The sequence below is a fragment of the Cibotium barometz genome, chromosome 22 (assembly GCF_041138505.1).
Source record: "Cibotium barometz isolate CiBa-2024 chromosome 22, ASM4113850v1, whole genome shotgun sequence".
Lineage (NCBI taxonomy): Eukaryota > Viridiplantae > Streptophyta > Polypodiopsida > Cyatheales > Cibotiaceae > Cibotium > Cibotium barometz.
Genome location: NC_141067.1, coordinates 2480009 through 2601904, shown reverse-complemented (window position 1 = coordinate 2601904; position 121896 = coordinate 2480009). Strand labels below are relative to the sequence as shown.

Sequence of the window (121896 nt, the reverse complement as noted above, 5' to 3'; positions counted from 1 at the left end):
TTTTCAAAAAGTAGACTTGAGGCTCTTTATAGTCATGATTATAACAAAACTATTTCCAACTAGCTCATGTACACATTGGGGTTGAGGCACATAGGCTTTGGGCATGGGCTAGTGTGGACATATTTTAGGGTAAGTGGATAGTGGCAATATAAGGCAACTAGTGGACAACTATTGTACCTTTTTGACACCTTTTGGATATCTTCTTGATCATTTGATATGATAGACATCTTGTCTTGTGGTACATGCTACTTCCATCCTTCCTTAGGTGTTCATGGGAGTTCCATCCTTAGGTGTTCATGGGAGCTGGCCTATGAGCTTTTCATGTGTAAATTAACACATTGTTTCTCATGGATATAGCTTAGATCCATTTCATATCTCAGCTTGGTTATGATCCCTTCATTGCATTGGTATCAACGTTCTTGGCTTTGATCTTGATGTTTTGATTAGAGAGATTAAGAGTTAAATATTTTTAGATTAAGTTTCATAATTTTTTAGATTTTCATTTTGAAAAGATTAACAATGAGATTAATGCTTAATTATTTTTGAGTTTATGCTAATCACCATTTTCAAAAGCCCTAATTTACACAATTTCTTGATAATCTTCTTGATTAGTGTTTATTGAATTTTTGCATTTCTTGATTTTTTTGGAAATCTTGAAATCTTTCAAGAATAGAGGTATTTTCATTAAACCTACTAGTCCTATATCCTTGCTTAGATCCTTAGGATTCTATGTATTTTTAGGAAAATATTTAAGGTTTTATGTAAGTTTTTGGTGAAAATTTGTATTTCAGATCTGATGTAGAAATTGTTCAAAGATTGCTATGCATAGTTCAAATCTATAGATTAATTACTATATAATTTTCAAATCTTGGGTGCAAAATTTTAAAGTTTACAAAGTTTATTGTGTAGAATCAAATCTATAGATTAATTACTGTATAATTTTCAAATCTTGGGTGCAAAATTTTAAAGTTTACAAAGTTTACTGTGTAGAATCAAATCTTGGCGATAAGAGTGACTCTTGATCGAATCTTTATAAATCTTGGTTATTTCTTGCAAGAGTTTGGTTTCTTTAAGAGATTATTACAAACTTCAAGAAAACAATGGATATTGTCGAAAATTTATGTAAGAAAGTAACATTATTGAACCTTGGTGATAATAGTACAAGATTATGCCAACAGTTTGTTGATTAAGAGTCATTAAGACACTTCTTGATCAAGAAAATAACTAACAATGAGAATTAGTACTAATCTGAGGATTAGTGATTAACAAGACAATCGTTCCTTGTCTCGCTAAACCTTTTGGTTAAGCTAGGACTCTCTCTTTACCCGGGCCGCCTCCTTAGTTTCAAAAAAATGAGCCACAACGGTAAGCCTAGGTGCTCCACGTAAAGTCTTTGGGGATTGAACCTCTGCTATCCAGTCTGGATGTTTTTCCAATCTAGAGCGAGTGCATGCTTTTTCATTCCCTAATTCTATGGATTGTCCATTGTGTCATATCCAAGTCTTTGGAGACGAGCGCACTTGGATCTTTAAAGTGTTCCCACATGTAATGTGGCCTAAAACCTAATAATTACTTAGAAGGCTAGCATAACCTACTATGTACACCATTCATGTAGGTCACTACTTGTGCGACACAATTGTGTTAATCAAATGACAATAGATGGTACTTAGTTCGACGTCATCCTCGCCTATGGCCTTATAGATGCTTGACTATATCATCATCGACAAGGATGTTTGGCGTGTGCTCGTTGAGGATCAAGATTGGGTCTTGGAACTACGTTCACGGGTGCATAGCGCAAGGCTACAAAAATGGTCGACCGCGAGGCTCGAAAGACGATGTATTTCCACAACTTGCTATCCTACTGATGGTCCGCACCACCAACCACATTTTTTCGACCAACTTGGCCATATTTTTCTGATTTCATCCCGTTCTGTATGAGTGATAGTGAAACCCGGACGGATGTCTCGGCATATTGCCCGATTGTGTTGTCGAACATCTCTGTCAAACCACCCCTTTGTTGGGGAATTTCGCTACCTTTGGACAATTAGAGCTACTACCGCCGTTTACTAGGGCTTCCATTCAAACCTTATAACACTTCTTCTTTTTACCTTCCAGTACCGGGTAAGTGTCAGACTCTATACATCTTGTTACCACTTAGTGGAGTCCTATGTTTTCAATAAACAGTCGCTACCCCTGGTACGTGTTGCTTTCCAAATCCTTCGCAGGGGGCCATTTTGCCGAGTTCCTTCAACATGGTTCTCTCAAGGGCCTTAGTATACCCTACTTGTTCACCCGTGTCAGCTTGGGGTACAGTTGGTTTTGCACTTTAAAGTTTCATCACCCTCCCAATTCCACTTCGTCACTTTCGTGTGCCCATCGAACTTGCCCTTTCGGGGTTCCTTCGAGAGTGATCACTCTTTGTAGATTGATTGAATGCAGAAACCCTACACTCACTTCTAGTACCTCTGGGTGTTGTCACCAACAACCTTTCTCGATTGACAGAATGTTTCGCTATAATGACACTTGAAAAAGCTTCTTTCAAGGTATCGTCACATTTTCAGTGCCATGAAGTTAGATCAGTGAGCTATTGCGCTTTCTTCCAAGGCCACCCCCTAGTTGTCATCACTCGATCATTTCCTTTTCCACTAAGTGATTGCTTAAGGACCTTAGCGTACGATCTGGGTTGTTTCGCTCTCGACTTTGGATCTTAGCACCTGAAGTCTATCTGTAGATGTGGTCCGTTCGAAATGAATCTCATCGGAAAACAAAAAGCTATGTATACAAGAAACAAAAGTTAATAGATTCTCAATTCTTTTCCCTTTCTCATGTTTCTCGTGAGTTCTAATGCCAGGTACTCTTCCAAATCTGTTGTTTAGAGAACTTGCAAATTCTCTCTCATGTGAGTTCTAATGCCAGGTACTCTTCCAAATCTGTTGTTTAGAGAACTTGAAAATTGTCACTACTAGTGAGCTGTGTTATTATGTTTGGTTGGGTTTTTGTTTGGAAATTTGCAACTGTCTCAGATCTATATTTTATAACTTGCAATTTTCAAATTTTGGATGAAATGCACTTTGGAAAGTTATTTGTTAACACACTCTAAATCCATATCATTTTCTCTCATGTCACATCACGATGTATGCATATTTATCATATGTCCCATCAAAAAAGATACTATCTGCTCGAATTTGAAACCTCAAATGAGCAGAGCAGCAGAAGTTACACATATGTCTAAACGTTTTATCAGTAGCAAGCAAGCAAGCAAGCAAGCAAGCTCGGCAGAAATCAGTCGTTTACACACCAAACTTCTCAAGGCGAGGAGCCAGCAGCAGGCGTCATGTCAACCTCCTTCAGCTCAACAGAAAATCCTTTTCCAGACTTCTTCCAATAGTCGGCCAACGGATGCATCGCCTCTGGCCCGGGAATGTCCGCCGCCCTACCTTTGGCCAGTTGGCGAGATGATATTTTGTACTTCTCATCACGTTTTTTCACCAATTCGTCGTCCATGACCTGCTGCTGCTGCCCAGGAGATGCCTCTTGGGGAGACATCATGAGTGCAGGAGCCCCCAAAGGAATCCGATCACCTGGGGAGGAGGGAAATCATAAAAGCGATCACCCACACACAATGAAAAAAAACCAATTTCAATTCGCAAAAGATCCCAATAATATAGCTACCACAGTTACACTAATCTGCAAAAGATCCCAATAATATAGCTACCACAGTTACACTAATCTGCACCGCCGCTAATCGTTAACCACAACCGATCTTTACCCCTCGACAATTGACGCCGATAAATTTCTTGGTGCAAAAACAAGATCAAGATAATAGAAACCTACCCCTATCGAACTGCCAGGTACACCAGAACTTCCCATAGGTTCTAGCAAGTTTCTTAAGCTCTTGTTTTTGCACAGACTCTGGAACCCCGGGATTAATCCATAACCCAGATCTTATCTGCGCTAATTAGTGAACAAGCAAAGTCAAATGACGGCATGCAATTGTAATAACAACAATTATGAATGCTTTCAGAAGCATCATAAAAATTTATACGTCAAATCACCTCATAAAAATGCGAGTGCCACAGCTTTTGTTCATCTTGCGGAAGTGCCAAGAAAAGACGGTCGGAAATTATGTATTCCACACCTTACAGATAACACACATTTTGCTCAGGAATACGACGCATGATCTTATAGATTCTAGATCAGCCGACCGAAAGCATGAGAGTGTACGAGTTGATACGCCCGCATCAGCCAATAATTTCTGTGTTACCTCTTGTTTCATAAAACTTCAAATAGAAGGGTGATATCAGAGAGGAGTTCAATGACAAAAGTAATGATTAATTTCTTTCACTCACCTATGAGGCGAGCATCGTTTTGATCTGAATCGAACACCGCACATTGCAGCAGGAAGTCCTCGTTTGTAAAACGTGTGGCAAAATGATGAGTTTCAATTTTGCGGCTCGTATCGTGAGAATACAGTGCCCACGTGCACACATGCTGCATGCAATTAGTGCAAGCGAATATTGATTGAGCAGAAGATATAAAATAGAAATAATAGCAGCATCTTCAATTATCAAGAGCTCAGACTATAACGAACGATCATGCTGCTGCTGCTATACATTTGACTACTATTTAAACAATTACCTGCTGGAACTGTTTGACAGGGGTGAGCGATTGAAGCAGCGTGGCACCCTTCTCCAGGATACTGGTGCCCAGAGACACGGGATCCCCCGGCACGTCGTGTGCCAGCGCAGGCGCCAATTTCCCTCCTCCTCGCGGGGCATGCTCGCTTGACGCCATTTCGATCCTAATCTCGGCGTGTGCATATATATATATATATATATAAACATACATACGTGAGTCTGGTTGCAACAACTTCACATTTGGAAAGCCGCCGCATGTTATGCCATGTCACAGTGTTCGTAGCCGAGTGTCGAGTGCACAGCGCGCAACATGGAGAGCATGCACAATTTATTTTCTGTGTAAAAAGCTAAATGTGCACCACATGAAATTATAGTTCAAGTGAATATATATGACACCAAAATGTTTTTTGCATTTCCATTAAATATATTCTGTGTGAGATTTTCAAGAATAAGAGTGTTTTTCTAAGGTTCCATTTGACTGCATAAGTAAGCTTGTTGGGAAAAAAAAACTGATTGAAAAATATGAAATAATAATCCCTTGTTTCTAAGGTTTAGCAACCAAAAAATAAATAAATAATCTCCGATGGTATTAGTTAATGCCCACCTTCTGTGGGGGCATTAGTTAATGCCTAAGGGTTAGCCTTTCTAAAGAACTAGTGGCCCACAATTGCCTTCGTTGATTGCCCTCTCTCTCTCTCTATAGTTTCTCTTTTAGGTCAATTTTTCCCCGCCTTTAAAACAAAACCAAAAACCTTCTTTTTAAAACTAATTCTGCTCTCCCCCCCTCTCTCTTTATATGTGTGTGTGTGTGTGTGTGTGCACACTAATTTATACACACACCAACCATTGGTTTTCTCTACCCCTTCTTTCATTTTCCCCTTCTCTCTCTCTCTCTCTCTCTCTCTCTCTCTCTCTATCTCTCTCTCTCTCACTCTCTCTCTCATTTTTCACATCTAAAACAAAACAACATACATTTTTTAAAAACTAATTTGACTTTGCTCCCCTCCCTTAGCTTCTAGCACTCCTTTCCCTTTGTCCTCTTTCCCTCCACCACCACAATTTCTTGCTATATGCCTGAACCGAATTTTAGGGTCAACTCCAACCTCCCTAATCACCATGTAATGCAAACGTTGTTTGCCTGACAGCCTGTAACCTCCTCTTTTGGAATGTACAACGCCAAGCCAAGTGCGCTCCCAACGCTGGGCTTAGCCAAGGCGGTAGTCCAACTATCTCAACCCAAACTGGGCAGGCTTCTTGCAAACAACAAAGCCCTCGCGAACAGATCACATACGGCCTATCCTCTTGTGAACAACACATAAAAGAACACTTGCGACACCACCTTATCATGGAATATATCCTCTTGTAACCACTTCCCTAAATCTGCTTTGGCTGGTGGACACCAGGATAAAAGACTATGGCACTGCACATTAAGAAGAGGCCTATCTCCTAATCGGTTCTCTGAAGAGACTCTCGTACATACCTTACACAGACTCACTTGCGAACTCTGAGGCTGGGCATTTAGTCTCGCTCTGCGATCCAATCCAGATGCAACTTCTTTGCATCCCTCTCTCCTCAACATTCGTGCTTCATCTCATATGGATCCTTTGGCTCCCGATTCCTCGAGCCCACTGACATCCTCATCTCTTCTTGAGCCCATATGCATCCTCCATCTCTCAGGCTCGTTGGCCTGCATGCATGAGAGGACATCTGCTCACCTACCTTACGTAGAGCTATTATGGTGGTGTAGCCTATAAACTTGAGTTCGTAGTGCATCTAGTTTTTCATGACAATGCGAAAAATTGTGCTCCATCAGGACAACGTACTTCGTCCTAAGTTTTGGTTGAGTTCTTGGAATCACAGTCACTTCCACATGAACCAGGGATGATTCTTGGGTTCAGAGATCAGAACATGAGATATAGTGTGTATAGGCACTTGTTAAGTGGAAGCGTAGCAACTAAGAACAATTACCAAATATTCTCCCCAGTTTGTTTTCGTGAACCAAAACTATTCTTAAAAGGGGGTAATGCCACGTATCTTGGAATGGCACGTGAGTGCTTGACTGGATGCGAAAACTGAACATCAAAGCATGGGCGGCAACTCCATGTGGTGTCTAGGGGTGAGGATACCTCGGTCGGAGTACTTTTGCTAGCCATAGAGCTAGGCGGCCGGGTGACCGGACGGGTGGATGTACAGGCTACTATGGACAACATGCCACATATTAATGGGAGGTATGTCATCCTCTATGGTTGGGTGGTGACTAGAGCTTGAGACCCTCTTGGCTATGGTGGAATCTAAGGGGATGTGACATAGAGAGAGAGAGAGAGAGAGAGAGAGAGAGAGAGAGAGAGAGAGAGAGAGAGAGAGAGAGAGTGAAGTAGAGAGAAAATTAGAGGGAGATAAAGAGAGAGAGTGAAGTAGAGAGAGAATTACAGAGAGTGAGAGAGAGACAGAGAGAGCTAGGCAGAGAGAAAATTCGAGACAGATAGAGAGAGAGTGAGTGAAGCAAAGAGAAAGAGAGAGAGAGAGAGAGAGAGAGATGGAGTTAGAGATAAGAGAAAGTTAGAGATATACGGTGCATAATGTACAATGCATCTGTATATGAAGTGCTCCTTTTACTTGAGCTCCTGCTAGCACAATTGTGCATATCCGCTCCTCACAAGGTATTTGCATGGCTCTCCATGTCTCTATCCTCAGGCTGCACATAGAGAGAGAGAGAGAGAGAGAGAGAGAGAGAGAGAGAGAGAAATCATAGAATTAGTTTTAAAAAAAGGTAGTTTAGTTTGTTTTAAATGGAAAAAATAAAAATAAACCTTTTTCACTATAACAGAATGAGAATTTAGCAGCAAAAATAGCAGCGCTTTTATAACTAGAAGGGTGCGGAGATGGGGAGCCTATATCGCTGCTATTTTTGCTGCAACACGTTCGCTGCTTAGCAGTACTTATTTCGCTGCTAAGTAGCGATATAACGCTGCTAGTTTCGTTGCTGAGTAGCGAATGTACTGCAGAATAAAAAAAAAGCTAGGGCAGACTGGGGAGTCTGCACAGAACTCCCCAGTCTGCGGCCCTAGTTTTTTTTTTCTAATGTAGATATAGTAAAACTAACATAACTTCACATCATCATGAACAAGTGTAATGTAAAACTTACAAATACCAAAAACAAAAGACATTTGCAAACCATGGTTTTAGGATTATCAAAATTCAATTACAATACTTAGCGGATTACATAAGTGTATGTTTCCAAAAATCTCATATACAAGATAAAGCGTAATAAAAATCTATGGAACTAGGGGCTATCTAGATCTCATGCTGTGTGCGATTGGTATTGTTCCTTGTGGCTCCAGCCCCTTCGGTTCTCCACAATAAAACTAACACATGTGAGAATATGTTTTGTAAAAACAAAGAGGTTTAGGGTTTAGGAATGTACTTACTTGCCATGCTTGCCAAGCATCTCCTCCAGTAATAACAATCCATCCTTCATCTTGCACCCTATCAAATAGAGCTTACAAACATGTTGTAATGCAAAATCATATTCCTCTTGCGTAGGGGGCGGTCCATTGCTTCAAGTTGTAGTTGTATAGACAAGTGAACATTTTAGAAAGTTGTTATTTAAGATGACCTTCTTTAATTAAAAGATAAGATATAATGTGAGGCTAACATATACTTACAAATATTATCGGGATATTGACTTCTCCTTCACGTGTAATATCGCGCCTCAAGTTATTTGCAATCTATCCAAGAAAAAATGTAAATACTTAAAACTCTTATGCATAGGAAGCTACCGGCGTGCGTTGGTTGCTACCAACATGCATAGGAAGCTACTGGCATGCGTAGGTTGCTACTACCGGCATGCATTGGTTACTACCAATGCATGCCGATAGTAGCAACCGACATGGGTCAGAAGCTACTGGCATGCATAGGTTGCTACCGGCATGCATTGGTAGCTTCTTATGCATGTATATCGGCATGCGTAGGTTGCTACCGACATGCATCGGCAGCTTCCTACGCATGTATGCTAGTTATGCATCGATAGCTTCCTACGCATGTATGCTAGTTATGCATTGATAGCTTCCTACTCATGTATTCCGGTTATGCGTGAGGCTTATGCATAAAAATTCATGCATAAAGTTTATGTATCCGCGGCTTATGCATTAGCCATATGCATAAGCTTTATACATAAGACTTGTGCATATGGCTTTATACATGCTTTTGCATATGGCTTTATACATGATGCTTATGCATACGACTAATACATAAGGCTCATGCATAAGCTTATGTATAAGGCTATACATAGAGGCTTATCGCTAATGCATAAGCTTTATACATGAGGCTCATGCGTAAGGCTTTATGCAAAAGTCTCATGCATAAACCTTATGTATAAGCCTCATGCATGAGGCTTATACATTTGGTAATGCATAAATCTTATGCATGAGGTTTATGCACTACCCTTATGTATGAGGCTTATGCATAAGGCTAATGCATAAGCTTTATCCACTAGCCTCATACATGAGGCTAAGGCATATGACAACCTCTAGAGAGGAGCTATGCTATCCATGTAGGGGAGAAAAAATAACAAATCCTAAAACTTACAAACCTTATAACATGTAAAAGCATAAGAGAGGAAATATAAAAGGAAGAGATCTCTTACCTTATGGGGCTTGTATGTGTGGATAACCTACAAAATCAAACCAAATAAAGAAAAAAAGTATTAGTAATCTTAATCTTAACCCTAATAGAAAGCATATACATTAATGAAAGATTTTACCCTAGCTTATTGAATCTTTCTTTTTCCCTTCTCATTATAGCTTAACCCTAAACCTAGCTTCTAAATAGAAAACATAATAGAGAGCTTTGATGGAGAGCTCTCCATCAAATCTCTTTTTTAGGGTTTCTATGTAGAAGCTAGGATTAGGGTCAAGCTTCAATGAGAAGGAAAAAAGAGAAAATAAAAACTTAAAAGAGAAGAAAGAGAAGGGAAATACTCACAAGAAAGCTTTAATAGAAAGCTTATTTGCATAAAAAATGAAGGAAAACAGTAGACATACCTTGCTTGAGCTTGATGAGGATAGGGTAGGAGAGGTAGAAGTGATAGACAAGGCAAAAAAATAGACATGTGTCGTCAAAGAATGAGGAAGGAAAGTAAGATATCATTCAAAAAAAGGAGCATGCCTACATTTTCTGCGGGTAGTGAGAGAACTAAGTGTAGCAGCAACTTTGCGTTGTAGCACACCCTCCAATCGCAACTATGGCCATCCTGTTGGCTGCAAGACTCTGCATCTCACAGTCCTTGTGTGTTCTAGTAGTGTGTCTTGGATTATGGCCTCGAGAGCAGTTATTAGCTTTCTAACCGATCTGCATGAAACAATACCGTTGTCAATACTGAAAGTTCTCTAACTACTTCTCCTTCTCTCTCTCTCTCTCTCTCTCTCTCTCTCTCTCTCTCCAAAACTCATTAAGATATATAAATAATGAATGTATGGACTTACTGTCTCACGGTGCCATGGAATTCTTCACCTGAATTGGCCAAGTAACAAGTCTTGGATTCCATATCGTAAAGGATCAAACTCCAGTGTGAACTAAAACATGCAATTAGGAGTATCAGAAGTAACATCAAAAATATATAGTAAATATAGGTCACAATACTAAGACTATAAATGAGATTGCATGTCACTTACTCTTCATTGTATGCCATTGGAATTATTTGAGCTACATCAAAATTTATCGAACTAAACCACAGATATACATCAACCAATGAAGTATGTTGTGCAGTGAGAACCGAGGAAAGAAGGGAATCTACAATATATACACGATTTTGAACATTGAATGGAAGATTTGATATAACCAAGCTACACAAGAAAACTACATTATATTAGTTACTTTGGACAAGCAACCCACTTTACAATCACGATGATGAAAAGGACGTAGCAAACCTTAGAACTGTTATGATAATTCTATCGTTGACCTCCCTTAAAACATTGGATAAAACATCAATCTCTCCGCATCGAAAGGGAAAAATTACATGGTGCCTCGCACCGGAAGTCTAACGTGAAACGAGGGGACAAAATAACTCAAAGCTCTCACATTCGACATGCATTTCCCAAATAGCCGATTTCTTTAACCGCAATTCTTGGAGCCTGCATCCCTGGCTTTGGTCACCAATCCTTTGTGCATTGAGCCTTGCGTTGAGCCTTCTGTCACGTGTATGACTAGCCTCTGTCACTTCTGTGATCTTAACTTTCTTCGTTTTCATTTGACAAAATAACACAAGAACAATACACCTAACAACACCTATGACAATAAAATAGGTCCAAATCACTACAACGCGATAGAGGCACATCAGACCTAATCGTCATACCCTCAGTGCACTCTAGTGATTTCTTGCACATAGTGTTTCATTTCATAAATTAGGGCATGGAAATAAGTAATAGATAACATACACGACACTATGGGGCACTTACTGTGTGTCTTATGTTTATCACTATGGATTTATCTGCTACCTGTAATTTTTTCATTTGTAATTTCTTCATCCTCAAGTAGCACATGCAGGTAGCAGATAAATCCATAGTGGTAAGCAATGAGACGACACTATGGATTTATCGCAAGTGTTGTCTCGTTGCTTACCACTGTGGATTTATCTGCTACTTGCATGTGCTGCTTGAGGATGAAGAAGTTGCAAATGAAAAAATTGAGGAGAAGCCAGAGGAACCTCCAAGAGAAGAAGATAAAGTTCAAGAGATTGCGGAGGAGATAAACTTGGCTGCTGCGGAGAGGGACTTAAGTGAGCAGTTGGATATTGATGCGCTTAGAAGAGAAGACACCTTAGTGGTTACAGGTGACGAGCAGCCCTCTATAATAGAGGAAGCAGGGGACATTCCAACCCCACTACTCCCCACATTTCCTATTGGTGACAAAGAATATTTGTTAATTACAGATATTCAAGCTGTCTTTGACATAAGGGAAGACTACTGTCTGGCCATCATTGCACAGAATCTTGAGGAAGATGAAAATTTTGTGGATCCAGATTTGGATAAGTATCTCTTGTTGGATACAAATGTCAAGGACAGTGAGTTCCATTCTGCTGCTGACACATTATCCATGATGTACAAGGATGCAAAAAGCTATGAATCCAGCCTTCCCAACTGAAGGGGAATTTCAGGCTATTTAGCAAAGACTTAATATTTCACACATGGGAAGGGAAGGGGCGTCCTCATCGACAGTCCAAGACACTAACTCAACAATCAATATATGGACAAATGATTTACTTGTTAATGACAAAAATCAGAAGGTGTGTTTACTTGTTAATTACTTTTTATCGTGCTGAGTAGCTTATTCTATTTGTTGTGTTAGCTCATCGACAATATTATTTTGCAACTGGTTGTGTTTGAGGATGGGTTTCTCAGTCGCGGAGCATGCAAACGCGTGGGAGGACTCGGAATAGACTCAGCACTGGGAGAGTACATAAACGGATTGAAGTTTTCACAATTCATTATATTCCACAAGAAATTCTCGAAAGACAACGCAGAATTTTCTTTATTTGCAATCAAGACATTATCTAGATACCTTGGGGAATATCCCATCAGGTGGAATGCAGACAAAGTCATGCTTTTGGAGAAGCAGTTAGCATTGCGAATCTTTGGGCAGGGCCCTGGAGTCTATGCACTAAGGAGTAAATATTACTTAGCCTATACTGCTTATGGATTGGCGTGTGGGATTAAGGATCCCAATATGCTAAGTGATTATCGCAAAAGAGAGCTTCTGAGATTCACAAAACCGAGGGTTCCTCCAGTTTGCCAGTTATAGGATGTTGCAGAGCCATCTTCAAAAAGGGCAAGGCTTCATGCACCCGAGGATGTTAGTGAGCAAGTTAAGGAGTAGTAGTATATTCCTTTCTCTTGTAATAATATTCTCTCGTGTAATGTCATGACAGTTTTGCATATGATCATTTCTGAATTTGAAATGTTAATCACGGATCTATGGATATCCAAATCTTTCCATTTCTTTGTTTTGTTACTCGCCATTCTGCATGCTTAATACTTGTATTTGATCTCCTCCATATATCTTGTTTTCTTTCTTTCTTCACAAGTTTTACTGCTTGATTAATTTGGGATGCTTTGAACTGCTGCTTCTTTTTGGCTTTGTGTACAAGCTTCCTATATGTCCACTGATGTAATTCCTCTAAACTGTTAGCTTTTTCTGCTCCTCCACCATGTCTTGTATGATTGAAATACCGAGAGCATGCTTGATAATGTGTTTTCTCCATTCCTTGGGTTGACCATATTGATAAACTACCATACTTCTTTGCAAACCAAGGGGTATGATGGTATATAATATGCTTCAAGAGAATAAAAGAATACATTAAATAGTATATTTTTTAATATACAGTATAAAAACTAGTTCAATGCATAATCAATCTAATACCATATAGTGGGTGATGTGCTGATCCGTTCGTGCATCAATCATTGATCTCTTGAACTCATCTAGCACTGTTTGAAATATCTCATAGTCCTCCTTCGTCCACACTTTCTTGTCACACAGAACTTAAACATAGTGTCTAGAGATTTCCACACCTTGGCTTTCTGTGTTCTTGCTTGACCATTGTCTGCATGGTCTACTACTGCACTGTGAACGCACTTCCATCTGTTGTATTTTACGATCTGCACTGATCGTCTTCTTCTACGACCTTCTGGTGTTGGTTCAAATAGAAACCTTCTTGCTTTAACACCCCCAATGGAAGGTTTCTTAGGTACATTCTTCCCATCCTTAGACCTTTTTTCATCTTGTTCAATTTTTGCATGTCCACCATGCAAACCAATGTCTGATAGAACTTTCTCTAGGGCTTTGATGGATGTAACCTTTGCTGTATTGGGCTGTAGAGTCCATGAAAAACATATGTATAAAAACAAGAGTTTTTCAATGATTCTGCAAAGAGCATGCATTGTACAAATGTGGACACTTGACAATGGAATATCGAGAATTGGCTTGAAGTTTGGGTCTTTCAAGTGCCTATCCGGTGCCTTTTTCCAATACCTCTTATCAAACACCTTTGTAGTACTGCACATGCAATATAAGCAGGGACTTTTTGAATTGGCACCCTTTGATACATTGTGCATACATTTTAGAGTTTTAAGATCACTCGCCATATGCCACTCCACCTTATATTGTCCCATGCCTTCCACATCCAAGATTTTGCCATTTCTCTGCTCGCTCTCGCTGATGATCTCGGGTATCAATGTCTTATGAAAGACCCAATGCAGAACATCAAAATTCTTTGATTCTACCTGCAATACATAAGAAACATAGGAATGCAACACCCATTAGTGTTCTTTATATGTAATTCTTTTTTCACAAACATATCCGAGTCTAATAAATTTTACCTCAAACGATCCCAACGATAATATATTATTTTCAGATTGAACACAACCATCTTGGATCATCTTTGAGAATAGATGTATCAAGTGCCCTGTTCATTAGTGTGATGGTAACCGTTTCTAACTTTCTCTCCTTCACAATTTAACACTCATCAAGCTTTAGCACAAATTTGAGGACACCATCACATTCTTTAGGAGTAACTTCAAACAACTGAACAGCGTATGATTATAAGACCTCCAAGTCGTAGAAAATATTATTGTATCTATTGTAGACCACATCTCCTGTTGGTGCAGCATAGGTGTCTTCAATATGAAATGGGGTTCCTAGTGCTTGCAGTACCTCTTCGTTTACTTGTTTACGCATTTTTTTAACCAAAGAAGGATTTGGCAATAATGATCCTTTCATACTAGAATCCTTCATCTTTTCCTGCAAAGTCTTATAAATGGCTGAGTACCCTCTGTGTGATATACCAACCTCATCAAGTATTGCCTGGAGGCTGGATGTCCTGTGGATTGAGTTGATTATCTTTGAAAAAGTCATGTATTTGCTTTTCTGAGACCTTCTTATATTTCTTCTCGTTCATCAATGCTTCTGCATACTGGCGATCTAAAAGAAGACATAAATGTGCGCTAGAAGGTTCTGTCGTTGATTCTTTATCAAGGTGCAATAATGATCTGATATCATATTAAAATGCAAAAATTGATATACATGAACATATGCAATAATGATTGCTATTCATAAAATATCACAATAGAAACAATAAACCAGTTAATAGAAAGGAGCTTACTTGATTGCATGTATTCTCTTCTTGATTCCACCACCTCCTAACTTCATTTGCTCAATATCCCTTAGTTTTTTTTGTCGTCTATGGAGACCTAATGAGGTTTTCTTATGTCTTAAATCAGACATTTGTTTTTCAAGCCCTAAAATGGTTTCCTTATTGCTTAATGACTTTTGCACACAATGCTCCATGGTTTTCTTCAAATGAATGTTCTCCTTCTCAAACAAATCTCTTTCTAGTTTAAGAACATTGCTTGTTGCTTCCAAATGATGTGTGTATCCTAGGAGCCCATTATAGCCATCTCCAACAAAGTTAAGTAGAGATGTATTCCTAAATGGGGGTGTGGAGTTTGTAAAAGGTTCTTTTGGATATAACCTCCCATCAATCCATAAATCTATGTTTTTATTCCCTTGTATCCTCAACATTTTTTTAGAAGCAGTACACAAAGTATTAGTTTTATTTCTCTTACTTAGAGGTTCATATTCATGTTCAAGCTCGATGTGCAGGTTGTAAATGTTTCTTTTCTCTGTATTCCTTCTTGTTCTTGATCCCTCTGCCATCCTCTTGACTCTCTCTGTGTTCCTTCTTGCTCTTGATTAGTAGAAAAATCTGAATGGAAAAAGAAAGGTGCCAAAATAGTAAAAAGAAGTAAAGAGTCCAACTAATTTACAAGATTTTAAAGGTACCAATACCTGCAAACTTTGATATGTAATAACTTCGAAATTTGAGGTAAAGTTTCTTGCAGGGAGGGAAGTCGAAAACCTTTGAAATTTGAGGTGAAATTTCTTGCAGGGAGAGAACTCGAACTATTTTTGGATAATCCTTGGTTCAAATTTCAAATTTCGGCTTGTACGTAGAGATTTCGAGATATAAGCCATTAAACTTGGAGAATTGACCAATTCATTGTTCACGTAGTACATATAGTACATGAATAGATTGAAGACTTCGAGAACTGACAATATTCTATCATTTTTATGTATATTTAAGAATAGAAATATGTCTTCTATATCTCAAGAAAATGCCAAGAGAAAATATGCCAAAATCAATTTCATCTTATTTTTTAGGCTTTTTGGATTATCTCTCTCTAAGCTTAGTTGGCACTTCTTATAGGGTCCAAAGTTGAGTCCAAAGTTCCCCTAATGTCGTCGAACGATGTCTTTCTTGTTTGGAGAAACTGCTCTGTCCAAAACTTGACATCTCCTTCACCTCTGAGAGAGAGAGAGAGAGAGAGAGTATCTCACGAGACCACTACTCTCAGAGGAGTGGAGTTGTGAAGACGTTTCAGTTGGCTCCACTTTTTTCAGTTGGCTTCACTTTTTTAAAAATGTTTCTTTAAAGTCTTTTTTTAGAGGAGTGGAGTTGAAGACGTTTCAGTTGGCTCCACTTTTTTCAGTTGGCTTCACTTTTTTCAAAATGTTTCTTTAAAGTCTTTTTTTAAGATTGAGGCACCCTTTGAATTACCAGTACGAAGTGCCAAATAGCTCTATACCTGGGTGTCCATGGACACCAGCTATTGAGCCACCTATTCATGCTTTCACCCATTTACCCTTAGTTGAAAATATTCATAAGTCTCCTTGTCCCCTTAATGAATGAATGAATGAAAGATGCACTATGGTCCATCATTGTGGAACCATATCATTGGCATAATATATGACGACCTCTAACTTTTTCTCCTTCTTAAACAAGTTGCAAACATCCCTTTGTGAAAGGGTGTCTTGCCACTTTGCCACTATTTTGTGTTTTTATTATAAATAATAGCTACACTTAAATAAAAATTCTAATAAAAAACATATTTACACTTGAATCCAAAATCTTCAAAAACAAAACACCAGAAAACAAATCTCCACCCTGGCATTGCTTGATGAGTGACTTTTATTATAAACAATAATTACTAATTTAGACTTACACAAATAATAAATGCTAATCAAAACATGTGTACACCAATTCAAAAAATCTCCAAACAAAAATCACAAAATAAACCTTCTCCCTTGGTTTGCTTATTAATGATTGATCCCAAGAGCTTAGAGACTTCTTTGAAATCCTTGTTTTGGTTACATTGTACACCCTCATCTCAAGTTATAAACATGACTCCTTTGAAATCATTCTGGATATCTGATCAGGTCGATGAAACACTTAAACCTAACTGACTAGCGCCTTAATGAGGTAGTTTAGTTATGGATACATCATATCTGATGATGCGATAATGGAGGCTGTTCAAAAAGACCATGAAAACGGTCAAAATTGGCATTAGTTAACAACCTGCAATCGTCTCACCAAAATCTACATGGAGGTGCCAATGTTGAACGGAAACGAATTGCCAAAACGAAGGATGGAATTCAACCAAGTGCCGGATATAGCTACAAAGAATCTCGCATACAATCGAGGAATATATTGCTACAAATGCTGAGACGTTTGATGTGTACTTTAGGGACATCTGAGTGAGAGAGAGTGAGAGAGAGAGAGATCATACCGTTCCATAATCGATCTTGTTGGAAGGTGGTGCAAACCTTTGGTCATATTGTTGTGTTGATGGTGTTGGATGCTGCACGTCATCTTGTCTATGATAGTATGCTTCTCCCTTGGTAGGACTTAGGTCTAGGGATCGCGGTTGGACGTTGGACAACTATCGAAAGATCTTAAGAAGTAAACCATTAGTAGGATAGTTAAAGAAGAGAAGAATATAATATTGAAGCCATAATTATTTAGTTAATGTTTTCTAATGGAAGATTGTTTATTTTTTCTCCAATGTAGACTCCTTAAGTTGATGAGCTAAAGATGCATGCAAGCTGTCTTCTGGTAATCACAGAATTCAAATACTCACATATTGTGTCGTAGGACTTTCACCAGCTACTGCGTTTGTCGCATTGAGAGCAGCTATATTATTCGACGAATTTCCAAGAAAAGGCCTGGTTTCTGAATCCTCCAAATTAGGAGATAGATTAAGGAGGTGAGATTTTATATTTCCTCCTAAGGGCATTCTATTTGCAGCAGCAAACTGTGGTTGACTGGATGCCCCCATGATTGCACCAAATGCCTTAGTGTCGCTTCTTGTTAATGCACTAGCTGGGGACCTTTTGTGGGTATCAATTTGAAGAATGAACCGACCACCACCCCAATCCACTGCGCCTATTGTAGACTTGACTGCATGCGCGGATGAGGGATAGCAGCTACCATCTTTGCTTGTAGCTGCTGCTATATTATTGTTGGGTTCCACATCATATGCCTTTTGGTACTGACCTGTCGAAGCAAAATTATTTCCCTTGGAAGCGGCCGTGGAGGAGGAGCTCTCGGCCTCTAGTTCAACTAGTGCAGGTTGATCAAGTACTGGTTGCAGAGTTAGTGCTCTGCAGCTATTCAGGGCATGTGATGACGATGTCTCATCCACGTTGGACCCAAATCCGGCTTGTTGACCACCTCCAAAGGCCATGTTGCCAATTGAAGTCGTCATCTCATCTAACGCACTATCCAAACATTGCAAGGGTACGGATCTTCTCCTCATATTTACATTTTTGAACTTCTTTTGTGCCCAATTATCTTCCTGAATATCGTTCATCATGAAGCCTCCTGTGGTAATTTGAGGCTTGCTTGCTTGATCATGGGGGACTTTTTCTTTGTTATAATGGCCGCCAGGCGCTCCACCCTCATGATATCCATATTGATCTACCGTGTATCTATCACCTGCAAGCAACTCGCTACTGTGACGGGCCGCATCATGCATATGTTCTTGGTACTCTTGGGGCTCTCCATCTCGATTTGGCTGCAACTGCACTGCAGTGTATCTATTATAATTGTTCGACCTCGGCGGGTCCCAAACACCATCACTATTCATAGGTTGGGCATTTTTGGCATGCAGGGGGCTCTTATTAGATGCTGCAATATAGTCGACTTGGTCTTCGACGTTTCGATGATCAAAGTGGGAAGAATAATTATCTGCAGCTGTGAGGTGGCCGGCACGTCCTGGAGGGCAACGGCTGTCAATATCTATATGGGGAGGATTCGATCGGTCGTCGTCTCGCCTCCTGGGAACCCCATAGTTGTCATCATGAAAGTCACGTGATCGCAGCTGACAATTATCGTCTTCTTGTCTCGGACGACCCGGGCGCCCTTCATCCTTTCTTGCGTTCTCTGGGGCTCGCCGTCGACGATCGTCGCCCACAATTCTTGATCTCATGTCCCCGCCTTCTCGCCTGGAATCCTCCTGATCATCGTATTCGTCTGATCTCGGCCTGCTGCTGTCGCCCTCTGCAGCTCTTCTTGATCTCAGCTGGGAACGACGTCTCTGTCCTACTACTCTACTCGTGTTGACGACGACGTCGTCGTGGTAGTCAGAGTCATCGGAATATATTCTCGTCTCTCCATTGCCTGAAGCTTCGATGATCTTAACCCACGATGTGATTAACCCCTCCTGCGCCTCATTTGAAATCTATATTGGTTACTTCACTTCATGAGCTTAATTTTCACTAGTTTGATTGAGTGGAAGGTTGAGGTCGCGGCTTGTAATTATACCATGGAGGCGGGACTGCTGAAAGCTATATCTTTGGTGTTAGGCACCATGACCTCGAACTCCGTGCGGCTGCGAGACATCTGCTATCACGGGAGCCAAATATATATCGCATAATCCGAGCATTTTCAATATAAATTAGCATATCCGGACGAATACCTGCACTCTTGCGTTCACTAGCGTCGTAACATAGCGAACATGCTTTCCGACGATATCCGCGCTCTGAGTGACATCAAATAGAACCGCCATGCAAAGCTGCAGGTCCGAAACTAGAGCGAGAAAAACTCCAAAATGGGACGGTGTAGGCAGAGTTTAGATCATACCATGAACAGTAAAAGTTTCCCAGGCACCACAATGACGAACCGTTCATCCTTTTTATAGGCTGTTTTCGCTTTTCGAAGAAGTAAACCGTACTTCATGATATACTTGTCCTTTTGTTGCACAGATCAATGTTAAATCGAAGCAAGAGGCTACAGTCTGCAAAGAGAGAGAAAGAGAGAGAGAGAGAGAGAGAGTAGCATACCATCCCACTAACACCGTTTCTCTTGCCGAGTTCTGAAGCCTCTTCTGCTGACAGGTTATTACCAACACTCTGCCATTCACAGCCTTGCGCAATCAATATTATACGCCTAGATTTCTGAGAAGCGTATTATGTTTAGTAACGGTGATTCACCTCTAGTAGATGCGCGATCGTCCTCTTCTCCTCTACATTTTGAGCCATAATTTCCCATTGCTCCCCCCTGTCAAAGACATAATTGCTTGAGCGATGCTGCAACGTCGTCACACTTGCTTGAGGTAATGGACGTCCCTCGACTGCATATTACTGTACATTTGCACTATAGTTTCTCGCCACTTACTCGAATCGAATAGAGAGAAGAGTGTCGTCCTCCGTGCCACCTCCACCGACAGTTCTTCTGTAACTTGGAAAAGTTGCGGACTGCACCATCGTCAGCCGTCATTAAGTAAATCAACGTCAGCCGTAGCCAGCAGCTAGAGAGTACGAAGGCAAACGTGAGCACATTTATGTACATCTGTGATCTAGCAAGCTTACAACGACAATCCGGTCCTTGTCCTGTAGGAAAATCGTCTCCATCACAAAGTCGAACTCAAGGATAGCTCTCTTCCATTCACCCTTCTGCACACGACTGCTGTGATGCAAGTATTTCTCTCCGTATATAATTGCAGGGTAGTAAAATGCTCTTAATTTTACTTGCCTTTTTGGCGAGGCTCGTAGCAAGTCCGAGCAAGCCAAACGCCCCCTGGTTGGCATACCCTCGGCTGTCCGCGTGATTGCTGTAGGCCACCTGAAAAGAGAAAAGTTGGGCGTATGAAAGCCGTGGCAACGATCCGGCCGCCATGCGCGAGTGGCACTTTACTGTTATCTCCAAGAACGTTGATAGGAGAAGCCGATCATCGTGCTTAGTCTCTATAATATTCTATCCACAGAGTTAGCGTTGGCATTGCTGTCGCAGAATCAACCAACCATCACGACCTTTAGTGCACGTAGTTTTATTTTTTGAACTCTTCTTTTTTTGTGTTGTCCGGGTATCTAAATGTTCATGGACCAGCGTGCTTGATTTCGTTTCACTTAAATAAATAAGTGCTCATTATCATTCTGATTCGTAGCCATGGCATGGCGTTTGTTGGTTTCTTTTTTTCATTTCTTTCTTTTTTTTGGTGAAAAAGGGAAAAAATCAATTATTCAAAGGAACTCATAAAAAATGATAATGAACTATATGAACATCAATAAGCGTTTTTTTTTGAGGTGATGTATGGAACATTGATTAAAATTAGGTTGTGTGAGCCTTCACTTTAGTCCTGCTAAGTAGGGAGTGGGTTGATTTTGGGTGGTCAGCACCATAAATTGATTTGGACCGTTCATTTATGGCATTTTTTACATTTTAATCCTAGATAAAGATCCAAACATCCACCCGTGAGAGACTACAATTCTCTGTAGAGGTAGAACCCTTCCTTAGTAGAGGAAAAAATGCTCAAAAAAGAGAGGGTGGTGCTCCCTTCGTGGCTACCCCTATCAAAGGGAGACTACATTTTGGGTGGATAAATTGATTTGGACCATTCATTCTTTTTTTTTCCATTTTAAAAGTTTTTTTTTCTAGATAAAGGTCCAAAAGCAAACGTCCACTAGTGGGAGCCTACAATTCTCTCAAGATATAGAACTCTCCCTCCATAGAGGAAAAAAATGCTCCAAAAAAGAGAAGTGGGTTCTCCCTTCATGGCTACCCACAATATCAGAGGAAGACTACATCTTGGGTTGTTAAGAAGACGGCGCGCAGGTGGGAGGGCGGAGCCTATAATGCCAAGTGCTATGACCATCCCTATTGGTGGTAAGGAATGAGCCATCACTCTAAGTTCATTTAGAATCATGTGATCGGAGTCTCCTCCCCCAATGTCCACATAGGGTGTGGATAATGTATGTCCAAATGGGCTTTGTTGGAGGCGTGAGAGTACACTCAATATCCTCACTGCAAAATGAGCTCACCAAATATGCCAAGCTGCAATGTTGCTAATAATCTCCCACCTCTAGTGAGTGAGGGGGGGTCAACCTCAGCACTAAGTAGCACGCGTTGACCGTCAAAGTAAAGTGAAGGGATCAACAGTGGTAGTCGTTTCTGCGAAGCGGGTTGAATTTGGGCCATCCAATGGACGGCTGCCATTTTTTTTAAGGCTCAAGAAAAGACACACTATATATATTTGCTTTTGGTAGTTTCTCCACAGTGGAGACTTTGACGTAATGGTAAAGCTGTAGGATTTCAATGTCGTGACTCAGGTTCAAAACCTCGCGCCCTCCTCCCCCCCCAACATTTTTGTGCCGCCCTTAGGACTTTGAAATTTTTCTAAGTCCCCAAGCTAAATGGGGGCCCCACATTTTTGTAAACCTGGCCATGCCGGGAAAAAAGCTCGCCGACGGTTGGACTATCGTTGGCGGCCAAAAAATGGCTAGAATCTGGCCAGTCGGTTAGAATTTTTTTGTAAACCCGGGCCAATTTTATTATAAACCCGGCCATATACATTTGTAAACCTGGCCACGCCATAAAAATGCTCGTAGATGGCCAGACTATCATGGACGGCCAAAAAAATGGCCAAAATCTATGCTCCTCAAATGGCCGGAATTATGCCCCTACACCAATGACCGAGAAATTTTTCCAATGACCCGGAAGCCTTTTCCAAACGGCCAAATATTTTAATTGGGTCGGGTTTACAAATTTGTAAACCCGGAGCCGCTAAATCGAACGGCAGATCTGGCCTTGATTTGTGTGCTGAGGGCTCCCTACCCTTGATCCCTTCGCTTCACTTCGTTGACGACGTGTGTGATATAGTGCTAAGGGGGGGGGGTCAAGGGGTCAGGGGGCACCAAAGCTGAGGATTGTGATCATAACCTGTGAAAGCTGAAGGACAATGCCATGGCCATCCTCCTCATATAGGAGACATGGAGGACCAACTACCTCTGTGGTGTCCCCCCCCCCCCCCCCCCCCCCGCCGAAGGTAGTAATGCAATTGTAAAGAGGTGGAGGCCAAACTTATTGTGCCTTTGACATGCAATCCTAGGGACGGTGATGTTGAGATTCCCAATGAAAACTACACCTCGAGCAAGTGGGTGGCCGTCTGATGACGATAGCCACACCCAAGTTCCCACTATGTGTAAGCTACTAAAGGAAGAGAGCTCTATCTCGCTTACAATCCTTTGTGAGTGTGTGTGGCCATGTTATTGCTAGGGTTTGGAAAGGCAATGCCTTCCTCTAGACTTGGGTATCTCTTGCTTCTTGCAAGTCTAGGCATCGCTAGTGTGTGGTTTGGAGCGTTCGGTGACCATACAAGCCATTTTCTTCATAGCATGCACTATCTATAATCCATGGGAGAGCCACTTGACAAGTAGTAGCTACTACAAGCAGGTTTCAACAACAGATGGAGGTGAAGCCCCACCATGAGCTAGCTAATTGGGCAAGTCCCAATTGCATACAAGCTAAGGTAAGGTAAGTACCCAAACTTGTTAATAAGTGGCACCACTATTAGGGGATCTATCCCGAGTCACCTATATACTCAATCACCACCGCTTCCAAAAGTCAAAGAGGAGAGATCCAATGTCATGTCGCCAAAAATCCATTCAGTACCAGATGGAACAATGGGAAGAGTTCTTTTCCCACACAATCCTCTTTCATACTCAAGTTTCCAACAGTGCATGGGTCTAGACAACCAACGATTGGTAACTCTCATGCTCAAATTAATCGCCCAAAGAAGCCCTTCTCCAATGTCAAAAAGCCTATCTATACAAGGGAAGGCATTCCAAAGATTCAATAATTGAGGAGTAAGGGGTTATGCTTTACTTGTGGGAAAAAGTGGAATAATAAGGTCAATGTGAGCATGATTATTATGGATGAGGATGACATAGATGAAAATGATGATGTGGTGGAGGATGCTTATGTGCGGGTAATAAGGTCAATGTGAGCATGATTATTATGGATGAGGATGACATAGCTGAAAATGATGATGTGGTGGAGGATGCTTATGTGGATTGCCATGAGAAGGTGGTGGAGGATGCTTATGTGGATTGCCATGAGAAGGTGGTGGAAAATTCTCCTTCTATGGATAACCATGAATTTTCATTTGATCTAGGTGGCAAATCAACCCATGTACATGCTATATCACATGATTTGCTTGTGGAGTGTAAGGGAGCCACTACTTTGAGACTTCAAGGCACTATCAATGGAAGAATGGCTCATATTTTAGTGGATTTAGGGAGCACACATAGCTTTATCAACTCTAAATCTATCCAAAATCTAAGATTACAACCCATAGAGCTTTTACATGCATGCATAATTTGAGAGTTCAAGTGGCAAATGGGGAGAATGAAGTTGTTGCTTCTATGTAGAAGGGCCTACTACCATGTTCCTCGCATCCAAATACTCTTTGCAAGCCAATCTTGGGGCCTATTGGTTTCATATTGGGATGTGATTAGGTGAGCACTAATTTGGGTGAGATTTGATTGGACCTTGGTCACATGTATATCAGGTTTATACATAGTGGACAACTTGTGACTCTCAATGGCATTGGTTTCTCAAAGCTATCCCTCCCAAGTAATTGAAGATGGAAATGAAGAATTTGAGCTCCATATATGCGTTGTAACTCATAAAGAATGTTGAAAATAAAAGTGGATGAATCCTTGACAAAGAGATCGCTCAATTTTTGGAGGAGTATAAGGATGTATTTCAACTAATTCCAAAGTGTTTGGCACCAAAGAGGGATGTTAACCATGCGGTTGAACTCAAGAAAATGCTCAACTGGTCAAACAAGCCACCCTATAGAATCTCTAAGTTTAAGAGAGGAGAGGTTGCCAAGCAAGTGCAAGAGCTTATGGACATAGGATTTGTGCAACCAACTCAATCTCCATTTACATTCCCATGATATTAGTCAAGAAGAAGGATGGTACATATAGGATGTGCATCAGTTTATAGATATCTTAACAAGATAACCATCAAAAACCGCTACCCCATACCTAGGATTGATGATCCACTTGATAAGCTATAGGGAGACCTAGGATTGATGATCTACTTAATGAGGTCAAAGGAGCTAAGAATAGATCTCAAATCTTGGCTCGGGGGGTTCACTATATGTAAACTCTCTATATTATGTGCGTTCAAGGCCTAATTTAAAAACCCCTTATCTGTAAAATTTTTATGAATAAAACACACCCTTTTTCTATTCACTCTATAAATACCCCCTTTAAATGGTACCCTTCTGTATGTAAAAAATGTGTTAAAAAGGGATTTAAAAAACCCTTTTTGTTAAACCCACATGCTATACTTACATATTTATGAGTGACCCCTCCCCCTCCCTTGAGAATCTGGGTATCACCCAATAAGAACGAAGGATGGGGATAAGTTCAAGATGGCTTTTCACACCAACAGAGGGCTTTTCCATTTTATAGTTGTGCCTTTTGGAAATGTACCCGCAAGCACTTATGAATAAGATTATTCAACCCTTTCTTTACATGTTTTGCATGTGAGGGAGCATAAATTATATACCAAAGAGGGTAAATACTATTTTGTGGAGTGTGACGTTAAGTATTTGGGACACACTATGAGTTATGAAGGCATTAAATTGAATCCCAATAAAGTGTAACGCGTCAAAGAATGGCCTACTCCAACTAACACTACACACTATGAGTTATGAAGGCATTAAATTGAATCCCAATAAAGTGTAACGCGTTAAAGAATGGCCTACTCCAACTAACACTACACAATTGAGAGGATTCTTGGGGCTTTCTTCCTTTTATATGACGGTCCTTAAGCATTATGCATCCATTTCCACTCTTTTTACCGATAGGATAAAGAAAGAGGCTTTCTTTTGGGATACTATAACAGAGAAGAGCTTCCAAGAGCTCAAGGAGATCCTCACTTCACCCCTATCTTGGTATGCCGCCTTGATTTTTCCCTAGATTTTACCATAAGGGTGGATGCATATGGTAGCAGTATTGGGGTTTTTTTGTACCAAGAGCATGGTGTGATTGCATATGAGAGTAGAAAGCTCACCACAAAGAGAGGACTTTGCATGTTTACGAGCAAGAGATATACATGCAATTATGAAGTGACCACTACATTTGTGGGAGTTATTTCAAGGGTGAGAAGTGATTGCTCAATGACTTTATGTCTCGACCCAATCTATCTCCCCAAGAAAAGAAGGCGGTTGGAGACTCTTCAAAGCTATGATTTTGAGATCTCATATATGCCTGGAAAAGATAGTGTGGTGGTGCTGATGCTCCTTTCCATATGTGGACATGTACTCTTTCTTCTATTTCAGAGATCTACAAAGATTGGATTGCCGATAAGAAGAGTACTTACTTGATCATGTGGCTGACCCAATGTTTGTAACACAGCTATTTTCCACTAGCACATACACATGGGGATTTTAAACATAGATCTTGGGCATGGGCTAGTGTGGACATATCTTTAGAGTAAGTGAGTATATAAGTCATTTATTAGGCAGCTTTCGTACCACCTCATTACCTTCTTGACATATTATACATTGTTACTTTTATTGGAGCTTATGGCCCAAGCTTCCATGGCTAATTCATGGAAGACTTTCCATGTCTAGGTGCTATTCCCTATGATGAGTGTGGGACTTGTGTGTACTCCATGATGCTAATGAGTGTTTGCCTAGATCCCTTTCTTACATTGGTATCAGAGCTTTGCTTAGATCCTTGCTTAGGGATTAATCATTTAAAAATTAGTTTTTACATATATTTTCAGATTTTGTTTTTATCTTTATGGATTGTAGATTAGTAATAGAATTAATGCTAAATCATTTTTGGATACATACTAATTATAATTTTTAAAAATCCTAATCTGTACTGTTTCTTGATTATAGTTTTTTAACCATAATCTTTTATTAAACCTTGATTTTATCACTTTATAAACCCTAATTTTTGCATAGTATTATAACAAACCCTAGAACCAACATTTTCTTAAAAATCTTGAGAGATTTCTTGTTTAAGTGAGGGATCTTGCATAGTGGAAATCTTGGAGTGCTGGTTGTAAATCTTGATTAAGAAATTGTGCAAAGTAAAAATCTTAAAGTGATAATTGCAAAATCTTGATCAAGAAAGCGTGCTAAGTGCAAATCAACCTACATCAAGATATTGGAGTGCAAGAATTGAAGTAAGTGTTTAATCTTTCATCCTTTTTGCAGTTCTGCTAATTTTCTTACAAAGAAAAATGGAAAGGTTGCACAAAGGAAAAAACAGGTGGGTGAGCAAGCAAATTTGTTGGATATATAGAGAGTAAGTTTGTTTCAGGATTAATTAAGATAATTAGTGATAAATATTACATCACTTGGTGATTAAGGATAGTTTAGATAGTTTCTTAATCAAGAAAGGAGATTAATAGCATGACAATGTTAATCTTAAGAAGATTCACTTAAACTATCAATATTAAGGTGCAGCAAGAGGATTAAGACTTAATAGTGGAGGTCAGGTAGGATTTTTGGACTCAATCCCATGCTTGAGGAGAGTGTCTCTAACGATGCCGGATCAAGAGCACCTTCTCAAGAGAAATCTCTACACTCTTTTCACAATCCTTGAAACCCCAAAACAGCAAAAGCAATCCTAGAAATCGAGCATGAGTGAGGCCTATTCCTAGAAACCTATTTCTTTAGAGATACGTATGGACCAAGAAATTGGAGTACCAGACTACCCTACAACTACTCAAAAGAGTTTTGTAAACATCATCAAAAATATCATCATAAGCGATCCAACTACCGGAGTCAAAGACTCATCAAACTGACCAAAAAGTGCCTGTAAGGTTCCTCCTTAGCCCCTAAAAGGTGTATAAATTCTCCTCTCAGTCCCCTGTAATCATCCCCTATTTCAGAATGCAAGAAAACATTGTTTTTCTTTGTTTTTACTCTAGAGAGAGATAATACAGTTTTGAGATATTTTTGGATACAAAGTTTCTCTTTTTTCTTAAGATGAATTTCCTTGAAACAGAAGTTCAAAAAGAGTTTTCCAATGTGCATTCGAAATTAATTGAATATGTGTATTGGACACCTTAGCCTAGGGAGTACATAATTTTAGAAATTTTTTATTAAGGTCCATTTAGTGTTCTAAAGGACCAATAGGAGTAATCTAAGTGTTGGAATAACAAAAATGCAAAGAATAAAAGAAAATCCACCAAAAATGAGTAAATTCTCACATAAGATGAAGAGTTGACTAGTACTGGGATTTATTAGTTTAAAGAATGAGATTTATTAGTTAAAAATGAGATTTATTAGCTGGAAGCCTCTACATCCCAGTTGGACTTGGTTGGTAGTCTCCCTCACCTATAAATAGACCCCCATTCCTTTATATTTTCATCTTAGTGTATTTACATGTCAGTATAATTTATAATTTAGTGTGATCTTATTATCTCTCTACTTTGTCTCTCTATTGTGAAGCTTTGGAGCTTCACTAATCCTCTTTTTCTCTTGGAGATTACCCTCTTCTACTTGGTGGCCAAGCTTCTTCTTGAGGCCTTCACATCTTCCTAAAGAATTAAGCCAAAAATCAAGAGTAAGCCTAAAACAATAGTGTTTTTCTCTCTTTTTGAATGTTAATCTTCTTCCCAACCTCTCAAATGCTTGGGAAGCATTTTAATCCATGGTTTCTTCTTAAAACCATGCTTTTATTGATTTACGTTGTTTAAATGCATTAATATTAATCTCTTGTGCTTAAATGTAATGTTTTTGAATTATAAATCTCTCTTTTTGTAAGAATACTCACCTTTATGGTTGAATCCTTCTTGGAAGGATAGATCTTAGTTTTAATCTCATTTTCTTAACCAAAACTCTCGACCTATAACAAGCTAGAGATGAAGATTAAGCATTTTTATGATTTTTAATCTAATAAAAATGAGGATTAATTCATTTAAGCTTGTTTTATGTTAAGATAATTCATATTTATTCATTTTAAGTTGAAAGAGAGTTTATGCTAACATTCTTGTAATTATTTTCATATGGAAAATTATAATTAGATATTTTTAAAAATAAACAAGAGACTTACATATAATTATATTTATAATTATGCTTAGGTTTATGCATGATAAATTTTTTCATTAAAAGAGAAAATCCCATCATATTTAAGGTAATTATGAGTAAATATTAAAAGTAAAATTTTTTAGCATTCTCAAAAAAAGCGGAGAAGTTATGGTAAAAATTTTACCATTAAAAATGAATTTAATTCTATGCATAAAAATCTAGATGCAAAAAGAGAAATTTTTACGATATTCTATGCACAAACATTTTAAATATTAAAAGAGGAATTTTGTCATATTTCAAAATAGGTATATTCATGGTATGTATATACATGGGTAATTTTATTTGTCAAAAAGAGAAATTTTCATCGTACCTTTAATTAGGAAAATGCATAAATTAATTTTGGTATCAAAAGAGAAAGTTTCATCATAATTCTACGTAGATAATTATGGCATGTTAATGCCTAGGTCTAAATGGAGAAAATAATATTTTAGTATAATTCTATGTGAATATTTTAAATAAATAATATATGCATATTCACAAAAAGGCAAGGAAGAATGAATTTTTATAATTTTGGATATTTACCTTTATGATCAAAAATCAGAGTTAATCTATCAACTAAATGGAGAATTATCTTTAGGAATAAATTCGAGTAATTTGGTGCTAGACCATGACCATGTGAGAAAGGTGGGTCAGCAAGATGTGTGCCCATCTCTTGAATCAAAAATTAAGCCAAGTCTTGTGACCATTCCCATTTCTTCAGTACAAAGAATGGAGAATCGGCTGATTTAGAGAAGTTTTCCCTAAGACCGAAAATCGTTGAGAAATAAGTTAGAAATTCGTTGTAATTGATGGGTGGATCACCGAGATACGAGATTCGTGATTTTCATTGAGAAAGACTGGGTTGAAAAAAATGATTATAAAAATCAAACTCAATGGAAAATTCTTACTTGCATAGAAACTCTATTTTTTGTAAAGAACTGTCTTACGCCAGAATGGTGGAGGAAGCATTTGGCTTATGGTCTAATCTAAGGAGAGTTATGTTGCAACAGCTGGCGGGGAGTCATCGAAGGACATCTCTCGTGAGCAAAGCCTGCCAAGGTCTGGACCAGCCTTGGTACAGTTAGAAATGGTGCGCTTCTGGTACGATGGGCGAGGGCCGAGGAAGCGGTCCCTGAGTGAAGTGCTAGAATACCTAAGGAGGATCCTAGAGGGTTCTGACCAGGCGATGCACGGACCCCTGCTAGGACACCCCATGCGTATGTTGAGGGAGACCTTCATGGATTGGCAATAAATTATCTAAGTGAACTGAAACTTGAAATTGGATCTCGTTGGTTGACTAGCTGGTCTTCAACGGAGAGTCCGGATGATATTTTGATTGTAAAACATTGGAACTAGAATATTGAGGATTATGATAGAAACATTGTGGTTTCATTCCAATTCTGTCTTGAAGATAGTTGAATATGAGAAAAGGCAATTTCATATTGGGTGTGTAAGTGGTATGTCTATTTTGTATTTTTACATGAGTGCCGGCTAGGGAACCTGGTAACTCTTTTTCTCCTTGTCCTCCCTGGTACCCGGGACAAAACACAACCAAATTTTTATAAAGAGGGATCCCACCAATACAGTGGTTGGGTGATTGGCTAACCCATGGGCCGGTTGGGGTTAGGCTGGATCGGTGGATTCCTGTAATAAATTTCAATTATGTTCAAGTTATGATAGTTAAAGTAAGTCCCAAGGAGATTCTTGTTCTATGGGAGAGAATCAACGGTTGTGCCTCGCTTGAGGGAAAAAAAAGTGATGATCTCTATGAACCAAGTGCAAGTCCCTTTCTTGATTCGACCATGTGACCTACGGGTTCGGTCAGAATACAAAGAATAGTTAAGACCTTGACCCGTTAGATAGATTTTTCGTTCGAAGATTTTCAAGGCGGAATCACCCGTGCTTTCTAGGCGAGGAAAGTTTCTCCGGTCTCGATTTCGGAATAACCGCCCAACTAGTCCCTTGCCTGGACATTCGTGTGCGAGGCCCCAAGTGGAAAGCTCTGCCCTACGCAAGAGGTTGCTACTTCCGCTCTGCTAGCGCCCCAGAGAATGGCAGGGGTCTCACAACTAGTATCAGAGCTTTGTCGAAAGCTTAAGAATGAAAAATGAATTTTGACAGGAATTTATAATTAAATCTTAGAAAGGTGCATTCTCATGTTAAGCTTCATTGATGAAGACTTTTAATTGATGAATTGGATTTTATAGATGGATGTCCCGTATTTATCTGGTATCCCCGATCTTACCCAAAATCTGGATATTATTGCTTTTGCTTTTGAGCATATCCTCTCCTCCACCACGACTCGAATGAGCAAGGCGAGTCTCGCTAATCATTTTGAGGAGCTATATTTTTCGGACCCAGCTGAGAGACGACAGCATAAGTGGTTCGCAGGGCAATATATCCATGCCTCTTGCACAACCAGTGCCAGATGTGCTGAGGCAAAACGTCTCTTTAGCCATGGTCTTGTTAAGGCTAACACACACCTCGAGATTTTAGGATTACTTGTCATCTTTTCAGGCTTCTTAGCCGTTTTATCCCAAGGAATAAGATTGTAGCACCAATAGCGGTAAGGAAACAATTGCATCGCAGCATGTCCATAGCGTAGTATCGCCGTTTCACGCGTATGCAATTGAGGAATTGATTTTCTAGAGCCATGTTGCTTTATGTATATATTACAACCTTATGTAAATAAAGAATGTTTCACAAAAATTTCCAGTTGTCTAAATGATTATGAGCACCAGATATTGAGTTTAAAGAAATAAGTTCTGTTTTCTCGGACGTATGTCGTAGATCTCTAGTAAGAATGATTACCTTGTTTGAAGCAATTATTTTTGAACTTCTTAAGTCTCAGGATCTCGAGACGAAGTCAAATAGAAATTTAACGATGTATCGTTTTGGCAAAATCATGAGACGTGCAAATCGTCGACAACCAGGTCCTCTCACGGAAGAGGATGAGCTTGACCCTGATGTTCGCAAAGCTCTTCACAGATCTCAGCCATGTCCCTTCAAGGGTGAAGGGGAACACTTAGGCGAGGCTGTGGAAAAGTGGATCGAAGCCATGGAAGAATACTTCGATGTGTCACTAGATACAACGAAAAAAGTAAGGTGGCTCTTGCCAGGCTAAAGATCGTAGAAACAGCCAGAGCAGCATGGAGAAAGCACTGTGAGACAAACCGTTTGGATCGCAACACCCAGATGTGGAATGATCTCAAAGCATACCTTAAGAAGAGATTCTGTCCTCTCGGCTTCTTGGAAACAAAGATGAACGAGTTCCTGGAGCTAACCCAGGGGAGCTGAACCACGGAGGAATATCACCAGGCGTTCGCTCTCCTCCTCAAATACTCGCCACTGCTGGATGAAGAATAGCTGATGGCCAAGTTCATTCGAGGAATGAACGAACCTTTGGATACCCTGGTAAAGAATGCCAAGCCAGTTTCCATGGTTGAAGTAGTGCGGATAGCAAAGGATTTTGCCAAGGCCTTTGCTATCAAGGTCCCGCCAAAGCCAGCACCCTCATCCTTCAAAAGGTTCCAAACCCCGGGGAGTACTTCCAACCTTCCATCTCCTAAGAGACACGAAGGTCCATCAGAACCAGGAGACGGGAAGTTTCAGAATGGAAGGAAGGCCTTTTCCTCGGAGCACTTTTTCTGGAACTTCGGCTCTTTCCAGGATGCAGAAGGAAGAGCTTCAGAGTGAAAACCGATGTTTTGGTTGTCTCAAGGTTTTGGGCACTAGCTCAAGGATTGCCCAACTCCTTTTATGTCAATGGGCCAAGGAAGCCAAGGTCCTAGAATGCCGAGATCGTCTCCTTCATATGTATCAATCTAATCAAGGTTCCTCTTGCCAAAATCAGGGCAACCCCAAAAGAATGCCAGCTCAACCTACAGCCTTAATGCAAAGAAGTTTTAGAACCCCCTCCCAGAATTGGGGAAGCCAGAGAGAGAGAGTTCCAGCCTAGACAGCAGCAGCAGCCAAAGCCGCCACAATAGCTAATGAAGTGGAGGAAGAAAGAGGACAATTTATGCCGCCATTGAACATCAAGGGCAAAATCATCAGTTCTCAGTCCTTCAGACTCTAGCAGAGTACAAGGGTAAGCACTTTAAGCTTTTAATTGATTCAAGCAGTACGCATTCTTTTATTTCCCCAGGATGTTTGCCTAAGTTAGTCCTAAATCAGAAAACAGGGAAACCTATGCAAGTAGAATTGGCTAGTGGGAAGTTCTTTTCACACACCATGAGACAGACCGTATTGAGTTTAATCTAGATGGGAATGTAACAGAATGCCAATTCAGAGTCTTACCCTTGGGAATCTATGATGGAATCCTTGGAATGGATTGGCTCCATAAGAATCAGGCTAACATTCACTGTCACAAGGGAACCATCTCTTTCCTCGACCTTCACGGGAATAAAGTTCAAGGAACTGGAATTTCCAGATCCCCGGTGGTGCTGCAATTAGTCAAAGCTTCTAAATTGCTAAAGGGACTCAGAAAGAGGCAAGCTGTCTATGTCGTTAAAATCAATCCAGTAGACAAAAAATCCAAGACTAAGAAACCAGAGTGGTTAAGTGAGTATATTGATGTGTTCTCATAAGAGCTGACTGAGATGCCTCCGACTCATGAAGTAGATCATGAGATAGAGCTAACCCTCGGAGCTCAGCCAATAGCCCAGCGTGCATATAAAATGCCAGTTCCAGAAGCCATAGAACTTAAGGAACAGTTAAGACAACTGTTAGAGCAAGAATTCGTAAGACCCAGTGTTTCACCATTGGGTGTGCCCGTTCTCTTTCAGAAAAAGAAAGATGAAACGTTAAGACTCTGTATTGATTACAGAGGATTAAATCAGTTAACATTCAAAAATAAATATCTTATCCCTAGGATTGATGAACTTCTGGATCGGTTAAGTGGAACCCAAATGTTCACAAAGATAGATCTCAAATCTAGATATTACCAGATCAGAATCAAGGAACAAGATATCCCAAAGACAGCCTTTAATACTCGCTATGGGCATTATGAATTCACAATCCTGCCATTCAGATTAACAAATGCCCCATCAACGTTTAATCGCCTCATGCAGGATATTCTCAGAGAATACTTGGATGATTTTATTCTTGTCTTCTTCGATGACATCCTAGTATACTCTAAGAATGCAACAGATCATGAAGATCATGTGCGTAAGGTCCTGGAGATCCTAAGGAAGCACCAACTCTTTGCAAAAAAGAGTAAGTGTATTTTCTCTACTGACCCTGTAGAATACTTGGGATTTATAGTATCTAAAGATGGGATTTCTCCTGACCCCGCAAAAATCCAAGCAGTCGTAGATTGGCCAGAGCCCAAGCAGTCGTAGATTTCTCCTGACCCCACAAAAATCCAAGCAGTCGTAGATTGGCCAGAGCCCAAGACAGTAAAAGAAGTCAAAGGATTCTTAGGATTAACTGGGTGGTATCGAATCTTTATACCCAGGTATGCTCAAATAATATCCCCTTTGACTAACCTTCTCAAAAAGAGTACCCTATTTCAGTGGACTGCTATGTGTCAGAGTGCTTTTGATAAGCTGAAGACAGCCTTAGTAACCAACCGTGTCCTTAAATTGCCAAATTTTTTCATACACTTTGAAGTAGTACTAGATGCCAGTGGTTTTGTTCTATGAGCTGCACTTATGCATGAAGGTCATGACTCTCGGGAACATCGATGCTCAATGGACTCACCAAGGCCTCAACCTTGCAAGCCAACCACCACTTTCTCCCACTATAGATCTTGAAATAGGTTGAGATCCCCCGTTGAAGAACAGCAGCATATGTATCACTCTAATTGCCCATTCACAACTAATCCTCTCAATGAGATAGCATGCACTCAAAATATTGGACCAAAGGTAATGCTCATACCCTACCCCCTAACACTAACAGGGTCACTGATTGCCTTGATATAAGCCTCATCAAGTTTTATCTGGATAACAGTGGTCACATTCTGCTCATAAGTGGTACAGGGGAGGATATAAGTGACCATAACCCAACGCATCCCCCAATCATACATTATCTCATGGATAAGCAACCTATGTGGCAAGGCGTCTGAATCTTCTGAAGGCCAGATGTTGAAGGAGTACTATTATGCCATGCAGTATCTCTAGATCAATCCATTTTACTTTCCAATAGAACATAGATGGGCTTGGGACGTTTTTAAGGAGAAGCTAGAGAAGAATCCAAAGCTACAGCTTAACTTCCCATGGATCCCTCCACCTCGACCACCCCTTGTCCTCAATGAAGAATGGATGCTTCACACTATGCGCACGTATTGGACAAATTGATGTACTTGGGATTTATGGATGTAGAGCATAAGCCTTAGGTCATTTGTCTAGTTGTAAATTGTATCAGTAAAGGTGAAAGAATCCATCAAGTGTACTAAGAGCCAGGAGCATTAAAAGCACCCTCCTTTGTTGACTTTGGAAGCTAGAATCTAGGGCATGTGGAGGCTACAATCACGGAGAGATTCTAGAGAGACAATCATGGAGAGAATCATGGAAACTTGTTACCACTTAATCTTGATTAACATTGGCCTAATCATCTTTTACTCAGCCTATGTAAGAGGCACACATCTAATGGAAATCATCTCTCTCATTCTACTCATTATACCTTGTTTATGTTAAATTTTTATCATTAAGATAATCTCTCATCATTAGCATGTCATTAGCACCTAAACTATGAGCTTCCTTATGTATTTTGAGCCTCCATGATTCCACCATTTGGTATCAGAACCACTTTGATCCATTAGCCAAGATTGCATTAATCTCTAATCATCTTTACTTAATCTTAATTAGTAGTTAATCAATCTATAATCCATTTTTTCTCTTCTTTCCATGCCCACCTGTAGTGGAGGTGAGATTTCTCTCTCCAAATCTCACCATTGGGAAAACCACTCATACCAACTTATTCCCAGCTCAAAGGCGCTCAAATTCATTGGTGGAATTGATAAAATGCATATTAGGTTGCCGGCAACACGCATTCAAAACAGCATAGTTTTTTTTAAGGAAAACTTAGATCTCAAGCTCATTCGGCAAAATCATACTGATTCCTTGTAGCCTTGGGGGTTTTTTGGGTGCTCGACACACCTACTACATCAAATTCTGAAGAAAATGATGCCTAGAGCTGAATCAAGATTGTCATCGCACAATTCATCAAAGATTTGAGCTTCAAGAAGGTGTTTTTTCTCCATAAATCAAGGCTTTAGGGTACTCAACACTATCAAGTAGAAGAGTTTATACAATTGGTTTCATCAATTTTACCTCAATTATCTCAACATTACATTTAGCCCCAATTCTGTAAATCTTTACTAATCCTTGATTAAGCAATGATTAACTTGACTAATGCTTGCAATTGAGGATTCAATCTTGACATTAGTCAAGTTACACCGCCATATCACTTCACATAAGCCCTTTAATTTAGTGTCTCAAACACTCATTCCAAATCAGTCTATTTACTATTTTGTGCTTTTGGGAATGTTCAACATTCATTGCTTAATCATTGTGTTTACCACTAACCAAATCCATTTGTAAAGGAATTAGGCACTACCTTAAGGACAATTACTTGAAGGTAAGACCTTCCCTCACATTTGCACATGGCTACGTATAGCTCTACTAAGATAGATAAATTTGAAGGCTACTCATTTCATACTTGGCAAACTAAGGTCAAGTTCACTCTTATGAGGAAGGGTTTGTAGAACATAGCATGTGGGAAAGAAAAGAAACTTCCAACCAAGGAAGTTGAAGCCACATGGGTGTCCAAAGACATGAAAGCTCTTGCCATAATATCTTTGAGTCTGAATGATCATCAATTCATTCATCATATCGATGGAATGGATACATCCTTTGAAGCTTGGGAAGAGTTGGAAAAACACTTTGGAGTGCAAGCCAAGAGCTCCTGCTAATTCAAATGTTTGAGCTCAACATGATGAAAGAATACTCTCTTGCTACACATCTTAACCATATGAAGAGTCTCACAACTCAACTTGCAAGTATTAAAATAAACATTGATGAAGATATTTACATTTCTTTGTTACTTAAAAGTTTACCACAAGAAGACTATGGAAATAGTCACTACACTCACCAAACTACCATCTCCAAAGTTAGTCGACATCACTACATCCTTGATGGAGGAAGATAAGAAGATAAAGTTTACCACATTTCTTTGTTACTTAAAAGTTTACAAGAAGACTATGGAAATAGTCAATACACTCACCAAACTACCATCTCCAAAGTTAGTCGACATCACTACATCCTTGATGGAGGAAGATAAGAAGATAAAGCAAAAACATATAGAAGAAGCCATCTCTTCTCCCATAGTGAGACCTACCTCACAAAGAATATATCCAATGGATCTACATCAACAAAGCGTACCTTCTCAAAAACAAAGCAAATGGTAAATGCAACTTTTGTGGCAAGCCAAGATACTTTGAGAAGGATTGCTACATCAAGAAGAAGATCTCCACCAACCTCGTGGAAGAAGATAATCAAGAAGAAGGGGAAGACAATACTATTGAGGCCTCACATGAGGCCAACCTTATTGATACTAATTGGGCTTTTAGGCCAGGTCACTTGCATCCTAATCCATTGTACTCATTATATGCCTTTTGAATTCCACTTACTTTTTAAACTTACAAACTAGAGTGAGTTCTAGGTCGGGGTCATGTCCGTTGTCACAAGGGTGAACAAGTAATGTAGCATCCCATGGGCTACTGCTAGGGATTGGGGTCATCAATTTAAAGGGGGGATTATTGGACAAATTGATGTACTTGGAATTTATGATAAAGCATAAGCCTTAGGTCATTTATCAAAGGTTAAAATCTCGCAGTGGTAATAAATTGTGATAGTAAAGGTGAAAGAATCCATGAGGTGTACTAGGAGCCAGGAGCATTAAAAGCACCCTCCTTTGTTGTTGACTTTGGAAGCTAGAATCTAGGGCATGTGGAGGCTACAATCATGGAGATATTCCAAGGAGAGAATCATGGAGAGATTCCAAGGAGAGAATCGTGAAACTTTATTAATCTTGATTAACATTGATCTAATCATCTTGTACTCAACCTATATACGACGCACATATCTAATGAAAATCATCTCTCATTCTACTCATTATGCCTTGTTTATGTTAAACTTTTGTCATTAAGCTAATCTATCATCATTAGCATGTCATTGCACCTAAACTATGAGCTTCCTTGTGTACCTAAGCCTCCATGATTCCAACATCCAGTTTATCTATCATCATTAGGATGTCATTGCACCTAAACTATGAGCTTCCTTGTGTACCTAAGCCTCCATGATTCCAACATCCAGTTTATCCATAGAATTATGACACTATGGCGGTCTCGCCACCACCATCTAATTTTTCAGGCTCATCATTATTCTTTTGTGCAATTGCCAAACTGGCATACATTCAATGATGGTCAACAGGGCATGGCTTTGGACATCAACAAAGATCCACACTTTGCTAAATACTTAACTATTAACGAGACTACCTTCTGGACTTCCTACAAAGCCTTCTGGATATGTTCGAGACCACCTTTCCTGGACTTCTTACAAAGCCTTCCATCGAACCACCCAGTACATGAAGTCTCTCTTTGACTTCTACTGGAACTTCGGGGGCTTTTACCACTAGCCTCCCATGGAGCTTCACCATCGATTCTGAGGACAGAACCATGATTAGAAAGGGAGGCATGTTAACCACATTAGCTAACATTACTCCATGTGCGGCAATTCTTTAACCCATATTTTTGTACCACGCAATGTACTTCATGTAAAATCATTATGGGGAATCTCCAAGCTTACGACTTCTGTAATGCCAAAAGATAATTCAACGACGGTTCCGACGAGATCGTTCTCGTAGCAGAGAATTGGAGAGTATCTCTTATACAGTAAGGGGCTAAAATACTAGATCTGCTTCTCGATAAGCAATTGTTGGAGCTTGTAGACAACCCTAAAGAGAAAAGAGTGGTTGTGAGATCATCGAGGGACTTATTTACTAAGAGGACCCAGTTAAACACCGAGTTTATAACTTGTCTAATGCTAGAAGATAGTCAAACACTGAGTTTACGACTTGTGTAATGCCAATGGTGTACATTTAGGCTAGGTAATTAGCCTAGACTAGCTTATTTGGCCCATGGACATTATTTGGGTAGTTGAGCATTGTATAAATAAATATTGTATATAAGATTTTGACTAATGAGAAAACATGTAATCCCATTCTCACAATTGAGTTTGTGTCTTCTTTCTCACGTGATTGAGATGCTTGTATCCTTTTATCTTCTTCTTTATTACATGTATGATTAGGGATTGTGCGGGTAAGTGGTGGTGTTGATGTGTGCTCTCTTCGTCCTCTCACCTTCTCTTATCTGCTCTCTCGCGCTTTCACTCGTCATGGCATCGAATTAGACGCTGAGCTTTCAATAGCTCTCTCTCTCTCTCTCTTTGCTCCCCACCCATTTTCAAAGCTCCTTTGGGGTGATAATAGAGGCAATGTTGATGACCCTAGCGCTAAGAGTGGCTTGAGGTGCAAAGGAGGCAAGGTTAAGGACCCTAGCTCTCTAAGAGAGAGTTACTCTACTAAGAGTAGCTTGAGATGCAAACCAGTATGACCCTTACATTCTCCTCTCCTCTCTATCTTTCAAAGGCTTGAGTGTTCTCTCCCATGAACACTAGGACATGAACCACAAATCCTAGATAACCCAAAGGTTATTGTTGCTTCGCGCAATGGACACAAGTTTTATGTTGATTCTGAGAGATATGTATATCCCCATGTATAAGACTCCTCTAGTGTCCAATTTTTTGATGTGTCAAGAGGGGCATGAAAACCTCATAGAGTCCTTAAGAGTTTAAGAGCTAGGCACAAACAATCAATCAAGGTGACACAAGCCTATATGAGGATGCCCTAGGCAACCTCTTCAATATCACTAACACACAAAGGAATGCTAGGGGAACCATAAGTTTCTTGGCACTCCCCTTATTAACACATGTTATCATCCCACTAGCAATCAAATGACATGCACAAATAAGGATGGTAACATACATCCTGAAAGCAACTGAGGAAGTAAGAAAGACAGAAAGGTCAGGGCAAGGGGGGAGTATTCCTATCCAACATGGACCCAAAACACAAAACATCGAGGTCTCCTCAAGAGATCACATCAAGACCAAGAAGACATATATATATAATCATATATGTGTGTGTTTATATATATATATATATATATACCAAGAAAAGAGGAGAATTTTGTTTTACTCCACAAGGGATACAAACCACAGACCGAAATTTGAGGTGAGGATTCCCTCTACATTAGACCCCATACAAGAGGAGCATTCAAGAAAGAGGTATTCACCGAGAACCCCGAATAAACCAATAGCACCAATACACGTGGAGGGACGGGGAACCATGAGAGTTGAGAGCCGAGACAATATACAAATGGATCACGATGCATAAGTACATAGATACCTTTGGACACATAGTCAGGCTTTGCACCTTTGGAACAACAAAGAGAAGAATCGTTTGTGGGTGCTAGCCTATGGATTCATGGGACCATCCTATGCACAGGGACCTCCTAGGATGGAGCCCAGATAGACCACCATGATGACTCTTGAGCCGACTATGGAACCTAGGGAAACTAGGTTCATAACTCACGTAATCCCTGAAAGAAGAAACATTGATGTCGTTCCGCTATTGATGAGACCTACTAGGGAATTGAGAGAGGAAATGGAATATAGTCATCCCAAGATAAGACCCTCTCTCAAAGTTCACTGGAATGGGAGGTCCCTATAGCCAAACTAATTTCAAAGTTTGATGGAATGGGAGATCGCCACAGCCACCTAGCTACCTTCAAACAAGTCGATACTACATAAAGCGTGATTGATACTTGGACCAAGATAGATGCGTTCAGCTCTAGAGAATAATGCTTTTCTCTAGTTTTGATTATTAGAAGATTCCCAGAGAGAGAACATGGAACACTTAGAGCTTGCGTTCACAACAAGATTCTCTAAAACAACAAGTATCAAGCATAGCTTAGTAACCCAACAAGTAGCTTGAACACGAGACCTTGAGAAACTGGAACAACCATCTCAAGAACTTGAACAGCAAGTGCACCCCATAGAGAAAAAACCAAGCTAAACAAGGCTTATTTGATTGTTCTTGGAAGGCATAAGAAGTAAGCAACTACATGATGTATTATATGCCAAAAGGCATCGAACACTAGCGGAATGTTACTTATGCCATAGACTTTGATGATAACTTTATAGGCATCCCACTCTCACAGATAGACTACAGACAGAATCAGTGAGTGACCAAAACGAGAACCTAACATCAAAATCCAAGAGTCAAAGAAGGTTGAGGCACCCAACAGTGCTGAAGAGCGAATGCTATGATCAAAGGCCTCAAAGGAGTCTTCAATGTTGGGCCGAGAGAGTCGGGCCATTCTCATCTAGCTCCTAGTACGAGAATTGATGTGGTGTGTAGTTTGTAAAAGCAACCATACAACCCATGAATGCCCAGTTCTCAAAGCTAGGAGAAAACCAGTGGTGTGGATATTATAGAAGATATGAAAATCAGGAGATAACCAATTGCTAACATGCCCAAAGAATGATGAGGATATCTAGAGTGCCAACATTGGCCAACACCCCCACAACCATTAGCATTGATTACATCACCTCTAGTGGCTTACACAAATAGAAACCAAATTATTGGAATCCTTAAAGGGACACAGAGATCGCACCTCCAATGTTACCTCCTCAACTGACCCCACCAAGATCTACCCCTATGAGGTTGGTAGAGGCCGAGCCGATGTTATTGATGAACCTACTACCATGCCAGACTTCTATGTCGAATACTCGAACTAAGCAATCGGAAGTCCACCACGGGTGACCATCATATGGCCCAACCGAGTCACTTAATGATGCCACTTGATACACATCAGTCGATCACCCTAATGCAAATAACATCCAGAGCTTAGAGACCAAGGGATATCAACACACCAAGGCAAGCACCGCTAGCCTGGTTTAGATGTCAAGGCCCTCACAATGACAGCAACCCAAAAGCAACTACCACTGCTAGTCCACCACCTCTAGATAGATGGTGTACAAAGTGTGTGATCAATTGACTACCCTCTCAAGCCAACTCCTCAAAATTTTTTGATGTGTACATCACCGCTCCAATAGCAAGGTTGGGAATTATGAATGTGTCATATCTAACATCTTTGTTGATGATGAAAAAGAAATACCTTTAATGTGGTGACAAGGTCCCAAGCCAAGAAATTGCAAGACCAAGATGCCCTATCCACAACTTCATCCACATTAAAAACCCCAAAAAGGAAAAAAAGGAAAAAGCAAGTGTACGGCCCATAATAAAGGGAAGGCACATGTAGTGCCAAATGAGCCTACATCTGAAACATTCCAGCCAAGAACTTAACAAAGTTCTAAGGTGGTAAAGGAAGAACCCTTAGAACTTATCAGGTTACTTAGAGATTGAGAATGCTCCAAATTCCTCTACCCAAATCACTTTAAAAGAATAGCGAGGAATGGAAAACCCCATGGATGAGCCAATCCTCATGAACAGAACAGAAGAACTAAGGGAGAAATCTCGAAGAGCATCGCAAGCCCATAGGGATGAGAGACAAAGACAAATCAAGAATCCTATGGATGATACATGGTACATTAAGATTGATGATGTTCTCAAGACTTCGATTAATATCACTTAAGATGAAGAACAAGGGACAGAAAGCAGTGATGGATCAATCAAGGATGAACTCTTGGAAATGGCCAACAAGGAAGTGTAAGGACATTACACACCAAGACTGAAGTATGACGAACCCCTTCCAAGGAAACTACAAGAATACACTAACCCAAGAGAACTCTTGGAAATGGCCAACAAGGAAGTGTAAGGACATTACACACCAAGATTGAAGTATGACGAACCCCTTCCAAGGAAACTACAAGAATACACTAACCCAAGAGAAGAGATTGCAAGATTGAACGAGGCATAAGAAGTGAAGCAAATCTAGCTAGAAATAGGCGAGCTAGCGCATCCACAACAGGAAGTTACATTCATGCGACTCAAAGGCAAGACCCAATGACGCATGCTTCGGCAAGGCTAAGGTAAGCTCTTGACTTAAACAATATTCAAGATGGAGGTGAAAAAGATAAGACTATCTACAAGCATCTTGAAGTTATGGCATGGAAATCACCAATACGCATGTTGGAAAATCATTTGAAGGTAGTCCTAACAAAAACAAGAATAGAAAGGCTTACACACCACGCAAATTACAAGACACGGACCCATTACAAGCCATGGATAAGGACAAGTAGCCATGGAAAGAAGATTATAGTTTCATAATGATTTTATAACTTGGGATAACAACACTAGGAATGTATAACCTCCACCCTTGGTTCTCCATTGTTTCTACACCCACAAGAAAACGAATATCACAACCATAACGCACTTAGCAATCTTAGGCTCCACCATATAGGAGAAGATGGTGGCACCTCAGAATTGTGGCTCTAAGAGAAATTTGACATTACCGAAAGACAATTCACTAGGAATTTGAAATCCAAAGACTACTTATCTGGAACTTCAAGGAGATTCTTATCTCCAAAAGGTTTATAATATTTTTGTGTTTCAAGATTTTACAATGTATTGTAGGGTTTATAAGAAAAATTCTTCTTCATAGACATCTTGCAAATTTGCAAACTTTTTTTAATGGAATAAAAATTTACGTGTTTGAAATAATTTTGTGTGTGTGTGTGTGTGTGTGTGTGTGTGTGTGTGTGTGAGAGAGAGAGAGAGAGAGAGAGAGAGAGAGAGAGAGTAACTCTTTAAATAAAATAGAAATTACACTTACATAGTTTAAATGGAATTGTAATTATGGAGAAAACATTGAGAAGGGAAGGGAAGAGAAGGAGGAGATAAGAGAAATGGAGGAGGACTAGAGGAGGAGGACGGGGAGGTAGAGGAGAAGAAGAAGACGAGAAGGATGGAAACAAGAGGACGACAATAACAATTTGAAGTACATGTGGAAGAGAAGGATCAAAATTTGAGGGGGTTAAAGAGTAGCAGGAGAAGAAGATAAGGGAAGTGGAGGAGGGGGAAGAGGACTAGGAAGAGGAGGAGGAGAAGATAAGAGAAGTGGAGGAGGTGGAGGTGGAGGTGGAGGTGGATAAGGGGGACAGAGAAGGAGGAGATGGAGAGAAGGATGAGAAGCATAAGGGGGGTAAGGAAATGTGAAGAAGTCAAGAATGAGAAGAATTTGAGGCCCAGGGGGAAGAGAAGGGAATGAGAGAAGAAAGGAGGAAGAGGAGATGGAAGAGAAGCAAAGAGGTCAACCACACAATCTAGCAAAACTCAAGCAAAGAAAACGAGGTTTTCCATAATATGACCCCAAAACTATACGATGACATCACATTATTTTTGTGGTTGCACTAACTAGTGAACCCCTTTTTTCGGTCTAGCTTTCCAAGATAGAAGCTTGGATGCTATTTTTTCATATAGAGCGCTAACTTAAGCCATGCATGATAAGGATGAAAACTCACCTTGAAATCTTGCTTCATCCATTTTATGCTATAAATGGCATATTCATTTTGATTTTATCCTTTGCCCTAGCCATTGTGAAGATGAATATGGAAGATCACACGGCCTTGTAGGGGAGTACATAAATATGTAAGCCCTTACCTATGTGAAAAACAAAGGATCTTGCATCGGAATGGAATTAGGGATAAATTGAGGACTACATAATAAATTTGGGAGATTTTTTGGGCCCCTCCTAAAAACGAGTCTACAAAGTGCCAAAAAGATTTGGGTAAGTAGGAGATTGTGGGGGATAATTTTTGTAAGAGAGCCAGTCAATGGCGGGGCCAAAAGTGAGATGGTTGGGAACAGGTGAAGAGAACACAATTTCCTTCCAAGGCAGCATAAAGATGGCTCCCACCTACATTAATCTTTTTTTTTGGAATAGTGATAATGATTTTTACCTTAACTTGAGGCCCTTTTTTAAAATGATTTTTACCTTAACTTGAGTCCAAACTTCTCTAAGGTCAAGGGTTTCATTGTGATACCCAAGTATCAAACAACCGACACATCACATGCATGTGGATAGCGATCGGCCAGTTGAGAGTAAATTCACATTGGCAGACAAGGAGGGCAGAATGAATATAAAGAATATATATACCACATGGGAGATTGAAATAGAAGAGTGCTCTCTATTCAGGTCGATTCTAGTGCCTCTTCAAAGAAAGGCTTTTGGCCCACTTGGCTAAGTCATGGATTTTTGACTTTAGAGATGTTTAGGCGTTCATCTTCTATCACCACAAAAGGACCTTCGACAAGACCGAGATTTGACTTCGACTCCTAAAACAAATTTCATGGATCCTTCGCACATGACAGTATTCACGATGGCATTAACGGGTCCATATCAATGCACCAGATCACATTAAGTGTCCAGTAGCTTCAGAAAGTTAGGCAACCCCATCCTCCCTCCAAATCAGGGACATCCTCTAGTGGCATATAATAGTACTCTGTTTATGTACAGTACGAGACATTTCCCCATCACGATTGTTAAATCCTCGTCCTGGTTGACACGTGACAGAATCCCATATGCATGGTCATTGACTCCCGTGGATGGGGGTAGAGGAGAATCATATGCGTGCACATCTGAGCGCAGGGAGTTGTGGTGGTCTTCTTGCTGCCAGAACAGTCTGTTGTCCGTGGGGTCGCTCATTCCGTTACATAAGGCTGTTGCTGGAATTTCCTCCTCCCGTTGATTAGGGAGGCGTTGATGGCGGTTGGGTTTGGGACCCCTTGACACACGGTCTCAGCCCAACTAATGGTACCAGAGTGCAGGGGATTTTGATGGTATTAGTGGTGGATGTGCACGACGACCAAGCAACACACCACCAAGAGGCGACCACCATGAGCACGGCAACCACCCCCCTTTGCCCACTGCAACAAACCCTCCACCAGGCTCCCATCTCCTAATGTGCTGCCCCACACCACCAAGAGGCGACCACCGTGAACACGGCCACCACCCCCCTTTGCCCACTGCAACAAACCCTCCACTGGGCTCCCATCTCCTAATGTGCTGCCCCCCAAACATATCGGCCAGAAGAGATGACTACAACAAGGTGCGACTCTAGCCTATATATGGCTCTTCAACTTCCATGTTTCCCCACATGGGATAAAACAACACACCTTCCAGCCATTTCATGCCTCCAATACATGTCACCTAATCTAGAACAGCACTTTGAATTTCCGATTTTGAATTTCCGATGTAGAAAATGCAGTCTGCTTTTCACTTTTAGTACATGGATGAGGAAATGTAAACTTGAAGATCCAGATGCAGGAAAAAGCACTTCAGAATAAGAGCTCTCAGAAGAAAAAGATGTCTAAAAGAAGCCAAAATGAAGACAGTCACTCCTCACTTTAGCAGAACTAGACTAGTTCCCAATACAAAGGGAGGTGGAGGATGAGACCACCTGATTTTCACTTGGCTATGTCCACTTAGAACCCACTCAGTCAGCCTCAACCAACGATGTTTTCGGTATTCAGTCTTGACTGCAACCTTCCCGCTCTGCCTAAACAACTGCTGCTGTTCAGGACAGTGTCTTCTCATAATTGAGCAAACCAAAATGATGTTACAGGGGACTACTATCAAGAGTTCCCAAACATAGTGTCCTCAAAAATGAAGCAAGCTGTAAACAAGAATCCAAAAGAGCTGCAAAACCATGTAACCTGAAGAGTTAGAGCATGCCAATCAAACATGCAACTAAAATTTTCCAAACGAGTGGCCAAGGTAAGCAGCAATCTTAAATTGAAGATTCTAGCTGAACGGTCTAAGTGGAGCAATCTCAACATGAAATTTGTGGAAAAGTCACCGACCGAAAACCACACAAACATTCTTGGGATTTGCTATTGGTCAGTTGTTTTTGTTTATCCCTATGTTTCTAAGAGCACTTCAGTAATCTAGCATGTGTACATATTGCACTCTTGTGCAATGTCTATTAACCATTTCAATGCAAAGGAGAAACAATCTGTCGCTTATTTGGTCTTCTACACCATTGAGAATAAGTTAAAAGCCAGCTATAATAAAGGGTATTCTAGAACTTCAATCAGCACTAATCATTTGCATTTTGAAATGTTTATAGGAACCACAAACAGGAAGTTCACAAAAGTTCTGACTTCTTACAAACATACTCAAATTTAAAAGACTACACTTCAGCTAAATCCTAAAGCCTTGCAAGACAGTTCTTTTGAATGGCCATCCCTGTGCTCTGAGCAGCAAAACCCCAGTTGCAAAAACAGACTGTTCAGAGTCAACAACATATTGAACAGATGAAGGAACCAGTTTCAGATGATGATGCAGATGACTGAGGGTCAAACACCACATTGCACAGATGCAATGTGGTGTTGCTTTTGCTGCACAGATGCAACAAAAACATCAGCTGCAGATGCAACAACAGCAGGTGCAGCTGATCGAGAGGCATACAGCCACACTAAAAGCTTCAAGACAAATAAATGGCAGCAGGTCAGCAAGCCCGCATAAATCAACTGCCCCATAGACTGCTGAATTTCAGTTCTTTAAATGACAGCAAGAGGTACACCAAGACAAAGAAACCCAACTTCAAGGGAAGGCCAAAGAAGCTAAGGCAATAGCTTGGCAGATACAACATGAAGTGGTAGAAGAAGCTTGACAACCCAAAAAACCCCTTAAGAACCATTGATGTCCTAAGCAATGAATCCCCGGAAGCAACTCTTCAGGCTCTGCACACTTTCCCTAGTAGCCTCGACCACAGACCGTCCCCTCCACTTGATCAAATACTCATAATAAACAATATTCCTCGCCCATCTAGTACGTTGATCTAGAACTGCCTCAAGTTCCAAAGGAACATAACTTGTAACACTCCTACAAATATGCACGGCAGAGCCAGACATCAAATAGCAGCCGACAGGCAGAATCGGACAGCGCAAGCAACACGTGGCACTACCACGTGGCAGTGGTGATGTTGCAGTCAGGTACATCTGGCCGATAGCATTACTACTGACCAACTAGGAGTAGAGGTGCATATATATACATGGGTAGCCAAATCGTAATATTCATCTACTTTCCTCAGTGGTGGACTTCACATAGCGTTTCTCTGTAGGCGAAGTACTAGCAGCCAGGAGTCTATAGTAGTGTTCTACAGTTGGTATCAAAGCTCAAGCAACTTGCAAATTTCTTTTCTTTTCTAGCACCCATGTGCGTTGATTGCTTGGATAGGGTAGAGCACCTAGATTCCAAGAGTGCATAAGTTCGGTTTAGGAAAAGTGAATATTTGGTTTCTCTTCATTACACCTGGGTTAAATGGGGTATATTATGCTTTGTTACAAATTTATGTTCTTTTCTAGCACCCGTGTGCGTTGACTGCTTGGAGAGGGTAGAGCACCTAGATTCCAAGAGTGCAAAAGTTCGGGTTTGGGGAAAGTGAATATTTGGGTTCTTTTCATTACACCTGGGTTAATTGGGGTATATTGTGCTTTCCTACCCCCACCAAACCCTCACCTCATCACGCAGGGCTGAAATCCCTCACCCTATGATCACTTTTGTCACGGATTCACAACTCACTGATTTGCTTCTCAGCATGGAGACATCCAAGGATGCACATGTGGCTAAAATGGGGAGCTACATCTGTTGGAAATCATATGGTACCTAGGGGGAGAGAGAGAGAGTTGCTACATCACTTGGAGATCCCTGGTATAGGTAGGCTAGATAGTCAAATCCTCAAGTTATGTACGAGGGAGAAGATTTGGACATGGTCATTTTGATCTAGAGAGAAGTCCCTAAACCTATCACCCTAGATGCACTGCTCGTATTTGTGCAAGGACGGTCCCTGAGTCATAAACACTACACTGGGAGACCTTTGGTATTGCATTACCCATGCAGGTTCTTTTTTGGAGACAATTGGGAGATCGAACTGTTACAGGACTGAGTATTTTACCTCTTTTCTTAAGCACTGTGTAATTATATCTAAGTATGTTTAACATTCACTGATCATATTTAATCCTGTATATGCATGTGTAAGTTTGTACACGTGTGTGGATGAAGATACATGTTTGGTGTGTGTGTGTACATGTGTGTGCATGATCATATGTTTGTTCATGTGCATATTTTTTTGGTCTTTCTCTTACCTTGTTGCAGAAGCAGCAGCTGAGGCATCTTGTGGGTCAGCCCAATCAGCAGCAGCTGAGGCATCTTGTGGGTCAGCCCAATCAGTAGCAGCTGAGGCATCTTGTGGGTTAGCCCAGTCATCAGCAGCTGACGTGGCACTGCCATGTGGCACAGGTGACGTGGCAGACTGCAACTAACACGTGACGGCTGGCTGCACAGGCAGGGTTGCAGGTGATGATGTGGCGGCTGGCTGCAAGCACTGCCATGTAGGCGATTGACGTGGCACGCTCACATGTGGCTAGTCGGATGTAGCAAGCAATCTTGCAAGCACACAAGCAAAGGAGAGAGAAGCGAACCAAAGGCGCCGCGCAGCAGCAAAACGCGCAAGGAAAAGCGCGATGGAGAAAAGAGCTAGCCAGCACAGTTTTCAAAAAAAAAACCCTAAAGCGCCACGCGTTTTTTTTTTTTTAAGAGAGGGAAAGCTATTCGAAGAGATTTTAATAAAAGCTCTTGTATACCTATGCTTTTCCCCCCTAAACTTGTATAAAAAGGGGGCCAAGGCTCTTGTTTCAACACAACACAAACTGGGTGAAAGACTTTAGGAGATCTCCACATGAATCAAGGAGGCATCTTCTAGGGAATTGTACAAGGGCTACGCCGACTCCGAGTGATAAATAAATACTTGCGGGGGCGCCACGCTTTGGGGCCAATTGGTCTTTTGTGCACAGCACTCTAGCTCCACTTATTCTTTTTCTTCTTCTTCCAAGTTTATTATTCCAGTTCGTAAAGAGTTTTAAGTGTGTTCTCCGCCCGTCAAATTTCTAAAGGCCAGTTTCAAGGTTCCATTGCCGGGATTCATCGTCAACTTTTTCAAGAGGGCGAGCCTGTGGTCGACACATTTAAATTCTATGGCTAGAACTAGTGCGGAGATGAAGGATTTCTCTTCAGAAGAGGACGACTACTTTGATGAAGATGAGGAAAGCGAGCAAGAAATACCTTCCGATATGCCAGAAGCTGAAGATGATGATGCCACCTATGAAGCAAAGATACAGAGCTTGATGGAGGGGACTCACGATTTCCACAGAACTTCAAAGTTGATTCTAAACCACGGAAGCAGGGGTCTGAGAAGAAAGCTAAGCCTCAACATTCGGCTCCCATCTACCCAAATTTTCAGCCATACCCTGATTCTTCTTCTTCTTTTCCCCCACCTACCTATGGAAACCCTCCTAATACTTCTCATCCTGGTTACTTTGGCGGAGGCTCTGTCTTTCATTCCATGACAGGTGTACCTAACATGGGCATCACTGGGAGCTATGGTATGAAACTAGGTATGCATGGAGGTATGTATGGAGGTATGCAACGAGGTATTTATGGAACTTATGGTGGTGGTGGTGGTGGAAGTGCTTTTGGTATGCCTGGTATGGGAGGTGGTATGATGGGCATGGGATCTAACGCTGTGGGCAATTCTTTTCTCAAACCACATCCTTATGATATTCTTGTACCAGGCGAGAAGCCAAAAGATTATAAAGAGGGTGGTGCTGCAGTAAAGTTTGATACTTTTAGTGGTGCAAAGGATCGTTTGAAAGCTTTCACCTTCATTCATCAGTTTGATGCGGCATTTTTTGGTGGAAACTTCACAGAGGCATCTAAGGTACAAAAGACAGCTTCTTTCCTAAAGGGAAATGCTCTTCAATGGTGGTCGACACTTCTTCATCAGGGTATAGCACCTGGCACTTGGGTGGAGTTCAAGCAAATCTTCTCTTCTTTATGGTTGACACCGACTTTTGAGGTGGATGTTATGACAACTTGGCATCGACTAGATTCCAGAGATTGTAGCAATCTCGAAGAATATAACAAGAAATTTTGGGATGCTCTGCTACCGGTCACATCCTTTAGGCACGTGTCACTGGTTGAATAGGTAGAGACATATTGCTCTGGGTTACCCAAGGAGCTTCGTGACTATTGTATTAAAACAAAGGTCACCAATATGACTCAGATGATAGAAAACGCTCAGACTGGATATGCCATGCTTACTGGTCAGATGTCAGGATTCAAGGATCAACGTCTCTTCTCCAAGAAAGCATCAAAAGAGACAAAGGAGTCAAAGGAAACCAAGGACACTGAACCACGAGAGAAGGGGCAATCTAAGAAGAGAAAATTTCAACCCTTACCTCAGAGAATGAATGAAGAAAAGAAAGACCTTATAGCTGCCAACAAATGTTTCTTTTGTGGAGAAGAGGGACATCGGTACTATAGGTGTCCAAAGAGAGCACTTAAAAACACAGATGATTCACAGGAAAGCCTCAAGCAAAGAAACAGAAACCATTTGCTGGACTAGTACCTGACTTGATAGGGTTGAAGCAAGGGGATGCATCTTCAGAGTTACGTAGAGCATGGGGAAGACTTCAAGATCAGGAAGTTTTGATCTTTTTCGATCCTAGGGCTCGTGCAAACTTCATTACCACCGAGCTTGCAGCAAAGTTGGGCATCAAACCAGAGGAGATGGGTGTGTTGCATAAGGCTCCTTTGGCTTGTCCTGGACATTCGGTTGAGGTTACACCGATCATTGGGAAACTGCGTCTCAGTGTGCAGGTTTACACGGACAAAGAGGATGATTTCTACATTATGCCTTTGGAGGGTTGTGATGTTTTGTTGGGTATGCCTGGGTGCCATAAAGTTAAAGCGGTGGTAGATACTTTCAATAGGACAATCACTCTCACTCACAAGAATAAGGAACACACTCTTGATGTAAAGCTTAAAGGAGAATCTATTCCTATTGTATCGGCCTCGGCCATTTCTCATATAATAAAGAAACATCTTTCTGTTTACTTAGTGTTTGTCAAAGAGAATCACGATACTACAGATTCTAACCTATCTGAGTTGGACAAGGAAAGATTGGATTTTCTCAAAAGTTTTCAAGATTGTTTTTCAAAAGCTTTGCCAGGGGAGTTGCCACCTGCTAGGCTTGAGGATCATGCGATTTATTTGATTCCCAGGGGTTCACCACCGAATAAGCCACCTTATAGGGTGAGTGCAGCCCAACAAGAAGAGATTATGAGCGAAGTGCGTGATCTGTTGGACAAAGGATTGATTCAGCCGAGCTCTTCACCCTATTGTTCACCAGTGCTTTTGCTACAAAAGAAAGATGGTTCTTGGCGGATGTGCATTGATTACAAGGCACTCAATAAGATTACCATCAAGAACAGATTCCCTATACCACAAATCGATGATATTTTGGATCGGTTACAGGGAGCAGCTTACTTCCGTCGCATTGATTTAAAGAGTGGATACCATCAAATTCGCATCAAGCCAGAAGATGTGCATAAGACAGCTTTCAGGCCAACTTTTGGACTTTATCAGTTTTTGGTCATGCCTTTTGGTCTTACGAATGCTCCAGCGACTTTCAACAGGATGATGGATCGGATTTCCCGACCCCACCGTGCTTTTGTGGGCACCTTCTTTGATGATATGATTGTGTTTTCTCATTCAGCGAAGGAGCATGGGGAGCATCTGACCAAAGTGTTTGAGGAACTCAGAAAGCATAGGGTCGTTTACAATGGAAAGAAGAGTGAATTTTTCATGCAGGAGATTCACTTTCTTAGGCACATAGTGTCTAAGGATGGTGTCAGGATGGATCCGGCGAAAATTGAAGCGATAAAGAATTGGCCGGATTTGCAGACTATTCATGATGTGAGAAGTTTCTTAGGACTTTGTTCATATTACAAGAGGTTTATCCGATTCTTTGCAAAAATTGCTTCACCTTTACATCACCTGATCAAAAAGGATGTAAAATTTCGATGGACATAGAAGGAAGTGGAAGCTTTCAACAAGCTTAAGGAAAAGCTAACCACTGGTCCAGTTTTGGTTCTACCAGATCTACATAAACCTTTTGTGGTACAGTGTGATGCATGTGGGAATAGCATTGGAGTTGTTCTTATGCAGGATAGACATATTAAATGCTTATGAGAGTAGAACTTTGTCACCAGTAGAAAGAAATCTACAAGTATATGAGAAGGAGCTTCTTGTGGTTATTCTACTTGGAAGCATTACTGTCACCAGCCTGGACGTTTCCCAGTCTGAAAAGGGGTCTGGTGGACTCCAGGATGCTTAAATATTTGGAAAGTACAAGCTTTGGGAATGGGGGATTATCCTAGAATACAAAGGACCACACTCCTAAAATTTAGGAGAGTTGCTATTTTTGGCCCGACTCCGATGGGAATTCTGTTCGCGTCATTACATCTCGAATTAAGCAGAGACCAAGAGTTGGCAAAGTGCCTACGACAGAATGTCTACCAGTTGGGATATTTTTAGAGGTAAAGATTATGCAAGGACCCATCTCTTAGATTGGGACATGTGGCAAGATAGTGGACCAAAGTGAGACAAGTGGCCTGACACTTGTTAGAAAAAGGATCAAAGTGAGACAAGTGGCCTCACACTTGTCACTTCAGCTATTGTGTGCCTCTCCACTTGTCATTGTAGCCTTCTCTTGCCATTTTAGCTCATGGGAGACCCAAATCTATAAATTGGAGCCCCCTCTCTTCATTAATAGAGGCTCTCTTGCTGCACACTAGCCTCTACCACCGTTGAAGGCTTCTCTAATGATGGCTGCTCTCTTTCTCTCTCACTTGAAGGCTGCCCATGAAGAATACCGGCTGTATGGGACTGTTTTGGAGGCTTCCATCGCGAAGAAATACTGAAGGCAAGGGTATTCAATCATTTATTATGATTTCTAGCTATTGTATGTGTTGTACCAGCATTTGTACTTGCTGTACCTGCTGCACCAGCCACCGTACCGGCTGTACCAGCCACTGTACTTGCTGTACCAGCTTCTCTACTTGCTGTACCTGCTGTACCAGCCACCGTACCGGCTGTACCAGCCATTGTACCTGCTGTACCGGCTGAATGGGGAGTTGTACTTGCTGTACTAGCTCTATTGCATGAAGACCCGTGGTTTTTGGGGAAGAATCAGTACCCTCACGGAGGTATATGGATTATATTGTTGGCTCGGCATTTCTACAGCCTATGTTCCGGCTTGGTTGCCTTGTGTTGGGCTGTGTTATGGCATTTGTATATGGATAATCCGGCATCTCCCGTGGGGAGAGTAAGGCCCTCAAAGCTTGTACATGATATTATTCTCCTTGGGTAATAAAATACTCCAAGGGGGGGGTCGGCCCATTCCGGCCTCTATGCGCAAGATCCATTTTCAGCATTTGTGGATGTTTTGTCCAGCTTTATGTTTTATGCAAAGTGATGATGGATATGTGTTAAGGCTGTGGCCATGTTTAAGTGTTTTAATATGCATTGATGGTATCAACAAGTGTGTCAAAGGCCCTAGTCCCCCGGGCACCCCCCGCCGCGAGTTACATTGGTATCAGAGCATAGGCTTTCTTGGAAGCGGAGGCTTCCTTCTATCAATAAGGAAGAGAAAAGATCTCGAGTGGGGACCACACTTACCATCATTGCTATTAAGCATGGCCAGCCACTTCAGAGCCTATGAAGCAAGAGCATGAGCAATAGACAGCTTGGTCTAAGGATTTATGAATTCACAAAATTTATCTTGGAAGTATGGAGTTGGCTTTATGTGCACACGTTTAGCACTCTTTCCATATGGATATTGTGGATTATATTATCAAGCTTACAGGCAAGCTATATGGAGATATATCTCAGGATATCTTAAGGATATGGTGACGAGATATTTCTTTTGGCTTCATGACCAACCTGGCAAAGAAAAGCTAAGTATACTTTGAGTTTGCAAAGTTGGTGCTTTGGCTATTTACTATGAAGTGTTTTTGATGTTCACTAACCCTTGTATAGCTATGCAAGGAGAAAGGTGTTGTTGTTTGCCTTGAGATGGTTTCAGGGAAACATTGTTTATGGCTCTCTTTATTGAGATGGATTATATCTATGGAGATTTCTTTCTTGGACGAGATTTATATAGATATTGGGCTTCACAAGCAATTTCTATGGACGAATCTGTCCGAGTTTATAGAGAAGAAATCTTTGGATATCCCATGGATATGATGCTTTTATGGATAAAGTCCACCTCTACTCCAAGGTGTGTGGTTAGCACGGAGTATGTGGTAAGAGTTATGGTATACAAGGATTATGGTATACAGGTGTATGGATTCCTGGACTTCTTTTTTAGGAATTTGGATCCATCCTCAGGTTTATGGATTATGTTTATGGCTCCCTTTTACTGGGATGGATTATTCTTTTTGGCTCCCTTTATTTGGGATGCATTGGACTTATGGAACTCATGATTCACATACCCTGTGTAGTGTTCTCTTGTCCTACGTGCTCTCTTGAAGATTGTTTCTACCATGTGAGGGTGGAACAATAGAGAGCAGATGGAAGGGAACATGGGCACTTCAAAGGGTAGTGACAAGCACAACATACCCTGTGTAGTGTTCTATTGTCCTACGTGCTCTCTTGAAGATTGTTTCTACCATGTGAGGGTGGAACAATAGAGAGCAGATGGAAGGGAACATGGGCACTTCAAAGCGTAGTGACAAGCACAACATACCCTGTGTAGTGTTCTCTTGTCCTACGTGCTCTCTTGAAGATTGTTTCTACCATGTGAGGGTGGAACAATAGAGAGCAGATGGAAGGGAACATGGGCACTTCAAAGGGTAGTGACAAGCACAACATACCCTGTGTAGTGTTCTCTTGTCCTACGTGCTCTCTTGAAGATTGTTTCTACCATGTGTGGATGGAACAATAGAGAGCAGATGGAAGGGAACATGGGCACTTGAGAGGGTAGTGTGAGTTGGTGGCCGAAATACCTATAAACTATGTGTAGCAGAAATGCGTATGGAACACCAGGTTATCTATGCCTGCGAGTGATTGTTTTCAGGACTCCTTGTTTAGCCGCCCTGTGTAGTATTTCTCTTATCCTAAGTGCTCTTCAAGATGTTGCTACCTTGCTTGGTAGAACATAGAGCCAATGGTAGAGAATATGGGCACTGAAGTCGGGCCGGGCGTCAAGGAAGCTCCTTGGTGATCTACATCGACATACCATTGTTTTCTAAATGCTGAATTTCATATGCATTGGCATGGAGGATTTGGCAATGGATGCCCGTGAAGCTATGTATTGAATTTCTCCAATAGTAATACAATTTACTCAAGGGAGGGGTCGGCCGTTCCGGCTCATTGTGTGTCTCTTGTAAGCCCACCTCTCATCCAAGGTATGTGGTCAGAGTACCAACACGGAGTGCAAGTGGTAAAGTCGCCATGTTTAAGTGTTTTAATATGCATTGATGGTATCAACAAGTGTGTCAAAGGCCCTAGTCCCCCGGGCACCCCCCGCCGCGAGTTACATTGGTAGGATATCACCAGCCTGGACGTTTCCCAGTCTGAAAAGGGGTCTGGGTGGTGGACTCCAGGATGCTTAAATATTTGGAAAGTACAAGCTTTGGGAATGGGGGATTATCCTAGAATACAAAGGACCACACTCCTAAAATTTAGGAGAGTTGCTATTTTTGGCCCGACTCCGATGGGAATTCTGTTCGCGTCATTACATCTCGAATTAAGCAGAGACCAAGAGTTGGCAAAGTGCCTACGACAGAATGTCTACCAGTTGGGATATTTTTAGAGGTAAAGATTATGGAAGGACCCATCTCTTAGATTGGGACATGTGGCAAGATAGTGGACCAAAGTGAGACAAGTGGCCTGACACTTGTTAGAAAAAGGATCAAAGTGAGACAAGTGGCCTCACACTTGTCACTTCAGCTATTGTGTGCCTCTCCACTTGTCATTGTAGCCTTCTCTTGCCATTTTAGCTCATGGGAGACCCAAATCTATAAATTGGAGCCCCCTCTCTTCATTAATAGAGGCTCTCTTGCTGCACACTAGCCTCTACCACCGTTGAAGGCTTCTCTAATGATGGCTGCTCTCTTTCTCTCTCACTTGAAGGCTGCCCATGAAGAATACCGGCTGTATGGGACTGTTTTGGAGGCTTCCATCGCGAAGAAATACTGAAGGCAAGGGTATTCAATCATTTATTATGATTTCTAGCTATTGTATGTGTTGTACTTGCTGTACCTGCTGCACCAGCCACCGTACCGGCTGTACCAGCCACTGTACTTGCTGTACCAGCTTCTCTACTTGCTGTACCTGCTGTACCAGCCACCGTACCGGCTGTACCAGCCATTGTACCTGCTGTACCGGCTGAATGGGGAGTTGTACTTGCTGTACTAGCTCTATTGCATGAAGACCCGTGGTTTTTGGGGAAGAATCAGTACCCTCACGGAGGTATATGGATTATATTGTTGGCTCGGCATTTCTACAGCCTATGTTCCGGCTTGGTTGCCTTGTGTTGGGCTGTGTTATGGCATTTGTATATGGATAATCCGGCATCTCCCGTGGGGAGAGTAAGGCCCTCAAAGCTTGTACATGATATTATTCTCCTTGGGTAATAAAATACTCCAAGGGGGGGGTCGGCCCATTCCGGCCTCTATGCGCAAGATCCATTTTCAGCATTTGTGGATGTTTTGTCCAGCTTTATGTTTTATGCAAAGTGATGATGGATATGTGTTAAGGCTGTGGCCATGTTTAAGTGTTTTAATATGCATTGATGGTATCAACAAGTGTGTCAAAGGCCCTAGTCCCCCGGGCACCCCCCGCCGCGAGTTACATTGGTATCAGAGCATAGGCTTTCTTGGAAGCGGAGGCTTCCTTCTATCAATAAGGAAGAGAAAAGATCTCGAGTGGGGACCACACTTACCATCATTGCTATTAAGCATGGCCAGCCACTTCAGAGCCTATGAAGCAAGAGCATGAGCAATAGACAGCTTGGTCTAAGGATTTATGAATTCACAAAATTTATCTTGGAAGTATGGAGTTGGCTTTATGTGCACACGTTTAGCACTCTTTCCATATGGATATTGTGGATTATATTATCAAGCTTACAGGCAAGCTATATGGAGATATATCTCAGGATATCTTAAGGATATGGTGACGAGATATTTCTTTTGGCTTCATGACCAACCTGGCAAAGAAAAGCTAAGTATACTTTGAGTTTGTAAAGTTGGTGCTTTGGCTATTTACTATGAAGTGTTTTTGATGTTCACTAACCCTTGTATAGCTATGCAAGGAGAAAGGTGTTGTTGTTTGCCTTGAGATGGTTTCAGGGAAACATTGTTTATGGCTCTCTTTATTGGGATGGATTATATCTATGGAGATTTCTTTCTTGGACGAGATTTATATAGATATTGGGCTTCACAAGCAATTTCTATGGACGAATCTGTCCGAGTTTATAGAGAAGAAATCTTTGGATATCCCATGGATATGATGCTTTTATGGATAAAGTCCACCTCTACTCCAAGGTGTGTGGTTAGCACGGAGTATGTGGTAAGAGTTATGGTATACAAGGATTATGGTATACAGGTGTATGGATTCCTGGACTTCTTTTTTAGGAATTTGGATCCATCCTCAGGTTTATGGATTATGTTTATGGCTCCCTTTTACTGGGATGGATTATTCTTTTTGGCTCCCTTTATTTGGGATGCATTGGACTTATGGAACTCATGATTCACATACCCTGTGTAGTGTTCTCTTGTCCTACGTGCTCTCTTGAAGATTGTTTCTACCATGTGAGGGTGGAACAATAGAGAGCAGATGGAAGGGAACATGGGCACTTCAAAGGGTAGTGACAAGCACAACATACCCTGTGTAGTGTTCTATTGTCCTACGTGCTCTCTTGAAGATTGTTTCTACCATGTGAGGGTGGAACAATAGAGAGCAGATGGAAGGGAACATGGGCACTTCAAAGCGTAGTGACAAGCACAACATACCCTGTGTAGTGTTCTCTTGTCCTACGTGCTCTCTTGAAGATTGTTTCTACCATGTGAGGGTGGAACAATAGAGAGCAGATGGAAGGGAACATGGGCACTTCAAAGGGTAGTGACAAGCACAACATACCCTGTGTAGTGTTCTCTTGTCCTACGTGCTCTCTTGAAGATTGTTTCTACCATGTGTGGATGGAACAATAGAGAGCAGATGGAAGGGAACATGGGCACTTGAGAGGGTAGTGTGAGTTGGTGGCCGAAATACCTATAAACTATGTGTAGCAGAAATGCGTATGGAACACCAGGTTATCTATGCCTGCGAGTGATTGTTTTCAGGACTCCTTGTTTAGCCGCCCTGTGTAGTATTTCTCTTATCCTAAGTGCTCTTCAAGATGTTGCTACCTTGCTTGGTAGAACATAGAGCCAATGGTAGAGAATATGGGCACTGAAGTCGGGCCGGGCGTCAAGGAAGCTCCTTGGTGATCTACATCGACATACCATTGTTTTCTAAATGCTGAATTTCATATGCATTGGCATGGAGGATTTGGCAATGGATGCCCGTGAAGCTATGTATTGAATTTCTCCAATAGTAATACAATTTACTCAAGGGAGGGGTCGGCCGTTCCGGCTCATTGTGTGTCTCTTGTAAGCCCACCTCTCATCCAAGGTATGTGGTCAGAGTACCAACACGGAGTGCAAGTGGTAAAGTCGCCATGTTTAAGTGTTTTAATATGCATTGATGGTATCAACAAGTGTGTCAAAGGCCCTAGTCCCCCGGGCACCCCCCGCCGCGAGTTACATTGGTAGGATATCACCAGCCTGGACGTTTCCCAGTCTGAAAAGGGGTCTGGGTGGTGGACTCCAGGATGCTTAAATATTTGGAAAGTACAAGCTTTGGGAATGGGGGATTATCCTAGAATACAAAGGACCACACTCCTAAAATTTAGGAGAGTTGCTATTTTTGGCCCGACTCCGATGGGAATTCTGTTCGCGTCATTACATCTCGAATTAAGCAGAGACCAAGAGTTGGCAAAGTGCCTACGACAGAATGTCTACCAGTTGGGATATTTTTAGAGGTAAAGATTATGGAAGGACCCATCTCTTAGATTGGGACATGTGGCAAGATAGTGGACCAAAGTGAGACAAGTGGCCTGACACTTGTTAGAAAAAGGATCAAAGTGAGACAAGTGGCCTCACACTTGTCACTTCAGCTATTGTGTGCCTCTCCACTTGTCATTGTAGCCTTCTCTTGCCATTTTAGCTCATGGGAGACCCAAATCTATAAATTGGAGCCCCCTCTCTTCATTAATAGAGGCTCTCTTGCTGCACACTAGCCTCTACCACCGTTGAAGGCTTCTCTAATGATGGCTGCTCTCTTTCTCTCTCACTTGAAGGCTGCCCATGAAGAATACCGGCTGTATGGGACTGTTTTGGAGGCTTCCATCGCGAAGAAATACTGAAGGCAAGGGTATTCAATCATTTATTATGATTTCTAGCTATTGTATGTGTTGTACCAGCATTTGTACTTGCTGTACCTGCTGCACCAGCCACCGTACCGGCTGTACCAGCCACTGTACTTGCTGTACCAGCTTCTCTACTTGCTGTACCTGCTGTACCAGCCACCGTACCGGCTGTACCAGCCATTGTACCTGCTGTACCGGCTGAATGGGGAGTTGTACTTGCTGTACTAGCTCTATTGCATGAAGACCCGTGGTTTTTGGGGAAGAATCAGTACCCTCACGGAGGTATATGGATTATATTGTTGGCTCGGCATTTCTACAGCCTATGTTCCGGCTTGGTTGCCTTGTGTTGGGCTGTGTTATGGCATTTGTATATGGATAATCCGGCATCTCCCGTGGGGAGAGTAAGGCCCTCAAAGCTTGTACATGATATTATTCTCCTTGGGTAATAAAATACTCCAAGGGGGGGGTCGGCCCATTCCGGCCTCTATGCGCAAGATCCATTTTCAGCATTTGTGGATGTTTTGTCCAGCTTTATGTTTTATGCAAAGTGATGATGGATATGTGTTAAGGCTGTGGCCATGTTTAAGTGTTTTAATATGCATTGATGGTATCAACAAGTGTGTCAAAGGCCCTAGTCCCCCGGGCACCCCCCGCCGCGAGTTACATTGGTATCAGAGCATAGGCTTTCTTGGAAGCGGAGGCTTCCTTCTATCAATAAGGAAGAGAAAAGATCTCGAGTGGGGACCACACTTACCATCATTGCTATTAAGCATGGCCAGCCACTTCAGAGCCTATGAAGCAAGAGCATGAGCAATAGACAGCTTGGTCTAAGGATTTATGAATTCACAAAATTTATCTTGGAAGTATGGAGTTGGCTTTATGTGCACACGTTTAGCACTCTTTCCATATGGATATTGTGGATTATATTATCAAGCTTACAGGCAAGCTATATGGAGATATATCTCAGGATATCTTAAGGATATGGTGACGAGATATTTCTTTTGGCTTCATGACCAACCTGGCAAAGAAAAGCTAAGTATACTTTGAGTTTGTAAAGTTGGTGCTTTGGCTATTTACTATGAAGTGTTTTTGATGTTCACTAACCCTTGTATAGCTATGCAAGGAGAAAGGTGTTGTTGTTTGCCTTGAGATGGTTTCAGGGAAACATTGTTTATGGCTCTCTTTATTGGGATGGATTATATCTATGGAGATTTCTTTCTTGGACGAGATTTATATAGATATTGGGCTTCACAAGCAATTTCTATGGACGAATCTGTCCGAGTTTATAGAGAAGAAATCTTTGGATATCCCATGGATATGATGCTTTTATGGATAAAGTCCACCTCTACTCCAAGGTGTGTGGTTAGCACGGAGTATGTGGTAAGAGTTATGGTATACAAGGATTATGGTATACAGGTGTATGGATTCCTGGACTTCTTTTTTAGGAATTTGGATCCATCCTCAGGTTTATGGATTATGTTTATGGCTCCCTTTTACTGGGATGGATTATTCTTTTTGGCTCCCTTTATTTGGGATGCATTGGACTTATGGAACTCATGATTCACATACCCTGTGTAGTGTTCTCTTGTCCTACGTGCTCTCTTGAAGATTGTTTCTACCATGTGAGGGTGGAACAATAGAGAGCAGATGGAAGGGAACATGGGCACTTCAAAGGGTAGTGACAAGCACAACATACCCTGTGTAGTGTTCTATTGTCCTACGTGCTCTCTTGAAGATTGTTTCTACCATGTGAGGGTGGAACAATAGAGAGCAGATGGAAGGGAACATGGGCACTTCAAAGCGTAGTGACAAGCACAACATACCCTGTGTAGTGTTCTCTTGTCCTACGTGCTCTCTTGAAGATTGTTTCTACCATGTGAGGGTGGAACAATAGAGAGCAGATGGAAGGGAACATGGGCACTTCAAAGGGTAGTGACAAGCACAACATACCCTGTGTAGTGTTCTCTTGTCCTACGTGCTCTCTTCACGATTGTTTCTACCATGTGTGGATGGAACAATAGAGAGCAGATGGAAGGGAACATGGGCACTTGAGAGGGTAGTGTGAGTTGGTGGCCGAAATACCTATAAACTATGTGTAGCAGAAATGCGTATGGAACACCAGGTTATCTATGCCTGCGAGTGATTGTTTTCAGGACTCCTTGTTTAGCCGCCCTGTGTAGTATTTCTCTTATCCTAAGTGCTCTTCAAGATGTTGCTACCTTGCTTGGTAGAACATAGAGCCAATGGTAGAGAATATGGGCACTGAAGTCGGGCCGGGCGTCAAGGAAGCTCCTTGGTGATCTACATCGACATACCATTGTTTTCTAAATGCTGAATTTCATATGCATTGGCATGGAGGATTTGGCAATGGATGCCCGTGAAGCTATGTATTGAATTTCTCCAATAGTAATACAATTTACTCAAGGGAGGGGTCGGCCGTTCCGGCTCATTGTGTGTCTCTTGTAAGCCCACCTCTCATCCAAGGTATGTGGTCAGAGTACCAACACGGAGTGCAAGTGGTAAAGTCGCCATGTTTAAGTGTTTTAATATGCATTGATGGTATCAACAAGTGTGTCAAAGGCCCTAGTCCCCCGGGCACCCCCCGCCGCGAGTTACATTGGTAGGATATCACCAGCCTGGACGTTTCCCAGTCTGAAAAGGGGTCTGGGTGGTGGACTCCAGGATGCTTAAATATTTGGAAAGTACAAGCTTTGGGAATGGGGGATTATCCTAGAATACAAAGGACCACACTCCTAAAATTTAGGAGAGTTGCTATTTTTGGCCCGACTCCGATGGGAATTCTGTTCGCGTCATTACATCTCGAATTAAGCAGAGACCAAGAGTTGGCAAAGTGCCTACGACAGAATGTCTACCAGTTGGGATATTTTTAGAGGTAAAGATTATGGAAGGACCCATCTCTTAGATTGGGACATGTGGCAAGATAGTGGACCAAAGTGAGACAAGTGGCCTGACACTTGTTAGAAAAAGGATCAAAGTGAGACAAGTGGCCTCACACTTGTCACTTCAGCTATTGTGTGCCTCTCCACTTGTCATTGTAGCCTTCTCTTGCCATTTTAGCTCATGGGAGACCCAAATCTATAAATTGGAGCCCCCTCTCTTCATTAATAGAGGCTCTCTTGCTGCACACTAGCCTCTACCACCGTTGAAGGCTTCTCTAATGATGGCTGCTCTCTTTCTCTCTCACTTGAAGGCTGCCCATGAAGAATACCGGCTGTATGGGACTGTTTTGGAGGCTTCCATCGCGAAGAAATACTGAAGGCAAGGGTATTCAATCATTTATTATGATTTCTAGCTATTGTATGTGTTGTACCAGCATTTGTACTTGCTGTACCTGCTGCACCAGCCACCGTACCGGCTGTACCAGCCACTGTACTTGCTGTACCAGCTTCTCTACTTGCTGTACCTGCTGTACCAGCCACCGTACCGGCTGTACCAGCCATTGTACCTGCTGTACCGGCTGAATGGGGAGTTGTACTTGCTGTACTAGCTCTATTGCATGAAGACCCGTGGTTTTTGGGGAAGAATCAGTACCCTCACGGAGGTATATGGATTATATTGTTGGCTCGGCATTTCTACAGCCTATGTTCCGGCTTGGTTGCCTTGTGTTGGGCTGTGTTATGGCATTTGTATATGGATAATCCGGCATCTCCCGTGGGGAGAGTAAGGCCCTCAAAGCTTGTACATGATATTATTCTCCTTGGGTAATAAAATACTCCAAGGGGGGGGTCGGCCCATTCCGGCCTCTATGCGCAAGATCCATTTTCAGCATTTGTGGATGTTTTGTCCAGCTTTATGTTTTATGCAAAGTGATGATGGATATGTGTTAAGGCTGTGGCCATGTTTAAGTGTTTTAATATGCATTGATGGTATCAACAAGTGTGTCAAAGGCCCTAGTCCCCCGGGCACCCCCCGCCGCGAGTTACATTGGTATCAGAGCATAGGCTTTCTTGGAAGCGGAGGCTTCCTTCTATCAATAAGGAAGAGAAAAGATCTCGAGTGGGGACCACACTTACCATCATTGCTATTAAGCATGGCCAGCCACTTCAGAGCCTATGAAGCAAGAGCATGAGCAATAGACAGCTTGGTCTAAGGATTTATGAATTCACAAAATTTATCTTGGAAGTATGGAGTTGGCTTTATGTGCACACGTTTAGCACTCTTTCCATATGGATATTGTGGATTATATTATCAAGCTTACAGGCAAGCTATATGGAGATATATCTCAGGATATCTTAAGGATATGGTGACGAGATATTTCTTTTGGCTTCATGACCAACCTGGCAAAGAAAAGCTAAGTATACTTTGAGTTTGCAAAGTTGGTGCTTTGGCTATTTACTATGAAGTGTTTTTGATGTTCACTAACCCTTGTATAGCTATGCAAGGAGAAAGGTGTTGTTGTTTGCCTTGAGATGGTTTCAGGGAAACATTGTTTATGGCTCTCTTTATTGGGATGGATTATATCTATGGAGATTTCTTTCTTGGACGAGATTTATATAGATATTGGGCTTCACAAGCAATTTCTATGGACGAATCTGTCCGAGTTTATAGAGAAGAAATCTTTGGATATCCCATGGATATGATGCTTTTATGGATAAAGTCCACCTCTACTCCAAGGTGTGTGGTTAGCACGGAGTATGTGGTAAGAGTTATGGTATACAAGGATTATGGTATACAGGTGTATGGATTCCTGGACTTCTTTTTTAGGAATTTGGATCCATCCTCAGGTTTATGGATTATGTTTATGGCTCCCTTTTACTGGGATGGATTATTCTTTTTGGCTCCCTTTATTTGGGATGCATTGGACTTATGGAACTCATGATTCACATACCCTGTGTAGTGTTCTCTTGTCCTACGTGCTCTCTTGAAGATTGTTTCTACCATGTGAGGGTGGAACAATAGAGAGCAGATGGAAGGGAACATGGGCACTTCAAAGGGTAGTGACAAGCACAACATACCCTGTGTAGTGTTCTATTGTCCTACGTGCTCTCTTGAAGATTGTTTCTACCATGTGAGGGTGGAACAATAGAGAGCAGATGGAAGGGAACATGGGCACTTCAAAGCGTAGTGACAAGCACAACATACCCTGTGTAGTGTTCTCTTGTCCTACGTGCTCTCTTGAAGATTGTTTCTACCATGTGAGGGTGGAACAATAGAGAGCAGATGGAAGGGAACATGGGCACTTCAAAGGGTAGTGACAAGCACAACATACCCTGTGTAGTGTTCTCTTGTCCTACGTGCTCTCTTCACGATTGTTTCTACCATGTGTGGATGGAACAATAGAGAGCAGATGGAAGGGAACATGGGCACTTGAGAGGGTAGTGTGAGTTGGTGGCCGAAATACCTATAAACTATGTGTAGCAGAAATGCGTATGGAACACCAGGTTATCTATGCCTGCGAGTGATTGTTTTCAGGACTCCTTGTTTAGCCGCCCTGTGTAGTATTTCTCTTATCCTAAGTGCTCTTCAAGATGTTGCTACCTTGCTTGGTAGAACATAGAGCCAATGGTAGAGAATATGGGCACTGAAGTCGGGCCGGGCGTCAAGGAAGCTCCTTGGTGATCTACATCGACATACCATTGTTTTCTAAATGCTGAATTTCATATGCATTGGCATGGAGGATTTGGCAATGGATGCCCGTGAAGCTATGTATTGAATTTCTCCAATAGTAATACAATTTACTCAAGGGAGGGGTCGGCCGTTCCGGCTCATTGTGTGTCTCTTGTAAGCCCACCTCTCATCCAAGGTATGTGGTCAGAGTACCAACACGGAGTGCAAGTGGTAAAGTCGCCATGTTTAAGTGTTTTAATATGCATTGATGGTATCAACAAGTGTGTCAAAGGCCCTAGTCCCCCGGGCACCCCCCGCCGCGAGTTACATTGGTAGGATGTCACCAGCCTGGACGTTTCCCAGTCTGAAAAGGGGTCTGGTGGACTCCAGGATGCTTAAATATTTGGAAAGTACAAGCTTTGGGAATGGGGGATTATCCTAGAATACAAAGGACCACACTCCTAAAATTTAGGAGAGTTGCTATTTTTGGCCCGACTCCGATGGGAATTCTGTTCGCGTCATTACATCTCGAATTAAGCAGAGACCAAGAGTTGGCAAAGTGCCTACGACAGAATGTCTACCAGTTGGGATATTTTTAGAGGTAAAGATTATGGAAGGACCCATCTCTTAGATTGGGACATGTGGCAAGATAGTGGACCAAAGTGAGACAAGTGGCCTGACACTTGTTAGAAAAAGGATCAAAGTGAGACAAGTGGCCTCACACTTGTCACTTCAGCTATTGTGTGCCTCTCCACTTGTCATTGTAGCCTTCTCTTGCCATTTTAGCTCATGGGAGACCCAAATCTATAAATTGGAGCCCCCTCTCTTCATTAATAGAGGCTCTCTTGCTGCACACTAGCCTCTACCACCGTTGAAGGCTTCTCTAATGATGGCTGCTCTCTTTCTCTCTCACTTGAAGGCTGCCCATGAAGAATACCGGCTGTATGGGACTGTTTTGGAGGCTTCCATCGCGAAGAAATACTGAAGGCAAGGGTATTCAATCATTTATTATGATTTCTAGCTATTGTATGTGTTGTACCAGCATTTGTACTTGCTGTACCTGCTGCACCAGCCACCGTACCGGCTGTACCAGCCACTGTACTTGCTGTACCAGCTTCTCTACTTGCTGTACCTGCTGTACCAGCCACCGTACCGGCTGTACCAGCCATTGTACCTGCTGTACCGGCTGAATGGGGAGTTGTACTTGCTGTACTAGCTCTATTGCATGAAGACCCGTGGTTTTTGGGGAAGAATCAGTACCCTCACGGAGGTATATGGATTATATTGTTGGCTCGGCATTTCTACAGCCTATGTTCCGGCTTGGTTGCCTTGTGTTGGGCTGTGTTATGGCATTTGTATATGGATAATCCGGCATCTCCCGTGGGGAGAGTAAGGCCCTCAAAGCTTGTACATGATATTATTCTCCTTGGGTAATAAAATACTCCAAGGGGGGGGTCGGCCCATTCCGGCCTCTATGCGCAAGATCCATTTTCAGCATTTGTGGATGTTTTGTCCAGCTTTATGTTTTATGCAAAGTGATGATGGATATGTGTTAAGGCTGTGGCCATGTTTAAGTGTTTTAATATGCATTGATGGTATCAACAAGTGTGTCAAAGGCCCTAGTCCCCCGGGCACCCCCCGCCGCGAGTTACATTGGTATCAGAGCATAGGCTTTCTTGGAAGCGGAGGCTTCCTTCTATCAATAAGGAAGAGAAAAGATCTCGAGTGGGGACCACACTTACCATCATTGCTATTAAGCATGGCCAGCCACTTCAGAGCCTATGAAGCAAGAGCATGAGCAATAGACAGCTTGGTCTAAGGATTTATGAATTCACAAAATTTATCTTGGAAGTATGGAGTTGGCTTTATGTGCACACGTTTAGCACTCTTTCCATATGGATATTGTGGATTATATTATCAAGCTTACAGGCAAGCTATATGGAGATATATCTCAGGATATCTTAAGGATATGGTGACGAGATATTTCTTTTGGCTTCATGACCAACCTGGCAAAGAAAAGCTAAGTATACTTTGAGTTTGCAAAGTTGGTGCTTTGGCTATTTACTATGAAGTGTTTTTGATGTTCACTAACCCTTGTATAGCTATGCAAGGAGAAAGGTGTTGTTGTTTGCCTTGAGATGGTTTCAGGGAAACATTGTTTATGGCTCTCTTTATTGGGATGGATTATATCTATGGAGATTTCTTTCTTGGACGAGATTTATATAGATATTGGGCTTCACAAGCAATTTCTATGGACGAATCTGTCCGAGTTTATAGAGAAGAAATCTTTGGATATCCCATGGATATGATGCTTTTATGGATAAAGTCCACCTCTACTCCAAGGTGTGTGGTTAGCACGGAGTATGTGGTAAGAGTTATGGTATACAAGGATTATGGTATACAGGTGTATGGATTCCTGGACTTCTTTTTTAGGAATTTGGATCCATCCTCAGGTTTATGGATTATGTTTATGGCTCCCTTTTACTGGGATGGATTATTCTTTTTGGCTCCCTTTATTTGGGATGCATTGGACTTATGGAACTCATGATTCACATACCCTGTGTAGTGTTCTCTTGTCCTACGTGCTCTCTTGAAGATTGTTTCTACCATGTGAGGGTGGAACAATAGAGAGCAGATGGAAGGGAACATGGGCACTTCAAAGGGTAGTGACAAGCACAACATACCCTGTGTAGTGTTCTATTGTCCTACGTGCTCTCTTGAAGATTGTTTCTACCATGTGAGGGTGGAACAATAGAGAGCAGATGGAAGGGAACATGGGCACTTCAAAGCGTAGTGACAAGCACAACATACCCTGTGTAGTGTTCTCTTGTCCTACGTGCTCTCTTGAAGATTGTTTCTACCATGTGAGGGTGGAACAATAGAGAGCAGATGGAAGGGAACATGGGCACTTCAAAGGGTAGTGACAAGCACAACATACCCTGTGTAGTGTTCTCTTGTCCTACGTGCTCTCTTCACGATTGTTTCTACCATGTGTGGATGGAACAATAGAGAGCAGATGGAAGGAAACATGGGCACTTGAGAGGGTAGTGTGAGTTGGTGGCCGAAATACCTATAAACTATGTGTAGCAGAAATGCGTATGGAACACCAGGTTATCTATGCCTGCGAGTGATTGTTTTCAGGACTCCTTGTTTAGCCGCCCTGTGTAGTATTTCTCTTATCCTAAGTGCTCTTCAAGATGTTGCTACCTTGCTTGGTAGAACATAGAGCCAATGGTAGAGAATATGGGCACTGAAGTCGGGCCGGGCGTCAAGGAAGCTCCTTGGTGATCTACATCGACATACCATTGTTTTCTAAATGCTGAATTTCATATGCATTGGCATGGAGGATTTGGCAATGGATGCCCGTGAAGCTATGTATTGAATTTCTCCAATAGTAATACAATTTACTCAAGGGAGGGGTCGGCCGTTCCGGCTCATTGTGTGTCTCTTGTAAGCCCACCTCTCATCCAAGGTATGTGGTCAGAGTACCAACACGGAGTGCAAGTGGTAAAGTCGCCATGTTTAAGTGTTTTAATATGCATTGATGGTATCAACAAGTGTGTCAAAGGCCCTAGTCCCCCGGGCACCCCCCGCCGCGAGTTACATTGGTAGGATGTCACCAGCCTGGACGTTTCCCAGTCTGAAAAGGGGTCTGGTGGACTCCAGGATGCTTAAATATTTGGAAAGTACAAGCTTTGGGAATGGGGGATTATCCTAGAATACAAAGGACCACACTCCTAAAATTTAGGAGAGTTGCTATTTTTGGCCCGACTCCGATGGGAATTCTGTTCGCGTCATTACATCTCGAATTAAGCAGAGACCAAGAGTTGGCAAAGTGCCTACGACAGAATGTCTACCAGTTGGGATATTTTTAGAGGTAAAGATTATGGAAGGACCCATCTCTTAGATTGGGACATGTGGCAAGATAGTGGACCAAAGTGAGACAAGTGGCCTGACACTTGTTAGAAAAAGGATCAAAGTGAGACAAGTGGCCTCACACTTGTCACTTCAGCTATTGTGTGCCTCTCCACTTGTCATTGTAGCCTTCTCTTGCCATTTTAGCTCATGGGAGACCCAAATCTATAAATTGGAGCCCCCTCTCTTCATTAATAGAGGCTCTCTTGCTGCACACTAGCCTCTACCACCGTTGAAGGCTTCTCTAATGATGGCTGCTCTCTTTCTCTCTCACTTGAAGGCTGCCCATGAAGAATACCGGCTGTATGGGACTGTTTTGGAGGCTTCCATCGCGAAGAAATACTGAAGGCAAGGGTATTCAATCATTTATTATGATTTCTAGCTATTGTATGTGTTGTACCAGCATTTGTACTTGCTGTACCTGCTGCACCAGCCACCGTACCGGCTGTACCAGCCACTGTACTTGCTGTACCAGCTTCTCTACTTGCTGTACCTGCTGTACCAGCCACCGTACCGGCTGTACCAGCCATTGTACCTGCTGTACCGGCTGAATGGGGAGTTGTACTTGCTGTACTAGCTCTATTGCATGAAGACCCGTGGTTTTTGGGGAAGAATCAGTACCCTCACGGAGGTATATGGATTATATTGTTGGCTCGGCATTTCTACAGCCTATGTTCCGGCTTGGTTGCCTTGTGTTGGGCTGTGTTATGGCATTTGTATATGGATAATCCGGCATCTCCCGTGGGGAGAGTAAGGCCCTCAAAGCTTGTACATGATATTATTCTCCTTGGGTAATAAAATACTCCAAGGGGGGGGTCGGCCCATTCCGGCCTCTATGCGCAAGATCCATTTTCAGCATTTGTGGATGTTTTGTCCAGCTTTATGTTTTATGCAAAGTGATGATGGATATGTGTTAAGGCTGTGGCCATGTTTAAGTGTTTTAATATGCATTGATGGTATCAACAAGTGTGTCAAAGGCCCTAGTCCCCCGGGCACCCCCCGCCGCGAGTTACATTGGTATCAGAGCATAGGCTTTCTTGGAAGCGGAGGCTTCCTTCTATCAATAAGGAAGAGAAAAGATCTCGAGTGGGGACCACACTTACCATCATTGCTATTAAGCATGGCCAGCCACTTCAGAGCCTATGAAGCAAGAGCATGAGCAATAGACAGCTTGGTCTAAGGATTTATGAATTCACAAAATTTATCTTGGAAGTATGGAGTTGGCTTTATGTGCACACGTTTAGCACTCTTTCCATATGGATATTGTGGATTATATTATCAAGCTTACAGGCAAGCTATATGGAGATATATCTCAGGATATCTTAAGGATATGGTGACGAGATATTTCTTTTGGCTTCATGACCAACCTGGCAAAGAAAAGCTAAGTATACTTTGAGTTTGCAAAGTTGGTGCTTTGGCTATTTACTATGAAGTGTTTTTGATGTTCACTAACCCTTGTATAGCTATGCAAGGAGAAAGGTGTTGTTGTTTGCCTTGAGATGGTTTCAGGGAAACATTGTTTATGGCTCTCTTTATTGGGATGGATTATATCTATGGAGATTTCTTTCTTGGACGAGATTTATATAGATATTGGGCTTCACAAGCAATTTCTATGGACGAATCTGTCCGAGTTTATAGAGAAGAAATCTTTGGATATTCCATGGATATGATGCTTTTATGGATAAAGTCCACCTCTACTCCAAGGTGTGTGGTTAGCACGGAGTATGTGGTAAGAGTTATGGTATACAAGGATTATGGTATACAGGTGTATGGATTCCTGGACTTCTTTTTTAGGAATTTGGATCCATCCTCAGGTTTATGGATTATGTTTATGGCTCCCTTTTACTGGGATGGATTATTCTTTTTGGCTCCCTTTATTTGGGATGCATTGGACTTATGGAACTCATGATTCACATACCCTGTGTAGTGTTCTCTTGTCCTACGTGCTCTCTTGAAGATTGTTTCTACCATGTGAGGGTGGAACAATAGAGAGCAGATGGAAGGGAACATGGGCACTTCAAAGGGTAGTGACAAGCACAACATACCCTGTGTAGTGTTCTATTGTCCTACGTGCTCTCTTGAAGATTGTTTCTACCATGTGAGGGTGGAACAATAGAGAGCAGATGGAAGGGAACATGGGCACTTCAAAGCGTAGTGACAAGCACAACATACCCTGTGTAGTGTTCTCTTGTCCTACGTGCTCTCTTGAAGATTGTTTCTACCATGTGAGGGTGGAACAATAGAGAGCAGATGGAAGGGAACATGGGCACTTCAAAGGGTAGTGACAAGCACAACATACCCTGTGTAGTGTTCTCTTGTCCTACGTGCTCTCTTCACGATTGTTTCTACCATGTGTGGATGGAACAATAGAGAGCAGATGGAAGGGAACATGGGCACTTGAGAGGGTAGTGTGAGTTGGTGGCCGAAATACCTATAAACTATGTGTAGCAGAAATGCGTATGGAACACCAGGTTATCTATGCCTGCGAGTGATTGTTTTCAGGACTCCTTGTTTAGCCGCCCTGTGTAGTATTTCTCTTATCCTAAGTGCTCTTCAAGATGTTGCTACCTTGCTTGGTAGAACATAGAGCCAATGGTAGAGAATATGGGCACTGAAGTCGGGCCGGGCGTCAAGGAAGCTCCTTGGTGATCTACATCGACATACCATTGTTTTCTAAATGCTGAATTTCATATGCATTGGCATGGAGGATTTGGCAATGGATGCCCGTGAAGCTATGTATTGAATTTCTCCAATAGTAATACAATTTACTCAAGGGAGGGGTCGGCCGTTCCGGCTCATTGTGTGTCTCTTGTAAGCCCACCTCTCATCCAAGGTATGTGGTCAGAGTACCAACACGGAGTGCAAGTGGTAAAGTCGCCATGTTTAAGTGTTTTAATATGCATTGATGGTATCAACAAGTGTGTCAAAGGCCCTAGTCCCCCGGGCACCCCCCGCCGCGAGTTACATTGGTAGGATGTCACCAGCCTGGACGTTTCCCAGTCTGAAAAGGGGTCTGGTGGACTCCAGGATGCTTAAATATTTGGAAAGTACAAGCTTTGGGAATGGGGGATTATCCTAGAATACAAAGGACCACACTCCTAAAATTTAGGAGAGTTGCTATTTTTGGCCCGACTCCGATGGGAATTCTGTTCGCGTCATTACATCTCGAATTAAGCAGAGACCAAGAGTTGGCAAAGTGCCTACGACAGAATGTCTACCAGTTGGGATATTTTTAGAGGTAAAGATTATGGAAGGACCCATCTCTTAGATTGGGACATGTGGCAAGATAGTGGACCAAAGTGAGACAAGTGGCCTGACACTTGTTAGAAAAAGGATCAAAGTGAGACAAGTGGCCTCACACTTGTCACTTCAGCTATTGTGTGCCTCTCCACTTGTCATTGTAGCCTTCTCTTGCCATTTTAGCTCATGGGAGACCCAAATCTATAAATTGGAGCCCCCTCTCTTCATTAATAGAGGCTCTCTTGCTGCACACTAGCCTCTACCACCGTTGAAGGCTTCTCTAATGATGGCTGCTCTCTCTCTCTCTCACTTGAAGGCTGCCCATGAAGAATACCGGCTGTATGGGACTGTTTTGGAGGCTTCCATCGCGAAGAAATACTGAAGGCAAGGGTATTCAATCATTTATTATGATTTCTAGCTATTGTATGTGTTGTACCAGCATTTGTACTTGCTGTACCTGCTGCACCAGCCACCGTACCGGCTGTACCAGCCACTGTACTTGCTGTACCAGCTTCTCTACTTGCTGTACCTGCTGTACCAGCCACCGTACCGGCTGTACCAGCCATTGTACCTGCTGTACCGGCTGAATGGGGAGTTGTACTTGCTGTACTAGCTCTATTGCATGAAGACCCGTGGTTTTTGGGGAAGAATCAGTACCCTCACGGAGGTATATGGATTATATTGTTGGCTCGGCATTTCTACAGCCTATGTTCCGGCTTGGTTGCCTTGTGTTGGGCTGTGTTATGGCATTTGTATATGGATAATCCGGCATCTCCCGTGGGGAGAGTAAGGCCCTCAAAGCTTGTACATGATATTATTCTCCTTGGGTAATAAAATACTCCAAGGGGGGGGTCGGCCCATTCCGGCCTCTATGCGCAAGATCCATTTTCAGCATTTGTGGATGTTTTGTCCAGCTTTATGTTTTATGCAAAGTGATGATGGATATGTGTTAAGGCTGTGGCCATGTTTAAGTGTTTTAATATGCATTGATGGTATCAACAAGTGTGTCAAAGGCCCTAGTCCCCCGGGCACCCCCCGCCGCGAGTTACATTGGTATCAGAGCATAGGCTTTCTTGGAAGCGGAGGCTTCCTTCTATCAATAAGGAAGAGAAAAGATCTCGAGTGGGGACCACACTTACCATCATTGCTATTAAGCATGGCCAGCCACTTCAGAGCCTATGAAGCAAGAGCATGAGCAATAGACAGCTTGGTCTAAGGATTTATGAATTCACAAAATTTATCTTGGAAGTATGGAGTTGGCTTTATGTGCACACGTTTAGCACTCTTTCCATATGGATATTGTGGATTATATTATCAAGCTTACAGGCAAGCTATATGGAGATATATCTCAGGATATCTTAAGGATATGGTGACGAGATATTTCTTTTGGCTTCATGACCAACCTGGCAAAGAAAAGCTAAGTATACTTTGAGTTTGCAAAGTTGGTGCTTTGGCTATTTACTATGAAGTGTTTTTGATGTTCACTAACCCTTGTATAGCTATGCAAGGAGAAAGGTGTTGTTGTTTGCCTTGAGATGGTTTCAGGGAAACATTGTTTATGGCTCTCTTTATTGGGATGGATTATATCTATGGAGATTTCTTTCTTGGACGAGATTTATATAGATATTGGGCTTCACAAGCAATTTCTATGGACGAATCTGTCCGAGTTTATAGAGAAGAAATCTTTGGATATTCCATGGATATGATGCTTTTATGGATAAAGTCCACCTCTACTCCAAGGTGTGTGGTTAGCACGGAGTATGTGGTAAGAGTTATGGTATACAAGGATTATGGTATACAGGTGTATGGATTCCTGGACTTCTTTTTTAGGAATTTGGATCCATCCTCAGGTTTATGGATTATGTTTATGGCTCCCTTTTACTGGGATGGATTATTCTTTTTGGCTCCCTTTATTTGGGATGCATTGGACTTATGGAACTCATGATTCACATACCCTGTGTAGTGTTCTCTTGTCCTACGTGCTCTCTTGAAGATTGTTTCTACCATGTGAGGGTGGAACAATAGAGAGCAGATGGAAGGGAACATGGGCACTTCAAAGGGTAGTGACAAGCACAACATACCCTGTGTAGTGTTCTATTGTCCTACGTGCTCTCTTGAAGATTGTTTCTACCATGTGAGGGTGGAACAATAGAGAGCAGATGGAAGGGAACATGGGCACTTCAAAGCGTAGTGACAAGCACAACATACCCTGTGTAGTGTTCTCTTGTCCTACGTGCTCTCTTGAAGATTGTTTCTACCATGTGAGGGTGGAACAATAGAGAGCAGATGGAAGGGAACATGGGCACTTCAAAGGGTAGTGACAAGCACAACATACCCTGTGTAGTGTTCTCTTGTCCTACGTGCTCTCTTCACGATTGTTTCTACCATGTGTGGATGGAACAATAGAGAGCAGATGGAAGGGAACATGGGCACTTGAGAGGGTAGTGTGAGTTGGTGGCCGAAATACCTATAAACTATGTGTAGCAGAAATGCGTATGGAACACCAGGTTATCTATGCCTGCGAGTGATTGTTTTCAGGACTCCTTGTTTAGCCGCCCTGTGTAGTATTTCTCTTATCCTAAGTGCTCTTCAAGATGTTGCTACCTTGCTTGGTAGAACATAGAGCCAATGGTAGAGAATATGGGCACTGAAGTCGGGCCGGGCGTCAAGGAAGCTCCTTGGTGATCTACATCGACATACCATTGTTTTCTAAATGCTGAATTTCATATGCATTGGCATGGAGGATTTGGCAATGGATGCCCGTGAAGCTATGTATTGAATTTCTCCAATAGTAATACAATTTACTCAAGGGAGGGGTCGGCCGTTCCGGCTCATTGTGTGTCTCTTGTAAGCCCACCTCTCATCCAAGGTATGTGGTCAGAGTACCAACACGGAGTGCAAGTGGTAAAGTCGCCATGTTTAAGTGTTTTAATATGCATTGATGGTATCAACAAGTGTGTCAAAGGCCCTAGTCCCCCGGGCACCCCCCGCCGCGAGTTACATTGGTAGGATGTCACCAGCCTGGACGTTTCCCAGTCTGAAAAGGGGTCTGGTGGACTCCAGGATGCTTAAATATTTGGAAAGTACAAGCTTTGGGAATGGGGGATTATCCTAGAATACAAAGGACCACACTCCTAAAATTTAGGAGAGTTGCTATTTTTGGCCCGACTCCGATGGGAATTCTGTTCGCGTCATTACATCTCGAATTAAGCAGAGACCAAGAGTTGGCAAAGTGCCTACGACAGAATGTCTACCAGTTGGGATATTTTTAGAGGTAAAGATTATGGAAGGACCCATCTCTTAGATTGGGACATGTGGCAAGATAGTGGACCAAAGTGAGACAAGTGGCCTGACACTTGTTAGAAAAAGGATCAAAGTGAGACAAGTGGCCTCACACTTGTCACTTCAGCTATTGTGTGCCTCTCCACTTGTCATTGTAGCCTTCTCTTGCCATTTTAGCTCATGGGAGACCCAAATCTATAAATTGGAGCCCCCTCTCTTCATTAATAGAGGCTCTCTTGCTGCACACTAGCCTCTACCACCGTTGAAGGCTTCTCTAATGATGGCTGCTCTCTTTCTCTCTCACTTGAAGGCTGCCCATGAAGAATACCGGCTGTATGGGACTGTTTTGGAGGCTTCCATCGCGAAGAAATACTGAAGGCAAGGGTATTCAATCATTTATTATGATTTCTAGCTATTGTATGTGTTGTACCAGCATTTGTACTTGCTGTACCTGCTGCACCAGCCACCGTACCGGCTGTACCAGCCACTGTACTTGCTGTACCAGCTTCTCTACTTGCTGTACCTGCTGTACCAGCCACCGTACCGGCTGTACCAGCCATTGTACCTGCTGTACCGGCTGAATGGGGAGTTGTACTTGCTGTACTAGCTCTATTGCATGAAGACCCGTGGTTTTTGGGGAAGAATCAGTACCCTCACGGAGGTATATGGATTATATTGTTGGCTCGGCATTTCTACAGCCTATGTTCCGGCTTGGTTGCCTTGTGTTGGGCTGTGTTATGGCATTTGTATATGGATAATCCGGCATCTCCCGTGGGGAGAGTAAGGCCCTCAAAGCTTGTACATGATATTATTCTCCTTGGGTAATAAAATACTCCAAGGGGGGGGTCGGCCCATTCCGGCCTCTATGCGCAAGATCCATTTTCAGCATTTGTGGATGTTTTGTCCAGCTTTATGTTTTATGCAAAGTGATGATGGATATGTGTTAAGGCTGTGGCCATGTTTAAGTGTTTTAATATGCATTGATGGTATCAACAAGTGTGTCAAAGGCCCTAGTCCCCCGGGCACCCCCCGCCGCGAGTTACATTGGTATCAGAGCATAGGCTTTCTTGGAAGCGGAGGCTTCCTTCTATCAATAAGGAAGAGAAAAGATCTCGAGTGGGGACCACACTTACCATCATTGCTATTAAGCATGGCCAGCCACTTCAGAGCCTATGAAGCAAGAGCATGAGCAATAGACAGCTTGGTCTAAGGATTTATGAATTCACAAAATTTATCTTGGAAGTATGGAGTTGGCTTTATGTGCACACGTTTAGCACTCTTTCCATATGGATATTGTGGATTATATTATCAAGCTTACAGGCAAGCTATATGGAGATATATCTCAGGATATCTTAAGGATATGGTGACGAGATATTTCTTTTGGCTTCATGACCAACCTGGCAAAGAAAAGCTAAGTATACTTTGAGTTTGCAAAGTTGGTGCTTTGGCTATTTACTATGAAGTGTTTTTTATGTTCACTAACCCTTGTATAGCTATGCAAGGAGAAAGGTGTTGTTGTTTGCCTTGAGATGGTTTCAGGGAAACATTGTTTATGGCTCTCTTTATTGGGATGGATTATATCTATGGAGATTTCTTTCTTGGACGAGATTTAAATAGATATTGGGCTTCACAAGCAATTTCTATGGACGAATCTGTCCGAGTTTATAGAGAAGAAATCTTTGGATATTCCATGGATATGATGCTTTTATGGATAAAGTCCACCTCTACTCCAAGGTGTGTGGTTAGCACGGAGTATGTGGTAAGAGTTATGGTATACAAGGATTATGGTATACAGGTGTATGGATTCCTGGACTTCTTTTTTAGGAATTTGGATCCATCCTCAGGTTTATGGATTATGTTTATGGCTCCCTTTTACTGGGATGGATTATTCTTTTTGGCTCCCTTTATTTGGGATGCATTGGACTTATGGAACTCATGATTCACATACCCTGTGTAGTGTTCTCTTGTCCTACGTGCTCTCTTGAAGATTGTTTCTACCATGTGAGGGTGGAACAATAGAGAGCAGATGGAAGGGAACATGGGCACTTCAAAGGGTAGTGACAAGCACAACATACCCTGTGTAGTGTTCTATTGTCCTACGTGCTCTCTTGAAGATTGTTTCTACCATGTGAGGGTGGAACAATAGAGAGCAGATGGAAGGGAACATGGGCACTTCAAAGCGTAGTGACAAGCACAACATACCCTGTGTAGTGTTCTCTTGTCCTACGTGCTCTCTTGAAGATTGTTTCTACCATGTGAGGGTGGAACAATAGAGAGCAGATGGAAGGGAACATGGGCACTTCAAAGGGTAGTGACAAGCACAACATACCCTGTGTAGTGTTCTCTTGTCCTACGTGCTCTCTTCACGATTGTTTCTACCATGTGTGGATGGAACAATAGAGAGCAGATGGAAGGGAACATGGGCACTTGAGAGGGTAGTGTGAGTTGGTGGCCGAAATACCTATAAACTATGTGTAGCAGAAATGCGTATGGAACACCAGGTTATCTATGCCTGCGAGTGATTGTTTTCAGGACTCCTTGTTTAGCCGCCCTGTGTAGTATTTCTCTTATCCTAAGTGCTCTTCAAGATGTTGCTACCTTGCTTGGTAGAACATAGAGCCAATGGTAGAGAATATGGGCACTGAAGTCGGGCCGGGCGTCAAGGAAGCTCCTTGGTGATCTACATCGACATACCATTGTTTTCTAAATGCTGAATTTCATATGCATTGGCATGGAGGATTTGGCAATGGATGCCCGTGAAGCTATGTATTGAATTTCTCCAATAGTAATACAATTTACTCAAGGGAGGGGTCGGCCGTTCCGGCTCATTGTGTGTCTCTTGTAAGCCCACCTCTCATCCAAGGTATGTGGTCAGAGTACCAACACGGAGTGCAAGTGGTAAAGTCGCCATGTTTAAGTGTTTTAATATGCATTGATGGTATCAACAAGTGTGTCAAAGGCCCTAGTCCCCCGGGCACCCCCCGCCGCGAGTTACATTGGTAGGATGTCACCAGCCTGGACGTTTCCCAGTCTGAAAAGGGGTCTGGTGGACTCCAGGATGCTTAAATATTTGGAAAGTACAAGCTTTGGGAATGGGGGATTATCCTAGAATACAAAGGACCACACTCCTAAAATTTAGGAGAGTTGCTATTTTTGGCCCGACTCCGATGGGAATTCTGTTCGCGTCATTACATCTCGAATTAAGCAGAGACCAAGAGTTGGCAAAGTGCCTACGACAGAATGTCTACCAGTTGGGATATTTTTAGAGGTAAAGATTATGGAAGGACCCATCTCTTAGATTGGGACATGTGGCAAGATAGTGGACCAAAGTGAGACAAGTGGCCTGACACTTGTTAGAAAAAGGATCAAAGTGAGACAAGTGGCCTCACACTTGTCACTTCAGCTATTGTGTGCCTCTCCACTTGTCATTGTAGCCTTCTCTTGCCATTTTAGCTCATGGGAGACCCAAATCTATAAATTGGAGCCCCCTCTCTTCATTAATAGAGGCTCTCTTGCTGCACACTAGCCTCTACCACCGTTGAAGGCTTCTCTAATGATGGCTGCTCTCTTTCTCTCTCACTTGAAGGCTGCCCATGAAGAATACCGGCTGTATGGGACTGTTTTGGAGGCTTCCATCGCGAAGAAATACTGAAGGCAAGGGTATTCAATCATTTATTATGATTTCTAGCTATTGTATGTGTTGTACCAGCATTTGTACTTGCTGTACCTGCTGCACCAGCCACCGTACCGGCTGTACCAGCCACTGTACTTGCTGTACCAGCTTCTCTACTTGCTGTACCTGCTGTACCAGCCACCGTACCGGCTGTACCAGCCATTGTACCTGCTGTACCGGCTGAATGGGGAGTTGTACTTGCTGTACTAGCTCTATTGCATGAAGACCCGTGGTTTTTGGGGAAGAATCAGTACCCTCACGGAGGTATATGGATTATATTGTTGGCTCGGCATTTCTACAGCCTATGTTCCGGCTTGGTTGCCTTGTGTTGGGCTGTGTTATGGCATTTGTATATGGATAATCCGGCATCTCCCGTGGGGAGAGTAAGGCCCTCAAAGCTTGTACATGATATTATTCTCCTTGGGTAATAAAATACTCCAAGGGGGGGGTCGGCCCATTCCGGCCTCTATGCGCAAGATCCATTTTCAGCATTTGTGGATGTTTTGTCCAGCTTTATGTTTTATGCAAAGTGATGATGGATATGTGTTAAGGCTGTGGCCATGTTTAAGTGTTTTAATATGCATTGATGGTATCAACAAGTGTGTCAAAGGCCCTAGTCCCCCGGGCACCCCCCGCCGCGAGTTACATTGGTATCAGAGCATAGGCTTTCTTGGAAGCGGAGGCTTCCTTCTATCAATAAGGAAGAGAAAAGATCTCGAGTGGGGACCACACTTACCATCATTGCTATTAAGCATGGCCAGCCACTTCAGAGCCTATGAAGCAAGAGCATGAGCAATAGACAGCTTGGTCTAAGGATTTATGAATTCACAAAATTTATCTTGGAAGTATGGAGTTGGCTTTATGTGCACACGTTTAGCACTCTTTCCATATGGATATTGTGGATTATATTATCAAGCTTACAGGCAAGCTATATGGAGATATATCTCAGGATATCTTAAGGATATGGTGACGAGATATTTCTTTTGGCTTCATGACCAACCTGGCAAAGAAAAGCTAAGTATACTTTGAGTTTGCAAAGTTGGTGCTTTGGCTATTTACTATGAAGTGTTTTTGATGTTCACTAACCCTTGTATAGCTATGCAAGGAGAAAGGTGTTGTTGTTTGCCTTGAGATGGTTTCAGGGAAACATTGTTTATGGCTCTCTTTATTGGGATGGATTATATCTATGGAGATTTCTTTCTTGGACGAGATTTATATAGATATTGGGCTTCACAAGCAATTTCTATGGACGAATCTGTCCGAGTTTATAGAGAAGAAATCTTTGGATATCCCATGGATATGATGCTTTTATGGATAAAGTCCACCTCTACTCCAAGGTGTGTGGTTAGCACGGAGTATGTGGTAAGAGTTATGGTATACAAGGATTATGGTATACAGGTGTATGGATTCCTGGACTTCTTTTTTAGGAATTTGGATCCATCCTCAGGTTTATGGATTATGTTTATGGCTCCCTTTTACTGGGATGGATTATTCTTTTTGGCTCCCTTTATTTGGGATGCATTGGACTTATGGAACTCATGATTCACATACCCTGTGTAGTGTTCTCTTGTCCTACGTGCTCTCTTGAAGATTGTTTCTACCATGTGAGGGTGGAACAATAGAGAGCAGATGGAAGGGAACATGGGCACTTCAAAGGGTAGTGACAAGCACAACATACCCTGTGTAGTGTTCTATTGTCCTACGTGCTCTCTTGAAGATTGTTTCTACCATGTGAGGGTGGAACAATAGAGAGCAGATGGAAGGGAACATGGACACTTCAAAGCGTAGTGACAAGCACAACATACCCTCTGTAGTGTTCTCTTGTCCTACGTGCTCTCTTGAAGATTGTTTCTACCATGTGAGGGTGGAACAATAGAGAGCAGATGGAAGGGAACATGGGCACTTCAAAGGGTAGTGACAAGCACAACATACCCTGTGTAGTGTTCTCTTGTCCTACATGCTCTCTTCACGATTGTTTCTACCATGTGTGGATGGAACAATAGAGAGCAGATGGAAGGGAACATGGGCACTTGAGAGGGTAGTGTGAGTTGGTGGCCGAAATACCTATAAACTATGTGTAGCAGAAATGCGTATGGAACACCAGGTTATCTATGCCTGCGAGTGATTGTTTTCAGGACTCCTTGTTTAGCCGCCCTGTGTAGTATTTCTCTTATCCTAAGTGCTCTTCAAGATGTTGCTACCTTGCTTGGTAGAACATAGAGCCAATGGTAGAGAATATGGGCACTGAAGTCGGGCCGGGCGTCAAGGAAGCTCCTTGGTGATCTACATCGACATACCATTGTTTTCTAAATGCTGAATTTCATATGCATTGGCATGGAGGATTTGGCAATGGATGCCCGTGAAGCTATGTATTGAATTTCTCCAATAGTAATACAATTTACTCAAGGGAGGGGTCGGCCGTTCCGGCTCATTGTGTGTCTCTTGTAAGCCCACCTCTCATCCAAGGTATGTGGTCAGAGTACCAACACGGAGTGCAAGTGGTAAAGTCGCCATGTTTAAGTGTTTTAATATGCATTGATGGTATCAACAAGTGTGTCAAAGGCCCTAGTCCCCCGGGCACCCCCCGCCGCGAGTTACATTGGTAGGATGTCACCAGCCTGGACGTTTCCCAGTCTGAAAAGGGGTCTGGTGGACTCCAGGATGCTTAAATATTTGGAAAGTACAAGCTTTGGGAATGGGGGATTATCCTAGAATACAAAGGACCACACTCCTAAAATTTAGGAGAGTTGCTATTTTTGGCCCGACTCCGATGGGAATTCTGTTCGCGTCATTACATCTCGAATTAAGCAGAGACCAAGAGTTGGCAAAGTGCCTACGACAGAATGTCTACCAGTTGGGATATTTTTAGAGGTAAAGATTATGGAAGGACCCATCTCTTAGATTGGGACATGTGGCAAGATAGTGGACCAAAGTGAGACAAGTGGCCTGACACTTGTTAGAAAAAGGATCAAAGTGAGACAAGTGGCCTCACACTTGTCACTTCAGCTATTGTGTGCCTCTCCACTTGTCATTGTAGCCTTCTCTTGCCATTTTAGCTCATGGGAGACCCAAATCTATAAATTGGAGCCCCCTCTCTTCATTAATAGAGGCTCTCTTGCTGCACACTAGCCTCTACCACCGTTGAAGGCTTCTCTAATGATGGCTGCTCTCTTTCTCTCTCACTTGAAGGCTGCCCATGAAGAATACCGGCTGTATGGGACTGTTTTGGAGGCTTCCATCGCGAAGAAATACTGAAGGCAAGGGTATTCAATCATTTATTATGATTTCTAGCTATTGTATGTGTTGTACCAGCATTTGTACTTGCTGTACCTGCTGCACCAGCCACCGTACCGGCTGTACCAGCCACTGTACTTGCTGTACCAGCTTCTGTACTTGCTGTACCTGCTGTACCAGCCACCGTACCGGCTGTACCAGCCACTGTACCTGCTGTACCAGCCATTGTACCTGCTGTACCGGCTGAATGGAGAGTTGTACTTGCTGTACTAGCTCTATTGCATGAAGACCCGTGGTTTTTGGGGAAGAATCAGTACCCTCACGGAGGTATATGGATTATATTGTTGGCTCGGCATTTCTACAGCCTATGTTCCGGCTTGGTTGCCTTGTGTTGGGCTGTGTTATGGCATTTGTATATGGATAATCCGGCATCTCCCGTGGGGAGAGTAAGGCCCTCAAAGCTTGTACATGATATTATTCTCCTTGGGTAATAAAATACTCCAAGGGGGGGGTCGGCCCATTCCGGCCTCTATGCGCAAGATCCATTTTCAGCATTTGTGGATGTTTTGTCCAGCTTTATGTTTTATGCAAAGTGATGATGGATATGTGTTAAGGCTGTGGCCATGTTTAAGTGTTTTAATATGCATTGATGGTATCAACAAGTGTGTCAAAGGCCCTAGTCCCCCGGGCACCCCCCGCCGCGAGTTACAATTACCTTCTTGGGGCTGATTTCATTGTTCAGAGTGATCATCAGACTCTACGATACTTCCTTATTCAAACGAAGCTCTCAGAGAAGCATATGAGATGGGTAAACTTTTTGTCCATGTTTCACTTTCAGATTGTTCATGATGGCAAAAAGAATGTGATAGTGGATGCCTTGTCTAGAAAACCACATGTGGCCGCCGTCTCCATTATCTTTCATCATAAACTTGATGATATGCGAGAACAGTATGCTCATGACGCAGATTTTGAGCGGATTTTTTATCATTTGACTGAAGGAAAGCGAGTTGATCATTATTCTCTCAAGGAAGGATTTTTTATGATGCATGACAACTTGTGTGTCACATCTCAATTGAGGCAGGAGGTTTTGACAGAATGCCATGCTCCGCCTTCTGCAGGCCATCGTGGTATTGAAGCTACAGTAAAAGCTTTGGAGGCATTCTTTTATTGGCCTACCATGCGCAGGGATGCTGATGCTTTTGTTCGTGATTGCATCATTTGTCAGAAGGTGAAGTATGACCGTCAAAAGACACCTGGGTTACTTTATCCTTTGCCTATTCCAGATAGACCGTTGGAGAGTATTGTTATGGATTTTATCTTTGATCTTCCTAGGACAAAGAGTGGGAATGATGGCATTTGGACTATCGTGGATCGTTTCAACAAGCAGGCTCATTTCATTCCAGTCAGGAAGAAGATAAATGCAGAGCAAATGGTGAGGATATTTTTGACAAATATCTTCAAGTACCATGGGATGCCCACATCTATTATTAGTGACCAAGATCCTCGAATGACGAGTTTATTTTGGAGAGCATTGTTCGAGAACATGAAGACTTCGTTGAAGTTCTCATCATCTTTTCATCCATAAACAAATGGGCAATCGAAAATTGCCAACTCAGTTGTATTGGATCTTCTAAAGTGTTATGTTTCAAATCATAAGGAGCAGTGGGAAAAGTATCTTCCTTTGGTGGAGTTTGCTTACAACAACACCATTCAAACTTCGACAGGTAAGGCACCTTTCAAGATTGTGGAAGGCGGGAAGAAAGAACCTCTGATCCTACGTACAAAAGATAAGATCTTTGAGGTAGATCATTTTGTGGAGAATATGGATGAGGCTTACAAGAAGGTCAAGTTGACTCTTCAAAGAACTCAAGAGAAACAGAGGAAAGCAACAAACCTTCATCGTCGATCACTGGTTTTTGATTTGGGTGATTGGGTGCTTTTGAGATTTGAGAAGGCTAGAATTAGGAAAATGAAGGGTAAACAGGGCTGATATCCTAAATTGAGTATGCCGTACTACGGGCCTTTTTAGGTGATCGAGAAGATGAGTGATGTTTCCTATCGTCTTCAGTTACCGGATCATTGGAAGATTCATAATGCATTCCATGTGAGTCTTCTTAGACCTTTCAGAGATGCGTTGCCTACAGATCAGGTTGATGAGCCGCAACCAGAGGTAGAAGAACTTGATGAGATTCTTCAACCGAAACAGATTTTGGCACACAGAAAGAAAAGTCAGAAGAAAAGTTTCACGTCAATATTTGGTGAAGTTTGTGAACTATTCACCTATGGATTCGAAGTTGATGGAGGAGGGTGACTTGGCAGATTCACCGAGGATATAACAACTTTATCTCGAGGCTTTTGGTTTGGAGCCTACCTTAGAAAGTGCTTCAACAAGTTCAGCTGTGGATTCTGGAGTACTACCTGTTACTCAAGAGGGGGGTGACTCCGCTCCCTTGTCACAGAGTTCACTTGGATGAGATCTGGAAGTCGCTTGGTGTTCTTATCAGCACACCCGAGATACTGAACTGACAGTATATCTGCCTATGGGACTTCTATGATATATGTGTACTAGTCACATGGTTTGATTCATGGATATACGGATCTTTTGAGAGAATGGGGATGCCTATTCTAGACTTTCATTTGTTATGCATCAGTGTTTACTCATGTTCGTGATGTACTGCTGATCGTGGGTCCTATGGGATGGCCATGAGCGGAGCAGGTAAAGCATCCAGGGGGACATGACTATTCACGAGGTGGATGCTCTTGATTTATGTTATTCAAATGTTCTGTTTCAGTTGGCAGGACATAGCTTTCTCGTTGCTCTCTTAGGTTCTGTTTCAATTTGGCAGATCCTTTGAACAATCGAGGACGATTGCTTTGTTTTAAGAGCGGGGTATGTTACAGAACTGAGTATTTTACCTCTTTTCTTAAGCACTGTGTAATTATATCTAAGCATGTTTAACATTCACTGATCATGTTTAATCCTGTATATGCATGTGTAAGTTTGTACACGTGTGTGGATGCAGATACATGTTTGGTGTGTGTGTGTACATGTGTGTGCATGATAATATGTTTGTTCATGTGCATGTTTTTCTGGTCTTTCTCTTACCTTGTTGCAGGAGCAACAGCTGAGGCATCTTGTAGTCAGCAGCAGCTGACATGGCACTGCCACGTGGCCATAGTTGCAATGAAACGCGTTTCATTCAGTTTGAATGAAACGAAACGTTTCGTAAACATTTCATACGAATGAAACGCGTTTCATTCATGTCCACCTGGGAACTGTACGATTTAAGCGTTTTTTACCTAGATTCTTTAGTTTTTACTTTGAAAACATGTTTTAATGGGTAAATGATGCATGTTTAATATTGTTTTGGAGGAAAGGCAACATATTTTTTACATATTATAAACTTACATATAAATTTTGGGGCCTATAACCCCCCGTTTTGTATGAAACGTTTTTGAAACTTCTAGGATTTGAAAGAAACGTTTATGAAACGCGTTTCATGAAATGCCTGGCAGCTATGCATGTGGCATAGGTGACGTGGCAAACTACATCTCACACGTGACGGCTAGCTGCACAGCCAGGGTTGCAAGTGATGATGTGGCGGCTAGCTGCCGGGCGCTGCCATGTAGGCGGCTAACGTAGTAGGCTCACGTGTGGCTAGTCGGCTGTAGCAAGAAGTCTTGCAGGTGCACAAGCGAAGGAGAGAGAAGCAAAGCAAAGGCACCAGGCAACACTAAACGCAAAAGCGTCGAGCAGCAACAAAACGCGCAAGGAAAAGCACGATGGAGAAAAGCGCCTAGTTTTCCCCCCAAAAAAAAAAAAAGAGAAAAGGCTAAAGCACCACACGTGAATTTTTTTATAAAAAAAGAGAGAGGGAAAGCTATTCGAAGAGATTTTAATAAAAGCTCTTGTAGTAGTTTTTTTCCTAAAGGGGAAAAGTGTTGGTGTTGGACTCACACACTCACACACACAAACCTGCACATTAGGGTTAGGTGTAGGATGGAGAAGCTCACACAGAAATGAGAGAGAGAGAGAGAGAGAGAGCCAAAAGTGTGGTAGCCACAAAATGCAAGTCAACCCTTGCATGTGTGTCACATCCATATAATATAGAAGTATAAAATATTATATGTAGAGTGTCCTTTCACACTTGATATCCAAGGGAAAAAACCACATGGGAAAAAAGTGCCCTTGGTTAAGCCCTGTTCACACATAGCACTACCATAAGTGAGCATATGCCTACAAATCCCCCCTGTAGTGGAAGTGTGAACCTGGTACAAGGTAGCAGATCACTCTCTGTATGAGAGTAAGCCCAAAGCTTTGCGGAAAGCTTCAAACTTTTCTCGAGGTAAAGCCTTTGTGAATAGATCTGCAACATTATCCTGTGTAGGGCAATAAGATAAACTGATCTCCCCTCCATGTAACCTCTCTCTGACATAGTGATAATGAATCTCAATGTGCTTGGTACGTGCATGAAATACTGGATTTCGTGCCACGGCCATAGTACTCTGGCTATCAGTGAGAATGGTAGTGGGTGTCTGCTGACACTCACGAAGATCAGCCAATAATCTCCTCAACCATACACAATCTACTGGAGCTGTAAAGACTGCCCTGTACTCAGCCTCACAAGTAGATGTGGCAACAGTGGGTTGCTTTTTGCTCAACCAAGATATGCATGAACTGCCAAGAAAAAAACAATTCCCACTGGTGGATTGCCTGGTATCATAATCACCAGCCCAATCTAAATCACTGTATGCATAAAGCTGCAAGCTGCCCCCCTGAGATAGAACAAACCAAGATCCAAGGTACCCTGAAGATAACAAAAAATACGTTTGACTGCTTGCCAATGCTTTGTGCCTGGGCTGTGCATGAATTTGCTCAACAAAGACACCCCAAAAGATATGTCTGGCCTCGTGTTACACAAGTAAATGAGACATCCCAATGCTTGGCTGTAAATGTCGGCGTCAAAAGGCTCTCCAATATCATGCATAGTAAGCCGTACACCTGGTTCTACTGGAGTAGAAATGGGCTTACATTCATCCATGTGAAACCTTTTTAGCAAACTTTTTATGTACTTAGTTTGCTGCATAACAATGCCAGCTTTGAAATCTGAAATTTGTGCTTTGCTAGTACATGTAATGAGCATGTCATCTACATACAAGATGACTATGAGAATATCGGCACCGATTTTCTTCACATACAATGTGCTTTCAGCTGGACTATTCACATAACCTTGGCTGGTTAGATGAGCATGTATTTTATCATACCAAGCTCTTGGAGCTTGCTTTAACCCATACAATGCTTTGTGTAACCTGCATACTTTATGTTCCTCACTAGGAACTACAAAACCAATGGGCTGATTTACATATACTTCCTCCTGTAAATCCCCATTTAAGAATGCAGTTTTGATGTCCAATTGATGCACTTTCCGTCCTTTATGTGCAGCCAATGCAATCACTGATCTTATTGTGGTCATTCTCGAAGTAGGAGCAAAAGTCTCCTCATAATCTATTCCCTTTTTCTGGGAGTAGCCTTTAGCCACAAGTCTTGCTTTGTACCCGTCAATAGTACCATCAGACTTCCTTTTGACTTTGTACACCCACTTTGTTCCAATGACATGCTTGCCTTTAGGCAATTCCACAAGATCCCAAGTATTGTTCTTCATGATAGAAGAGATTTCAGCTTGCATAGCTTGCACCCAATGCTCATTCTCATGTGCTTCTTCATAAGAAGAAGGCTCTTCTGAATCAAAGAGACCACCCATGGCTAATGCAGACTCCTTACGATGCATATTCAACACACGTACGTCCGTCCAAATAACTATAAAGCCACTTTGATAGCATCCACATAAACATCTCTATATATATATATATATATATATATATATATATATATATATATATATATATATATATATATATATATATATATATATATATATATATATATATACTATATAATATCTATATATATATACACATAGATACATTGTCTATCTCACACCCAAGATATTGAAAGGGGGTGCGGTGTGGGATCCACTGAGAACACTCAACCATGCACCATGTCGACGTGGAGGAGGGGCCCACCCAAGAGCCACATGGCTTGTGCCAATCAATCTTCGCTCCTGAGGCAAGGCAAAACTTCTCAGTTGTTCATAGAGAATCACTTGTGCATAAATATTAAAGCTAAGATTAGGGAAAATAGAGCAATCACCATGAAAGCTTACATGCAATCAAAATAGAAATCACATACAAATCCATGATGCCTAAGTGGTTTATCCTCTCACCACCATGAGGATGGAAATACCCTTCCATAAGCCATCTATGTGTAAGCCAAAGGCTCCAAGATTATCCAAAAGTAATATATCCAAAAGATATCAATGGTGTCCCATGAGTCCCCTTTTATACATGAGCCCATAACCATAGTCCCTAGACCTAACTAATAAAGTTGCTACTTCATTACAAACCATCCCTTCCCAAAGATTTTACCCTCAAAATCTATCATATGTACAATTAGCCATATCTCAAATATACAGCAATGAGAAGTGAGGGTTTTATCATATCCATAAGACCATAAGAATAGATGGAAGGATCTCCAAATGTAGCCATGCTGATGAAGTTATGGACCATAAAAAAGCTCCATGAGTCCATAGCATAGTCGATTTGGAAACAAATCCTCAAATCATGAGAAAAGAGTGCCCTAATGTTCCATATGGTCCCATGAATGAATCATACCATCAAAAGATAGTGTTGAATCCCCTAAAAATGAACAGGTGGGCCATGAACAAGCTTGGAAAGCTTCAGCCCATAAGCTTCAACCACCAAATGGAGGACTATTATGACAACCCATGTCATAGTTGAAAACCCTTGCAACTCCCTGGAAAAACACCTTAAAATGAGCTGCAAATGAATTATACACAACGTCAAAACATCCCCACATCATAAGTTTCATCATAATAGCAATTGCAATCCATTGAGATGGAGAAAACACCTCCAAAAATGCCTCTGTACAATCTGTCCAGAAAATTACAGGATGTATATCTCCCCATATAAGAGTCAAAAAGTCCATAAAAATCACGCCACATGGTCAAGAAACATCCTTCATAGATAGAATTTGTTGTTGCACATAGAAAAGTGGTTGCCATGTAGCCTCATCCAAGGGTAAATGCTTCCATTTGATGAGGAACTCCTCTATGCTTCTATTCCTCAACTCTCTTGTCCATCTTCCCACAATCCTCTCCGGCTCATAAATGATTTCATCCTCTTCATCAATGGTGGAAGCTCTTCCACTTCATGAGGTATAGAACCCAGATACTTCTTGAGATTGGATGCATGGAATACATTATGGATTCTAGTAGGAGGAGGAAGGTCAAGCTTGTAGGCCAAATCAACCCTTTTGAGCACTAGGTATGGACAATAGTACCTAGGAGCAATCTTGGGATTAGTGGAACCCTTAAGAGTATTGTAACTTGTGGCGGCTTTTGGATAGCTTCAAGAGTACATAATCTCCAACTTCAAATCATGCCTATGCTCATCCGTATTAGCCTTCATTACCTCCTAGGTTTTCTTCATGTTGTCCTTGCATAGTTAAAGACATTGTCTCATTCTCTCCAACTCTTCTTTAGCCAAGGGTTGACCACCTTGTCTTCTTGGAAGGCTATGGAAGGCACGTGCACTTGATACCCATAAAGAGCCTCGACAAAGGGAGACACCCCAATGCTCAAATGTTGCCAGAATTATGAAGAAAATCAGTAAGATGTAGCCTTTCATCCCATGTATCTTGAATACATGCTCCATGAATTGTTTGGCAATTTGAGATGCTCCATATATGACCTTGGAAGCAATGAACGGGTCTGATTTGATAAGCCTGTCAACCACCACAAATGTTTGATCCCATCCATGCTTAGTCTTAGGAAGATCCATACTGAAATCCATAGCGAAGTGGGTCCACTTCATATCTAGAATGACTAGAAGATGAAGTAGACCACCGGGTAGTTGATTACTATCCTTGTTCCTTTGGCATGAAAAACATTCCAACACGAAATTCTTGATCTCTCTCCACATGCCTTTCCAAAAGGAACTCTTACTCCCTTTGTCATAGGTCTTTAGCTGTCATGTGCAAGACATGTGTAGGGTTGATCCCAGGACTAAACCGAAAGAGCAACAAGATAAAGAAACAGATTAGAACCAAATTTTGGAGCTTGTGCTATTAGTGTTTAGGACTGAAAGAAGACTCCCAAAGCTTTCGCATGTGGCATCTCACCTTGAAATGGGCACCATATAGGTAATGATGCCACTTCTTGTTGGCATGAAGAATAGCAAGCATCTCTTTATCTCCTTGTCGATAAGCTTCCTACTCTAAAATGCAATGACTCCATGCTATTGATATAAAACAGCCCCAAGTCCTCTTTCACTTGCATCTGCTCTCACATAGAAAGTCTTTGAGAAATAGGAGTAAACAAGAATGGGGACTGATGTAAGTAAAGCTTTGAGTTCATTGAAGCTTTTAGTGGCAATGGAATCCCATCTTGAGAAGATCGGTAAGAGGTGCCGCTATTGAAGCATAGTGCTCCATGAATCTCCTATAGAAAGAAGATAATCACAAAACCCCTCTTAGTTGAGTAGAGTTGCTTAGTGTTGGCTAATCTTTGACACATGCCACTTTCTTTGGATCCACCCTTATCTCATTCTCTCCTACCAAATGCCCAAGATACTCCACGTCATTGACCATGAATATACATTTGTCTCTTTTGCAAAAAGCTTGTGCTTTCTCATCACTTCAAACACTTTCTTAAACCTAAGACAAATGCTCTTCCTTGCTCTTGCTATATATCAATATATCATCAAAGAGCACTAGCACAAACTTGAATAGAAAAGGAGCCAATACCCTATTCATCAATGCTTGGAAAGTCGCCAATGCATTTGTAATGACCATAAAGTGAAACAACCCCCTTTCAGTTCTAAATGTCGTCTTCTCTTCGTCACCCTCCTCATCCTTATTTGATGGTATCCCGATTTCCAATCAATCTTAGTGAAGAAATTTGCTCTTTTGAGCTCATCTACAAGATCATCAATATGTGGAATAGGGTATCTATTCTTGATGGTGACCTTATTCGAGTCGCGATAATCAATGCACATGAAATGGACTGATGAGATTTCCTATATTTGGACTCATAAAGTTCCGCCAATCTCAATCTCTTTGAGAGTGTTTGGTCTTTGAGCCGACACATCACCTTAATGAAGTAATTCAATCCATGCACAAACTTCTTTATCTGCATTTCCTCATTTGGCCCCTCCACATACGTGGATAGCTTCATGAAACTCTTGATGTACTCTCTTACCACCATGCCCTTTTGAGAGAGTTCATACCATTGCTCATGGTATCGATCAAGCACCAAGGATGAAATGAAAGCCAAATTCATCTCCCTTTTCAAATCTTCCCATGACTGTGGCATATTTCCTTGTTTGATAATATGCCTCCACCATTGGTAAGCAAAATCATCCATGTGCAATGAAGCAAATTGTACCTATCTTACTCACTCTTGGGATAAAGCTGAAAATAGGTCTCCATCTTAGTAATCCACTCCTCCAACTCATGTAAAGCTAAACCATCACCCTTAAACTTAGACAGGGAAATCTTGTCTTTGATATCCTTTGAAGTATTAGAAGATGGACTCCCATGATGAATAGAGGGTTTGTACTTTTGCTTTACATGTCGGAATTCATGAATCAAGCAAAGTCCTTATATCCCTTTTTGATGAAAGAAGACAACTCCATCCATATATCATATGCCTCTCTTTGCCTTTGTGTGAAGGACATATGCTCCCAATCATGCATAGCCTCTTCCTCATCCCAATACGTCTCCTCATATACCATTGTGGGCTGATTTGCCTTTGGATGAGTGGGTACCCTCTTGGCATCCCCAAAGCATGAATCCATTGGCTTGAATGAAGCTTATTGTTGCTTGCCATTCAAATGAGATGGACCAGGCTGAAATAAAGATGGCCTTAATCAAAAACACATAAGACCACTGCCTCAACAAAAATTTAGGCAAGCACAGAGAGAGTCATGCACACGCCCCCCGCCCCCCACCCCCCCCTCCCGGGCGCAAAACTCTTGCTCACTCTTGGGATAAAGCTGAAAATAGGTCTCCATCTTAGTAATCCACTCCTCCAACTCATGTAAAGCTAAACCATCACCCTTAAACTTAGACAGGGAAATCTTGTCTTTGATATCCTTTGAAGTATTAGAAGATGGACTCCCTTGATGGATAGAGGGTTTGTATTTTTGCTTTACATGTAGGAATTCATGAATTGGACAAAGTCCTTATACTCCTTTTTTATGAAAGAAGACAACTCCATCCATATATCACATGCCTCTCTTTCCCTTTGTGTGAAGGACATATGCTCCCAATCATGCACAGCCTCTTCCTCATCCCAATACGTCTCCTCATCTACCATTGTGGGCTGAATTACCTTTGGATGAGTGGGTACCCTCTTGGCATCCCCAAAGCATGAATCCATTGGCTTGAATGAAGCTTACTGTTGCTTGCCATTCAGAGGAGATGGACCAGGCTGAAATAAAGATGGCCTTAATCAAAAACACATAAGACCACTGCCTCAGCAAAAAATTAGGCAAGCACAGAGAGAGTCATGCGCACGCCCCCCCCCCGGCAAGCTGGCGTCGCCTGCACCTTTCCCCCAGCCCATTTTGCGCCCCCGCCCTCTCCTCCCCCCTGTCATAGCTCTTCCCCCCCCGCCCATTCGCTTATCTACCCCCCCCCCCCGCCACCCTGCACACGGACAGCTCAGGGATCTTTTTCAGGCCAGCCTCATTGGCGAGCCTGCAAAGATCACCGATATTCGCCCTCTGGGGCATGGATACTACGAAGTGGAGTTTGACCTTCCATCGGCGTCAGACCGAGTCATGCAACTAAGTCCCCTTGCACTGCATACAACGCAGGCCTTCTTTGCTCGGTGGCAGCACGGTTTCGATCCTGCGTCTGACCCATTGGTTGGCGATTCGGGCTTCCTAGTGACAATTTGCTTCCCAAGCCTTAGGAAGGAGTACCTTCCTCTTCTCTCAATGATTGGTGGTCCCATCGAGCAGCTGTTATGTCTAGGAGCTTTGCCATCCACCAATCACTCGCAATCTCTTTCAGATGCATTCCCACATGCCTGAGCATGGACTCTGTGAAATCCTCTATGCAGAAGGCTATTTCAAATTGCCTTATGAATGCAAGTGCCTTGGTAGTGTCCAACTTTCCATTATAGCTCTCAAACTTTATGTCCTTGTTCCCCGACTTGAATTCTTTGGCCTTCTTGTTATGCCGAGCATTCCGTCGCACATGTTCATCGTCTCCTTCGATATGTCTACGATGATGGCGATGCCAGATCTGGTGTTGTTTTCCCGAGCATATCCCTCCACTCGAGATGGAACTCTTGGAGCTGGAATATATCTAAAGGGTACAGATGTTACTGACAATGCATTTAGGTCTTCCTCATCTCTTGTGTGGGCTAAAAACCCTTCTTCATCTGCTCGAGCTTCATGCCGACATACATCATCCCCTCGAGCTGCATGCCCTCTCATATCAGCTGGTCGGGCTGCATGTCCTCTCATAACATCTGTTCGGGCTGCATGCCCTCTCACATCATCATCAAAAATCCCTTCCCAGATTGCCTACGGGGTTGCCATGTGAAAACCCACTTGCCCTCATCATCGGAGACAACATCACCATGGCTTTTCAAATATGCAACAGCCAACTCTCGAGGTTTCTCAAACCCCATCTATTGAACAATAGCATCAAAAGTAACTACATCTGCCTTAGCCTGAGACTTGGACTCAATAACCCTTTGTACATCCACATCCCTTTGTAAAGCACGGAGCTCTTCAAGCTCCTTCATCAAAGCATTTATATCTTGTTGATCTTCAACCCTCGCAGCTAACTGTGAATTGTTAGCTGCCAAAGCCCCAACACAATCTCTGTCTCTATCCTCCGCATGCGGCGAACACGAGTGATAGGATCCTCCGCAGATTGATCAAAATGATTGGCCATGTTGTTTTTATCAGGTTCCCAGAACTGCTCCCTACCAGCTTTCCAAAAATGATATTGAATAGACTGCAAGGATGCAACAGTGCCCCTACAGAAACAAGAGGGCCACGAAGTCTTTCCACACGCTCACTGTCGCTTAAACCAAAGGTAACTCATGTCGAAGTGCGACAATGAGACGAGGGCTACCTCAAAATCCAAACCTTCTTTCATGGATAATGACTCCTTACAGCCATATCCAACATCATGTAAGGCATAAGCTATGTAGAAAACCGAGCTCTGATACCAATGTAACGGAAGGGCAATTGTAACACGAAAATCTTAACTATCATGAATCCTTGATCAAACACATAATTATGCTAGAGAAAGAGAGATGAAAAACAGCTCTGCACAATACACCACATTAGGGGCCAGAAGATGGGCTGACCCCCCTTCCCCCCCACCCCCCCTGCCCCCCCTGCCGCGCCCTCTTTATGGTTAGATTACCAAACAGGAGTCAACTTCAGATACAACCTTCCGAGTGCCTAGGGATTCTCCACTGGCATGCACCTGAATCTTCCAGTACAAGATGAAAATAGAAACAAAAAATATGTTGAATTCAAAGTTCCTCAAGAGAACAAGAGAGCTTTTCCGGCTTTAAGCACATGTAGGACAGCTATGGACAGCCCACATCAGCCCGACAGCCTTGTATGGTTGTTTCCAACCCTGCCGCCCCCAAAGAGGAAGTCGACCAGCTTCAAGAGGGCTATTCCAGCCATTGTAACACGAAAATCTTAACTATCATGAATGCCTGATCAAACACATAATCATGCTGGAGAAAGAGAGATGAAAAACAGCTCTGCATAGTACACCACACTAGGGGCCAGAAGATGGGCTGACCGACCCCCCCCCTTATGGTTAGATTACCAAAAAGGAGTCTGCTTCAAATACAAACTTGCGGCTGCCCAAGGATTCTCCACTGGCATGCACCTAAATCTTCGAGTACAAGATGAAAACAAAAACAAAACATATACTAAATTCAAAGTTCCTCAACAGAACAGGAGAGCTTTTCCAGCTTTAAGCACATGTAAGACAGCTATGGACAGCCCACAGCATTCCCACATCAGCCCGGAACAGCCTTATATGGTTGTTTCCAACCTTGCCACCCCCAAAGAGGAAGTTCACCAACTTCAAGAGAACTATTCCAACCATCGATCAGCCCTCAGTTGCCCCCAGAAGGAGTTGGCCAGCAGATTTTTCATGCCTGGAGAAGTCGGCCAACAGGTACAGAACTCCAGAACAGGTCGGCCAGCTCCACCAAGCACCTGGAAAGCATGCAGCTCCCCAAACTCAACCTCTCCCCCCTGTAATAGAGCTTTTCCACCAAAAAAATCAGCTCATGTGCTTTTTTAGGTCCAGAAGGGGGCGCCTACAAGTGTAATAGGTCCATATGATGTCCAGTGCCCAATACTTGGGCCACCATGTGTATTAAAATAGTCCTGCCAGTGTGTACAGGTTATAATGTTGTCCAATCACTTATAAGTGCGCATCAATAAATATTAGCATGTGAAATCATAAAGCTGTAAATTAAGTTTCAAGAGTACTTACCACCTATAAAACACATGTAGACCACCTGTCAAACCAAAACAAGTGTGCACACACGTCCACAAGATACCCAAGTGTCCCCGGCCCCATGGACAACACATGCAGTAAACTTAGGCATTGTCCAGGCAAACAAAACAAGTCATCTAAAAATAAAATTAAGGACAGGCACACATATGAGTGCAACTAAACTGGAAGAAACACCCATTTGCTCAGTTGTAACAATCAAGTAAAATGTTCAAGGATCCAAAATCCTTCCGGAATCTTCCCAAAACATAAATACAAGTGAACACCAGAACACACCATGTCAGGCTCCATATGCCATACACGTATTGTCATGTAAGTAAGCTCCATATGCCACACGTGTCCAGTAGAAAACATAAGCAATGAGGGAGCCTCTTGGGAGAGATTTATACTCTCCTTCTATGGCAAGGATGATTGGACAAAGGATGATTTCCAGAGGAGGCCCAACTCTTTATCTTACTCATGGCATAACCGTAGAAGCCGGGATGGATGCATCTTTACATAGTTGGTTGTCTTCTTGTGCATCAAGGAACTTGGGAGGCAGAAGGGTGTACCCCATGCTCCCATCCCACACTGTCTCTATCAAGATGCAAAGACCTCCCTAAAGGTTGGAGAGATTTGGAGGCTTTGTGATGATCCTAACCCCCAGGGGAGCCTTGCCTTGGCCCTGGAGAGGACTAGCCAGCCCTATCATTATGTTGCCTTGGCCAAGAAAGAAGAGGCTCCGGACGAGGAGCGAGCTACCAAACGCAGGTTGGCTGCGCTTAAGAGGGAACACGAGAAGCATCCTAAGTCCCCTTGGATCCCAAATCTCTTGTCGACTCTTAGAGGTGAGTTACAGGTAGCCATGGATAGACGGGCTGAGTTTGCATTTTATGCTAATCAGGTAATTTTGGACGCAGATGGGTGGCAGATGCAACAAACCGTTTCTCTCAACACATGGACCTATGCACAGTAGGGATAGTTTGAGATATGCTTGCAGGATTCTCAGAGAGAATTTCATGCTAATCCAAATAAGGGGGAAAATTGCCCAAGATTTTTATTAGACCTTGCTCTCTGTAGAGGCCAACTCTTTGGATAAAGATGTTGCACAACAAAAAGTCTGGGAGTGCATGCCTAGGCTTATTACAGATGATATGTGCGCCTCTTTGGATGCCTCCTTCTCGAAGGATGATCTAAGCTTAGGAGTGCATGCCTAGGCTTATTACAGATGATATGTGCGCCTCTTTGGATGCCCCCTTCTCGAAGGATGTCACGTGCATCCCGCACTTGGATGCCACGTAGACATTTCTGTACAGAAGGTGCAGGACCTGGGATGGTGAACTGGTCACATGTGAGCCCAATCTGGGACGAGTCAGCCAGGGATCCATCTTAGTCGTCCGAGGTCAGGTGTGCATTGTCCTGCACATGAGTCCAAGGTCAGGTGTGCACTGTCCTGCACATGAAACAGTGCCAGTCCGCGCTGTGAGTCTCCCTCTAGAATGATGTCAGTGGTTCTGTGTATCTGGTTTGGTACCGGATGCCAGATCGCTGAGTAGATTAGGTTTAGGACAAGGGGCCAGCCCATAGGGCTACCCCGGATCTGAGTGTGGGCACGGGAATGGTGTAGAACCACCCCCATGAGGGCCAGGAAGGCCCAGGCTGAACCCACCAGCCATGGAGGGGCTGTAGCACAGCCCTAGGGCACAGATCAGGCAATCTCCAGGAGATTACAGCCTTTATATGGCTGTAGGGCATGTATGGGGCGCTGCCCAACCCTGGGATTGTGGACAAAAGATGTGTCCAGCCCTTCAAAAGCAGGCGCCTGATGTCCAGCCAGCCAAGAAGAGATGCGCAGACATTATGGGATTTTTCCAGCATTTTTGGGGATTTAATTCAGCATTTATTGCTGAATTTACTCAGTCGTGGGAATGTGATGCTGGCTGCCTGTTTATCAGCTGGCCGACTGCTCATGATGGGAAGTATAAATAGAGGAAGCCACAATCCCATAATTCATCTCAGTTTTCACCAAGTGCTCAAGCCAATCAAGGGCCAGTCAAGCCAAGGAGATTGCCAAGCAAAGGGGTGGACTTCTGAAGGTCAAGGGCAGGATTTTCCAGCCAAGAAAAGGTCAAGTTTCTGTATTTGTTTTCAGATTTACATCATTCTAATAAAGCAAATACACCATCCGTGGTGGGGGCCCTACAGAGGGTAATTGGGACCCAATACTGTGTCCTCTCCATCTCCCCCTTCTCTCTCTATTTTCTGCACATCTCCTTTCAGTTTGTGCGTTAATTCCGTCGCGAAAAGAGTGCTGATTTCTGAGTTTTGAAGTACCGATCCTTCTCCGAAGCTTCCGCATATTACAATGGTATCAGAGCCTACTTCAAGGACAAAGATTCAGCAAAGAAAACCAAAAAAAAATTTCGCTCATGTGGTTGGTTTTTAGACGCCAGTGGACTACCCCTTTCGGAGTGACTCCTGTCCCTCGAAGGACGGTTGGTTTTTAGCCTCCGGAAGTCTCCCACACAGATAGTGGATGGTCAGATTGCGTTCCGGAAAGGAATTGCATTTTCCCGCTATGGCGAGTTTCAGCGACGAGAGAGAACCAGAACCATGGGACCAGAGTGCACCAGGCAGCCCAGCTAGGGCACCCGGCTTGAGTGTCACAGACATGTTCCAGCAGATGATGCGAGCAATTGCAGACCAGACAACCAAGTTGGATGAGCAGAAGGCACGGATTTTGGCTCTGGAGGAGCGTTCTCGCTCTCCAGCGTCGCGTTTTCCATCTCCTCCTCCCTCTCCTTCCGTATCCCAGATACCAGATCCTTGTCCTCACAGGGACCCTCTCGCGGGGTCACAGCTGCAGCCAAGCTCCTTGCTTGAGATGCAGATGCGTGCATTGGAGATTCGACAACGAGAAGACGACGCCATGCGACGAGTGGAACACGAGCGTTACCTCAGAGCTTTGGACGCCAGATTGACACCGACAGCGCCCTCGAATCATTTTCCCGAGAAAATGAATTTCAGTAAGTATAATGGTAAACTCGATCCCACTACTCTTTATTCATGGTTACATCAATTTGAAGCTTACTTTGCCGCAGTTAGGAAAACAGATACTGACAAAGTGATCTTAGCTAGTTGGTACTTGGAAGGTGAGGCCATTCCTTGGTGGACTCAGTGGGCTCATGCCCACACCAGAGCAGGTATGGCAGCTTATGTGTGGGACAAGTTCGTCTGCGACCTTAAGCAGCGGTTTCTACCGCCCCATTACCTTGAGCGACTCGAAGACGAGTTCAGGGGAGCGCGTCAAAACGCGCAACCAGTCCTTCAGTTTGCCAATAAAATTTCGACCTTGTGTTTGCAATTAGGCTTATCTGATACGGACAAGAAAGGGCAGTTTTTGTATGGCCTGGACACGCAAATCCAATGGGAGGTGCATATGTTTAGGCCAGCCACCTTTGAGGACGCACTCTCGCTTGCGCAGAGTGCAGAAATGAAACACAATGGTGGCAAGCCCAAGACTTCCCAGCCGGCTTCTCCCAGGGCTAACACCTCGGGGGGCAAAAGCCAGAACCAGACGGGGTCTTCCCTAGGACAGAGCCCGGGAGCCTCTGGCTCCAAGAACTCGAACAATGCGTCTAAGCTTACTCCAGACCAGAAAGCGGAGGCAGGCAAGACAGGTGGCAAGTTGAGTGCTGAGGAGCTTTCTCAGTACAAGAAGGAGGGTAGATGTTTCTTTTGTCACACAAAAGGACATACTTCTCGGGATTGTCCGAAGAAGACTCCAAAGGCCGCCGCCGCCTCCACAGCTTCCGTTTGGTGAGCACAGCTCCCACACAGACCCCAGCGGCTACCCCTAGCTCTTCAAATCCCGGTGCTTCAGCTGGAGCAATTATTAGCGGGGAGCTCGAAGATAAGCAGAAGGGCGCCCATGACCAGGAGTATGAGCGCAACGAATTGCTCAAGTCCTTTGGCTACATAGGTGGCCAGAGAGTCGTCGTCTTGTTTGACAGCCAGCAGCACGGAGGATGTGATCACGGAACAGGCCGCTAGGCGTGCCCGTTTCGAGCTGACTCCGGTGGACAAACAAGTTGAGGGTTTTAGCACAGGTATGACAACGAGCGTCAAGTATGAAGCTCTAGGTGCTAAGTTAGTGATTCAGGGCATAGAGTTTGTGCGTGACTTTATGGTTGCCCCTCTTGTAGGAGCAGACATAATTTTGGGTATCCAGTGGTTTCACAAGTTTCTTCCTGATGTCAAGTGGGACAAGCACACGTTCCAAATCGATCGGAATGTGTCAAACACCCCGGTGACCATTAAGTGTGAGCCAGGTATTCCAAACTTTCTGCTCATAAGCCACTTGCAGGCTAAGCGAGCAGTCAGGAAAGGCGCACAGTGTGCGATGATTTACATCCAGACAACCCAGACGGTGGCCAGTGCTTCCGAGAAGTACTCGGTTCTCCATGAAAAGTTCCAGAAGATTTTTCTTCGGGACAGTCTCCCTCCCCAGCTCCCCCCGTCCAGACCGGAGGATCACAAGATTGACCTCCTCCCAGGCTCGGAACCCCCGAGCAAGTTTCCGTATCGCCTTTCTAAGGCAATGGAATCGGAGTTGGACCGCCAACTCCAAGAATTGTTGCAAGCTGGCTTCATTTGCCCCAGCGTGTCGCCATTTGCAGCACCGATCTTGTTTGTCAAGAAGAAAGATGGGTCTTCTCGGTTGTGTGTCGATTATCGTGCACTCAACAAGCTAACTATCAAGAGCAGATTCCCGATGCCTCGAATTGACTATATTCTCGAGAGGCTGAATGGAGCAAAGGTGTTCTCAAAACTGGATTTAAAGAGTGGGTACCACCAGGTACGGATTGTTGAGGGGGACATCCCCAAGACAGCCTTCCGTACAGAACGGGCCCACTATGAATTTGTGGTCATGCCATTTGGATTGACGAACGCCCCAGCTACATTTAACCGCATGATGATGCGTATTTTCCGGGAGTTGATTGGAGAGTGTGTGTTCATATTTCTGGACGACATACTCATATTTTCAGCTACAGTTGAGCAGCATGACATTGATGTGGAGAAAGTCCTTAAGTTGCTGGAAAGCAACGAGCTCTATGTCAACGAAAAGAAGTCAGAATTTTATCTGTTCCAGGTACATTACTTGGGATATATAATTAGTGCCGAAGGCATTCGACTTGATCCGGCTAAAGTGGTCGAGATTGTTAACTGGGAAGTACCTGAGACCGCTTATGACATTAGATCATTTGTGGGTATATGCCAGGCATATTCCACCCACATTGACAAGTTTTCTGATCTCTCGGCAGATCTCACCGATCTGCTAAAGGGAGTGAAAACCAGAAGGCAAAAGATTCGAATGACTCCATGAGCGTTGGAGGCATTCCAGAACCTCATAGTTGTTTCTCGTACACGTACAAACCTGTTCGTACGTACAAGTCGTACGGTACGATACCGTACGAATTCGTACGGTACGAGTTATTTTTTTTTTCCCCCTCCTCCCGAAAAAATTTTTTTCCTTGAAAAAAAAATTTCAAATGCTAAAAAAAATAGAAACCCTGCTTTACGAAGATCCCAAATGCTCGCAATACTTCGCAACTTTCGTGTCCACTCAGTATTCCATATGGGGTTGTGGAGAGACCTAAAAAATCTGGCGAGGTAGACTGGTAGTGTACACTTGATTGGTAGGATGAGAGAATCTTGCTACATCACATGGGGATCCCTGGTATAGGTAGGCTAGACAATTAGATTCTCAAGTTATGCACAAGGGAGAACATTTGGACATGGCCATTTTGATCTAGAGAGGAGTCCCTAAACTTATCACCCTAGATGCACTCCTCGTATTTGTGCAAGGACGGTCCCTTAGTCATAAACGCTACACTGGGAGACCTTTGGTATTGCATTACCCATCCAGGTTCTTTTTTGGAGACAATCGGGAGATCCAACCGAGAGAGACACATATCCATGTACTGGTTTCTCAAGCACTGTAGACTCCTCCCCTCCCAACCTTCCCTAACATTCAAGCTTGAAGCTCCATAGCTTGTAAGTGTAAAAAATAAAACCGTATTTTATCGTACCGTATCCCAAAATTTCATATCGTACCGAATATTCCCGTACGGTATCGTACCGTACGGTATCGTATTTTCGTACCGTGACAACTATGCAGAACCTCAAGGTGGCTTTGTCAGAAGCGCCTTGTTTAGCCCTTGCCTCGTGGGACGAACCATTTCAAGTGATCACCGATGCGAGTAACATCGCAATTGGAGGTGTATTGCAACAGAATGGTCATCCAGTAGCTTACATGTCTCATAAGTTACTGCCCGCCGAAAAGAACTACTCAGTCTATGATCGTGAACTCCTAGCAGTTATACACGCCTTGAAACATTGGAAACATTTCCTGTATGGCCGTGACTTCGAGGTTCGCACTGACCATCAGGCATTGCGCTGGATTCAGACGATGCCAAGTGCACAGTGGAGTGATCGACAACACCGCTCGAGTCAGATATTCCAGCAGTTCGGTGGTATGATTGAGTACCTTCCAGGAAAGGCCAATCCAGTGGCCGATGCTTTGAGCAGGAAGGGACAAGTATCTGCGATTCAGACCACTAGACTTGACCTTGTTGGTACAGGACTAGAAGACATGAAGCACACGTACACGGATTCCGAGGAATTCGGTACACAGTGGAAACAGGCATTGGATGCCACACGACCATGCCATTTTCTAATACGCGATGGTTGGCTTTTCTACAAAGGCCGACTATGTGTCATGAAATCATTCTGGGCAGCTCTTCTCCATGATGCCCATGACGCCATTACAGGTGGTCATAGGGGCATGAATTCGACTCTGGAGAAATTAGAACGGCAATACTATTGGCCAAAGATGAGGCGTGATGTGTTTACATATGAACAACGCTGTGACATTTGTCAAAAGGTGAAAGCTCCTCGTGGAAAGAAGATAGGGTTGTTACAGCCTTTGCCAATTCCTGAGGGTCCTTTCCAGGACATTTCGATGGACTTTGTCACAAATCTGCCTCCCAGTCCGAGTAAGCGTAATACGCAGTGTTTAACTATTGTTGATAGGTTCAGCAAATTTGTTATGCTTATTCCTTGCAGGGCCAATGTGACCGCCGAGGATGTTGCCCAGCTGTTCATTCGGCATTGGTACCCGATTGGCGAGATTCCTAGGACCATAGTGTCAGACCGAGATGCCAAGTTTACCAGTCATTTTTGGAGGGCATTGTTTGATAATTTTGGTACTAAGTTGAATTTTTCCAGTGCATTCCACCCACAGACAGATGGCCAGACAGAGATATACAACCAGTTGGCCTTTGATGTGCTGAAGTGTTATGTCCACGATCAGCAAGGTAAGTGGGAATCGTTTTTGCCTTTAGTTCAAGCTGTTTTGAATGACTCTTTTTCTTCAGCTATTGGCAGGACTCCATATGAGGCAGCGTTTGGAAGGCCTCTCCAGTCGTTGTTAACCAGGACTTCGTCTTCAGTACCGGAGGCGAACAGAGTGACGGAGTCTTACCAGGAGATCCTAGAGTCCCTTAAAGACAGATTGGCTAAAGCACAAGAGGCCTACACTCAACAGGCCAATAAAGACCGAAGGGACATGAAGTTTTCGGAAGGGGATTGGGTGTATCTTCGGATTATGAAGCAAAGATTGAAGCAAGTGGACAAGCGATGCCCAAAGTTGTCTTTCAGGAGCTTCGGACCATTTCCCATCCGGAAAAAGATTAATGAGGTGTCTATGCAGTTAAAGCTACCTCCGAGTTGGACTATGCACGATGTATTTCATGTCAGTTGGTTAAAGCCATATGCAGGTCCACCCCCTTCAGAGGTCAAAGACGAAGCGGAACCAGACATTATTGATGAAGCAGAAGTAATGGTTCCAGAACAGATCCTTCTGCACCGTTTCAAGCATGGCTCAGGCCAAAGACTACGACAGTTTCTCACGAAGTTTCAGGACCGAGGAACTCATGAAGCGGTATGGCTCGACAAGGAATTTTTCGAAGACTATCCGGCATTATTGACGGATTATTTGGAGGCTATGCAGCTTCCGTCAAGTTAAGCAGAAGGGGATGTCACGTGCATCCTGCACTTGGATGCCACGTAGACATTTCTGTACAGAAGGTGCAGGACCTGGGATGGTGAACTGGTCACATGTGAGCCCAGTCCGGGACGAGTCAGCCAGGGATCCATCTCAGTCATCCGAGGTCAGGTGTGCATTGTCCTGCACATGAGTCCAAGGTCAGGTGTGCACTGTCCTGCACATGAAACAGTGCCAGTCCGCGCTGTGAGTCTCCCTCTAGAATGATGTTAGTGGTTCTGTGTATCTGGTTTGGTACCGGATGCCAGATCGCTGAGTAGATTAGGTTTAGGACAAGGGGCCAGCCCATAGGGCTACCCCGGATCTGAGTGTGGGCACGGGAATGGTGTAGAACCACCCCCATGAGGGCCAGGAAGGCCCAGGCTGAACCCACCAGCCATGGAGGGGCTGTAGCACAGCCCTAGGGCACAGATCAGGCAATCTCCAGGAGATTACAGCCTTTATATGGCTGTAGGGCATGTATGGGGCACTGCCCAACCCTGGGATTGTGGACAAAAGATGTGTCCAGCCCTTCAGAAGCAGGCGCCTGATGTCCAGCCAGCCAGGAAGAGATGCGCAGACATTATGGGATTTTTCCAGCATTTTTGGGGATTTAATTCAGCATTTATTGCTGAATTTACTCAGTCGTGGGAATGTGATGCTGGCTGCCTGTTTATCAGCTGGCCGACTGCTCATGATGGGAAGTATAAATAGAGGAAGCCACAATCCCATAATTCATCTCAGTTTTCACCAAGTGCTCAAGCCAATCAAGGGCCAGTCAAGCCAAGGAGATTGCCAAGCAAAGGGGTGGACTTCTGAAGGTCAAGGGCAGGATTTTCCAGCCAAGAAAAGGTCAAGTTTCTGTATTTGTTTTCAGATTTACATCATTCTAATAAAGCAAATACACCATCCGTGGTGGGGGCCCTACAGAGGGTAATTGGGACCCAATACTGTGTCCTCTCCATCTCCCCCTTCTCTCTCTATTTTCTGCACATCTCCTTTCAATTTGTGCGTTAATTCCGTCGCGAAAAGAGTGCTGATTTCTGAGTTTTGAAGTACCGATCCTTCTCCGAAGCTTCCGCATATTACAGACATGCTTTGCATGCCCCCTCGAAAGACAAATACCCAGGGGATGATGGTCCTCTCCATCCTTCTTTTTTGCAATTTTGGGATTACATTGGTGATGATATTACTACTGCTCTATAGGCAATGTGGTGTACTAGTATAATGCCGCCTTTTCTCACGAAGGGTCTTATCCACCTTGTCCCGAAAGGTGAGGACAAGACCAATATTAGACAATGGAGGGCCATAACTCTGCATGGGTCTGCTTATAAAATCTTAATGAAAGCAGTGAGTGTGAGGCTTCACCTTGTTCCTTAGAGATTTCTTCATGATACACAGAATGGCTTCCTCCAAGGAAGGAGTATTTTTTAGAACATCTTGTCATTCTGGGAAGCTGTGGAGTGGGCTAAATCTAGCCAACAACCCTTGCCATTCTCTTGCTAGACTTTGAAAAAGCTTCTGACAGAGTGGATTGGGACTTCTTGAAAGGCAAGATGACATGGATGGGTTTCTCCTGGGGTGGACCAAAGGGGTCTCTTGCATGTATAGGGAGGCACACTACACAATTTTGGCCTGCAGGGAGCGTGGCGAGTACTTTCAAATCTCCCGTTCCATGAGGCAGGGATGCCCCTTAGTTCCACTACTTTACCTTATAGTAGTGGAGGCTATGAATAGGTTTCTCGGGTTACCCCTGGGTTTCAGGCCTCACGTTGCCTCTTCGCACAGAGGAAGAGTTACTGGACTCGGAGTTAGCAGATGATATTGCTCTATTTTTGGAGGCTTCACAGGCACTGCCTTGGAGATGTTATGTTTGGCAGTAGGCACCACTATCAATTGACACAAATCAACGAGATTCTAGATTTTCAAAGAGCTTTTTGGCAAGGGATGTGGCACTCGTATAGGGAAATGAAGATTTCCCTTTTTATTTGGCTTTCTCTTCTTTATGGCCTTGCCACTAACCAATGGAGATCAGTCATTGGTGCTGACCCAACTTGTTTGAGATATGCAAGAGCTTCAAAGATAGTCTACCATTGCTTATGGAAGTGCAAGGAGGCACAAAGGCTTTGGATTGCAATAGCACACCTTTTTGGAAGGATGGGGAGCGATGCCTACATTTGTTTTGGTGCTATTGTTTGGTTGACACAATCGGGTCCGCAAATCAAGTTTGAAGGAAATGACAAAGATATGGTCATGTGGGTTACCTAAGGAGTGGGTCGGCGGGGTGCCATCTTCAAGACATACCAAAGTCAAGCTACGTACATCCAACACAGAGATTGGACACTCCATGGGAGATCATTGTGATAGCATCATAGCCTAGCACATTTGGAAGACTAGATACACTGAGGCCATGGAGGGTACTTTGGCTTATGATACACAATGCATTTGCAAGATCTGATGTGATATTATCCACACACTCATGGACACTTGGGCCAAGATTCACAGATCTTCGAGGACTACAGAGAGAAAACTTGGCCAATTCATGAGAGAATGGAATCGATGCCAGCACAAGGCACCAGATTGGTTGAGATTCCCCCCTTGCTTGGTCTTAAATATCCGTTCTTGTAATTTTTTTTCGTACTTTAGAGAAGTCTCTTTTGCTGAAAAAAAAAGAAGAAAGAGGTGAGGGGCAGGGGGAAGTATAAGGATAGGGTGACCCTTTTTAAAGAGATCACTCCGCATAACTATATGTAAGGGGCAGGGGGAAGTATAAGGATAGGGTGACCCTTTTTAAAGAGATCACTCCGCAGAACTATATATAGGCCATTATTAAAGTATACTTAAGAATAGTGCAACCTACCATAAACAGCATGACAGAAGTAAACATTCTTTCTTGAAGAAGGGTTCCATGTCCGTTAAAGTCTTCCTCGTCAATTTTCAAAACAACCTTGTAGTAACCATAGATTGCAGCCGAAGACAATACAATAAAACTGCAAAATGCACATAGACAAAATGCTTCAAGACATGATGGTGTCAAAACTGGTTGAGAACAGACTAAGTTGAGTATAACTTACAGCACAATCCAAAACGAACCAACTAGTGGAATGCAGCCCCATAGCAGTCCGCAGAGGAGTGCAATGGCCTGCCTGCTCCAATACAATACCTCAAGCAGTTCTTCCTGACACAATTCACAAATCACGCGCGCACCGAACTAAAACTTGACAAGCAAGCCAACTCGTTGCTTGTGAGATCACATAAACGTACACCCAGACGAAGAAATGTGCAGGCAGAGATTACCTTCTCCCATGCAACACTAGGATCGAACCACCTAGACTGGGAAGAGAGTCCCCATTTGCTTCGGGCAGCTGCTTGGAGGTCCTCCCTCTCTCCATTTGCAGACCACCGGAGACGATGAAAGAGATCTGAACCCGCAGTCACAGAAAGAATCTCGCGTGGCAGGCAGCTCCAGCGTAGGACCGATACCACTCTTTGAAATCATATCACATCGGTCAAAAAAGAACAACAAAATTATGGGAAAGTAGTTTTAAGGATTAGTCAACTCTCGACAAGAAGCACCAAAAGAAAAGAACCATAGCACCATCATAAACAGGGATAGTAGCATTTACATACCCTTGTTGAGTATTTATTTGTTTCACATATGGTTGCCCTGCATTGTACAAAGGAAGGAGTGTATCAAAGATGCCCTTTGAGCATACATTTTGATGTTTTTTGCTACTCACCAAAATTTTCTTTGTGATCGAATGATAGGGTCTATATCCTTTGCTTTCTAAGATGAAAATAGATTATAATGCCTTATAATCCAACTTATTGTATTGTTGCTCATGCACAAGAGCATAAGCAAGACAACCAAAAACATGCATGAGCCACAGAGGGCTTCTTGCCATTCTAAGCTTCATAAGGGGTGATTGTTTGTAAGACCTTGGCGGGGCATTTATTTAGCACATAAGTGGCACACAAAAAAAATATGAGGTAAATCCTAGCCTTTAATCATGCAAAAGTAGAAGTGTATCAAAGATGTCCTCTAAGCATACATTTTGATGTTTTTAGCTACTCACCAAAATTTGCTTTGTGATCAGATAGTAGAGTCTATACCCTTTGCTTTATGTGATATATCCCACAAAAATAGATTGTAATGCCTTATCATCCAACTTATTGTATTGTTACTCAGGCCACAAGAGCATAAGCAAGACAACTAAAAACATGCAGGAGCCGTAGAGAGCTTCTTGCTATTCTAAGTTTCATAAGGGGTGATTGTTTGTAAAGCCTTGACAGGGCATCTGTTAATATATAAATAGCACACATAACTGCCTCCAACTAAAAAAATGATGCAAATCCTAGCATTTAACCATGTAAAGGTAGGAGTGTATCAAAGATGTCCTCTAAGCATACATTTTGATATTTTTTACTACTCACCAAAATCTGCTTTGTGATCAGATACTCTTTGCTTTCTGAGATGTATCCCACAAAAATAGATTTTAATGCCTTATGATCCAACTTATTGTATTGTTACTCAAACACAAGAGCATAAGCAAGACAACCAAAAACAAACATGAGCCACATAGAGCTTCTTGCCATTCTAAGCTTCATAAGGGTGATTGTTTGTGCACACATAACTGCCTCCAACCAAAAAATATAAGGCAAATCCTAGCCTTTAACCATGCAACTTGCCATCTCCATGAGAGAGATCTGTTCTTCCTCTCAGCCACACCATTTTGCTAAGGTGTGTAAGGCACTATACATTGATGTTTTATGCCTCTTTTAGCCATATATACATGAAACTTCTTTGACATATACTCCCCCCCTCGATCTGTATGAAGGTTGCCAACTTTACATACACACATTTTCAGCCATAGAAACAAAGTGTCTGAAGTATGTAAAAACCTCTAACTTTTCTTTCAATGAATACACCCAGGTGTTGCCTAGAGTAGTCATCAATAAAAGTCACAAAGTAAAGATATCTCCCGATCAATGGTGTCCTCATATGACCATATACATCACTATATATAAGTTATAACTTTTAGACAAGCCTAACTAATCCATCTTTCGAGAATGATGCCCCCATTACATCTTGGCCAAAATGCACCCCTTATATACATGTTTGGACAAGGGCGTCAAGCTTTGGTAACCTTGTACCATCTCTTGCTTTTTAAGACACAACAAACTACCAAAATTTAAGTGACAAAAATGGGCATGCCATAGATTTGCATCGCTCATAGTATGGGTGGATAGTGATGTCTACCTTCCATGCTACCTCAACAAGCTACCTACCCCCAAGGCTACCTATATCTTACCACCACCAAGTCTTGAACTATACAAATTAACCTCTTACGCCAACTTCGTGGCATATCATGAATCATGCACACATTTCCACCTAGCACTAGATTCACCACTAACTTGGGTGACCCGAGGATACGGTCTCAACATTATGAAGGGGGTATAATAACCACTCTATAAGTTAACATGGTTTCACCCACCCTACCTACTGTAAGGCACTTTGCCATCTTATCCACTCGAAGGGCCACTTAGCTTTTATAAGACAGTGCTGGAACATATAAAGTGGCCTTGCCTTGAGCTTAATGTGAAATAGAAAAAGTCTAAGGACTTAGTATACATACTTATTTAAGACTAGTAATAGAGACTGGACTATTTTTAAGCTTGGTCCGCCTAGTGAGAAAACTAGTCATTTGCGTACGCTTACCATTATTGACACTAAGCAATACATATTCATTCCCTTATAATAGAATATGTGTGAGCTCTTATCTCCTCTCTTCTTTCTTAGCCATGCCTGACTCTTTCTTCTGTTCCTTCTCCTTCTCTAGCCTCTTTTTACATTCATTGATATAATGAGCCTGACCATAGTTACATTTACCTTTCTTCTTAGGCTTATCATCGCAATCCTTTCTAGAAGACTAGGTTGATTTTGCCTTTGGCTTATAACCACCCTGAGAATACGCACCAAGTTTTGATTGGTAAACGAATACCTGATCTCCCACACGTATACTAGTTTGGAAAGCCGAAGATCCTCACTCCTAAGCATGCTAAAAATATAAGGAACACCAAAAGGTCTTACCTTTTTTTGTTGTGGGGTTACAAGCTCTCAGTAGCCTAGTAGGAGTGGCAACATCCTTGTGGGTAGCTTGCAATTGGTAGTAACCTTCACTCCTTTATCACTAAGAAGCATCCAAAGGAGAGATGGTTCTCTCATGGTTATGATGTGTGTCATTGAAAAAACAAGTTATTGGTGTCGAGGTTCCATATTAAGAGTCCTAGATGTCATGCTAATACAAGTGCAAGGGATGAACATCATAAAGCATGCGTATGTGCTTGAAAGATACAAGAACCTACCTGCCTAAATGTATCACAAACTAAGCAATAATGCTATGAGAAAAACAATAGAAAACAGGGGATGTCTGGCTTTCAACATGTGCACTGTGAACGTGCATGAGAGTGTCTTGTGTGTGAGTGCTAGTGCACAGTGTGTGGTGGGTGTTGAAGAAAAGCATGAGATATTACGGTAATGTTTTCCCTGCCAGATAAAGATAGATTACTCTGTGTGTAAGGAGCCTACAAGTGCATAGAGCATGCATGAAAGTGGAATTTACATGATGTGATGTAAATGATGGCACCATAAGATATCAAAAAGCTCCTCCCTCCTCCACATAAACATCTGCCAAAGTTGACTTAAAACTCTTATGCTTGCCTCTAGCATAAGCGACATGACTTAGAATTTTATATGCACCTCATCCAGTGTGCCCCTCATGTTGCTTGCCCCTTCGAGATAAGCGGCATGACTTAGACTCTTATGCACACCTCATTTAGCATGCATAACACAGACTAGAGTGGACTCAAGCAAATTGAAAGAATATGTTTAATTTATAAAACCAAAAATACCTAAACCCTCTAGGCTCTGGTCCATGTTTTTTTTTCCAGAAAGATACTTCTATTAAGTATGAGAAAAACATACAACAATCATAGCTATAAGCCGGAAAAGAATAGAATCACCCCAATATGTAAGGTGATTTCAACCACTAAGGAGCATCATGATGCCATCCATGTAAGACCTGTGGTACTAGAGGAAAAGAAGGTGCAATGGTCCCACTCTAGCATAAATATCACGCGCTTCGCTTGCACAGAATGAGAGGGCCCCTAAATGCAAGCCCAAGTAGCCATAAGAGTATGGATGATATCACCCCATATAGTACTAATGCACTGAGACCCAAAGATCTGGACACCCTCAATAGCCTCCATGCATCGAGCTCTCCAGATTTGCCATATTGTAATACTAGCAACAATCTCCCAATTGGTGTCAATCCTCTGTCTGGGGGGTGTATAATCAGAGTGAGGAACATCCTCCAATAAACCATTGTGGGCAATACCTCTATGAATGAAAATAGCAGAATCTGTACCACTACCCTCATAAAAAAGCTGCAGACCGGACTGGGAGAGCCAAGCAACTGCCCCCCAAGTCACATGCATGGCTTGGCCACTCAATTTGCCCATAATTTAGGCTACATAACCCCAAATCTGCTGTGCACTGCTGCATCTCCATAAACAATGTTATACAATCTCAGAATCTGCGCACACCTAGGAGGACAGGAAGGTGCTACACCGAAAACCGATCTCCATTGATTTGTAGTAGGGAAACCACCATGTAAGAATAACCAAAACAAATGAGAGATCTGGCTCCTTCTGTATGAGTGCCAAAGTCTATGCCAATATTTGCGCTATATCACTGGAGAAATATCATAGCTCTCCCAATGAAGCTTGAGAGTAGGGATCCTATGCATCCGTTAATGAGGAGAAGCCTGGAATTCCGGACAGTGAAACTGAAAAAAGAAAGGCTTTTCAAAGGATCGAAAGCATCAATCCACTCCCACTCTCCTGGATATCACACTAAAGATATCTTATAGGACTGCCACCATATAACCACAAACACCAAGAGCCATGAGTCACTATCTGAGGAGAAGGGTCAATGAACTAATGCTTACCCGAATGGCCAACAATCCTCACTGGACTAAACCTAGTATGTGGGATGATCTCCTCCATACTATATCTCCTCGATCTCCCTCCAGGCATGATAGAGTAAATGATGCAATCTGTAGCATCCTGGCCCGGGAGAGCAATGACCTGCAGAGGTATGCCTATCCTCGAGAAAGCTCCCAGCAGCCAACTCGGATGATAGTCTCCGTGAAAGGTCCCAGAAAGCCACTCATGCGGAATAGCTGCATCAATCTGATCAATACGAATGCGAGATCCCCTAAGATGCTGAATGGATGCAGGTCTCCGATCCTCTGGAAGACTCTTAAAGGTCTTCCAAGCAAGAACTGTGTATGCACATCTCTCCCATCATGACCACTGCATATAACGAGATGCACCAAGTGGCCGACTAGCCTCATCCCTAACGAGCTCATTCCACATAATAGGTTGTCTGTTAGCCTCATCCAAAGACCTAGGAAGCCTTTGTCGCAAAAAAGATCTCATGCTTCTCCATGCTTTGACAATGGCTGCAATAAGAGGGGAAGATGGTGCCCTAGTATCAGCCTCTGTGAACAAAAAACATGTGCTAGGCATCCAGTCTCTCTCGACCCTAGGTGTACATCCGAAAATCTGAGACAAGAAAAAATCCTTCCAAGGCTCAGTGCTGCCTGGTAGGAAACCTTTGACCACAAGTTTGCAAAGCAACACCTTGCACTGAACATCCGGATCCATAATATTCAACCCCCCCTCTCATTTGGGCTGAATAACTGTGAGCCAAGCTACCATGACACGAGTGTCTGAGGAGCCATCCAAACCCGATCAATCTCCGCAGTTGGCCAATGCACGCACAAGAGAAGCACCAACAAGAGGCAATAAACCAAGCTGAGGCAAGCAATACCTGATTAGCTACCAAAGCTCTGGAAGCTAAATCTAATCTCATGGAGCTCCAATGGAGGAGCTTCTTCCAGATACTCATAAGTACCGGAGCAAACTGCTATGCAAGAGAAATATCAATCCCGACTTGGCATCCCAAATATCTAGCAGTGCATCCTCTGCTAATCCAAGTAAAACCAAGCTCTGCACCCCACGCAACTCTCGGTGAATCACTAACCCAAAAACCAACAGATTTGTGCCAATTAATGAGTGCCCCTATTGCCAAACAGAACTCCTCTAGTGCTACCCAGAAGGAACATAAGCATATATGTGACGCCTCCAAAAACATGGTTGTGTCATCAGCTAACTCAACCAATTCCTCTTGACTATGAAGAGGCAACCTCAATCCTGAAATTCCAGCAGTGGAGTGGAGAAAGATGCTCATGGCCTCTGCAACTATGATATATAATAATGGGACTAAAGGGCAGCCCTGTCGTACTGAGCAAGAAATCTAAAACCGCTCTCCTCTATCACCACAAGCGAGCACTCTACTGTGGGCATCACGATACATGCATGAAACTCCCTTGATCCATCTCTGAGAGAGAAGCCCATTGGCTAAGCGTACCCTCAAGGAAGTCCCAATCCACTCTATCATAGGCCTTCTCAAAATCCAAGAGCAGAATGGCTTAGGGCTGATTGCTCGCTTTAGCCCATTCGACGGCCTCCCAAAACAAGAAAATGTTATCAAAGATGCTCCTACCGTGGAAGAATCCATTCTGAGTATCATGAATGATATCCTGCAAAATTGGCTGCAATCTGATGCTCACTACCTTAGAATCTTATAGGAAGTCCCAAGTAAGGTGATAGGTCTGCACTGCCCAATCAATATCTTATCCCAACTCTTAGGAATAAGATAAATAAGCCCCTTGAATGAGAGAAGAAGGCATAGAACCTGTGTCCCACATCTCCTGCTGACTGCAGAGCCGATGTGATCTCAGCCCCAATCTCGTCCCAAAAAGTAATAAAAAAATAGGGGAGAGGCCATCCTCCCCTGGACACTTACCATGAGGTAAGGCATGAAAAGCATGACTGAACTCTTGCATAGAAAAAGGGGCATCCAAAGCGGCACACATCTCCTCAATGTGGTTATGCATTCCAAACCTTCCTCTGTGCCCTATGTCTCAATCAGAGTGCGGCTCAGCACTAAGAAGCTGGCGATAGAAATCATTGGCAATCTGTCTAACCACCATAAGAGGATCTGAGTGAAGAGGGCCATGTGAATGCTGCCTATGGCATGAGATGGGCTGTGAGTAGCAAAGAAATGTTTGTTACATCTGCCACCCTCTGTGTCCAAAAGGATTCATGGGCATGGAAACGGTACTCCGCGCGCTACTCAAGAGAGTGATGAAGTTCTGCCCTAACAATACATAAAGAATCTACAACCCATTGAGCATGAGGTGTTTCTCGTGCTCTTTCTGCAAGGCAGCCAATCTACGTCTAATAGCCGAGGGTGCCTGCCATCCCTAACCACAACCCAATGCTGTGTGGTCTACTGTGGCAAAGGAGCAACTAGAGCCTCGACAACTGTAGAAGGCCTCTCATGGGCAGGACCATGCCACCTCCTAGCATGGCCCCTCAATCTGGGACAATCTCTAGCAATGTGACCCTGTCAAAACGACAAATCCAACATTGGTCAGGTCTGCGTGCAATCTCCATCCTCTAGCAAAAATGAGATCGTCAAGTCTCTGAAGCATAACATGATCATCAGTAATCGATGGATCAAGAACAAGCACAAGGACTTGGGTACACCATCAAGAGTGGTAGTAATGGCCATGGAAGCTGAGGCGGGAGAGCTCGAAAGGACTGGTACCTCTAGAACCTAGCTAAAGGATGCCCCTATGGAAGCTAAAAGCTTCCAATAAGACTGAGGAAGAGCAGGGAGCCATAGTGAGATCGGGGTAAGGCGCTGATCCTCCGCCAAAGCCCACCTGGTAGTACTGAGAGAAGAAAATCTTCCTGCAGATGGGCATGGGAGGGCAGCAGAGGGGCAGGCGGAGGCAACAGTGGGCAGGCAAGGGCAGTAGAGGGGCAGGATAAAGCAGCGCGATCTCCTTCTTCAGCACCTTCGAGTCGTTGATTTTGATGAAAAATTCTACTCCATGTTTTGGGCTTGGAGTGATGGACAAATGACCCTACCTCAACCTAATGACCACTTTTTGGGCCACAAGTGGACTTCATATGAAGGCCTTTTTGAGCTCCTCGTAGTGAGTACGACGATATGTAAAGATATGAAAGTGTAGATGGAAAAACACCACCTTTTCAGTCCAGAACTTGGTCCGAACTAATCTTGCAAGTAATGTTTTTAAGCTCCCTCTAAATGGTAGAAGTAGAAGGCCATATGTACCAAATATGGCCCTTTGTTGAGATCAAAGATAAAGTATCCATTTGACCACTAAGAGGGCTTCCCATTATCCATGATAATGAGGATGAGATTGAGGGGAAGATTATCCATGATAATGAGGATGAGATTGAGGAAATGCCTAGTGGCCACAATATTAAGGTCATGAATATCCTTCCAATTAATGAGCAATCTAAGGATGTATCCCTTAAACTCCTTATACCCGTGATTGTAGGCAAGAGAAAAGGCTAGGAAATTGCAACAATAATTGGGGTCTTGCTCGTAGTAGAGATTATCTGGAAGTCCAAGTTACTCCATCTTCTTTCTATCAGAAAGAAGGTAGGGTTGATTCTCTGTGGGCATAAGCTCTAGCATAAATGCATGAGTAGTATGGCTTCTAGAGCCAATAATTGTGCCGCTTTCGTTGAAGACCCCACCAACCTTCTGTTTGTGTCTCCAATCCTTTGGAATAATTTCTTATCCCCCATGTTGGTGTGTCATTTCTAGGGGATTTGGCGATTACTTTATTACTTTACTTTAGTGCATTGTTTATAGATTACGAGACCATTGACCCTCCATCTATCAAAGCTATAGTCGATGATGTATGTACATATCTTGATGTCCAGGAGATTAATGAGATGGGGGTTCACCAAACCTATGTCTTTGATGACTGCATATTCCAAGCAGCTCTAACACCTCGTGTTGGTAACAGCATTAAGGCAATCTGTCTAGGCACCTTGGGCATAAAAGGAGCAAGGATGCATTGGCCTCTTCAACAATAGGTGGGGCAGCCATCTATAGTAGAGGATAATAAGGAATGAGTCTCTCCTCACATCTTGGTACAAGAGCTCTAGGTGAGTGGAGAGACTTGGCCATGGATATTAAAGTCATACTCCCATGATGCAATGGAATCAAACACCTATAGTTGTGAATTTCCCCATACTTCCTTACATCTGTAGTAGAGTTTAAAGTTCTTCCCAGGTAGGTCAGGCTATAGTTAGGCTATGGGTCTTGTAAAATATGCCTTCTACTTTGTCATATGATGCGCCCCATATTTCCTTACATCTTTAGTAGAGTTTCAAGTTCTTACCATGTAGGTCAGCTCCAGTTAGGCTATGGGTCTTGCAAAATATGCCTTCTTCTTTGTCTTGTGATGCACCCCATTTTGGAAAATCATGCTCTTCTAATGGCCCTCTAGAATGATCTTGGAACACATGATCCAACTCTGCATCATTGGCAACATAGTCATCAGTTTTGGAGTGGCTATAGTACAACTTGTACTCTCGAAGCATAGATGATTCCCTTGGATTTTGCTAGAACTTCCTGTGCATTCATTTCTCATGGGACCTCCATGGGTTAGAAGCATATATTCCCTCTATTTAGCCAACTTTGAATCTTTAACATTCGGTTAGTTCACATGATAGAAGAATCCCTTTATCTCTAAAACTATGGCCAAATACTGGAGATGCCTGCAAATGACCTTGTGCAAGCTCAGTATCCCTTCTAGCTTGTACACATGGGAGTGGTGGGTGACCAAGTGGTAATATATGTGTTGATGGCTTTGTGGATAACCCTTCAGTCACCATCCATGCCCAACCGCGAAGGAGGGTAGGGTGATTAATAGGGACATCCCTTCTCGAAAAAGATGCACGAGCGTGTGCCAAATGGCAAAAATTTCAAACCGTGGCCCAAACGGCGCCGAAGAGGCGGCTGGGTGGAATCTTACATCCTTGATCATTCTACTAGAATACTTTGGATTCATTTGGTAGGCTCTATGCCTTGATGGCCACACTTGTAGCTCTCTTGGTACATCTAGTAGTAACACCTCCTCATCATTCTTAGAAGAAATTGGTGAGTTGTAACAACATTTCTCATGCCTAGAAGTTGAGAACAATGGGGTGTAATGTCATGGCAGTTCAAGAGATATAAGGAGTTCTCAAGTTGGTCCTTGTTATGCACTAAGAAAGCCATGATGACTAGTGGTTCTCAAATTAGCACTTGTCATGCAACAGGAAAGCCATCATGACCACTAATTGGGTATTATAATAGGAGACCACCTTAGACACTCGCACATGAAGTAAACAAAGGGTATTGGATCCGAAGTGTTTGCTATTTGTTTAGGCAAGCTTTAAGCAAGCAACCATGCAACGCCATGTGCTTTATGTAGATCTGTTGAGGTGAGATACTCACGAAACCTTGATGTTGTGTCGTTGACTAGGAAATCTCTTGACAAGCCTCACCTGCATAGTGTCCCTTGCTTCCTCCTGTATGGACTCTCCTATGCTTGTCTTCACATTAGCTTCTACTTGGGCCAGGAGCTATTTTATCCTATCAACCTCAACATGTGAGTCTAGGATGGCACCTGTGGTTTCCTTATTCTCCTTCTCGAGCTGGGCCATTGTGGAGTTTGCAATGTCATAGCACTTTTGTAGAGCATTCACTTAATATCTAATGCTCCCACCCATCTCCTCCTCAACTTAATTCAGATCTTCGTCAGCCTTGCATCGGACTTCATCAAGCCATGAGTGTCTGAACCTTTGCATCTTTTGCAACCTTCTATTTTTTATGTTCTTCCAAAAAGTTTTGCACCTATGTGAAATGCTTTCCTTACATATCAACTATCTGTTTAGAATGTTCCTCATGTATGCCATGGAATTCCTTTGCATAATCTATCCACTAGACTTGGAGTCACTCCCTCGCTTGATCTAGTTCATCACACTGTAGTTGCTAGTGTTCCTCTTCCCACTTATTGGTTGTTTTTGTAGACATGGCCCTTCAGTTGTCATTCTCTTAGTCGTTCTCTATCTTGTTGCTAAGAGTCAAGTTGTATCTCTGAATACTTAGGGTCTTCAGCAAGTCTACTAAAGCTGATTCTCATAACTTTGTAGACTACTACTAAGTAGATATACCCAAATGGTAAGCCCAATTTTCGCGGAGACAATCTCCTCTACTTCAACATGAGAAGTTTCTTGCGCCTCGAGTTGGAAGTGCTTGCTAATTGAGGGGAGGGAGATATCTTGCATGGCCAGGTAACTCTGCACTCGCTTAAACCTGTTAAGAGTTAGTGTTTACATGGCTATTTCAAGAGGCATGGTTGTGACATTGAAGGGTTTGTACCCTAATGGCAAGCCCAATTTGCGGGGACAATCTCCTCTACTCTTCAGCATGAGAAGTTTCTTGCACCTCCGATTGGAGGTGCTTGCATCGGTTGCTAATCTAGGAGAGGGAGATATCTTGCATGGCCAAGTCACTCTATACTCACTTGAACCTACTGAGAGTTAGCGTTTGAATGGATATTTCAAGCGGCATGGTTGTGACATTGAAGGGTTTGTGCTCTGTGAACAAAGAGGATGGAAACCTAGAACTTGGTGTCTCCGTAGTTGTGATAGGAGTTATCGATGAAGAAGAGATCTCTGACACCAAGGGTGAAGTTAGGGATCCAATCAGAGGAGCATAACATAAGTGTTGAGTCATGGTTTCCATTGTGATTAGCATGCTAGTGCCAGAAGATAATGTGGTGGTGGTGGTGGCCAATGATGTAGTGGTACTAACTACACTAGAGGAAGGACAGGTTGAAGAGTTTGCTAGGGTGGTGGCTAGGCATGAAGTACTTTATACATAGGTAAGTCATTGGCTTGTGCATGAACAATGATAGCCACATCATTCCAAAGTAGCTTACCTAGCAACAAATATGGATTAAAAATAGTAAACATGTGCTCCTAACAGTAATCTTATATATCTTTGAGCGAAATACCAACCCAGTCGGACAAGTGTACCTACACAATGTGGCAGAACCTAGATTGGCTGAGGCGTGACTAATGTAAAACACTCTTCACTTGCAATATCATAGTGACGACTTTTCAACTGCTTCTGAGATCCCCATCCAGAATGCCCTCCATTAGAATTCGTTGAGTTTACCACATGTTTCTTATGATGGTGAGGTAGAGTGGTGAATTGCTCAATAGGAATGGGTTTAGGAACTATCGAACGGAAGAGCCATATAGGGTAGTTCAAATGCTCTATAGATGAGATCCTTTGGGGAAGTATAGGATATATTCTTGATCTCCCCATTGTATCCGTGACTTCAAAGTGGAAATATTCAGCCCTGACAAGAATTAGAACAAAAGCTCCTCAGCAAATTCCTCCCTCATGCATTTTGCCAAATCTTGGAGCTAGAGGCAAGCAAGTTGCTCATAAACCCAAGATCTCATGCAGACCATGAAACATTTGGGTGAGTAGTATTGGAATGTAGACTTCACTCTACCCAAGAATCCGGTCAAGGTAAGGAATCAACATCCATCAAGTGCATCCTAGTCCAAGAGGGTTCTTGCATCCTTCTCCAAGCCCATTCTCGTCATCATGCTACCAACAACAATCAAACAATTATTGACAGTCATTTATTGAGCAGCATCATGATTAACAAGCAAACAATTATTGACAGTCATTTATTGAGCAGCATCATGATTAACAAGCAAGAAAGGTAGATAAGATTGCAAATATTAACAAGGCTTTAACATGAGAGCGGAGTACCACTTTTTATTTAGATTACACTTTACTATTGGTGTGAGGATTGCTCGATCATGGGAGCTAGTAGGAAAGAAAATGGTAGGAATGGGCTTGGGTTGACCTATTATATTCCCACAACATGTATTTTCTCGATTCATCTTCGAAATCCACAAGGTGATTGTACCATTGTAATATCCTTGAGCCACCATCAACAGAGTTTTACGTACCCAACTTTGAGAGGCTTATAGGATTGTCCGTTTCTTACCTTGAATACCGGTTTTATCGTTCGTTAAGAACTTAAATGTAGAGTAGGAAGGGGTTATGTAGTGTGAAGCTTTGGTCACCAAACTTGAACCACTCTTACCTCGCTTGTGTTGGTGGCTGTTGAGGTTCATGTATGGCTTTCTTTGGGTACCCACCTTTGGGCGACGAAAGCTTGAGGTTATCTAACACTCACTCTCCACCATGGTGACATTTTGAGGATATGTGTGTTCTTTTTCATTGGACTCTAGGGATTGACAGTTAGAAAGTGGCACTATGGTGAAAGGTGCAAGTGCTATCAACAGTGAATCTTCATCAGGAAGGTTGTGTTTTGTGTGAGACACAATGACTTGGGATCTTTGGCAGCATTATGCGAATCCCAATGAATGTGGAAATTGTTGTGGCTTATCCAGCTTCTTTCCAAGGTGATTTCTTCAATCATAGTTTCTTCAGGGAGAAACATGGACTCAGACAGGTAGTCTTCAAAATTGAAGGTTAGTTTACATGTACCCATACAAGAAGATGTCATCACACACGTGTAGTGGTAGGAGTGACTGTGGGCCTACCTAATGAGGTCCAAGTCTCATAGGACATTAGACCCTGACATACGCCATTATCAATAAATCCTAATTTTTTCTTAAAGTACTTTCTCTGTCTAGCATATAGTACATTAAGGGAGATTAAATATAACATGAAAAGACTAATTTGGAGGTAGGTGAGGGAGAAAGGAACACGCAAGTAATTAGACAAAATAAAAAGCAAGGACAAAAACATTCAAGTAAGAATTGTAAATGCGACATAATGGGGGGATAATGAAGGAATAAGGGGGGTTTCTTAGAACCATACCAAGTTTGTAGATGATATGAAAATATCTTAGAACCATAACAAGGTTGTAGATGATATGAAAATATTGAAGATTAGCTAGCATATTAGACTGAGCATTCAAATACCATGATAGC

The 121896-nt window shown here is 42.6% G+C and overlaps 2 protein-coding genes and 1 pseudogene across 3 annotated transcripts; all 3 read right to left on the bottom strand.

The window, feature by feature from the left end:
* Positions 1-3259: 3259 nt before the first annotated feature.
* On the bottom strand, positions 3260-4800 carry LOC147626176 (oil body-associated protein 2C-like). The gene is made up of 5 exons (XM_086816879.1): positions 4639-4800; positions 4350-4491; positions 4056-4138; positions 3835-3949; positions 3260-3581 (listed from the first exon to the last, which is right to left on the bottom strand). The coding sequence occupies exons 1-5, from the start codon at positions 4792-4794 to the stop codon at positions 3307-3309; spliced, it is 771 nt and encodes a 256-aa protein (XP_086673005.1). The 5' UTR covers positions 4795-4800; the 3' UTR covers positions 3260-3306.
* Positions 4801-7576: 2776 nt separating this feature from the next.
* Positions 7577-108462, bottom strand: LOC147626174 (uncharacterized; annotated as a pseudogene). Its single transcript, XR_015268555.1, has 5 exons — positions 108199-108462; positions 107976-108079; positions 107762-107891; positions 13787-13912; positions 7577-7636 (listed from the first exon to the last, which is right to left on the bottom strand). The product of XR_015268555.1 is annotated as an uncharacterized LOC147626174 (transcript).
* LOC147626175 (uncharacterized) lies at positions 17249-20687 on the bottom strand. The gene is made up of 10 exons (XM_086816215.1): positions 20500-20687; positions 20337-20420; positions 20143-20222; positions 19959-20025; positions 19809-19877; positions 19609-19716; positions 19445-19507; positions 19291-19368; positions 17606-19189; positions 17249-17407 (listed from the first exon to the last, which is right to left on the bottom strand). The coding sequence occupies exons 1-10, from the start codon at positions 20641-20643 to the stop codon at positions 17249-17251; spliced, it is 2436 nt and encodes an 811-aa protein (XP_086672341.1). The 5' UTR covers positions 20644-20687.
* Positions 108463-121896: the final 13434 nt, after the last annotated feature.

Coding starts and splice junctions, on each gene's coding strand:
- LOC147626175 (XM_086816215.1), bottom strand. CDS start 20,643: ATGGCGGCCGGATCGTTGCCACGGCTTTCATACGCCCAACTTTTCTCT. Junction 20,223..20,336: donor ACAAGGACCGGATTGTCGTT/GTAAGCTTGCTA, acceptor ACGATGGTGCAG/TCCGCAACTTTTCCAAGTTA. Junction 19,508..19,608: donor GGAAACTTTTACTGTTCATG/GTATGATCTAAA, acceptor GATGTCACTCAG/AGCGCGGATATCGTCGGAAA.
- LOC147626176 (XM_086816879.1), bottom strand. CDS start 4,794: ATGGCGTCAAGCGAGCATGCCCCGCGAGGAGGAGGGAAATTGGCGCCT. Junction 4,492..4,638: donor CTGTCAAACAGTTCCAGCAG/GTAATTGTTTAA, acceptor AATTGCATGCAG/CATGTGTGCACGTGGGCACT. Junction 4,139..4,349: donor AAACGATGCTCGCCTCATAG/GTGAGTGAAAGA, acceptor GTTATCTGTAAG/GTGTGGAATACATAATTTCC.